The sequence below is a fragment of the Leptidea sinapis genome, chromosome 6, assembly GCF_905404315.1.
Source record: "Leptidea sinapis chromosome 6, ilLepSina1.1, whole genome shotgun sequence".
Lineage (NCBI taxonomy): Eukaryota > Metazoa > Arthropoda > Insecta > Lepidoptera > Pieridae > Leptidea > Leptidea sinapis.
This window is the reverse complement of record NC_066270.1, coordinates 14657560-14801738: the sequence shown is the minus strand read 5'-3', so window position 1 is coordinate 14801738 and position 144179 is coordinate 14657560. Positions and strand designations below refer to the sequence as shown.

General features: G+C 34.0%; 1 protein-coding gene across 1 annotated transcript; it reads left to right on the top strand.

The window, feature by feature from the left end:
- Positions 1-31842: 31842 nt before the first annotated feature.
- On the top strand, positions 31843-142655 carry LOC126965035 (acid sphingomyelinase-like phosphodiesterase 3a). Its single transcript, XM_050808462.1, has 10 exons — positions 31843-31963; positions 107865-108005; positions 109578-109643; positions 112670-112823; positions 118709-118914; positions 120396-120562; positions 124022-124220; positions 136217-136326; positions 137863-138038; positions 140710-142655. The coding sequence occupies exons 2-10, from the start codon at positions 107936-107938 to the stop codon at positions 140927-140929; spliced, it is 1368 nt and encodes a 455-aa protein (XP_050664419.1). The 5' UTR covers positions 31843-31963; positions 107865-107935; the 3' UTR covers positions 140930-142655.
- Positions 142656-144179: the final 1524 nt, after the last annotated feature.

Here is a 144179-nt window from a genome sequence, read left to right as displayed (position 1 = left end):
GTTCCCACGTAAAACATCCGGCCGTGTTGACCACACAGCATCATGCTGATATTTTATATTTCTTAGGATAGATGTTAAAATATGAAGTGACGACAGTGTAAAAGTACAAGTCAATACAAGACCACATCCATTCAAAGAACAACCCGATATAATCAAACATTTGTGTACATTCCTCTCGTTCCACAAACTTTGTAATTGTTAAAATTAAATTTTAACGGGAAAATTAAATATTTAATAATAATAAACTCCAAAACTTACAATAATCGTAACTAGAACTAGATTGCATAAAAATACGCAATTATTTTATACTTTTAGTGGATATTATATAAATTGTTTTGGAATAGTGTTTTTGAAGTCGGTTGTTTATTGTTATTTTTTTTTTTTGATTTTTAGTGAATTCGAAGTACACTAACTAACAACTTATCTAAATATGTGCAGATATACAAAATTTTTCAATGCAGCAATGAACGTAAGCGCTTAATTGAAGAGTTCCGTTACTTTGCCATGGATTCCGTAATCAGAACCTAACCAAACTCTCACCAAACTATCTTCAAAGTATATCCTTTCCGAGTCTATAAATAAAAAGAATCATCGATATGGTTGGCGCGATATTGAGTTATTCGTAAATTTATCATACACTTTGCTATACGTATGTATAGCAAATTTAAGGCTTTTATGATTTTTCTCATGGATGCCATTGTCAGATCTGACCAAATTACAATGGGACCACTCGGTAAGCACCAGCTTTCAAATAAAAAAAGTTTTATCAAATCGGTTCAGTCGAAAGTTTTGAGGTAACAAACATAAAAAAAACGACAAATTGAGAACCTCCTCCTTTTTTGAAGTCGGTTTAAAGCATGCATGAAACCCAAAGTAGTATTCATATAGCCTTCGCTCAATATTTAAACCGACACTTCCCATGTAAAGTAATTAAATTAACATTTTGTGTAAAATTACATTGTTTTTTACAACTTATTACCTTTAGTATTATCGCGTGTTAAAAGGTCGTAACCATCAGTGACAACACGTTGTCTTTTTCATACCGAATCCATTTGCTTAAAACCTTCGTCCATTACCGTGATTTATTCAATTATTCAGCGACAAATGAATTATCGTGCTTTTTGTATTGGAAACCTGCTGAGTAAAGGTAAAAATGAAAATTTTCGAATCCAGTCACTCACTTTATGCTTGTGATGTGAAAGCCTTTTTCAACTCAAAATAATTAATGTTGATGCTCTTTCATTTGTGGATCTGCTTTTAGGTGAACATTGGATCAAATTCTTAGTGAAATACAAATACTATATTATTTTTCTATCACATTCTATAAACTTATTTTGTTATTTTTATCATATTATTTTGTTTCAAAATTAAACGTAAATAATCTATTTAACTATTAAAATTAAAAAATATCATATACAGTTTGGCAGGAAAAGTGTCCATGGACTGGCAACATTACCTCTCTGTAGAGACAACTTTGTCCTCTGAGACACGTACCAGACCTTAGGCTACCTGTGAAATCGACAAGGCACTTGGATAACTCTGTTATAAATTTATGTGCTGATGAAACTCAAGAATCCACCCCAAAGGGAATAAATATAAACCAATAACCGAGAGATTCATATTTCCTCCGCTTTAGATCTTCGGCTGTTTCCAACTCCGCCTTAGATTTGTTAATTGCTCACATCCTAAATAGATAAAACCGATTTGAATATGAAATAATTTTAATTGAAGTTTAATGCATGATTAAAAGTTGCAGATACAATAATTATTATAAAAAAAAATAGAACGGTAAGCGTAGTTAGCGAACATTTAAACTGATTAAAATGCTTTTGACCAAACTTTACCCTTCTCATTAATTCCGTCCTTCCTTCCTTAAAGGCCGGCAACGCTCCTGAGATTCCTTTGGTATTGCAAGAGAATATGGGCGCCGGTGATCACTTAACAGCAGATAACCCGTTCGCTCGTTTGTAAATCTTTTTCCATAAAATAATAATAATTATAATAATTAATCGGTTATATAATATACATATATGTATTAATATGTGGTAAGTGGTATTACGACCTTTAAGTCGGACTTTGAATAGAATAGATTGCGTTCTAAATAATATATTGTATTCAACCTACGGGCTTTAGTTGATTGACGCATGAAGCTGTATAAAAGTTTAATTCGAAAGCTCACGCAAACGAAGTGATTGGCGGGCATACCATTACTAAATTTTTAAAAACCTATCCCCATCCATTTTATTGTTCTGTGAAATATTTACAAGTTTTGGGTGTTATTTATTTTAACTTTATCGAAGCGATGTTGAGCAAGAGGCTCTCTGTAGTGCTCATCCATCGTTCAAATATTTATTTACATATAAAATTATTGTAATTTGTGTGGATTTTTTAGTGGATTTTTTCGTTCACGTCACAGTTGGAATTTATTAACCATTAATGTTATACATATCTTAATATTTATAACCCCTAAGACCTAAACTAATAAAAGGATTTTATTGGATTGTGGATTTCTTCATGAGTGAGTGCAGATTAATCCAACTTAAGAGATAGGATAGTTGTTATTTCGATATGGGACCGATAATTATTTTTATTTCCAATATTTGTTTGAGATAGACAGCTCTGCTGTGAAACATTTTCATTATAACAACAGGGAGCATATTTTATTAAATAATTCTTGATGTTATGAAATATTATTGACAAATTCATAAAAAATAGTAATTTATTTATTATTTATGTACAGAACAACAGTTGTCGGGTAAACTAGAATATTTATATTTATACAGAAGTTCACTAAAAATATTGTCCCATAAAACTATATGAGCATAATTTGATGGTGGGATCCGAAACATTACAGATTTGTTTTGAAAAACTACTCTGTGTGAAACAAAATACAGACAGAATTAAAAAGATCAAAGAATAGAATCAACTCACAACATACAATAACACTTCAATTATCATTGCCGCGTCGCGACGCATAAAGTTTTGGTTGTTATTTTACGCGATATTGATTTCTGATGCTTGACGTCATAAAGTACATTGATTAAAAGACAATAACTTCCGATGCAGTATAATATTATATCGCTGAAATAAAGTTTTTGAAGGGACATCTTCTTTAGCCGCGTTGGGAACTCTTTGGTAGAGGAAAACCTTATGGGTTCGCGTCACCGACATACTAGACTGGCGCACGCGATAAATAAATGGCTGCCAAAAAAAAGGAGTTTCTGAGCTCCTTTTTTAAACACCACACGTTTTATATTTTTTTTAAACTTTTAAATTGTTTCATTTTTGTTATGTGTGTGTGTGTGTTTATAAATAAATATTTTTCTTTCTTTCTTTCGATTAATTAAAAAAATAATTTATATATTATATGCTCAGTTGGACGCTTTTTGGATGGGTGAAATCTCGTGAGTTCGCGTTACCGAAATGCTTATAGCAGTATATGTGGAACATTAGCGCTGTGTGTATTTTATAAGCGAATTTGAATGGATTTAGTGAAAAGTTCAATGTGTATATTGTTGAAATAGTGTTATTGTTTGATGAATATATTCTTGAAATTAATAATCTAATTGTTTTTAAAGATCATGAAATTTCATATTTTAAACTAAATGTTCTAAGTTTTCACTTCTATAGGAAGTCTCCACAACTACCAATTTACTTTTCTTTTTTAAAGTGAAACTTTTATTACATAGTCTCAAAATTTTTCATCTGTGTGTTGCATGTCGCGTGACGGTCGGGCGGCGCGTATCGTTCGCAGCAGCTGACCGTGTAGTGTATAGACTATTACTCATTCAGTTGGAGATTTAGTCTACTTTTATTGTTTCCCATTATCATTCCAATTTTACATGCATAAAATTAAGATTGATAAAGCGATTTTTATACCCTTGATGGAATATTATTCCAAAAATATTTAGTCAAATGTCTATAATGTGAAAAAAAGTTTCACTAATACCGTGGTTTCATTAACCACACAATTCTTTTCTTTTTTTGAAAATAGACCGTTTATTATACAAGATGAATCCAAAATCTGTCACCATGCCTATTATTTATCAAACTTTTGCAACAAACTTAATGTGTATAATCAGAATTTACCATTTGTTCAACGGTCGTACATCAAACTACAGGTGAAACAAATTGCAGATGTCGACAATAAGCGTAGACGTGTCTTTATTTATACAGAGAGTTGTTCGTGACACGAATTCACTGTATTATTATTTACGAGGGAACAACTATTTATGGCAAAATATTTCTCTATTTCTAACCAGGAACGTGTAAGCGTCGCTTTTCAATCAATTCTTATATACGCTGTCATTGAATTGAGTGGTGATCGGTATTACGAAAGTGTAAATGAAATTTGAATATTCATTGTATTTTAAATAACGTCGAAATACTCTTGCATGAACGATACGCCATACCATTCAATGTTGAATACATTTATAATTTTGTTCACCATTGAATTTGGTAACCTATTAAATATTTAAAAACATACCAAAATAGTAGACATTTATATAAACACTTTTTAAAGGATTAAAACGCGCGTAATTGTAATTGTTTTACATTAGATTTTGCGTTAGAGTTACATTTTATTATTATTCTAGTTAAAACGAATAAAAGGCATTTATTTTCTCAAAATTAATGCCTTTAGAATTCTTTTTGATGTCATTTCTAATGTACTAGATACTACTACCCGACGTTTCGAGATCTTTCCAGATCACGTTTTCATTGGAACTGTCCGCGTCCCTCAGTTACAACACAGTTTAAATTACACGCGTATTATTCATTTAAAAAAGTGTTTTATTTAAAAATACTAAATGCCTAAATATACAGATATTTTAGTTATGGTGATCCTACAGAATATATACATTATTATAATTATAAGTTTAGTGCTATAAAAATATTAAAAAGCATTAGTGGTGCAATGGCTAGGGCTGTTCTCGATCAACACAACATACCAATGTGTTGTAGGTGTTTGTATTCATAATATTTATTCAACATTCTTACGGCAAAGAAAAATATCATGACATGAACATACAAAGGATTTCAAAAATTATGCCTACCCTTATCACATGAGCCAAATTGCACGCCACACAGACAGAAGGTGGACAATAGAGACCACCAAATAGAAAGGACCACCAGGTAAAAGATGCACTGGTAGACCAAAGCAGCGATGGACAGATGACATCGTGCAGGAGGCGGGGAGAAACTGGATCGATCAGGGTAAGGATAGGGAAAAATGGAAATAGTTGGGAGAGGCCTGTACCCAAAATGGGGTCCATAACCAAAATTATATATGAATAAATAATTAAATTGGTCATATTAAATAAAACTAACACTAGATTTTAAGAACTTTAAATGACTAACATTTGATTGTATATGGTATACAATATGGGTTTTGGAATAAATGGCTCATTATTATATTATTATAATCACATGATCAGGATAGGCCCTGCTATGATTTATTGGATTGTCTGTTATTTATTAAATATTATGGAGAACAGAAGACGCCTGCGCTTCGCAGCTCTACTTTTTAAAACCTTCGTCTTCAGACATTGTGGTATTTGGGACGAGAAGATTTTACGGATCGCATAAAGACTAATAAAACGTAGGACAATTAACACAGAGGATATTAACTTAAACATTTTAAATCATAATGGATTTCAGCAAAATTACGCCTAATTCAATAAGTTTTCAAAATTTATATTATTAATTACGATATAAGCGAGTATGATATCGCAAAACTCAAAGAAGCTTTATCAGAACATCTATAAACGTACAGAGCTAGTCTTCGATAAATTCAAATCCGATTACCTCAATTAACAATTCCGAAGTCTGAAATCCCGAACTGATCAAAACTTTAATCAAATTACTAAAGGACGAACTACGAGGAAACCTCCCGGTACAACGATATTAAAGTGTACTAAACTCAATAGTAATAAGAATTCCAGATGCCGCGATGGCTTCATTTCACGGATAATAGAGGGTCTCCTCTAGATATTTGATGTTTATGCTCGGTTATTAGGAGATACGGTCAACAAATTAAGAAGGTACCTTGGGATACGACCTCTGTGATATATTTGTATGGATAAGACTATTAATATTTTTTAAATATTTAATTTCCTTTTTTATAAATTCTTATGCGATTGTTCTTGCAATCAAGTATGTGATACAATATTTTTTTTACGTCAATATGATTATCGACATATTGTTATGACAGTACAAACACGGTATGATCTCTTCCCTGTTCTTTACAATAAAATACAAAATAATAAAGATTATGATTACTGCTACATCCTAATCAGTTTCAAGGTAAAAATTAAAACCCACAAGCTATCCTTTACAATTATTGTATTCAGACATGGAATAAAAAAATTTTTACAAAAAAAACAACCATCTTCAATAACACTATTCCAAAATAATACCTATAATATGCATTAAGAAGTATAAAAATAATTGCGTATTGTTATAAAGGGTGTCCAGCGGGAATTTTTCAACTTTAAATAAACGTTACTCATTTGTTAGCGGGGTTAGGGCTGCGGAGGGGGTGACGTTAGAAGCGACGTTTCTGCGGATTTGTCAGTCGCCATGAGTCATTGGTCGGGCGCGCACCGCGCGTATGCGGTGGAACAATATTTGTTGAACGGCAATTCGCCTATTCGAGCGCGTCGTGCTTTTTGTTTGCATTACAACATTCGGCGATTAAGCGATGGTCCGAGTACGCAGCTTATCAGAACGTGGGTGCAAAGATTTCGAGAAGAAGGGACAATGATCAATAGGCCGCCACCAGGACCGTCTACGTCGGCAGCAACACCAGAACGAGTGGCACAGGTGCGTCAAGAAATTCTTAGAAATCCAAGGAAATCAGTAAGAAAGATTGCCGCCTCTACAGGCATTAAGAAGTCAACTGTGCATACGATTTTGAAAAAAAAACTAAAGCTTCATCCCTATAAAATGCAAATTGTCCAAAAATTGAATGAGAACGATTATGTTTCAAGAGAAAGGTACGCCAGAACGGCTTTGCAACGATTTCGAACCCCCAGAACACTTGGAAACATATTGTTCAGCGATGAGGCACATTTTCACATCGGGGGTTACGTAAACAAGCAAAATATGCGTTACTGGAATCCCAACAACCCAAGAGAACGTCATCAGAAAAGTTTGCACTGCCCGAAAACCACAGTATGGTGCGCCATCTCAGCTCAAGGAATAATCGGACCGTATTTTTTTAATCAGGGGGAAACTGTGGATACCTCTGTATACTGCCGCATGATTGATGAGTTTTTAGTGCCGCAATTGCAAGTTTTTCCAGGACGCAACAATAGGACACATTTCCAGCAAGATGGGGCAACCCCGCACACTTCCAGGGTGTCCATGTCGAAGTTAAGGGACATTTTCCCTGGAAAATTAATAAGCAAGTACGGAGACATAGCCTGGCCACCACGATCGCCTGACTTGACGCCCTGTGATTTTTTCTTGTGGGGATACCTCAAGTCCAAAGTTTACTGTAATAATCCCCGCACCATATCTGCCCTACAAGAAAATATCCGGCGTGAAATTGATGCAATCCCCCAAGCACTGTGTTCGCGCGTATTCGCCAATATGAGGGTTCGCTTACAAGAGTGTGTTACGCGAAATGGACGTCACTTGGAGGACATTATTTTTAAAAAATAAAATCCGCAGAAACGTGCTTTGTTTTAAAAATATAATAAATATTTTGAGTTTAATAATATGTTTTTTATTTAAGTTTAAAAAACAAAATTTTCCGCTGGACACCCTTTATAATCTAATTAATTAATCTAATTCTAGTTACGATTATTGTTATTTTTGGAATCGGTGTCCTCCCCCGCTCTCGCCTCTGGCCTCCTCACGACTCAAGCACATCTCACCTATAACTATATATGTATTTACAAACCTATCTTGGCTGACACCGACTCCAAAAATTACAGTAATCGCAACAAGATAGGTCGCATTAGGTTAAACCTGTAATGATGGATGTAGTGTGGTTATATAAATAAATAAAATATAAATAAATAAAAAAGAATTAGTTTAATTACATTGTATAAAAATACGCAGTTATTTTTATACTTTTAAGTGCATATTATATGTATTTTTTTGGAATAGTGTTATTAAAGTCGGTTGTTTTTTGTTAAAAGGTTTTTTATTTTTTGATTTTTAGTGAATTCGAAGAATAGTAACCTTATTTGAGTTTTACTTTGTCATGGATCCCATGATCAGAACCTAACTTAACTCTCACCAACCTACCTTTGACGTATATCCTTTCCATTAAAATATAATATATTATATAATATAATAGAATCATCGAAATTGGTTAGGGCGTTATTGAGTAATTCGTAAATTTGTCGTCCACATACGTATAGCAAATTTAAGACTTTTACGGTTTTCTCATGGATGCCACTGTCAGATATAGACCAAATTACAATTGAACCACATGGTAAGCACCAGCTTTAAAATAAAAAAAAGAACTATCAAAACTGGTGCACCCAGTCAAAAGTTTTGAGGTAACAAACATGAAAAAAAAACATACCGACGAATTGAGAACCTCCTCCTTTTTTGAAGTCGGTTAAAAACTAATCATAGCATCTGCTGAATACATTTTCTTTGTTAATTCATTCTTGGATACAATGAGCCAAATGTTAGCTTTATAACATAATTATTTTAAGTTATTATGATAATTGTTTAAGTACAATATATAATATTATCACTGACCCCGAAATTCATCCAAATTGAAATAGTCTGGAGGCCAAGCTGATGATGTCACTGTCACATCCTAGATGGATGCTATCAAAATAATCAATACTTGTTAGGGGTTGTAAATGAATGATTTTTATTATTTTTACTGTGTAAATGACTACCACTCCCTACACTTTCTAACAATATAAAAAGAAAAAACAAGACTTTTGAATAAAATCATGATTGCAGATTTACCAATACACTCATGTCTAAGACTTAGAATTGACGGCGAAATGACGAAGACAAATTATGATATATTATATAAATGTAAAATATAAATAACACACTACGGTCTGCCATTTAAGGGTTCCATATCCAAAAGCCCTTGTAGTTTATAGTCCGTCTGCATTTCCGTTTAACCGCGGCTATGCTTTAAGACTTTTTTGGTCTCGTCTACAAGCATTTAATTGACTTTTCTTTGACTTACCGTTGTGGCATACATTAAAATGTTGAAATCACACGACCCCATTACATTTTTGGTCTTATTTTATTATTGGAAATGTGCTATCTCCCTTTAAACGTATAATGAAATGTAGGCGAATGCTGTAGATAAAGCCTTGAACAGACGGATTCAAACACTCCTTATAAAGGTTTACAAAAGATTGCGCGTGAACCGAACAGAACATTAGCAGTATGCCAAATTAATTGCGTGGGTTTTTTTTTTGAAAATATACCCAACATTCGGTAAGTTGCTATTTTTATAATACAACTTTATGATAGTATAATTCGTGGCAATAATATTCAAAGTCTATGAACGAAAACTCTGCCTAATAGATACGTAGGCAGAGTTTTGCTTCAAACAATCTTTGAGCGTGATTGCGAGTCTTGTTATTATAATAATATTATTATAATATTGACACACTTTTTACACAATTTATCTTGCCCCAAATTAGGAATATATAGCCTGTGTTATGGGTTGTAAGACAACGATATATATAAAACAAAATACTTACCTTAACATACATAAATACATACAAACATACATAAATAAATTTAAACATCCATGACTCGGAAACAAACATTCATATTCATCATATAAATGCTTGCACCTACCGGGATTCGAACCCGGGACCTCTAGCTTAGTAGGTAGGATCGCTAACCACTCGGCTATACAGGTCGTAATCATATTAATTTTACGTCAATTCTAATGTAAGAAGCCTTATCCATATTGTATTATCTCTAATGTCTAAACACAACAGTCGAGTTCAACACTCTATTCAGTTATTGTTCGGGTATTACAGAGCTGACGTTTCGTATTAATTAATACGACAATATCATAGTAGATATAATGATTAGCACCTTATTTGCCACCTTCATTATCTCCCTTCTCATCTAAAGGAAATATAACTCTACTTATTGTTATGCTGTTACATATTGAACCAAGATATAGATATTGCTATTAACTACAGTTATGTTACAATCATTTAGTTGGGGGAAATCAGCGGTAGTTTTTTAAATATAATTAAAATGCATATCTTACGACAGATCTTTTATAATATTTTGAAGAAGAAATTCTTAGTATTTTTTTTAATGAAAATACGGGACGAGATGAGCAGGACGTTCAGCTGATGGTAATTGATACGCCCTGCCCATTACAATGCAGTGCCTTGTGATTCTTGAAAAGCCCAAAAATTCTGAGCAGCCCTACAATTGCGCTCGTCACTTGGAGACATAAGATGTTAAGTCTCATTTGCCCAGTAATTTCACTAGCTACGGCACCCTTCAGACCGAAATACAGTAATGCTTACACATTTCTGCTTCACGGCAGAAATAGGCGCCATTGTGGTACCTATAATCTAGCTGGCATCCTGTGCAAGGGAGTCTCCCACTGGTAAACTGGTAGTAAGTTTGTAGGTATTAATTACTTCCTGAGATTATTTTTATTGTTTACACCTTAGATCAACAAGACAGGATTGACTGCGACAACTGTGAAAACGTCGCAAACAATTAAGGTTGACTGTAAACCTCTATTTTGAGTAATGCACGGACATTATGACAATTATGACATAAAAATTGCGAGTGTAAGACGTAGCTTATCACTCACGTTAAATTAATAAACCTGGCCTGTTTTCATCGGTTGTCTAGCAGCAAGAGGCTCTATCTGGACGTATAAATTATCGAAGGTAATATATTTATAAAGTATAATATATTTTTATTTTATTAGTTGTGCTCCATGGCAGGCATCGTCATACTACTGATATGTCATTGCTTTTGGCCGTGCGGTAATTTGGGTCGTTGGCTTCCCTAAAATATGCCTAGGGTTGGGGGTGGCTGTACTTGGAGTTCCAGATCGATTATGCTACTGTAAACTTTGATTTTATTGGTGATGAAATATTTCGTTTTAAGTTCTTTTCTTAAATATAATATTATTTGTTGTACTAATGTTCACATAAAATCTTTATTTATTTAGGTACTGTTGACTACATGAGTTTTGTAACTCTTTTGAGTTTACATTTCATTATTGTATTTGCTCAAGTTCGTCGAACCGTACACTTTTTTAAAGGGCTGGCAATGCTCCTGTGATTCCTCTGGTTTCGCAAGAAAATGTGATCACTTAATATCAGGTGACCCGTATGCTCTTTCATCTTCTTTTCCGTAAAAAAAAAGTTTTAATATTTATCAAATATTATTATTTAAAACATAAAATATTTAAAATATTGATATGGTCTGGTAATTATGTAATAATTTAAGACAGAAGTACCCTTAAGCAGGGTCTAAATTATTTGACCAACTTGGTATAATATGGATCTCACAACTTTTTACGGTAGATGAACTGAGTTGCGAGACTTGGTTTTTTTTTCGCAACTTATGTTTTCGATGGTATCCTGGTAGTACGAGCTTTGCTGTAGTATTTTTTTTTATAAAATAAGGGGCGAGACGAGCAGGACATTCAGCTGTTGGTAATTAATACGCCCTGCCCATTAAAACGTAGTGCCGCACAGGATTATTGAAAAACCCAAAAATTCTGAGCCGCACTACAAATGCGCTCGTCACCTTGAGACATAAGTTGTCAAGTCTCATTTGCCCAGTAATTTTACTACCTATAGCGCCCTTCAAACCGAAACACAGTACCTAATGCTTACACATTACTGCTTCATGGCAGAAATAGGCGCCGTTGTGGTACCCATAATCTAGCCGGCATCCGGTGCAAGGGAGCCTCCCACTGGTATGTTTAATATATCCATTTTAATACTTTAATAATTTGGCTAAGCTATTTTGTTTGATATAAAATTTGTGTAAACACAAATACGATATTATTCCTTATCAGTTTTTATTACTACATATAATTAAATCATTCTAAAATACGTTAAGGTTTTATTTTTAACTCTTTAACTTTAATTACACATTTCAGATGGCTTTAGGCCACATTATTTCCGAATGCTCATCATTGTTTTTAGTCGACTTCAAAAAGGAGGAGGTTTTCAATTCGATAGGTATTTTTTTTATGTATGTACACCGATTACACTGAGATTCACGATTTACGTAATTCTTAATAATTTTACATAGTTTGGCCCAGTACTTTTCATTTTATGAACATTTATATGAAAATTTTCGTCTACCTGGATGAAATAATTGTTTTCTGTGTACGGCTCTTTTTGGAGTTTTCATTCAGGTTGATTATATATTATTAATAACTGACACTAAAACGTAAAAAATAAAACATAAACTACGTTTAAAAAAACCGACTCCAAAAACTGAAAAGTATCAAATAACTAAAAATTTAATTTAATACACCTCAGCAAACCTTTACCCTTAATATTAATAAATTACTATTATTTGTATGTGCTACATATTTATAGCTTTGAAGTTGGTGCCAAGCCAAATATAATAAAGGTAGGTACCTACACTCACCACGCGTGACCTTGAGCGGGATAGCTTCGTCTAGAACAAAACATGCCAAGCGGACAGAAACACGTGGCCAGACAACCTAAATAATAACAGTAAGTAAGTTATTTATAACATTATGTTTTATTTTGTTTAGGGCTTGGCACCGACTTAAACCCTATCAATAGGTAGCACATATAAATAATAGTATTTTATTAATATTAAACGTAAAGGTTTGCATAAGAGGTGTATTCAATTAAATTTTTAGTTATTTGATACATTACAGTTTTTGAAATCAGTTTCTTTAAACGTAGTTTATTTTTTTCTTTTGTAACAACAGCGTCTGTCGGTTCATCTAGTTAGATTTTAAGAGCCACATCGAAGCGTGGCCGGATTCAGCTTGTTGTTTTTATTTGAATCACACAATGTAGTTATTTGTTCCATTTTTCCTGTTCCTCCATTCGAATGTTCCACAACACAACACAACAATGAACCGATACGTCAATTACGAGTCTATTCATTTGCGAGATGTCACAACAACACGTAACAAATGTATTTTATTTTATATTCTATGAAATTGACTGTATGGATGAGTCAAAAAAGATTGATGTGTTCGCATTTTTTTAATGTATAAATAAAACAAAACCTTATTTGTTTAGAAGTAGGGTTGAAATGTGCTTGTTTTTATCAGCATTGTTATATGAAACACTTCATTGCAGTGCGTGTGACATAAACATGAATTTGGTGGAGTTGCTTATTGTTCGAGTTGTATGAACGCCACCCATTCATAGTTCAATGTGTGCCTAATATGTATTATTTTTTCTTAATGAGCCCGATTGCTTATTGCTTACGAACGGTTTCATGCGATGGTTTTTTTATGACAAATATGCGGACGACCGAGCCTTGCTCGGATTTTTAAGAATGTACAAAACTTGAACAAAAAAAAGTTATAGGACATCGGGATTCGAACCAGGGTCTTCCGCTTTCCAGATCACCCAATGTCCCATATAAGGTATTATAGTCTGGTATATAGTGTCGAAATTTACCTTTGTATTCTAATGTTATTGTAACTTTTTCTCATTAAATCACGGATAAAACAACATTTTTTTTAATTGAAAGATAACAAGATCGGTTTTTCGCCACAGAAATCCCTGTATACAAAATTTTATGAAAATCGTTGGAGCCGATTCCGAGATTCAGATTACGAGTATATATATTCAAGAATTGCTCGTTTAAAGATATAAGATAAGGTACGAGACGAGCAAGACGTTTTGCTGACGGTAATTGATAAGCCCTGTCCATTATAATGCAGTGCCGCTCAGGATGCTTGAAAACCCCAAAAAATTATCAGTGGCACTACATCTGCGCTCGTCACCTTGAGACATTAGATGTTACGTTTCATTTGCCCAATAATTTCACTAGCTACGGCGCCCTTCAGACAGAAGCACAATAATGCTTACACAGTACTGCTTCAGGGCAGAAATGGGCGCCGTTACGATACCCATAATCGAACCGGCATCATGTGCAAAGGAGCTTTCCACTGGTAAATAATGCATTGCTGTTAAAGCCCATTTACAAAAATGTGAATTAACTAGTTGCTGATTCAAATCTAAACAATGTTATTTTAAAGTGATTTTCCTCACTTATTCGATCAAATAAACATACACCAAAATTGATGGACCGCCTCTACGGATACGTCTCAATGATGTTGATAATCTATAAATGTGGATCTACAGTTGTGGCGGGATTATATGCGTCATTCGGTTGGACTAAGGAGTTGAAGAGCTGGGGTGGGTCTTCGTTTTAAACCCCACATCGTACATTAATTTTAGTATAAAAAAATATTTGTGAAATGGAAGTCTTAAATTAAAACTTCTCGTAATAAATGCCGATTTGAAGAATTAAAACAAAATTAAAAATTTATATATTTCGAAGTTAGCTTATTGAGACCAACATATTCGCAAAGGTATTATCTATGGGATAATATTATATATTGTGTTGAATGTATAATATATTCAAATTGGAATCATTGAAAGTATTCTAATTCTTTTTGTTAATTTACACCCACCTCGTTTTAAAACATGAGTTTAAGGCGCTTTTTATACATTTTAATTTGATGTTTTATATAAATATGTATGATGTTTTTAATTATGTATGGTAATGGATTTGTTGCCAGAAAATTTGATAAGTAGCTCCACGCACTCTAAACCAAACTACCAAAGTCACTGATATAGCCCAAATGATTGCGAAACTGAAGTGGTAGTGGGCAGGGCACACAGATTGACGGACAGATGGCCGGTGGGGCAGTAACTCCACGAGGACCCCACGAGATGATGCGAAGATCTGGTCAAGATCGCCGAAATACGTTGGATGAATGCAGCGCAGGACTGACCGTCGTGGAGATCTTTGGGGAAGGCCTTTTTAAAGCAGTGGACATTTTCCGGTTGATGATGTTGATGAACACTCTAAAAAAAATAGTTAAATAAACAACGTGAACGGGGCAAACTAATTGCACACATTACATGGGTAGGTACAGTGAGAATATAAGCCGCGTCTGTCGATAAAGTTATATGACGTCACGCGCTGGAGCACAGCATGGAATGAAATGATTCTTCCAAGCACAAATATAAAGATTCAAAACTTTTTCATTTGTTGAGATATTTTCATGATTCTTGCATAGATAATAAAAGGCATTTATTTTCTTAAAATTGATTCCTTAAGATTTTTTTTGATGTCATTATATACTAGACACTACTTCCGCTTCGTAAACAAATAGCGCTCTGAGAAAGAAGAAGCGGCAAAAGAAACACTCCCAGAATTCTTTTTTTTTGCGCTCTTTTTAATAAAATATACAATATTGTACTGTCACTGCTATTGTTATAAAATAATCAAAGTCTAGTCCTAGGCTGTCCGATCACTTATATATTCAGCTGTGGAGTAATAGGATTTACGACAAAGCCATTTTTCAATAAAACATTTAAATTTATTTATAGATAATGCCTGAACAGTGGGTGGGACTTTATTATAAAAGTGTATACGTTTACCCTTAGAGCTATTATGTATCTTATGAAGCCTACTAGAATTAGTTACAAGCAATCCCTTATTTCAATTGTTATATTTATATAAATAGAGGATAATGATGCATGGTTCTTTTCTGATTCTGCGCAGGTCACCAAAAAATGTTTAATATTATATTAAGTGGGCTAAGTTGTTAAATTATTATAAGATGGGCTGAGAGTTTCTTATCAGTTCTTCTCCCCACTTTACGAACTGACATAGCTTCATGACGTTTACAGTGTTGTTACAATATGTTATGTTATTGTCACTCCCTATGGTAAATGAATATATTTCTATTTCTATCTAATAGCCTACAAACATTATAAATAATGATTATTAATGTTTCGTTATTGTTAAGACGCGATAATTCCTACTTAAGACTCTGGGCGTGACTAGTTTTGTGTGGCTTCGCGTGCAAGCTCTGATTAAATTCTACTCAGCCTGCTTTCTGTCCGGGATTACTTCAGTACATTATTGCGGCACCATTTAGTACTGTTTAACTTTCTAGAAACTCTAGATTACTTAACTTCTTTATTTTAGTTGAAATCGCGATTAAATATGAGTTACAAGCATAGACTTACATTATACTAGCGCATAGACAAATAAAGTTTGCAAGAGAAAAGCGAAGGTATTTTTTACTGTACCCTGATATTGCTTGACAAATTTTCAGCAATTTGATATTGATTTGTAATCTTTCTGTCTAATATTAATTCATTAGTTTTCTCATTTTTGCGTTTTTTTATGAATATAAGGGACGAGACGGGCAGGCCATTCAGCTGATAGTAATTGACACGCCCTGCCCATAACAATGCAGAGCCGCTCAGAGTTCTTGAAACAACCAAAAATTCTGAGCGGCAATAAAACTGCGCTCGTCACCTTGAGACATAAGATGTTAAGTCTCATTGGCACAGTAATTTCATTAGCTACGGCGCCCTTCAAAACGAAACACAGTAATGCTTACACATTACTGTTTAATAACAATTTACGGAAAAATAGGTGCCGTTGTGGTCCCCATAATCTAGACGGCACCCTGTGCAAAGGAGCCTCCCACTGTATTAAATCCGATTTGTATCAAATTTCTTATGACATTTTTAGTGGAGTGGATTGATGAAGAGAATTATTTCTGAGATAGCCTTATACAATTTTTGAAACTCCTATATCTGCTTGGTCAATCCGAATGATTGTATACCAAGCTATTGATAGGAACAATGAATCTTGTCTGTTTGTGATACCAAAAGATCTGACCGTTCACGTAGTATTCACATTAATAAAGCGATCAAAGCAATGGAATGAATTCAAAGAACTTCGGTCAAAATGAAAAGATTTTATCCCGGGAAATGTTTAAAGCACCTAAAACCTTGACCTTGGAGTATATAAGACACACTTGAAAATTATTTAAGCGATAATTTATAAATGGTTTTATTTTTTATTTCATTGACTTTAATTTTTACTGATAAGCAACATTCTAATAGCTACTATGAACGCATTTACGCTCAATTTCAATTTGTCCTCAGAGTATTAGAGTGGGCGTTCTGTTACTTCAAGAAGATGAAGAAGAAGCAAGAAGAAAAATGTTTATTTGGAACGTACGCTTATTTTAAGAAAGAGACAAACGATAAACAAAACATACTGGAATATTATTGAATATATTATTATAATATATAATTAAGAATATGAATATATTATTGAATATTATTGAATTGAATAACATAACGGTGTACCTCTAAAAAGAGTAGAGCAATTTAAATGTCTTGGGCACTTTGTAACCGAAGACTTAAAAGATGATGTAGATATGGAGAGAGGACGCAGGGTGCTGTAGGTTCGAGCGAGTATGATAGCACGCAGATTCGTGCGTTGCTCGACTGAAGTGAAAATATTCTCATAACTCTTCTTAAAGCGTACTGTATCGCTCCACTCGAGTAGCCTGTGGGCGTGCTACACTAATAAATCGTACGAGCACGTGGACCCTGCGAGTCCAGTATAACAACGCGTTCAGAGCACTGTTGGAGCTGCCACGTTTTTGTAGCGCGTCAGCTATGTTTGCACACGCAGAGGTCGATAGCTTTAGCGTCGTTCTTTGTAAAAAAGCGGCTTCTATACTACGCCGAATACGAGGCAGCAGTAACAGTAATCTGAAAGCGATAGCCGACAGCGGGGCTGTCCGTATGATGGCCATTTAATAAAAATAAATGGGTCCCTTGGTAGATATAATTACTAACACAATTAAATTATAAGTTTACTTACAATGGATCGTAGTTATCTGAAAATAAACGTTTTATTTATTTACTTATTTTATTATTATTATTTCTATACGTCACAAAGTGGTCTAAGTCCAAGCTAACACGGTACTGTAATAAATGGCTTGTGCACTAGAAAAAAAAGATATTGAATCAAGATTTATATTTTCATCGTTCTACAAATCATTTCAATTACAATATAATGTAGTATGCTATACTATAATGTATAATATGTAAAGTGATGCAACAAAACATACTCAAACGTCAAATAGTCAATGTCTTATATGAGTAAGTCAACAAAGTAAATGTAAATTAATACAAAATAAAAGCTATTTATTGAGTACAGTAGCTGCATCATCCACACACACCGTAAATAAGTAAAGGTAAAACGCCTTTATTTATTTATTTAGCGAGCATTTTAGAAGCGAATATAAAAAATAATAATAACTTTTAAGAATATTTACCTTGGAGTACCTTACAAGACATGTTTATGTTTTATATCAATGTCCGTCATCATTCTAGAATGATCCTTACTAAAATACAAAGGTATTCATTGCTTTATTAAATTAATCTATTAAGTTAATAATTTTGGGCGATGTTTCTACCAATTGAGACAAGTATTTGATACGCGTTTAGTATTATTGGACCACAAGGAGTACATTACTGACTGCTCGACGTGAAGTAAATTATTTGCGGAATTATATACCTCATGTTTTCCGATACGTATAGTTCTGGCACGAAACAGTTTTTGAAGAGATGTCGCGTTGGGAATATTTAATATATTATATAGTAAGACATTTTTTGGATGTGTGAAATCTCCTGAGTTTGCTGCTTGCTGAAATGATTACAGCAGAATATCTGTAGCTATACAGCTGACGTAATGTGCAACATAGTGCTGTGTATATATATTGTGAATTGTTGAAATAATGTTTTTGAATGACTTTGAAATGAATAATTAGTCTTTGCTTTTGAAATTTAAAATTTTAATACTATAAGTTCTAGATTTTTACTTCTATTGGCAGACTCTCCAACTGCCTATTTTTTACATATCTAAATACTAGTATAATATATAAATTTACTAGCTGACTTGACAGATGTTGTTCTGCACATAATAAATAAAATACTGTTTTTTATGAATTTGTCAATAATATTTCATAACATCAAGAATTATTTCGTAAAATATGCTCCCTATTGTTATAATGAAATTGTTTCACAGCAAAACTTCAAACTGTGCTGCAATAAATTCTATTATAAAAAATATGTCCCTACATAACAGTTTATAATGAAAAAAAATTATGGGACCCAAGTCGAAATAAAAACTATCCTATATCTCAAGTTGGACTAAACTGCACCCCATTAAAATTCATTAGTTTAGGAGTTCACTAGAAAAACATAAGGACAATGATTTTATAAATATTAATATATAACTTGCCGCAATATTTAATATCGAAAAACTAAAGTTTCTATGGTCACTACAATAAAAAATAACGATATACAGACATGCCCTCGCTAACAACATTATAAAATGTTAACAACTGAACTTGCATCGAAGCACCACTTCAAATTTTTAACTCGCCCTCTATTGAGGCAAGTCAGAATAGAATAGGATAAATACATTAATGGTACAACTCAAATGGAATATTATTTGTTTTTCAGGTATTGACAAGTCTATTCATGTTTTCATGGTTTTCAGTAGGTTGTTTTTATAGGCAAAAACAACTACGCTTGTCACCTTGAGACATAAGATATTAAGTCTCATTTGCCCAAAAATTTCACTAGCTACGGCGCGCTCCAGACTAAAACACAGTAATGCTTACACGTTACTGCTTCACGACAGAAACAGGCGCCGTTGGATGTACCCATAATCTAGCCGGCATCCTGTGCAAAGGAGCCACCCACTGGTGCAAAGGAGACTAGGAGAGTCACAGGTTTTACCTAGTTTGGTCGTTGTGGACGACAAATTTACAAATAACTCAATATCGCGCCAACGGATTTCGATTATTATTTTTTTTTGGAAAAGATATATTTCAAAGGTAGTTTGGTGAGAGTTTGGTAAGGTTCTTATTATGGAATCCATGACAAAGTAACGGAACTCTTCAATTCTTAGGAGCAAATTATAGATACTCGACCGAATCTTTTTTATGCTATTAGGATATTTAAGTCACCTACCGTAACGTAGTTACAGTGAAGTAATTGTCGTAGTCGAATAGGATGATCAATGGAACTCCTTAACAACTTACAGTAAGGGTGCGATCTGTGGCAGAATTTCTGAATGTCGGTAATCAAATTACAAAGCGCTTATATATTATGAGAAGGAACAATATTTTAATCATTTGTATCTTAAATTTACCGATTGAAAGATAGAATATATTAACTTCTTAATGAGTACTGTTGTATAAATTAATAGTTCTTCTAAAATAAGTATTCTTTGCATAGTTTGTATGATACAAGTTCTTATTTATTATAAACGATTAGTCGACAATGTTATTTATAATTTTATTTCAGAATATGATGTCTAAATATCTACGTCGACTGTTGAGTGATGGGATATTATGACGTTTAGCAGAATCGTGAGGGTCATTGAATATATTTCCCGTGCGGTAATCAAGTTGTTTCACTGATGTATTTTGAACTTTCTCAAGTCTAGTAAAGTGAACCTGATATTGCGGGCTAGAACAACTGAATCAGATTCAAGTATACTTCTCACAAACCAAAAATATTATAGTATTATAGGAGTAGAAGACTGGTTGAAAGGTTTTGAAAAGCTTCATTAATAATATTATTTATACAGTACTCTTGGTACACTTCCCCGTAACGATAGTTTAAATTTAACGTAACCATAGCATTTTTAATATAGTTATTAGCATTGTTTTGTTTGAATAAATTGTTCATTTCATTATTCACAGCTAATAATTCTGACAAAAAGCAAAGCGAATGTCCGGCAACATAGAGTTATACTCTCACTCTTGTGAGTCCAGAATCAGGTCGAAGCATTTGACCGCGTGCAATGCAGAGCTCTTGAATTGTCGGGGACCTAGTGCTCTGTGAACAGCTAGACGGTGCGTAGAGGCGTCGCTTTATTGTGTCTTTTACCGCATTTATCAGGGGTAGTGTTCCGAAGAGCTGTTTCATCTGATTCCTGCTGCCAAATACCACCTTCGCGGAGTATGGCTCAAATTGTCGCATATGCAGTTCTCTATAAGTAGCTATATTAATGGACGTCACTTCATTGTTTGTCTCCTACCGCATCTATCACGGGGAGTATTCCGAAGAACTGATTAACCTTATTTGTTATACATAAGGTCAGAATTCGCTTTTGTTCTCCAAAAGAAATTAAAAGTGATCTACTCAAAAGCATTGGTTATAATTTTATGAATTTATTTTTCTAAAATATAACAAAACATTTGTGAAATATTGTGTGAAGCATATTTTAGTTTCACCGCAACAGGGATTAATAATTTATTGTGGCACTGAAGTTTTTCATGTAGATTTAAGGCATTATTTACTGACTTTTATGAATGTATTGATATTGAATTCCCGCAATCCATACGCTTCATTAAAATGTGATGAATTGTTAATTAAAACTATATCGTTTTAAAATATATAGTACCTACTTGAAGGATGGATATTTATAACACGAAAAATATAAACAATTTTCTTATTATTTTTTCGAAGCATGTATAAAATATATTAACATACAAATCGCTGACCTAATAGAAGGTACTGTTTAACCTATTTAAGGTACAGTACCAAGAAAAAGCCATTCGCATGTACCCATTCGTTTTTAGGGCAAATACAAAATCAGAGGCAATGACCTAGAAAATTCAATTACAGTTGTCACGATTCACGCATTCTAATGTGCTTTGGTGAGGCGTCTAACAAAATCTAATCAAAGTTTATGGGTAGCCCTTCGTGGTTTTTGCTGCCTTACCTGCGGTACGAATGGGAGTACGGTAATAAACTTAGCGGAAAATTTATTGTTTAGATTTGGGTTGATCTACATATTTGGATGTGCTTCTTTAATATATACGACTATGAGTTTTCCCATTTAAATTAACTTTTTGTATCTTTATTTTATTTTATATAATTATTTGTAAGAACTTATTTCCCAATATTATTTGATTTTGATTTGTAAAGCCGAAAACATGTTGCTTTGCGCTTGTATGGCGTCAGTGGCAGGCTCCTATGCTCAGGATTCCGACTAGATTATGGGTACTACAATGGTGTCTATTTCTGCCGCAAAGCAGTAATATGTAAACAATATTGTGTTTCAGTCTGAAGAGCGTTGTAGCTAGTGAATATACTGGGCAAATGAGAATGTAGAAATGTCTCAAGGTGGTGAGCGCAATTGTAGTGCCACGCTCAGAATTTTTGAGTTTTTCAAGTATCCTGAGCGGCACTGCATTGTAATTGGCAGGGCGTATCAATTTCCATCAGCTGAACGTCCTGCACGTCTCGTCCCTTATTTTCATTAAAAAAATAATCCATAAATTATTAAAATGTCTTGAGTTTTCTTGCGTGTTAATTCCACCAAATTTCGTCTTCAATCGACACGTGATTCGCCTATACACGAGGCATCCTCAGGAGATGTAGACTGCCCAAACTCTGGCACGAGACTCGTATCGAGGCGAAATACGTGTCGAATTGTTTGAAGACGAATATTGCCGGAATTAACACTCAAGAAAACTCAAAACATTTGGATGACCATATTATTATTGTCTACACCTATATTTCACCACTATTTTGTATCGACTTGACTAAATTTTTTTTATTTAATTTGAATATCAATCAGTGTTTATTTGTTTTACTTTTGAAATATCGCTTGCGCTTACGTTTGGGTTAGGCCTACACTTTATGCTGTATCACCGAGCATAATATAAAAGTGAATTACATTCTATTGTCCAACTTAAAATGTTCAAGGAGTTTCATTTCGTGTATGAGCAGAGATGTTGTATGTAATGAGAAAATTTTGGGGTTAAATTTTCTAAGCCAAGAATTCAGATGTTAAAATTATTTCACATTTAAGATACGGAAATACATGTTTATTCTGAGATGTTGTATGTACTACGTTTTATTTGGCAACATCGTACATTCCTTTGATAATTTATTTGGTCTCGTTATAAACCTGTAGGGATTTTTAATGATAAAATTGACATTATCATTTTTTATTTATGGAAAAAGGAGGACAAACGAGCGTACGGCTCACCTGGTGTTTAGTGATCACCGCCACCCATATTTTCTTGCAACACCAGAGGAATCACAGCTTTGCTTGTACGTGCTTTTTTTGAAGGTACCCATGTCGTATCGTCCTGGAAACACCGCACAAGTTAGCTCATTCCACAGCTTTGTAGTACGTGGAAGAAAGCTCTTTGTAAACCGCACTGTGGAAGATCACACATCCAGATGGTGGGGATGACATCTAAGTTGGTATTTTATTTTACTTTATTCGACAAACCAACAATATTTATGCACAAATGTAAAAATATCAACAAGAAGATTTAAAACGAAAAGACACATAGCAAAAATATCAATAACTGGCATGTACAAAAGATTTAGAGACATACAGTTTATTTAAAGTAGTGTAACAAAAATAATAGTAATTTCTACAAATTAGCTCCCTTACGCAGGGAGTCAATGACGAAAGCAGGTTGATGTGGAATTAAATAAATTAAGTTGCTGATCATTTTGAGAAACTGTATTAAATTGGTATTAATATATTATATCTATATCTTTACATATTTTATTCTTCTGTACGTGTATTGACAGTGAACTCCTCCTAAACGGCTGGACCGATTTTGATGATTTTTTTTGTGTGTTCCAGTGAATTTGTGATTGGTTTAGATTCAAGTAGTCGTAGTAGTATTAGTCAACTCTACCTAACGGCTAGATAGATGATTCAAATTTAAGACGTGTGTACAGGTCAACGTCTGTCGGCATTAGATGTAGATAGATTATAGATGTAATGATATGTTATAGATATCTTAGATATATATATAAAGTTGTATATTAAATAGAAAATGATTCGTACTGTTAATGGGATGCGGTGCTGTTGAAGTGTTTTAGAAATTAACGCTCGTTGATTTAATATAATAATAATAGTTTTTTTCTTGCATCCGTTTTACTCGGGTCTGAGGCATTTATTCTTATGGTAGATTTGAACGTAATTATGTTTTTTTTTTTGGAATAGGAGGACAAACGAGCGTACGGGTCACCTGGTGTTAAGTGATCACCGCCGCCCACTTTCTCTTGCAACACCAGGGGAATCACAAGAGCGTTGCCGGCCTTTAAGGAAGGTGTACGGGATTTTAAAATCTTGTTTTGAAAATTGAATTCCAAAAATATTGTTACTCTACATTCACTATTAAACCACTTTATTTTCATAAATACTGCTGGGGTAAGATAAACTGAACGTCTCCACGTAAGACTTAATATTTAAATTAATATAGTTTAGTTATATGTATACAGGTAAGAATTTTACTCTGTTTTTAGGAACATTATGAATTAATAACTAAGTAATGTTATGTGTGTATTAGTAATAGTATAGTATAATAAACAAATTAGATATAATTTAATATAGATCCACATTAGTATAATATAGTATAAGAGAGTTAAATCGACCACAAACTGTTGCAACAGTTTGGCGAGATATACAAATTATGTAGCAACTGTGCATTCTTTTATAATAAAATAAATTGAAAAAAAAGTAGTATCCATATTTCAGACATCATATCATAACCTTGGTAGTCATTTCATCCATTTTTTATGGAAAAGGAGGACAAACGTACGGGTCTCCTGGTGTTCACAAGTACACGTACACACCATCGCCTACATTCTCATGAAATACCAGGGGAACAACAAGAGCGTTGTCAGACTTTTAAAAAAGGTCTACACACTTTTTGGTGTCACTTTGAAGGTGTCATATCGTCGTAGAAACATAGCACAAGAAACCAATGTACGTAAAGTGTACGTGGAAGAAAGTTTATTGAAAACTTAGTTGGTAAGGTACTGCACCAGTGGGAGGCTCCTATGTACAAGATGCCGGATAGATTATAGGTACTACAACGGCTATTTCTGCCGGGAATCAGTAATGTGTAAAAATTTCTGAAGGGCGCCGTAGCTAGTCAAATGACTGGGCAAAGGAGACTAACATCTTATGTGTCAAGGTGACGAGCGCAATTTTAGTGCCGCTCAGAATTTTTGTGTTTTTAAAGAATCCTAAACGGCACTGCATTGTAATGGGCGGGGCGTATTAAATACCATCAGCTGAACGTCCTGTCTCTCGTCCCTTATTTTATAAAAAAAACTGGTACTTAGATATTATGGTATCTCCATTTAGGTCAATAAATTCAATAAACAGAACTGATTCCCTTTTTGTGTGTATTTCTTGTAAACTCCAAACTCATTCCTCAGTGGTTAATAAATCTAAATAACACAAATAAGGCACACACTGAAATAAAATAGTTTTGAGCAGATTCAAAGTTTGTTGACATTTGCCGCAGACACCTAATTAGTGTCTCTGGGGCAGTGAAAGCTCTACTGAAACTTGAGTCTCTATGTTATACGTAGTTATTTGTTGACCCATTTTACTATGCTTTTTTAATTTGTAACCTGTGTCACCAGATGATAAATGATCACCTTATTGATGATATGTTATACATAGTCATTTTTTAATAGTATTGATACACTCTTACTTAAATTATCTTGCCCTAAACTAGGCATAGCCTGCACTATGAGTGTAAGACAACGATATATTTAATACAATATACTTAGTTAAACATTAATACTTATAAACCACGGACTAGTAAAAAAATAAGGACTCCATGTCACCTTCCATAACAGTGTAGCACCAAAACAAGCCGATGAACGTGTAAATACATAGCCCCACGCACACACTTACACTACTACAGGCCGACAGGCGTCCATTATGAGAATTATCATTGTCTGTGACAGATCAGTTTGCGTCTCAATAAAATATTTTAAAAATGCCGTCGTGCGTTGTGAAAAAGTATTTGTGATTATTGTTATGATACCATATATGATTATTTAAGGTAGAAAAAATTGTGTAACTAGTATCCCCCGTAACCGCACACACACTAGCATAATAGTGCTTCACTTGCTCATATCACGGCGCGGAGCCCTTTTTTTTTTACTCGTCCGTGTTATAAACATACATGACTCCGAAACAAACATTCATATTCTTCAAATAAATGTTTGCACCTACTGGGATTCGAACTCGGAACCTCTAGCATAGTAGGCAGGGTATCTAACCATTGGGCTATGTGGGTCGTCTTTATTTATGGCATTTGATGACCCATGAGACATTTTGGTATGCCTTTTTTTTTTCAATTTGTAATCTGATGATAAGTGATCACAAACTTTACTGCAACGGTGATCCTTATCTTACCTTGAGCCTGAAAATTTGAAGATGTAAGTAACTAAGTACTTGAAATTTAGAGTATTTCGGTAGTTTCGTTCTACTTTATATGTGATGAAAAAAGCAGAAAGATGGAATTTTCGTGTTGAACGGTCTATTTGAGCTTCGAATAACTACTTTATACATGTGAGAAATATATTTATTCACAATTGGGGGTGAAAATACCTCATCTTTTTAATTAGTAACAAAATTGATTAGATTAGGATTAATAAAATACTATACAATTTAAGGTGACCTTTTAAGAACCAGACACGAACCATGCATTACTATCATCTGTATAATCTGCTTTACCATAGTAAGCCTTCTATCTCAAAGAAACTTTAATAATATATGTCTTAAATTTGTGCTCAGTAAGTCTTAGATGACGCAGAAGTTCTTAGCCCTAGCTAACCTATAGGCACGGACTGTTTTTCTTTCTTCTTGAATTGAATGAATTCAAATAACAGTTTTTCTTGAATTCACTAATATGTTGTTCTACTAGAAAGTAGTGTTAAAATAGCAGGTAGAATTTGCTAACGAGATAACACCGCGACACGAGAATTTTATATATTAGAAATACTAGTATATGTACCTGACATACGTTGTATTTAGATATAATTTAATAAAAAAAATGCAAACATTTTTTTTGGTGGTGTGAGAAATAGATTACGATCGATCCTCAGACCTAAGAAATATACAATATATAAAATTTCAAAAGAGTATGGCTCTAACTAATATTGTGACACGAGAATTTTATATATAGAAGGTATATATACCTACAGATGATATGTTTTTTCTGTGAAATAATAAGACTCTTGTATATGAAAGAAAGACGTTTATGATGCTTCAATTTTTATGCAGTACTTTCAAAAGAAATTCGTAACATACCAGTGAAGCATGCTATAGTGGACCTGGCGTGAAGCCAAGGTATATAAAACACGTAGGGAATCTTTTACACGCCATTCAATGCGGTGTACACAACTTGAACATAACCCAACAACTGCCCAACGATGTTTATTTTATGGTATTTTATGTTTGTACTTTTTTATTCATGAGAAAAATGATTTAATAATAAACAATCAAAATTTAGCTAGCTAGATACCGAGTCCGTTGATTCAGAAAAGATACAGCGTGTATTATTACACCTTTCATAAGTGTTCTGTTGAACGGAGGGGTGATAAAATCGGTGGAATCGGCTTAATTTCTTGGCATTACTCTGGATTCTAAATCACAATGGGGCCCCTATATTGAAGGACTAGCTGACCCGACAGACGTTGTTCTGTTCATAATAAAAAAAAAACTCTTGCGGATGGAATTTTGGAAAATCCGTTCTTAGCTGACCTCTACTCGGTGAAAAGAATATTCCTACCAAATTTCAAGTCTTTAGCTCTAATGGTTCCAGAGATATCGTGATGATATACGAAATCTCTTATATATATATTAATACATAAGAGAACCCCTTATTTATAATGGTCCGCTAACTTTAAACAGCCGCTTAGGAGTGTTTTTTCTCATTCTGACTTAGGTCAATAGAAGAAGACAGAGTGAGAATTAGCAATGCTTTAAGTTAGCAGACTATTATGAATAATGGGGATATAGATTGGCGAACAGACTTAATTCACACTTAATTCAGACAATTAACTGACATAGATACGGCGCAACTAGTTTACTTAAGTTATGTCCATAGTATTATGGCCTTTGATATATTGCTATGGAGCAACGGTGCTGATATTAATACAATATTTGTGCTGCAGAAGAGGGCTATTCGCGCTTTTTGTATCCTAGGTACTAAAGAATCATTGAGAGCAAAATTTTAAGAAATTGACCCCTTGACTGTTGCTTCTCAATATATTCTTGATAATGTTATGTTTGTACATAGGCACGTAAGTGAATTTTACTAGAAACTGTCATAACCATAATGTTAACACTAGGAACAGACATAAACTTATAATGTCTACTACTCGGCTAAGTCGAGTTAGTAAGGTTTTTATAGGGCGATGTATATGCTTTTACAACAAGATCCCAGAAAATGTTCAAAACAAAAGTATTACGATATTCAAAACAATTGTTAAAAATCGTTTGTGTGGTAAAGGTTACTATAACATAAATGACTTTCTTAATGATACCTTAGATTGGGAATGGAGCGAACGCCTTCAGTCTATTAAATAATAAGATTAATTGTACGATATTCCTTTGTAACTATATTTTTTATAACAAAATGAAGCCAGCTGAGTTTGTTGCGCCCGTTCTTCTTAGGTCTGAGATATATATACTTTTTGGAATGGATGATATTTTTTGACTATTAAAAAGTGATATCACATCCTTTATTGAATAAAATTATTTGGTTTTAATTTCGATAGTGTTGCTAGTAAGGATCTAATCTAAAATTCTTAATCGAATACTAGGAAGTAATGACATACGTGTTGATTTTTAGCAGCTATGCAGTACTTTTCGCTACTCCTCATGGTTTCGGATGCCTACGAGAAAAATTCTTCCTGTATAAAAATAATAAAAAATATTCAACTATATATGTGAGAACCATAACTGTAATTTTTTCAGTACAAATAATATATAGTTGTACCTATATAGTATAGTAAAAATTTAAATAACAAATACACATAAAAACTCCTATTATAGTATTCTTAGAAACACAAGAAAATTTTCAAGACGTGACGTCACCTCTCCCCACTTGCAGCCGACAGACCGCTATATAAGCGGTAGCAGAACAGTTGGTGACCATTACATTCCTCTCCCTCCTTTCCATTTCCGAGATTCCCCCACACCCCTCTTATACTTATATTTATATATTATACACGTACATACATATCTATGTATTTATATACCTTAGTTTTAAGTTAGTTTTAAGTTCTAGTCATTAGTCTTAAGTTAGGTTAAGTGATAGCAAATAGCCAGGTTTTCCCAGTTTCCTGGATTTCCCCCCACAAACCTTATGTATTAGTTTTTTAAGCATAATAAAGTTTTATCCCTTAACACGTAGATAGGGTTGTAGAAATAAGTTTTCTGATACCTATATAATATAAAAGGCTTAATTGTAAACTGCTTTAATAAGTAGATCAGTTATTATGTACATATCTTATTAACAAATATAGAAATTTGAAATTTTTTTTTGGTGTCCATTACTTCGTTCGTCGTCGGACTGTAAAGATCTAATCGAAACTCTGTCCGTTTTTTTTTTTTTTGGAATAGCAGGATTAACGAGCGTACGAGTCACCTGGTGTGAAGTGATCACCGCTGCCCACATTCTCTTGCAACACCAGAGGAATCACAAGAGCGTTGCCAGCCTTTAAGGAAGGTGTACGCACTTTTTTTGAAGGTACCCATGTCGTATCGTCCCGGAAACACCGCATAAGGAAGCTCATTCCACAGCTTTGTAGTACGTGGAAGAAAGCTCCTTGAAAACCGCACTGTGGAGATCCATCCAACACACATCCAGATGGTGGGGATGATATCCTAACTTGTGGCGTGACGTGCGAAGGTGGAATTCGTATTGATTGTTTGTAGTGAGTATTTATTTAAATTGTGTTGACAGTGACAGGTGGACAGGGTGAAAACGTCTATAAATGGCGACGTCTCCACATTTTTGCTACAACCGTTGACTAGTTAGGCCATAACTCTGCCCAATTTATATTCGAATATTAGTCTTTGTGTTGTTCGAAATTTATTCTTAGAAACTTAAAAACCCTTTTTGATCTTAATTCCTAATTGTATATTATTCGTCTAGATAGACTCTGACAGCTATGAGCATGTCAAAAAAAAATAACGAAGAACGAACAGAGGATAACACATCCTCTATTTTTAGCAACGCACGCACAAAAAAAAAGTGACATAAATATTGCTTATTGGTGTAAGACGTAGATTATCATGTGCACTAAAGTAATTAAAGTAGCCTGTTTTCATGCGTTGTATAACAGCAAGAGGATCTATCTTGACGTATAAATTATCTAAGAAAAGCTCATTCAAAATTAATAAACATTCTATTCAAATTGATCTGACTAAAGGAATGTTAAGAAAATCTAACAAATATTTGAACAAGTTGTAAGCTTTGAACTTCGAGTATGTTATCACATGGAGAATATTTAAGTTGTCTTAAGAAAATACTTAATGCTATAACATAACTTTACACATAACATCATGTTCCACTCTTTGTATTTTCACAAAGGCACATTGTTAAAAGTTTTTAATATAACGATTTTCTATGCTAACACTTTTCCGACCTTTTTACACGAGATTGTTAGTCGTTACTTGATTTAAGCCTTTCTGATTTTCATCATTAAAAATGTGCATCTATTCCGTCGTTATTCAACTTAATATTATTTTAATCCAAAGTTAATATCGTATGGTTTTAGTTATAGTATATATGAATATAGTCTATTTGTAAAGGATTCTTCGTTCTTCCCGTTAGGAGGTGATAGAGGTGATTATTTGCGATAATTTAAACATTGTTTATATGCATTATTTAAAAGTTTAAATAGTAAATAGGAATAGTAAATGTAAGTGTCTGTAAAGTAAATTAAAAACAGTATTAATTTTAATCTCATTTACAAGCAACAAATATAGGTCTAAATTTAAAAATGAAAGGAAAACGATATTATTGCAATATTGAATGAGGTGACTTCTGACTAAATTTCATTAAAATACGACATAGAAAATGAAATGATTTAATAACAAGTTGAATGATCAATATGGGTTATACCTTTAATAGCGCATACACCTTCCTAAAAGGTAACGTATGTGGGCGGCGGTAATCACTTAGATTAACTTTACTCTTACGGTCATTGTTCAGCTCTTCAATAAAAAAAGAAACAACATTCACATTTTTTTTAGTTTTGTAGCGCGGATTACAATTTTAACCAAATAAAACTTAACTCCCGGGGGAGGGGGTCTTAAGCTGAAATTTTGTTTAATTCACCCTTCTATCACGTGAGTCAAATTCATGTCTAGAATCTATACATTTATTTTTTGATTTTATTCATTGCTCCAACCAATACAATTCCTTAATAACTAAAACAGATATATCTTTTTACGTGACATCCCAATTAAAGGTGCAAACTAGATCAAGTAACAAAACGGACATAAACAGGGCATTACATACGTTATATTATTTTTGTCATTTGTAATTTATAATACGTAAAATAAGGTAACCTGTCAAACTTGTCCATTAATAAGAAATAATATGTACAACTTTTTAATTTAACGGCTACAATTACGGTGGAGGTTATAATATAGGCTTTTATTAACTTAAAATTGAACTATTAACTAAGTAAACCACATACAATAACACGTGAAAGTCACCTATAAATTTAATGCAAATATAAACCTATACTATCTATCGTAAATGACTGCATAATTCATAAAGTTACTCAATAATTATTGCCTACTAACTAACGTGCTTAAAAACAACAGGATTCCCAAATGGGTTGATAAAAGCATTACGCATGTTCTACATGGCCCATTCAGGGATGAGTCAGTATTTGCCCTTTTGCCTTTCCAGTACCTGGGCGGGAAATGAAGCAAGCATAAGAGTGAAACAGTCATTCGTCGACTGCGCGTTGACCCGAGCGCTCGCGTTTTCTGCCGCGTAGTGAAGTGTCCGTGTTAGAGTTTATTTCGTGATTTATGTAGAGACTTTTGGACATCGAACCACGCCGATGAAAAACATTAATATGTAAGTTAAATCTTTATTATTACTCAGTATTTTGTAGAACATTTATCGTTTCTTCCAATTTAAAAAGTTTAACGGTTTTAACACTGCGTCGTTGCCAATCAACTAATTTGACATTAATTTCACTAAATTAATACACTTAACTCATCGCATTTATTGATTCTAATAAAAAAAATTAAGGACCACATTTTAACTTAAGTATTTTTGAGTTTTTAAACAGTTATAAGTAAGTATTTCTAATTTTGATAATCACAAACAGCGTTTAATAATTTCATAAACTAAATATTATTTATTTAAATATTACTCGTATGTTAGAATTCAAGTATAGATATAGGTTTTTTATTCAAAATAGGATATGATATCACTTATTGAAAGTCAAAAACAACCACCCATTCGAAAAAGTGAACTCGGCGCGCTTCTTTTTTTATGAAATATGATTACTATATAAAATCGTACAATAAAATGTATTATTTTATATCCTGAGGGCGGTCGCTGCATTCCATTCCACACGAAAGTAATTTATGTTGTAGTAACCTTTACCACGCAAACGTTTCTTAACAGTTCTTTTGAATTTAGCAATACATTTGTTTTGAACATTTTCTGGGATCTTGTTGTAAAATCGCCCCACAAAAGACTTACTAACTCGACTTAGCGACGTAGACTCATTATATTAGTTGTTTTTACGATTAATCTATTTAATACTTCCTCGTAAGTATTAACAAAAATAATTTTGTTATATGGTCTTTATGCTATTGAATTATAGAATGAAACCAGTTAAAAATATACTTTTTTCAAAAAAAAATATTCTGTACAGTATAAAAAGATATTTGGTTAAATCCTACATTCGAAAGCAAAAAAGTGCCCAAAAATAATCTTAAATTTTCAAAACAATTAAGTATTCTAATATTATACTATAATTAATAATTTATAATAAAGTATTATAATATAATAAATCATTTTCTTACCTGCAATGCAACTAAATTGCTATAAAATATAATATTATTATTGGCTACGCTAGCGATCGTTGACATCAAGAACGTAGATCGTAGATTGCTACGCTGTAGCATAAGTCTACAGAAATAATAGCTCACTTAGAAGATTGGATTAACGTTGGGTCTGAGAAATAAAACGGAGGGTCAAATTTGAATATTGAACAGATAAATTAATTTGTAAATTTTAAACTTTAGGACCTTAACCGTATTCAGTGAAAAGATTATTTCAATATATTTATAATTAGAACAAAGTTCTATCGCTTATAAAATTATCTGTATTGATATTTCTATAAAAAATAGTACAAATGATATTTTGTCAGTTATTTTGTAAAACTTACTGTGCGCTTGTGAAAATGGCCCTTGGTTCAAGCTATTTTTAGTCTCTTAATTTTTTTGCTCGACCACGACATTGACATAAATTTCTAATCTTGAAAATAAGAACATGAATGTATAAATTTTTGATTATAATAGTACATTATTGAAAACGCGGGGAAATAGGTAATTGCAGGTCGAGTATGAGTTTGAAGGCTGAGCCGTAGGCGAGGACTATACCTAAATATGAGACAGGCAATTGCCATTTTCCGCCGAGGCATAAATAGTGCATTTCTCAAAAGAATACAGGGAAATAAAACACACTTTTTATATTATACATTAAATTTAATTAATATTAAAAGTAGTTAAATTCCCATAATTTTTCAAGTTAATGCCGTTTTTAACATGAACTGTACATTTCAGCATGGAATAAATGGGCCATAATGTAGATGACTTTTTAGTTTTAGCAATCTCATTTAAATACGCTAAAAATACTGTTTCGGAGAAAATGTTCACTTTTTTTTCGTTTTTCCAACTTATAAAATTTTCATATACGTTCATGTATTTTTCTTTTGACTTCACTGGAAGCAGGTTTTCCATTGCCAATTTGGCTTCTGATCTTAAATCTGGTCGAGTACAATCAATCTCCATTTCACTCTCTGAACCGTGGGAACTTATTTTAATTATTATTTAATTTATATTTAGTAAGTAAGTATGTAAATAACAAATCAAGACGTATTTTCAGCTTTGCTGCCAATTTTTATTATATGACTATGGTATGCCAAGAATGACAAAAGAGATCCGATCAAAGAGTATTTAATAACCCCAGCACGCCGTTTCGTACAGCATTGTAGGAGCGTTGTAATGTTCCAAATTCAAAAAACGCTCTTGCAATGGATTTAATTTTCTTTGTCCGAAAATTCGATACTTCACGTGTTCTTTTTTCGAAAATAATTAAAGAATATTTAAAAAAAAATAATAAACAGTATATTATTTTGATTATTAGTACGCTTTAATATGTTTATTTAGTCTAGCGATGAATTTCTTGTCGCAACTGGTTTCAAATTCGATTCTCAACAAAATCAGATGCTTCATTCATTGAATGCACGTTTCAGGCTTTTAAAATATTTTAAAACATGATTCGTCACAATTATTCATTTAATTATCTTATATTTTATTGTTCCGTATTCATATAAGATAACATTCATTATGAATAAAGTTTGTAAATAGAAGATAATTAATATAAAAGTCGACGTCAAAAGTTTTCGCCATTTTTGGCATAATCTTGTTTTAAACAAACTTCGTTATTGAATTCCTGAAGCCAGCAATTGTTTTAATTTGTTTTCTGGTTATTGAATTATCAATACTTTACTTTACGAAAAATCTTTTATTGACCTAAAGAATACCAATTAAGTAAAGTTATTGTTTTTCTTTTTAATTTACATTATTATTTTGAGATTCGTAATAAAATGTTCCTTTCATCTTAACTAAAATCCTAAACCCTACTAGTCATTTAATATGAATGTGACTTTGATTTTATTTTTTATGAGAATTAGTAACTTGATGGTAAGCGATACGCCCTGCAAATGCAGTACCACTTAGGATTCTTGAAATATCCGAAATTTTAATCTGCGATCATTAGTTTGAGATATAAGTTGTCAAGCCTTATTAGCTCTGTAATATCGCTCGCTAAGGAACCTTTCTAACTAAAATACAAAATAATGTTAGGCGTCATTATCACATAGCACCTTCTAGAATATAAAAAAGAAATTAATGATATAGGACTTGTTTACGAAAGGTATTATATTCTGATTTATTTTTTATAATTATGTCGTAGGTATATTGTCAAAGCCTTAAATTACAAATTCATTAGTGATACTATAACCGGCAATAAATTATATAATAATAATAATATTGAAACACTTTTTACACAAATTGTCTTGCTCCAAGTTAGGCATATGTTATGGGTTGCAAGATAACGATATATTTAATACAATATACTTACTTAAACATATATACATACATATAAACATACATAAATACATATAAAATCCATGGCTCGGAAACAAACATCCATATTCATCATATAAATGCTTACATCTATCGGGATTTGAACCCGGGACCTCCAGCTACAATCTATCTATGCGTTAGTATAATTAACTAAATGTTATCTAAGCGAATCGACCATTGTTCACTAGTAGGTCTCCAAAACAAATTGAGACTGTACACCACCACTTACGAGACGAGCGCTGCGTGCAGCGACAGCGGCTGGCGGGTGCCAGAACTGAATCAGCCGTTGTCCACTACTATTTTAACAATAAGATGGAAAATTACATACACGCTCCAATGATTACTATTATTGTTCTGCAAATTGCATATTATGAAAAAAATTTACACACTATACTAACTTCAATAATAATAAACCAAGATTTATTACAATATCACTATAGTACAGTACACATATTATGTCTACTGTGACTATATGTATAGTGTACCCGTGACATTACAATATCACTAAAACCAGGTCGTTAAATTATAAAATATGAAGTCGATTGTCAATCTACCGTTTAATTATAATATCAATAGTGGAATTGTAATATAACTGCTTAAAATATATTAATACCCGTCCACACACAACCCGTAATTTCATTATATTATTCTTTGTGAAATTTAAAGGCTAAAAGCCTTTCATCCCGTCGTTCATTATTTAAAAAAATGGCACCTTTTACACTCGGCTCGTGGTCGTATTGTTTTTGGAGTTCAACTCTATTAAATTCGTTGCAGTTTTATTTTTATAAGAGCTGACTCTACCGGGCTGATGTTCATTTATGTTTGACTAGATATTTTCTTGACTTTGTTCGTTTGTAAAATTTTAATGTGCGTTTAGTGAAAAATACCGTTGAAAGATAATAACGCACTGCAAAATTATATTAATAATGTTGGGCTGTGGTTATTCGGAATATGTTACTCGTGTGAGGTGTTACTTTTAAGTATTTCACGTTTGAGTATTTTTGTTCCGTCACTTTAATTATTGTAGATGAAATGATTTGTAAAACGATGAAGATGTAAGTGTTGATATAAAAGTTACACAGAGTTTCTCGCCACCTCTTCTCATTAAAGCTCAACCTCCTGCGAACCTTCTTTTTCTTGAAAAAAAAAGAAGAAAAGAAAACTTGAGATTCATAAGTGTCATTGCTTTGACCTAAATGAATAAAGTGTTTTTTATTTGATTTGATTTGAAACGGGGTATTAAGCCCACCTTAATGTGAAGTGAATACTTTTTCTTATGCATATCAGTGATGTATTTGATGGCTGGGTGCCATGCGAGACTCTCGGTAAATTCAGTTCCAGAAGAAATTAATATATTCTATTGAGTCATTTTTTAACAATAATAAAGTTTTTTTTTTTCAACTTTATCCCCAGGTAATTCAAGGTTGCGCGTCTACCACCCAAGAAACCCCTTTTGTTGTATCTAAGCTCTTCGACAGTTTAATAGGGTCTAGGAATCTCGAGCCATTGCCAATTCTGCTGTCATCTGGAAGGCAAATCTATGAACACTACTCACTGTTTTGGGATTTAACCTAATAATTATTAAAGATCGTATTTTGCTTCAAATTACTGTAATAATAGAATTTAATAATAAAATATTTTAATCGTCCACTCCGTACCGTACCACATGAATGCCTGTATTCGTGGTCAACTGATGCCAAATGGTGTTGTCAGTTGACTATCTATATTTTAAATTTGAATAGATTATTACAATTAAAAATTAAATTTATAATTACATAAATCATGGTTATTAAATAAAATATTAAAATTTAAATGAATAAAAATTATAAAAATGTTGGTTATATATTACATATCCAAATTGGTTTCGAAAAATTACATAAATAAAGTAGGGTTATAATTGAATTGAACATTCTAGCTCTTGAGAAAATGCAGGTGCTGTAACATATTGAGTATTGCTCTAATCTATGGTCTGGTGCACCCCAATGTCAGCTCAAACAATTTGACTTCATAGGAACTGCTTTATGCCTAATACGTGGTTCTTGACACCTAATATTACCTTCATGTTCAACCAAACAGAATAAGCTTCCTTGCGCGGTGTTTCCAAGGCTTACGTACTTGTAATAAAAGCGCGTTCACCTTCCTGACGGTCCCGTTAATCCTAATCCTATAAACTGAACGGAGGTGATCACTTAATACAGTGAACACTCGTTTGTCCTACACTTTTATAAAAAGTACAGAAAGATATATCAAAAGCCGAAGATTCAATTCTTTATTTATTAACCTTGAACAATTATTTATGAATCCATCCTATCGTTACTCAATCAAGTTATTTATTTATTTTTAATTGTAACAGTGTTTATGACCATACTAAATATAGTAAACTATCTTAATACATCTTAAGCAATAATATTAAATTTTAAATATAATGTATAGTACCAAAACAAATCTAATAACTATATTTACTATGACTACATAAAATTAAAACTATCATAACGTGGAAGTGTACCAAGAATACTGGCAGCATTTCCGAGTTGGATAGCTAGGCTGATCAAATATTGAATAACTCAATTATTTTTAATTCCAATATCAATTACCTAAAATATTCCATCACTGTTATTCACTCATACATATTTGCTCAGAGTTATAAAACACAATTTTACCAAATAGGAACTTTAATCTTCTAAAATATAATATAAATATAATATTCTAATGGCTTAATTAGACTGTTCACTGGAAAATGTTATAAACAGAGATTTTAATAACTTAAATTAATGGCAGCAATTTCTATTGAAATCTCTTAAGTAAATTGGGTTTAATTTATTAACTACTTAACGTTGGCTTTTCCTTGTACTTAGTTCACGATCAGGTCACGCGAGGTTGCATTTAAGTTATTGTACACGTGAATGTGCATGTTGGTTGATATAGCACACAGGACTTTTGCACTTAATAAAATATCAAGTGGAAGGATAAAAACTTTTCACGCGATAAGACCAACAAGACTCTAGATACTGAAAATGATTAGATAAATTAAATTAATGATAGAAAGAGTGTTGAGTTCTCTACATTCTTACATACCTTTGAACTTTTTCATAGCATTCTAGACTTTCGCTTTATTATTGGGTTATTACCATTGGCAGGCTCCTTTGAACAGAATCCCGGATAGATTATGGGTACCTCAACGGTGCCCATGTCTGCCTTGAAGCAGTAATGGGTTAGCATGTATGTTTTTTGGTTTGAAGGGCGCCATAGCTAGTGAAATTACTAGGCAAACGTGACTTGTCTTATATGATCTTATATGTCTCAAAGTGACGAGCGTAATTAAAGTGCCGCTCATAATTGTTGGGTTTTCCAATAATCCTGAGCGGCACTACGTTGTAATGGGCAGGGCGTATCAATAACCATCAGCTAAACGTACTGGTCTAGTCGCTAACTGTCATAAAAACATCAAATTTCAAAGCCCAAGAGGTGTACTGCATACGCGGTAATCTCAAAAAAGCCCTTCAATCTATTATTGGTTATCCTTGACCTTATCCAGGAGGGACGCGCTCTCTTTGACTCAAAGGCTTAATGCTCACTATAGGAGGCACCTTCCACTGTCCCATCCAATGAGCAAAGTCCGTGAACCTTCATTCTCTGTGGAGCCGAAGTATACCCAATAAGTTTTCTGGAGTGCCCAATGGCACCCAAACCCAAGCGCTGGGACATAGTATGGAATGTCGAGTCTACCCAAATCGTCTCGTCCCTTATCGTCATAAAAAAATATAAAGGAACTTTACTGATATTCTTCGAAAACTATAAAAGCGCTCGCGGGAGGAAAATGACATGAAATATATGATGTGAGCATTATTCGTGCTTCGAGATTTAAGACAAATGGAAACGTTGGACCATCATTTATCACTTATATTAATACTTGGTGTTTAGTTTATTTATATTATATATATATATGTATATATATTATGAATGGAAAATATACAGGCGTAATAAAAAACATATTTAGAACAATAGCTATATTTATGTGAAGGCCAATGTAAATCTATACTAATATAATAATATTATAAAGCTGCAGTGTTTGTTTGTTTGTTTGAACGCGCTAATCTCTGGTACTACTGGTCCGATTTGAATGATTCTTTCAGTGTTGGGTAGTCCATTTATCGAGGAAGGCTATAGGCTATGTTTTTTTTTCAAAATTAGGGATCCGTAATAAAATTGCTATTTTGTAACACAAGCTGTAAAATCGAAAACCTATTTTTGCGTGCGCTGCAAAAACTATTGACAATAGAACAAAGTGATGTACAGGCTATAATATAGGCAATATTTTATTTCTTATAAAACTATCGTGTGAATTATACTTTATATGGCAAAACAACGTTTGCCGGGTCAGCTAGTATTAATATACAATTATTGTAATTATAGTATTTTTAGGGGAGGCCTTTGTACAGCAGTGGACGTCTTCCGGCTGATGATGCTAATGATGATGACGATCTATAAAACCTTTGATCATATAGATAGACTGTGGCAGCTGTGAGAATGACGAAAAAATTGAGTTTGACTGTTAAGCTCTAGTTTGAGCAATGCACGCACACTAACATAATTACAACATACAAATCGCAAGTCTAAGACGTAGCTTGTCATGCACACCAAATTAATAAGTGGCCTGTTTTCATCGATTGTCTAGCAGCAAGAAGCTCCATCTAAACGTATAAATTATTCAAGTATAACACGAATAAAATATTACCATACAAATAGGCAAAAAGAAAAGTATTATGTTTATTTAAAAGCAAATGATGCTCGGGTTTGTAATAAAGGAGGCCTATGTTATAAACCAGTCAGTTTAACTTGGCAGTTGATAACAATTAATTCATAGTTTCTTGATATTCTAGAACAAGAAAAAGAAATTTTAAAGAAAATAATGGCTATTTTTATTTTATAATTTTATTAAAATGGAGATCTTGGATATGTGTGAGTATAACATATAGATTATTATGAATTATGTCTAAATATAATTCGAAATATTATCCTCACCATCTGGATGTGTAGCGTTTCTCCACAGTGGTTTTCAAGGAATTTTTTTCCACGTACAACTAAGTTGTGGAATGAGATTCTTTTTTCTGTGTTTCCAGGACTGTAATCCGTGTACACCTTTCTTAAAGGTCTGATTCCTCTGGTGTTGCAAGAGAATGCGGCGGTGATCACTTATCAGCAGGTGACCCGTACACTCGACTGTCCTCCTCTTACATAAAAAAATACAAAGTCACTTAAATATTATAGAACCTCGGATGATATTTAATTGTATTTTTAAATTAAAAATATAAAAATATTATTAGAATAGCTTAACTCAATAATATCGGTATAGTTACTTGCAAGTATGACTGACTATTCATTTTAATTTTAGGGGTAACTGTTACAAGCTGATGTAATTGAGATCATACATTATGCTCTACCTCACGTTTTTTTATTTGCTACAATTAAGATCACTTTGTCACTGTTGACTTTTGAATTTTGTCATGAATTGATGACGTCATAGCATCCTCCTCCCTGCGTCGTAATCCTTAGTACCCTTTTGTATCACTTTATGGTCCATCGTATGATCATTCTCCATCGATTCCTGTCTCTGGCGGTGTGGAGGGCATTGTGAGCAGTAGAGTCGAGAGCGGAGCGGATCTGGTCCGACCATCGTGTTGCACTGCGTCCACGAGGCCTCTTCCCTCATAGCATATAATATTGTTTAATGACACCAACCTGTAACTTGAGGGTTGTAACGTAAGGGTGAATAAATGTTTATTTTCCAATCATGGATGCTTATATAATACTAGCTGATACCCGCGATTTTGTACGCTTACAGACATAACTGAGGACGTAATTCTTATAAACACCATTGATTCTTAAAACTTTAATTACATTATGTTAAATGAAGATATTGCAATAGTTATTTTTATACAAGGCCAGGTGTCTTCGGAATAAAACTAAGAAGACTTAATTGGAATCAATCTAGTAGTTTTTCTATAATGTGCGTGCACAAATACAAACCTCTATGATATTATTTATAAAGATGTATTCAAAGTATGTATATGCGAGACAATGATATATTAAACACAATGTTTAATATATCGTTGTCTTGCATCAAAGTACAAAAAAAAAGAAGACAGTTCGGATCCGGCAAACTACAGGCCTATAGCTATTATCTCCCTGCTCTGCAAAATCATGAAGAGCATAATTAACCGTCAGCTCTTGATATACCTAGAGGGGCGCCAGTTGATCAACGACCGACACTACGGCTTTCGCCATGGTCGATCGGTAGGTGATCTTCTGGTATTACCTAACACATAGATAGACGGTGGCTATCGAGAGCAAGGGAGTAGGCCTAGCTATAGCGAAGGCCATGGATCATGTATGGCACAAGGCGCTTCTCGCAAAACAAAAAAAACAATATCTAGTAGATAGTAGCTAATTTATGAAGTGTGTCGTTATGATAATAATAATCTTTATAAGCAGATGAAGTTGGTTAGTATAAGTGGGCCATCTGCTCGTAATTTCTTCCCAAAAAATAATCTAGTATAGCTATAAACTTTACCCTTGGTTTTATAACCATTTCAATCTACACTCAAGACTATATTATATTTGGTACAATATAAAAGACTAGAATAAAAAATAAACTCACACTTCCGCAAAAACATTTCCCCATTTCCCGATACCCGTTCAAACGATTTCATGAAATCACAGAGGAATCAAGTTGTTCACTAATCCGCTCTCGTACTAACTTCGAACCGAGAAAAAGCGTTAGTTCAATCAAATCGCACTCTCGAGTTTGTTACTAGATCACGCTCCGGCGGTTAAGAGGATTCCGATGCAATTCCACATGCACACCGCGCGCGACCCAACACATAGGAAACTTTTTATATTGTAGAGTTTGTGACAGCTGCACTATTTTGTAATATGCACAAACGTTTTCAGAATATAGAGAATAGAATTTTGATGAGAAACAAATTATGGCTTTACTTATTATTGTATCTTCAACTGCCGTCAACGAAAATAATACGGCTACTATGAGACAATTCGAGGACTATTGGGGATTGGTATGAGCCAAATTTAGAAAATTTTACACGAAGGATTTAAAATTCGAAAACTTTGTTGTCGTTGGATCCCTCGTGAACTGATAGCGGAGCAGAAGCGGGCTTGCGTGGAATGGTGCTCACAGATGCTAATGAAGTACGACCACGGACATTCTAATCCTGTTTATGACGTTGTCACAGGAGACGAAATATCGATTTATTGTTTTGAACCCGAAAACCCATCTGCACAATTCTGCTTGACGATCAAAAGAGTATTAATGCCGAGTGGTATTCTACTATTTTTATACACAGGGTGTTAAAAAAGTTAGCGAAAGACGCCCAAAAAACCGCGTTCTCCTATATCATGACAACGCTTCTTCACACGCGGCCAACAAAACTAAGTCATTTTTAGGTTTAGGAAAAAGTATAACTCGTCACCCATCCTGCACATAGCCCCGACCTAAGCACCCTGTAATTTCTGTATTTTCCCCAAAATCAAAGATTTTATGAGAGGTTTCACTTTTACCAATTCCGAAGAGGCAGTGATAGCGTGCAATCAGCAAGTAGAAAACATGCCTTCAGATCTGTGGTCCGCCTGGTTTTAAAAAATGGTTCGATCAAATGAAAAAATAATTAAAATGTAAAGGAGAGTATTTTGAAAAGCAATAAACAAAATATTTTGGTTATAACATGATGTTTTTTAAGTTACGCAAATCTTTTAGTGTGACCTACACAAATATGTATGAAAAAAGAAATAGCCCAGTGAATTAAGAGCAAGAGACTCTATCTAGAACTATAAATTATCAAAGATACTACTCGATATAAGATAGATACTCTCTGATACTCTCGGATAGATACTCTCTGAGCACAAATTTAAGAAACTTACAGAGCGCGTATTCGATTCGCGACGAAAACTTAATGTTTTTGAAATTTATTCTAAAGCTATATTGGAATGATGTGAGCATATTAGTATCGATCAATCATCGGAATATATTGATTATAGAAAGTTTATGTCTTGATCTATGCACTACGGAGTAAAAATATAATTTAATAAAAATAAAATTTATTTAAATTTAATTTATTTCAAAAAAAAATGCCTTCGTAGTGTTTCACGAAAATAGACGTCATAGTTATCTTTCAGAATGAATATAATCATTGTAATTCCATTGTATTATATCCTATGGTATATTGCTATGGAGAAACACTGCCGATATTAATACAATATTTGTGTAGCAGAAGAGGGCTATTCACGCTATTTATAACCTAGGTCCTAAAGAATCAATGAGAGTAAAATTCATTGAAATTAACATCTTGACTGTTATTTCTCAATATATTCTTGATAATGAAATGTATTTTCATAGGCTCATAAGTGAATTTACTAGAAACTGTCATAACCATAAAGTTAACACTAGGAACAGACATAAACTTATAATGCCTACTACTCGGCTAAGTCGATTTAGTAAGTCTTTTGTAGGGCGATGTATATGCTTTTACAACAAGATCCCAGAAAATGTTCAAAACAAAAGTATTACGTTATTCAAAAGAATTGTTAAAAAACGTTTATGTGGTAAAGGTTACTATAACATAAATGACTTTCTTAATGACACCACAGATTGGGAATGGAGTGACCGCCCGCAGGCTATTAAATAATAAGTTTAATTGTATAATATTACTTACTAAACATGTTTATTCGATGAAAAAAAAACCCGCTGAGTTTGTTGCGCCCGTTCTTCTTAGTTCAGAGGCATTCATTTTGGAATGGGTGGCAGTTTTTGACTTTCAATGAGTGATGTCATCCTAATTTATGTGTTTGTCCAGCGGAACGGTCGTTGTCTTAAGGTGCACTACAGAACTTAATAACAAAAATATGGCCATTATATATACAATAATTTTTTCACCAGTATTCGAATAGAAACATAACTAATATATTTACCATAAATAAGTATAGGTATTGCGAAATATACATTTTTTTTTCAGTAAATTTTATAAACCCACTAGCTGATCCAGCAAACGTTGTATTGCCGATATTAAAATCGCGATACAAAAGTAATTTGAAGTTGTATGTATTTTTTAATGCTGACTCATAACCAAACAAATTAAAAAAAAATTTGGCGTTGTCCACCCTTAACATTTAGGGGGATGAAAAATAGATGTTGTCCGATTCTCGGACCTACCGTTTACCTAGCCGTTTCGAAGGAGATCAACTACAAACACCGCGACATGATAATTTTATATATAAGATTTATTATACACAATTATTTTAAAAACATTGTAAAGCCTAGCGCACCACCGATTAGCGCCGATAAGTTTGTGCCGGGTCCTCAAAATAAAATACTCTTAAAGGTTCTTTGACACAAAAAAAGATTACTTAAAATATCTGTTTAAAAAGATGATAATAATGAATGGTTCTTAACTAACCATGTACGGGATACCTAAAATTGTATTTGAGCATTAAACCTTTGGATCAAAGATGGCTCTTTTTCTCCTGGGTAATGTCAAGGATGACCAATAATATATTTAAGGGTTTTTTTGACATTACCGCGTTTGCAGTGCACATCTTGGGCTATGACGTTCAGCTGATGCTAATTGAGACGTCTTGTCTATTATAATGCAGTGCCGCTCAGGATTCTTCAAAAACCCCAATAATTCCGAGTGGCTCTACAACTGACAGATGTTAAGTCTCATTTGTCCCAGTAATTTCACTAGCTACGGCACCCTTCAGACCGAAACACAATAATGCCTACACGATACTGCTTCACGGCAGAAAAAGGCGCCGTTGTGGATGTAACACATGTATAATATACCCAGCATCCTGTGCAAAGGAGCCATTGCTGCAAATGCCCTTAGTCGCCTCTTACGACACCCTTGGGCTTGGGACTTCCCTATTCATTTCATGCCCTGGGAAAGCACAGGGCTTGTCTGATAGTGTCTGCTTCATATAATTCCTCAGGAACGTTTCTGATAAAGACTGAGATATATCTCTTCCTGTGGTATATTGACATTCTTTAACATAAAAATTTTGTAATAAATAAGTGGGTATAAAATTTTCTGTAGCTTTATGTATCTCCACTTTGTGGGTGAGGCTCTTGCCTGTGGTTTGATTAATGTCGAGGAGCGGTGTTAAATGGCACCTGCTTTGGTTACGGAGCGAATTAGTCAGCCTGAATGGAACTACAGGCTATTCACAATACCTCCGTACAGAATAGCTGCTCTGTATTTCGTCCTATACTTTGTCTCTTGTTACCTCAAACAAGGCTTAGTCATTTGAACGCAGGCTATTTTGCTTTGGGTGTCAATGCAACGAATTCAGTTTGTTTTATTTTGAAACCTAGTACTACATTGAGCCTTAAGCTTAACCGTTTTTGACTGACAACATATTTATGTTTGCAGAAGAGGTGTTTTAATGTATTTTGTACTAAATTAAATCTTTACTAAGTTATTTTATACTTGTTAGTTTTTGAAGTAGGTTTTTTTAATCATTTCACTTTTAGAGGTTGTAACTGTTGAAAAAATTCTCTAATTCACGATTTTGTGAGGCACTGAAATATCGTGAAAAACGTGTGTTACTTATGTATTAAAAGTAGCCTAATACCCACGGGACGCGTGTTAATAATAATCTATAATCAACCTAATTGAAAACTCCTAAAAACCATGTGCAAACTAAAATTACATCGTCCACGTTAAAAAAAATGTTCATAAAATGAAGACTACTGGAACAAATGTTAAAATTTTATGGTACCAAATGGCAATTTTTTACGAATAACGTAAATCAGATCGATCATAAATCTCAGCGTATTCGGTGTATTCACATAAAAAAATATCTACCAATCAAATTGAGAACCTCCTCCTTAATGAAGTCGGTAAAAATAGTCACAAGGGGCCAAGTTTTGAGTATAAGGTGGGTGATTGATCGCTGTGAAGCCGTTTTTTGGCAGCGATGACCGCGTCACAAAGGTCCGGAGCAAAGAGAATTTAACCATCCGGAGCATTGTCATGCAAAATCAAAAAACCTTTGCGATATTTACCCCTCACATAATTTATCTTTTAAATTATTAATCTTATAAAACTTACATCACCAAAACGTTAATGAATTATTTCATGAACACATTTCTTCCTTGGTAGGCTTCATATAGGTTACTCCTCGTATTATATGTAAAAAAGGGACTTAATATATTAGTTGGGCGGTCAGCTTAAATCTAATTGGGGTCAAAATTTTCATAGTTAACGATGTTTTTTATATAGATACTTTATAATATGTCAGTTTACGTGCGAAAAGCTGCTAGGGGCGTGTTTTCTTTAACTGAAAACTAATATTTAGGCTGTAAGATTTTCCCTAATGTTAAACCTAATAGTCTTCTATATTGTTCTTCAATCTCAAAAAAGGAACATTTCAAATCCTACAAGTGGATCTAGATAGAAAATTTGCCTATAACTATAGCAGGTATTGGAAACGCAACAGCCATACAAACTTCACATAAACTAACAAGGAAACTCTATAAAATCGCACAACAATTCTCCTATTGTGTAACCGATTCGAAAATTCAATACACGAAGCATAAGTGCTTATCCGTCGAAACAATTTCGTATCTCTCGCGCAATGACAAGGTCTTAAAGTACAATGAGATCTTTGGTTCAAAATTAAGAAAATAAAATGATATGTTACTTTCTGGACCAATTGACAAACGATAGCGACTTTATCACGGAATACTTTAATATAAGTACAAAGGATTTTATTTAAACTCTTTTTTGTTGAGCTCAGTGGTTAAGTAGCTTATGTGATCGCCTGTTTAGTGACGGATAGAGCGTTTATAAGATGCTGTAATTGTCTAGAATTAGGTGATTATTGAATTATTTGCTTATATACCAAAGTATCTGAAGACGAAGATTTTCAACCAGTATGTGTTGCCAGTTATGGCTGATATACTATGGGCCTGATGAATATAGAAAGCTCATGGTCACTCAGAGGGCAATGGAGAGGGATATGCTCGGAGTTTCCCTGCGAGATCGAATCAGGAATCAGGAGATCTGTCGAAGAACCAAAGTCACTGACATAGCCCGAATGATTGCGAAACTGAAGTGGCAGTGGGCAGGGCACATAGTTCGACGGACAGATGGCCGTTGGGGCAGAAAGTAAGGAAGATGCAGTGTTGGTAGGCCCCCCACAAGATGGACTTACGATCTGGTCAAGGTAGCCGGAATGCGTTGGGTGAGGGCAGCGCAAGACCGATCGTCATGGAAATCTTTGGGGGAGGCCTTTGCCCAGCAGTGGACGTCTTCCTGTTGATGATAATGATGATGCTTAAATGGAAGTAGAAATTATGAATTACTACATTTTTTTATGCTACTTCGGTCTGACCTCCAGGTTCATATGGTTAAGGACAATGACCGCATCTAGAAGTCAAGACAGTTGAAATATTTGAATTATTATAACTTACGACACAACATTTTGACTCAGCCTCCAATAAGCTTTGATCGTCTCCTTTTACATTGTATCAACATTTGATCCGATCAAAAAGGAAAAAGTACCGATGTAGGAATATTTACCTTTGTTATATAGCTTCAAAGATGTACAATTGTGTGTATCATTACCGGGAATCGGCTTTCACAGCAATCGTATGTGCTGACATATAAAACTTTTTCTTGAACTCCAACATTCACGTGCTTCATTGATCAATGTTTTTGTACAAATAAATGTTCTAGAATTTTCTTTTCACAATAAAAGTATACATATAATATACACATTAATATAATGTTGGTGTGTCAAGATAACGGTTTTTTTAATGCATATTTTAGTTCGTCTATCAGTGTGTTTTATCCCGCTTTTGTCTTACTTTCCTAGACAGAGTTTATAATGAAAGGAGTGACTTTTAAAGAAATTTTTTAAAGAAAACAAATCAAATTATTCATAATAATACATCATAAACTCGTTGTACTTGCATTGGTCTTACAGTCTCATCTGTATCTCAAGAACCAATGGTGTAATTAATGTGTTAGAATGTATACAATGATCCTACCTACTGAGCTAGAGGTCCCGGGTTCGAATCCCGGTAGGTGCTGTTGTTTGTTTCCGAGTCATGGCTGTTTATATGTATTTATGTATGTTTAAGTAAGTGTGTGCGTGTATATCTGACTATATTCTGTACTCATGACTCATCATTAGTAACAGCTTTGTAATAGTGAATTTAAAAATAAGTGCTTAAATTAAAATATAAATTGCCAGTTTCGCATGTGAGCGATTTTCGTGTATTTTATTTCACTTCAAAGTAAATATTCACATTACAATAATAACACGAAGCCAATGAAGTATTTATTTCGTGAAAGGGCAGTGTGGAGCTTATGAATAGTGGTTTGCAGACATGTTCTAAGTAAACATAACTACCAACTGCCAAGTGATCCAGCCGTTCACAGAGCACTGGGTCTCCAATAATTCTAACAGCTCTGTATTGCACGCGAAACTGATACTGGGCTGCGCCAGCGCAGATGTGACAGCAATATTCCATATGTGGCTGGACCTGCGCTTTGTACAGCGCTAGAATGTGGGCCGGCTTGAAGTATTGCCGTGCTCTTATTTATGACGCCCAGTTGATTGACGCCCTCCAGATGACCATGTAATTTGGCAATCGCTCGAGATTTCGAGACCCAGAATACGGATGGCGAGCCTTTAAGGGAAGAGCAAAGATAAAAATCATATCAAAGCCTAGCTGAGAGTTATACTGATATATAAAACTATTCCTCATGGAACCAGCTATCATATAAAAATAATTACGCAAATCCAACTTGTATATCCCGGAGATTGACGAGTTCAAACAAACAAACAGTCTATTCAGCTTTAATTTATAAGATGACGACTCATATATCATAGGTATAATGAGACAAACGTTAAAATACTATCAGATATACTACACTACAATCTCTCGAATAAAAAATATGATAAATGTAGGTTTTATAAATTTAAAATAATACAATATTTAGAAAGCACTGAATATTTGATGCTATCGTTGGCTTGATTTGATATACGTCTATAATAATCGTTAAGACTTGTGGAATATTATGCATAATATCCCGTATAGCAAACGATATTCTATGCGATAAACTAGTATTTCATCAGATTTGATGTATGAGCTAGGAGCATGTTGCTTATAAAGGCCGTGATACACTGAGTAATACTGGAACGGGAACTTACAATAGTCGCAAATTAGAGCAGAAAAAATAAATTTAAATGTTATGACGAATTAGGGCAACAACCTTACAATACTTTTTTTTTAATTTAAGCACCGAAGACTGAATCACTTAATGAACTTGATAAAACATACTTAATAAATAGTGGAGAATGTTCTGTTTCAATTTAAATGAAAACTGTTTCCAACAGAAAATAATTTAAAATAAAAATTAAGAGTCAATGTCTATTAATAAGAAGAGAAAAAAATATTACTTAGGTGTTTAAATGTTCTTTTGTTTCTTTAAATATCTGGAACTACCAACCTGATTTTTGTGGACCTTACTTCCATAATATTATGATATCAGTAATTTATTTATTTATTTATAAATTAAAGTAAACGATACCTAGAATTAGGCATAATTATCTCCCTAATAATTAATAATGAATTCAAGTCACAAGAAAAGTGCTCCCATTTTGCATTATTAAAATTTCAATGATACACAAAAATATACATATTATTTTTATTTATTTAGTAAATTTTTAAATAATTTCTCATTTTAATTTAATTTCATTTTTTTTAAAACGTATTTAACCAAAACAGCTACTAAATAATAATAATGCAGATTGATAGATATTAAAATTTATAAATTTCAGATCAAAACTATTTTTGTGCAGTTTCTTTTGTTAATCTGAATTTCTATCTAAATTAAATCACAAACATAAACCTTGAACCGGATATAATAATTTGCAGGGTTCTTGCTTGTTTATAAATTGATCTCAGATTTTTTCACGTGATAGCTTTAATTACAATATAAACTTCATTATATCAATGTCTACCCATAGGAGAAAAGACCATGAAATCTTAGCAGATAAAATACACTTTACTGAACTTATTTAACCAGGTGTATCCCCGCCTTTAACTCAACGATGCATTTCTGTAGAACATATATTCGAATATCAAGTATTCAAATGTTTGCATGCAAAAGGAGACTTATTCCTTTGAAATGCGTCTTAGAATCTAAATAGATTTATTTAATAAAACATTGTAGATACAGATTTTACCAAGCCTTGAAGTTTAACTATTAACGGTAATAATTTAGTGATACAAGAGGGCCTACCGTCAACTTTTAATAAGCGACGCGATTCCGATGCAGTTTAGTTTAGGTACCTAAACTTAATCACTAAAATTCGTACCATGAAGTGCCTTTTACTGAATGGCGCTTGGATCGCTTATGAAGAATGAACGAAATAAATTTGTCTGTAGTCCGCGGTGTGAGAAAGAGATGCTCTACAGTCGTTGCATAAATTTGTCTCTCTTACTCGAACCATATGCGTTGCGTTTCGAAACCAAAAAATGATATGATTTTAGCGGTTTTTTTGCGTAGAAAAACTAAAAATACATTTTAAAATTGCACAACCTGAGAGTTGAACAAAGTAAACGGAATTTTGTAACGAGGTGGTACTCGAACGGTTAGCTCAGTGGTTTAGAGCACCGGCACGGAACGCCGGAGGTCGTGGGTTCGAGTCCCGCATCGTTCATAAAATTTTGTTTTTCAAACTATATTTGTGTATTAATCCTAGAAGTGAGGGTTATCACTTTAAAAAACATAACAAATTATTATTGAAATTTTTATTTTTATCTACGTTTAGACGTAGTAAGAAGATTACGCCATGGATTGAGGATAATATGCGTAAGTTGGTAATAAAAATTAAACGATTATAAAACAGCTTTTAAAGAGGTGAGGAAATATTATATTATGGAAAATGTTTTTTCTTTGTCATTTTTAGCGTTTCGTAGACAATTGGCAAAAAACGAAACCCTTATATATTCGTCATGTCTGTCTGTCTGTCCGTCCTTATATCACAGCCACTTTTTTCTGAAACTATAAGAACTATACTGTTGAAACTTGGTAAGTGGATGTATTCTGTGAACTGCATTAAGATTTTCACAAAAATAGAAATAAATTTTGGGGGTTCCCCATACTTAGAACTGAAACCCATTTTTTTTTCATCAACCCCATAAGTGTGGGATATCTATTGATAAGTCTTCAAAAATGATAGTTAGGTTTCTAATATCATTTTTTTCTAAACTGAATAGCTGCGCGAGAGACACTTCCGTAGTGGTAAAATGTGTGTAAACTAAGAAAATGATAAAACTAAAAAAATATATGATTTACATTTAAATGCAAATACAAACTTCGAGAGAACATGATCTATTAAGTCAATTTTTTTTTAATTTATTTAATAAAAAACACTATTATTAAAACATCGATCAAAGTTCATCGAACTACAAGAACTTTGATTATAATATTACTTGCTGCTACGAAACCCTTCATGGGCGAGTCCAACTAGCACTTGGCTGCTTTTTATTATTTAAGAAATTACCAAAAGAAATTGCTAATTATCAAGTAAAGCAAACCATGAGAAAAGGCAACGTAAAAGTAGGGTCAGTGAATCAAAACAAAAATATTTGTGAAATAATTTGTATAATATTTTTTATTTTCGAGCACAATTATAGTTACATAGCTAAGATATCTACTACTCAAGCAGCGGGTGATAAGTGTATCCCTTTTAAAATATTGCACGTTATATACACGTTTTTTTTAATTGATGTAGGCGTTACTTTGCGGAAATCCATAATTATACAAATGATTTGAGTTTTCTTTACTGTTAATTCCGCCAATATTTGTCTTTAAAGAATTCGACACATGTTTCGCCTCTACACGAGGCATCCTCAGGACGTGTTGTCTCGCCAAAATCTGGCACGAGACTATCGAATTGCTTAAAGACAAATATTGGCGGAATTAACACTAAAGAAAACTCAAATCATTTGTATATACACGTTTGATTATCTGGGTTGCCAGATTTTTGAAACCTTTATATATATCATTGCGTGTTTGAACTGAACTGAACTCCTTCTAAATGGCTAGACTGATTGTAATGAAATGTTTTGTGTGTCTTCAGGTGGCTTCAAGAATGGTTAAGATTCAAATCCTGAACGGCTGGACCGATTTTGATGCCATTTTTCTCTGTGTGTGATTTCGAGAGTGCCTTAGATTGTAAAAAGTTTTGAGGTGGATATAAAAGCGATATATTTACGGTAATAAATATTTTACATGGTTGTCTGTAAAATTTACTCGCGCGTTGATTAACAAACATTCTAACCTACAAATTTGCTTGTATTCTATAAATTACGAGAGAGCTGCATAGTCACAAATATCTGTAATGGATGGATTTGTCAGTTTAGTTAATTTTTTTAATTATTGAATATCAAATAATTATCTTGGTACATCGAATAAAACTTGAAAATAGCCCACGGCTGCAGACACAATTTACTGACAGCTAATATAAAATTCCTAGACTTCATTATGCAAAGAAAACTGAAAGTAATTCGATCGGTTTTCACAAACTTTTCTCTGCAGCTTAAGTTTTGATTCAGGTGCAAATCAATTTTTCCTTTGTTATTGGCTAAATTATTTTTTTATGTAAATTGGATTGTCATTTATAATTATTTTATATAATGAAAGATTTTAATTTATATTATACTAGCGTCTTCGTCCGCGTAGATAAAGTGAATACAAGGGCAAGTTTGGAATTGAAGATTATCTCATGTCCTGTTCCAGTTCCGGTTCCCGTTTTCTCTCCCGTTCCCAACATATTATATGAATCTTATTTCAACGAAGATTGCTATGGCAAACTAAAACTGGTATAGTTACAGCACATCGACGTGAATTTAATTTTTTCACAAATTCCGTGGGAATCATGAATTTTTCCGGGATAAAATGTAGCCTATGTCCTTTTCCACGCTTTAGTCTATCGCTGTACCAAATTCCATCAAAATTGGTTTAGTATCTTCGGCGTAAAAGTGTAACAAACAATCTTACATTCACATTTATAATATTTGTAGTGATAATTCTTATGTGAATGGGGATGATGACAGTTTTAAAATATCAAACAATTCAGTAGTTAAGTTCCGATCATAACCAGATTTTCCTCTATTTTTGTATTATCATATTCTCTCTAGCAAATAATCGTGTGTTTTGGAGTATAGTAGAGGAGTATGTTGAAAATCAGAAAAATTCAAAAGATTAGAAGTGACAGCATTAGGAAAAGGACAAAACTGATAGATGCTCTTGAGTACGCTGTAACACAAAAGTGGCGCTGGGCAGGTCATGTGTCGAGATTCATGGACAAAAGATGGACAGTAGAAACGGCAATTTGGGAAGGACCATCTGGCAAAAGAAAAAGAGGCCACCCAAGAAACAGATGGGTAGATGAAATAATAAAAATAGCAGGAAAAGAATGGAGAGGAAAAGCACAGAAGAGGGATACATGGAGTAAGCTGGAGGAGGCCTATACTCAGTACATAACTTTTATATTTTATATTATATTATTATTCTCTGTAGATCGGTAACCGAACCATAACTTTCTCAGAGCCGCGCGTCAACGACACTTGAACGATAAGCTAACTCGAAGTTACCAATATTGTTCTACAAAATCTAAAATATATCTGCTACTATTATCAATTATCTATTATTATTTAGTCCTCCGGCTGAGTACCTATGACTAGCATGATGCTAATATAACCTGATCCACATTGAAATTAATGACTTATTTCGTGTGCGATCGCCCGGGCTACCAGGCCGGCTAGATAATTGGTTTTGCTTGCTTATAGTCTTACAGCCTTCCCAATACACTATCTACAGATACAGATAAATTACTACTTTCTTCTGCCAGTAATTAGCTGTCAATAATCTGAAGCTGTCCCAATATACCCGATAAGTCATTCTTATCGCCTCGTATTGGGACGCGTGAATTGAAATTTCCATACAAACTTCTATCGCTGTTAACCTATACGTCGTCCCATTGACAGACAGACGGATAAGGTGAGGTACCTTCGATAAGTTTATTCGGACAGAAAAGTCAACGATGCTTACGATTTTTATCTCAAGTAAGAGATAGACTGAATATTGGGAACAGACGTAAGTCACTAGAGAAAATAACTTCAATATTTTTATATTTTAATTTAGAAAATTTATTGAAGTAGGCGTTACTCTGCGGAAATCCATAATTATCCAAACGATTTGAGTTTTTTTGAGTCTCGTGCTAGATTTCGGCGAGACAACACGTCCTGAAGATGCCTCGTGTAGAGGCATGCGTGTAACACGTGTCGAATTGTATAAAGACAAATATTGGCGGATATAACACTAGAGAAAACTCAAATCATTTGGATGTTTTAATTCTGTTTTGTGTAACTTGCAATGAGCGAATCACTCCTAACACAGATTATCTAAATCTAGCAGGAGAGTTTCATATGTGATTGTGAATGACTGTGTACAAATAAAAACAAATTGATTTGATTTTGATTGATGCTCTATTATGTAATGTTTTAAAAATATTAAATCAATCAACCGTCAAAACTTGGCAGAATATATATATAATGTTACAACATTGAGAAATTGATCTTGTTATGAAAATACACATCATATGATTTCCCTAAATCGGAATTTAGCTTCATCTGAACCTGAACTGAACCGTCCGTTTGTGTTACGAGACTACTTAATTGAACTTTTTGACATATTAAATAATTATAATGTGTAAACATGATGAATCCCCACAAGAAGGACCGACGATCTGATCAAGATCACTGGAATAGGTTAGATAAAGGTAGCACAGGTCCAATCGTCATGGCAATCTTTGGGGGAGGCTTTTGACCAGCAGTGAACGTCTTCCAGCAGAAATGATGATCATGAATATACCATAGAACATAAAACTATAAAAATATCAAAAGTGAATTTATGGCGATGTATCTATGTCAGTTTATCGTCTAATTTACTAACCGCATAAGCTGCAGAACTAAATCTATTAGCCAATCCTTCAATATTACACCAACAAACAAAGCAGTATCAACCGGTTCTACCACCTCTCCGTTTAACAAAACATTCGCAATAAAAAAATTTGTGCAGCTCCTTGAACTGAAATGAACAAAGATGTTACGATATGTAAGACGATTTTGACAAAAAAGATGTTAATCGTCTGTGCAGTATCTCTTCGAAAATTTTTGAAATAATCGGAATGAGTGTGATTGGTCGATAATTGTTAACGTCCTTTCTGTCTCATGCTTTGAATAGAGGTGTTACTATTGACTTTTTTAAAGTTGATGGGAACTTACCTTCTTCAAAAGATAGATTTATTAAGTAGGCTAGGACTGGAGCTAGTTCCTTTGCACATTCCTTTATTACCTTTGTTGCTATTTCATTCATCATCATGTGGAATTTGAATTATTAAGTGACTTAATAATTTATAATTATGTATTTTCAAAAGTATCGCGTAAATGTTAAATTCTAGTTAGTCATTTCAAATTACTATTTTTCATTTTTCATAAACATTTCAACCAAAAATATCTCCTTCTCCAATACTGTGCTACGAGTTCGGATACGGGAAATAAGTTGCAGTGAAAACATTTATGTATGTAAGTAGGTAGTATCCAATTACTGATCTCACCACACTCCTCTTTTTTCATCGTAAAACAAACTCGCATAGAAACTGTGTTGTAAATATTGCAAAAATTCGACAGACTGCGATTTTATTTGAATATTTTCCTAGGAAGTCAATATTTTTGTGGAGTGTTTTGACTACCAACAGCTTAGTTGAGCACAATATTGATAAATTTAACTATCGGGATCCAGTGCTCTGTGAATGGCTAGATAACTTGGGGTTCCGTATGGATATTACCTCATTGTGTGTCTCTACCGCATTTATCAGGTGTAGTGTTCCGAAGAGCTATTTGTCCTGATTCCTGCTACCAAATTGTTGCAACAAAATAGCCTATCACATGAATTTTGCGATATACTTCCCCGGGGCATAAAAAACATGGAAGTCGTAAGGGGCGACTTAGGGCTTTTGGGGTTGCATCGCGTATTCTTTGCTTAACTAGGGATATTCAAATTAAGATGCAACAACCATACTAACCGATTAATTTATGACGACATTATGTCGCCACAACTAAAACGCGGACTCCGCTGTAGGCACTTTGGCACCACAGAGCATTCTTTGGACAGTATGCCGGTAAGATTATATCACCACGGTGCCTTTTTCTGCCGTCAAGCAGTAATGTGTAAGGATTATTGTGTTTTGGTCTGAAGGGCGTCGTAGGTTTTGAAATCACTGGGATTTGCCCAGTAATTTGAGACTTAACATCGCATATCTCAAGGTGACGAACACAACTGTAGTGCCACTCAGAATTTTTGGGTTTTTTAAGAATCTTGTCCGTGCGAGCGCTCTTCCATTGAGAAAACCGTTCTAGTATGTATGTCTAATACGTATAGTCACTACACTAGTACTTGTATGTCATCTAGTAGATGAAGCCACAACATAAGAGTTGAACAAAACATACAAGATTTATCAGCGATACGTCACTCAAACGGTTGGCTCAGTGGAAGAGCGCTCGCACAGAACACGAGAGATCACGTTCCACACACAGGTTCGAGTCCAATATCTTTCATAAAAAAAATTATCAAATTTAATTTGCTTAATTAATCCCAGAAGTGAGGGTTATGGCTTTAAAAATAACAAATTGTTTAGACTCGAAAATATTCCAAAAACAAACTATTTTTAACTTCATTTAACATCGAAACACAGTTATCAATATAAGTAAAACAAACTTTATTTGTTATGAGAGCTAGTTGAATATTTTGCACCAATGAATATTCCGGACCAAAATACATGATGTGGTGTGTACAACGACATAAATAAAATACGGACTTCCAACAGACACGCTTCCGGACGAGATATATTCTGGTCACATAAAGGATAATAAAGCCATAAAATTTTATGTGAAACAATATAAAATTACTATATTTGTAAACGTGAAGTTTATGTGAAACTAAGAGAAAAAGAAAATCTTTTTGCCTGTATGTTGCTCGTCAAAAAAATATATAAATTGCTGTATTTTATACATAGTATAATACATGATCAATATTTTTTTTAATTATTTAGGTTTCTGTACTACAAAAAGGAAAAAAACAGCCAAGTGCGAGTCAGACTCGCCCATTAAGGGTTCCGTTGGAACAAGTAACATTATATGTTTTTTCTTATATTTGAGTTGATTGAATGAAAGGTAAATTATGGTTTACGACTTATGAAATATTAAAAAAAAAATACTTACTCGATCTCGTTCAAACCAAACGGTGGAAGTTTGCATGGAAATGTACATCATATATTTTTTTTAGTTTTATCATTCATTTATTTTAGAAGTTACAGGGGGGACACTTTTCACAACTTTGGAAGTGTCTCTCGCGCAAACTATTCAGTTTAGAAAAAAATGATATTAGAAACTTCAATGTGTAAGGGTTTGATGAAAAAAAAAACATTTAGTTTCAGTTCTAAGCAATGAGAACGCCCAAAGTTTATTTTTTTTCCTATTTTTCATAAAAATCGTATGTGGTTCACAGAATACATCTACTGACCAAATTTAACAGTATAGTTCTTATAGTTTTGGAAAAAAGCGGCTGTGTGACATACGGCCCTACAGACAGACATGACGAATCCATAAGGGTTCCGTTTTTTGCTATTTGGCTACAGAACCCTAAAAACGGAACCCTTATAGAATCACTTTTTTTTTCCGTCCATCCGTCTGTGTCTGTCAAGTGTCAAGTCACCTTTTATCTCGGGAACACGTTGTGGTATCGGGTTGAAATCATATGCGATATATTCAAGTGTAGTCTCGAAGCTGTGAAAAAATCAAACTTCTATGTTAATTTCAAAAAAGATACGGCCGTTTATGCCACATAAGACATATATTTCGACAGAACTGTGAACTTTGGCAAATAATACCGTGTACTAGAAGTATAGGAAAAAATCTGAAAACATTACATTTGTGATTAAGTCATTAAAAAAAATGTTTTTCTCTAAATTCGGCTTACGGACGATAATTTCACATGATTACGTCGTTATAATTATTTTTATTACTATTAACGTCATTATTATCAAAACATCTTTTTGTACGATCGTTTCTATGAAAAAATTTACAAAATTTTATGAACGATGCGGGACTCGAACCCACGACCTCCGGCGTTCCGTGCCGGTGCTCTAACCAACTGAGCCAACCGTTCGAGTAACATATCGTTATAAAATCTTGTTTGTTTTGTTAAACTCAGTCATATTTTTTTTGTCAAACTTTTGTTTGTTACTTTTTTATTAATAATCAGTGATCTAACGTCACAAGCCGAACGGTCAGACCGATCGTGTCTTTCTATCTCGTTTTTCTTTATGAAAATAAGGGACGAGACGAGCAGGACGTACAGCTGATGGTAATGGATACGCCCTGCCCATTACAATGCAGTGCTGCTCAGGATTCTTAAAAAAACACAAAAATTCTGAGTGGCACTACAACTGCGCTCGTCACCTTCAGACATAAGATGTTAGGTCTCATTTGCCCAGTATTTCACTAGCTACGGCGCCCTTCAGACCGTAACACAGTAATGCTAACACATTACTGCTTGACGTCAGAAATAGGCGCCGTTGTGGTACCCATAATCTAGCCGGCATCCTGTGCAAAGGAGCCTCCCACTGGTAAACTGGTCTCTTGTTCCTCTCCCTCTGTTGCACGCTCGGCTCAGGTAGAACGTGACACTTCTTTGTGCGTGCAGCCGGCGTTCATCAATTTATAAGACGTTATAAAGGCAAAAAATGAAACCCTCCTGTCCTGTTTTTTTTATAAGATAGATAGTATCAATTATTTTGTGTGAAGTCTAACTTTGTTAGATATTTCATTTGATTATATTATCAAAATAAAATATTTATTTATTTATTATATATTTCTTAACTATATTATTTGATTATTTATATTGGGCTGAAGGCCGACCATTCTTCCTTTTATCTTTCTCTCATCTGTGTTATTCAATTATTTTCTCATCCGCGTCAAAATTTAAATTTAAAATAAAATATTCTTCAACTTTGCGGCCAACCTTAAAAAAAGGTGTTCTTATATACGGATAAGAAGTCCTTGTTACAATACCATCGTATTCACTTATATTATATTCACGTTTCAGAAATTTTTAATAGTTTATCTCATTCATCTGTAGTTGGTAGTTTTATTTGAAATTTTATTTCAACAGATTTGTTATCAAATGCTATGTTTTAATTCGTCGACATAACACAACTTGGTAGACTTTGAGGATTTTGAACGTTATTTATAAGTAGTTAAACTGTTCTTGGTTTTATCCCAAGTTTATATTTGTGTTTCAACAGTAAGAGCATTACAAAGTTGCCAAGTACACTCAAACGGTACGGGCTCGCTAACAAATTTTACTTTTAATCTCAATCTGAAACTTCGTGCACACTAATTAACTATTTTTCTCAAATTCCCTAATTAATACATAAATAGTGTTGAACTTGTTTTCAAAGAGCAGTCGAGAAGATAAACGAGCTTTACTATAAAACAGCTTTATGGCTGCCTTTATTTATAGACTTCATTTTTAAACATTTTTTGCTGGGACTTTATAGCGCGTGTTTTATACTTTTTAGGGTTCCGTAGGCAAAATTAAAAAAAACGGAATCCTTATGGATTCGTCATGTCTGCCTATCTGTCTGTCCGTCCGTATGTCAAAGTCACTTTTTTCCGAAACTATAAGAACTTTACTGTTGAAACTTGGTAAATAAATGTATTTTGTGAACCGAATTTAGATTTTTAGACAAAAACAGAAAAAAACATTTTTGGGGGTACATACTTAGAGCTGAAACTCAATAATTTTTTTTTATCAATCCTATACGTATGGGATATCTATGGAAAGGTGAAAATATGTTGGGGTTTCTGATATCACTTTTTTCCAAACTGAATAGTTAACGCCAGAGACACTTCCAAAGTGATAAAATGTGTCCCCCCTCCTTTAACTTCTAAAATAAGAGAATGATAAAACTAAGAATAAAGAAATATATGTACATCATACCATGCAAACTTCCACCGAACTTTGGTTTGAACAATATCTTGTAAGTAGTTTTTTTAATACGTCATAAATAACTTAATGTAAAAAAATACACTATTATTAAAACATCGAACAAAGTAACAACGAACTACAAGAATTTTTATATTTTGTTACTTGCTGCTACGGAACCCTAAATGGGCAAGTCCGACTCGCACTTGGCCGCTTTTTATAATTTTCTATGTCTAAACAGTCGACGACTAAAAAGTGGTTAGTAATTATTTCCATCCATTCTAGTTATATTATTATTGTTGATAGAAAGACCAAAGCTCTGTTCAAACTGAGGCGAATAACGCGCGGAAAGCGGGACGCGTTTTAGCGTAATTCGCTCGCTCGCTTAGCCTCTCAAACTGACGCGATTTCCCGCGTGTCATTTTTGGTTCTTCAGTGGAGAAACATCATACATTGTGAGATCAAACAATCCCGCCGGGTGGCTCTTGTTTCGCTTCAACTTAAGTGACTACTCGCGTCAATTTGAACACGTCCATACAAGTTAGCTGACACAATCGGCGCGAGCGACTTCCGACACGCGTCCCGCGCGTTATTCGCCTCAGTTTGAACAGAGCATAATGGCTTTTAATTTATTCATTTATTTAAGGATCACCGACAAATGAAACACTTATAAATTCATAAGATTATGCAACAAGTCCAAAATAGTGTTCCTGAGACAGGTGAGCACATCGAGCAGATAAAAGTACAAATTATTTAATACATTCTAAAAGGAAATTGAAGTCCTGTAAGCAAAAATTTCGAAACTATAAAAAAATATAAATTAATTTCACAATTTATTACAAGCTACAATATCACTCCTACATAATTACTAAAACACAATTTATTTTATCAATGCATTATATTGTTTTGGAATAGGTTTCTTTTTGTTATATTTCTTTGAAGGTATTCTTGTCGTTTCAATCTAAAAAACACCCATGAAAACTCATTCTATGATTTGGTAGTCCAGTAAGAAAGTTTCTTGAAATTACATCAAAAAGAATTCGTAAGGAATCAATTTTGAGAATATAAATGCCTTTTATGCCTTTATGCCTTTTATGTCTTTTCTTGAAAACCGCACTGTAGAGGAAAGCCGCCCACGTCCATGTGGTGAGTATAATTTTATACAATTTCCACATAAAAGCGTTACGGACGTAACGGAAAGCTAAGCCAATATTGTTTGTAAGCAAGATTTTTGTTTAAATGAATTGTATTGAAAACTAGAATACTTATGTACACAGAAATCTATTTTCTAATATTTTAATATTTCAATTAATACTAAATTATATTTGAATTATTTAGTACTTTTATTTCTTTAAGCTCAAATGTCTCAACAAATAAAGCAACGGCTAAGTACCATAATCTTTTCATGAGACGTCCAATTATATACAGAACTGCTACAACAATGCATTGTTCAACAAAAAAAATTGCCCGCATTTCTTGCGAAGGAAAGGAAAGGGTTAAAAAGGTCAATGATGCCCATAAACATCACTTACATCTCGGAGCCTCATGAGATCACATTAAACATAGTCTCGTTAGGAAGGTAACGTCGCACGACTAACATTAATTTCGGTCCCTTATCAGCATTTCATGTCATGAATTTTCTCATTGTAAATGTTTTAATAAGGGTTAACTAAACTCTATATCGTAACAAACTTTATTAGGAGCGATGGGGCTAACTTATATAACGATACGATAAACGAATACGCCTATGTTATTACCGAACCCTTACGTTAAATTATGTACTTGTATTGTCAAATAGTAAGCTTATGTTATTATTTCAATAGCTATTTTGGGTAGCATAATGACGGTATATTCCTGTTTGGGTTGCCGTTACAAACGTATGGGTATTTCAAATCGTTAATTTACTAATCAACTCAATGGTCTATCGCGTATACGTACCTTGCTGGCCACAGATTTATGAGATGAGTTAGAAATTGGTTGGTAATTAAATGTATATATATGTTGCACCTAATTTTAAATAGATTTTGGGTGGTACGCAACACTAAACTATGATACCCACGCGTAAACTCGATATTGTCCAAGCGAGATAGAAAATATCATTAGGACGACGATACACTAGAAAATAATGACAGAACAAATGCGTGAGTATATATAATAAGATGTGTTTTCAGCAGCATTTATGCAACAAAATAGCTATTTAGGTGCGTTTATGTCTGTTTCACGCTAATGCGTGAACTATCTCGAACGACGATGATCGCAAGTAGTACATAATATTAATTCGCCATGATTTTATTTATTGAAGTGAAAATCGTTGTGATTTGAAAGTAGATTAAACGAAAGAGCGACAGTAAAAGGAGCAGACACATAAGTTCATAAATATTCAACATGGGAGATAATGAGATAGGAAACATTAGGTATACAGTGTTTAGGTACCAGGCGATCATAGTTGAAGCATAGATTGTCTTATGTATGACGCGAGTATACCTTAATATATTCTGACGTCATGCGCACGACGTAGACACCAGGAGAACATAAATATCGTAGCGGTGGTAGTAATGTCTTTAATAGCGGTTGAAATCATGTGTCTTCCTAGCAACACGTACCAGGACTTCATATTATGCAATTTAGAGGCTCATGCACAATGCAAGTTTCACTTCTGACATGACGTTTACGTTGTACGCACGCAATTTTTTTCTTCTGTTAACATCTCCATTTTATTTAGTAAACATTTGTAGCAAACGTGACTTTAATTTGAAGCAACTAATTAATAACTTGAATATATAATAACATAGTATTTTCATTATACTTTCATACAGTTACATTTTTATTTTAGTTAACCCGACGTTTCAAGACCTTTCCAGATCTCGTTTTTGCATCTGCAGTCCCCTTGAAAACGAGATCTAGATAGGTCTTGAAACGTCGGGTGATTACTTAAACTAATCTTAGTTGAACTGTTTAATATTGAAATTGTTAAACTTGAGAAAAGCTTATGTTATTTTATGTATATTAATATGATAATGATGGTTATTTGTTAATAAAATCTATTATTAATTATAAAATATAATTTATTCTTAGTTATAATTCATGAATATGTGCATTAGAATTTTGTGTGTATACATTATTAGTATCATTATTTAATTATATAAAAGTAACATTTGGTTAGAGTGAGAGAGGAGGAGCCTGCCAACCGCTACTGTATGCGTGAGAGAAAGGGAAGCCGACAGGAGCCGTAACGCGTCACGTTACGAAGAAATTTTCACTTCAATAAATACCAAATCAACGGTTAAATACCTATTCAATAACTGTATACATTTTATGTTTAAGTTCCATTAATACTAAGATTTAAAGTTATAGCACCCTTGAGGTCAGACTCAGGTCATTAAGCGACAAGTCCAACGGAAATATGCGGACACACCTGCCTTGTGTTCGCCACATAATTTTACGTTAGCTTACAAATATAAGTATTCTGAATTTATATTATAAGCTTCGAAGGGTTAATTTAAGCATAAATAGCATTTTAAAGTGAAACTTTTATTACATCGTCTCAAACTTTTTCGTCTGTGTGTTGCATGTCGCGTGACGGTTGGGCAGCGCCTATAGTTCGCATATTGGATGCAATTGCGTTCGGGTGGAAGAGTAGGTTCGAACCCCACACACTTGATAAAGTTTTTTTTATTTTATGAAAATGTAAAGCATAATATATAAATTTGTTTTTTTTTTCAATGCTGATTTTAATACCTAGTTATTTTGTGAAAAATGTTTCACTTGCATCGTGGTTTCATAAAACCACACAATTGCTTTTTTTTTGTTATAATGTAATTGCTGAGTGTAGGAGAGGAATGATTCTCCTTTAAGAAGAGAAAGAGATACGAGTATATGATTAAAAACTAATATTTCGTAATTATTTCTAACGCTGTGACAGTTGGCTCGTGGAGACAATGAGATATAAGTACAAGACATACGAGACATACGATACATAATAGCTTTAAGGGTGTAATGTAAACATTTAAATATATATTTAAATGTTTATAAAAAATGACTCTGTCGTAAATCGTATTACTCCACAGCTTAATATCTAAGTGATCGGACAGCCTTGGACTAGATTATGATTATTTTATAGTGATAGAAATGACTGTACAGTATTGTTTATTTTTATTGAAAAGAGAGCAAAAAAAGGATGCTGGGAGTGTTTCTTGCGCCACTTATTCTCTCTCAGAGCGCTATTTGTTTCCGAAACGGTTGTAGTATCTAGTATTTTAGAAATGACATCAAAAAGTATTCTAAAGGAATCAAGTTTGAGAAAATATTTGCCTTTTATGCCTTTTAATGTAATGAAGTTTATACAAAGAACTATCAACTATAATATTTTGGTTAGTTCGTTAGTTGATAAATCGATCACTCAGCTTTCTTGGTATACTGAAAAGTACAATTTACAATTTAAATTCATGTTAAGTTTGTCTTACTTTAGGTATTACAAGCTGTTACCCGCGACTTCGTCTACATTACACAACTAGTGTAACCATATTAGTTGATAACTAATGCTGCCATATTGAATATATACCAAAAAAATCAAGTATTAGGACTCATTGTTGAGGCGTTCATACGAAACTTATCGTTTGACCATTTTTGCTCTGGCTACGAGTATATAATAGTTATTTATTCAACAAGTGAGCAAAGTTATTTTTGCTGCGTGAGTGCCGACTTTAAATCACGAATTGGCGAAGAAGTCTAGAATTGAATTGAACTCGCTACGCTCGTGATTCTAATATAGACTACTGAGGTAGTGAGTGATTTAAAGGCACGAGACAAAAAAAATTTGCTTTCGTGTGAAACATACAACTTTTCACCTCGACTAGCGAGAAAAGTGTTATAATATTTAACAGTGTTTATATTTAACGTATAAATTTTTGTGACAGTGAGATAATACTCGTACGCTAGGCTAAAATGAATTTCCGAACGCACTGGATCGCATTGTTTATTTTTTTGATTCCCGGATGTATGGTAGCAATAGTGCCCCTTTTCGTGCTGGAGAGGTGAAAAAAGATTTTTCCATTTTTCATATTAATATAATATAGCATTTGACACTACTAAATAACGTGGCTTACTATTGGTAGCATTGGCATCCCCTACAATCTTACAAATTGTAGCTCGTTTTAATATTAGTATAGTATGTACAAGTATACATATAAGATAAACCGATTTTAGTACAGTACCATATGTTCTCTCTTAATCTCTATATTAATAAATTAAAATAAACTTGTTCGGAAATGTGTTTATTATAAGCGATGAACAAACTTAATATAGAAATGCTAAATTGCACCCGCACCATGTTCAATTCTGGGACTCTTTCGAACCACGCGTTTTGAAAGAAAATTTCTTGCCTCGCACAGGCACCTTGTGGAATCAAAAATCGGCTGCAGTTTTCCTGAATCAAAACGACTTAGGGACCTTCATGATAAGGCCATACTACCAAGTTTAAGACTGGCAACTTATAAGTTTTATGGAAAAGGAGGACAAACGAGCGTACGGGTCACCTGGTATTAAGTGATCACCGTCGCCAACATTCCACACCGGAGGAATCGCAGGAGCGTTGCCGGCCTATAATGAAGGTGTACGCGCTTTTTTTGAAGGAATAGGTTACTTCAAAAAAGTGATTTCCATTTCAGCCCTTTGTACCTGCGATATATTGGGAGTTATAATTATCGATACATAGTTTTTTTACTTGTTAGCACAAATAACTGAAGTGTTCCGGAGAGCTGTTTCACCTGATTCCTGCGGCCGAATATCACCTTCGCATGACACGCTACAAATTGATATCATCCCCACCATCTGTATATATGGCGTTCCTCCACAAAGCGGTTTTCAAGGATCTTTCTTCCACGTACAACAAAGCTGTAGAATAAGGTTCCTTGTGTGGTGTTACCAGGACAATACTACATACCTACCTTCAAAAAAGCCCGTACACCTTCCTTTAAGGCGGGCAACACTCCGGTTGTGTGTTGTGTGTTTCAAAGAAACACTGCACTAGGAAGAAGAAGAAACTCATCTCTTGATCCCTGGTCCTACAGATGTCCATGGGTGGTTGCCTCACTACTTTCCATCACATTAGCTTCTGGCCCCCTCTTATATTTTTTTTTTAGATATAATAAGCAATTAGTTATAATGAGATCATATTTTGACCTATCATTCCTATGGAAAAGTCCATTATGTCCAGATTTATGACATTGATTTCTTATAAAGATCAATGTCATAAATCTACATACCAATAATACATTAATAATGATTCAATTATGTAAAATAGTACAAAATTTTAATGAAATAAGTCCAACTAGAACATGAAAATTTTCAAGTTACCGCTCGTAAAACTCAAAGTAAATCTCAATTCTTCAAACTATATGTAACTTTTACAAGACTTGTTCATACATATTAATTATATTTAAATACAGAATAGTAATACAAATTTCTAGTTCTTCTGATTATAATATAATCTATAAACAGCACTAGATAAATATCAAGCAAAGAAGCATTTTTTAATTCCTAAATAACAACATTTATTATCTTTACCCCTCACATTATTTCAGTCAACGCACTCGTGATGTATTTTAGGCAATTAATATTAAATATAAAACACTTTTAAACTATAAAATGATTTATTGAAGATCGCTTTCTATTCATGTCCTCTACTATTACAAACTCCTGATTTTAATCACAAATCAACTGTTATTTTAAAAAGTCTAAATCCCAAAGTAACACAAACAGTTTACGATAGCACACTCGAGTTTCCTGTTAACAAAAACGTATATAGTTAGAAGTGTGCAGGCAGTAAGCCACACGAGGGTAAAGGTAATAGAGCTGATAAATTGGCTGCCTTGTTAATTAGAAACGGTCTTGATTATCAAGCATTTAGTTTTTACAAGTTAATTAAAAATTCTCGATTTAAGTTTTAAGTTAACTACTAGCGGATCTGACAGACGTTATCCTGTACACACGTCTTAAATTTGAAAAAACGGTCCAGCCGTTTTATGGAGTTCACACACATACACTAGGGCAGGAGAATTATAATTATATGGACTGTATTGAGAATCTAAACCATTCTCGAATTCAATGAAACACACAAAAAAAATCATCAAAATCGGTACAGTGGATTAGGAGGTAGTTCAAGTGTGGATCTAAAACATTCTCGAATCAACCTGAAGACACACAGAAAAAAAGCCGTTTAGGAGGAGTTCACTCTCAACACACGTACAGAAGAATTATATATTTAAAGATATATAAAGATTTCAGAATTCTTTGGGCAAGAGTTATAGAGCACGGCAATACTTCAAGCTGGCCCACATTCTAGCGCTGTACAAAGCGCAGGTCCGGCCACATATGGAGTATTGCTGTCATCTCTGGGCTGGCGCACCCCAGTATCAGCTCGACCCATTTGACCGCGTGCACACAGCAGAACAGCTCGGATTGTCTGTGAAAAAAAACCCAGTGCTCTTTGAACAGCTTAATCACTTGGCGTTGTAGATACTTTAATTTACTAGGTGCCTTTTATCGCATCCATTATGTCTTCTGCCGCCAAATGCCACCTTCGCATGACATGCCAAAACTTAGGATATCATCCTGGTAGTGTGGCGTTCTTTCTTCCACGTACAACCAAGCTGTGAGTACCTTGTGTGGGTACCTTGAAATAAAGCACGTACACCTTCCTTACTTGGTTCAGCAGCGCTCCTTTCTTTCGATTGTTCTGGTGTTGCAAGAGAACGTAGACAGCGATAATCACCTGATGAACAGTGGTCATCACTGTCCACATTCTGCGCCGCCTTTCAGGAAATTGAGTGTTTCTTTGATGGTCCCCATGTCGGATCGTTCTGAAAACACCTCGCAAGGATGGTAATCCATAGCAGCAGTTTTCCCGAACCAAAACCACTCATGTACCTTCAAGCATAGAGCATACCCAACATGAAGGCCGGTATTGCATCCCTCGACCCCTGGTCTTATGGATGTCCATAGACGGTTACTTCACCATAACGTGAGCCTCTTCCCTGTTGCCCCCTCTTATATAAAAAAGTTTCGTTGTATGTGGAAGAAAGTTTCTAGAAAACCGCTCTGAAGAATAACGCAACACATCTAGATGATAGCTATTTGTTGACCGTGTTCTTGTTCTCTCAATGTTATTTCATTCTGTTTATGGAAGATGAAGTATAGAATGATGATCTTTGGTGAGCCATAGTTTATACTGTCAACTGTTATCAGTTTACCAGTGGGAGGCTCCTTTGCATAGGATGCCGGCTTGAATATGTATACCACAGCGGCGCCTATTAATGCCGTGAAGCAGTAATGTTTAAGCATTACTGTGTTTTGGTCTGAAGGGCGCCGTAGCTAGTGAAATTGCAGGGCAAATGAGACTTAAAATCTAATGTCTCAAGGTGACTTATTGTAGTTCCGCGCAGAATTTTTGGGTTTTTCAATAATCCTGGGTGGCTTTGCGTTGTTATGGGCAGAGCGTATTAATTACCATCAGCTGAACGTCCTGATCGTCTCGTCCATTACTGTCATAAAAAAACGAGTAAGTATTCAACTAAGCTATGCAAAAGGAAAAGTTATGCATAATATATCCACCTACCGGGGTTAAATGCAGGCTGCTTTTTTTTATGGAATGGGAGAACAAACGAGTGTACAGGTCACCTGGTATTAAGTGATCACCGCCGCCGACATTCTCTTGCAACACCAGAGGAATCACAAGAGCGTTGCCGGCCTTTAAGGAAGGTGTACGCGCTTATTTTGAAGGTACCCATGTCGTAACGTCCCGGAAACACCGCACAAGGAAGCTCATTCCACAGCGTTGTAGTACGAGGGAGAAAGCTCCTTGAAAACCGCACTGTGGAGGACCGCCACACATCCAGATGGTGGGGATGATATCCTAACTTGCAACGTGTCGTGCGAAGGTGGAATTTGGCGGCAGTAATCAGGTTAAACAGCTCTTCGGAACACTCCCCGTGATAAATGCGGTAGAAGACACACCATGAAGCAACGTCTCTACGCAACGCCAAGTGATCTAGCCGTTCACAGAGCACATGACGTTGGAAGTTGAGCGACCATAAGGTGAGCGACCTGTCCATTTTTCCCCCCTAGGTAATTGAGCGAAGCGGAGCGGAGCTCCCACTGGGTGACTCCAATTGATTTCTGTGTTAAATTGTTTCTCGTCCATTTCTATACAGATTTAAAAAAATTTTAAACTCATAGAAAGCTTCCGAAATTTTCTAGGTTATTGGCGAGACAGGATTTTGAATTTCGATTTGATTCAATTATTACAATAAGAAACAAACATTATTATTCTAAATTAGCACGCGCTATTTATATTTTTATTTAAAAATTGAGTCAATTGATCAAATCGCAATAAGTTTCAATTGTAACACTGCCATCCTTTGATCATATTCGAAATTTCATTCGTTTAGTTTACCTCGCTTGACTCAAATAAACGAGGCGGCGAAGCGGTACGATGAGCGACTTCCTTGTAGAGAAAATAGCTGACGATGGTTCATGGTTAAAATAACTGCAATTAACTTCAGACAAGTACAACATTTTCAAAATTAACATCTTAAAATAATTGTACAAAAAGTCAAGCCGGTTTCCACTGGACCACTAACCCTGTCATTAAGACAGCGGACAGAAGCTTCAGTAATTACAGTACCTCGTGCAGCTCAATTTTACGTGAATACTGAAATACGAGCATCCTTGAGAAAGGTTAATTTATAGCGAATTCTTTGATTACACTGGCTAACGAATTTTATCTTGATATTTTGAAATAGGTCGCAGATTCCAGCGGTAATTAATTTTAGGATGAACAAATTTTTCACGACTCTTTTTAATTCCAACTTCGCTTTTATGTTAGACAATTTTTATAAGCCTGTAAAGTACTTCAAATTATATCATTGAATAAACTCGTTTAACTGAAATATTGTCAATTGAGTAACTAGCTTAATGAGTTTCTTTGGTTTGAAGATATTTTATTAAAGCAAATAAAGTTTCAACTTGGAATACGTTTGTTTTTAATACAGAAATAATTCTTTTGATAAATTCCTACTTTATGCTAATTGGTAAGAAATATAAATCGAGCGATCTGCGCAATGGTAGTTCAGCTACAAATTTAACATCTCGTTCAATTCATGAAATAATTTGCTCTTATTTTAAAGGTATAAAGCTAGCCTTTATATTCGTAAATAGGGAATTAATTATACAATTTTAAATTGTACCAAAATTTTTATTGAAACCGCGTCTCTCGAGTTCCGTTCCAGTGTTTTAGTGTGAATTAAATGTTACTTTATGGTTTCTTTGTATAGTTTGGTCAGTTTTCGGCAGCTGTTAGTCCTCCTATCTAAGATAATTTATTTATTTATTTATTAGGAAGCCAACGTGCATACAACTATCTTAATCTATAGATACATTTAAAAATTCTTTTATAATGTTGTATACTCCACTTACAGGCTAACTCGACATGCTTAATAGTATTATATACATCCTTTGTTAAACTAAATCTTTTGAAAACAATTTTTGAAAATTTTTTACTAATTAAAGCCACAAGCAAAAGGCTGATAAAACATAATAACTATGATCTTACTTAATAACCAAGAAAAACTAAAGAATAAAACAATAACTACGAACAATGAGTAACCATCTTGCAGTACTTTCATAATTTTTTGACTTCTTTTTTAAAACATGGGGCAGAGTGCTGAAAAATATCTATACCAGCTCTTTTAACCAAGTTGTTGTAGGTGACAACTATTCTATACACAGGGGCGGATCTGCCTAGGTACGATCTAGTTAATCTAGGCCTGAACTTTAGTTTTTTGATAACATGTGACCTAGCATTACGCTTTGGTACCGCCAATTGAACCCTACTAAACAGATTTGGGCAATTGACCCCTCCATCTATAACATTTTTTAGGAAAGAGAGATCAATTAAGTCCCTGCGATCAGACAGTGACGACGCTTTATAAAATTTTTAAAGATCAGCGTAGGTGTTAACCTTTTATGTATTTTATCCTTGTACGCTAGGTGCCGTAAGAACTTCTTCTGGACTCTCTCTACCCTATTCTTATGTATTTGATAATATGGGTTCCATGCAATAGAACAGTATTCAAGTCTGCTTCGAACAAGCAAATTAAAAAGTGCTAGTTTAGTAGAAGACTTTCTAAATGCCTTTGTATTCCTGATGATGAATCCCAACAATTTTAGTGAATTTTTAACTATATTGTCAATATGAGGTATAAAGCTTAATTTATAATCTACGATCATGCCAAGATCTTTTATTTGATTTACTTTTTCTAAAATGTTGTTTTTGATACTATAATCGAACTCAACATTTTTAATTTTTCTGCAGAAGGTTATGCTTTTGCATTTCAAGTGATTTAATTTTAAATTATTGAGATGGCACCAATCAGAAAGTCTATCCAAGTCCCTTTGAATATGAATTGAATCACATATGTCATTAATCTTACTGTACATCTTTATGTCATCAGCATATATTTGGAACTGACAGTACTTGAAACATTCAATAATATCGTTTATGAATATTCCAAATAACAAGGGCATAAGATTGGAGCCCTGTGGTACTCCTGACATATTGGTCTGTACTTTGCTATGTCTATTCGATCCCCACTTTTGAATACGGGAACTACCCTGGCTCTTTTCCAAATACTTGGGAATTCACCGTCACACAAAGATTTGTTAAATATTAGCAATAACGGTTCTGCTAGGAAACAGAACAACGTTTAGCAAATATGGGTATGTCGTCTGGTCCGGGCCCTTTATTAACATCAAGGCCTTTTAATTGTTTTATAACATCAATTTTAGTTATGTTGATACTGCCTAATTGTGAGTTATGTATGGAATGTGTATTAATAGATGGTTCTGTTTTTAATATTTTGTCTGAGGTCATGTACATATTTGAAAAGTGATTTGCGAATTGATTGCAAATATCCAGCCATCAGTGAATGAGTAACCATTAAAAGACATAAGAGCAGGATAGTCACATTTATTATTACGCTTTTGTTTTAAGTATGCGTACCGTAACTAAAAAATCTGAAATTCTGCGTGTAGACAAAAATATTTCTGGTCACATGATCTGAACTAAATACATGAATGTCATTCAATTTAATCCATTGAAAGTATAATATAAGCTCACGCTTCTCATTATTGTAATTTCTTTAAATAATAATCTTAATTAATTTCTAAAGTATTATTGTATTTTGTATCGTGTAATTAATGTATTATATAGTATCAGTGTTTGTGTAAGTTCTTTATATATTATGTAATACTTCTTAAAATGGCGTATTATAAATAGTGAAAAAGTATTGGTGTTTTTCTGAGTAAGGTACTGTACCCAAATTAATTCAGTAACATTATATTCGTATCCCATACGCTAAAGAGCCACTGCCTGTTAGAAACCTATGTAAACAGGCCAGGTTTACTACTTTAGTGTGCATGATAAGCTACGTCTAAAACTCGCGATTCTTATGTCACGTGAGTCTGATACGCTATCTCATTGGTTAATTTAGCGGAAACGTGGATCGCTGTGCTGATAATATGAACAATTCATTGAATGTGTACATGTCTACGGATATTGTACGTAAATGATGTGATGCAGTAAATATAGTGTTGTAAATATTTATGAGTTTCAAATTATAGTTAATGTGTATTTTTTAATTTCTTAGATAATTTATACGTTTAGATAGAGTCTCTTGTTAGACAACCGATAAAAACAGGCCAGGTTTAATAGTTTAGTGTGCGTGACAAGCTGCGTCTTACACTCGCGATTTGTATGACACTTTGTGTAATTGTGCATTGCTCAAAATAGAGGTAAACTGTCAACTTTTATTTCGAAGTTTTCACAGCTGTCTCAGTCTATCTAGGATCTAGAGATAAATTACTACCTTCTACTGTCAGTAATTAGCTGTCAATAATCTGAAGGTGTCCCCATATACCCGATAAGTCATTCTTATCGCCTTATATTGGGACGCGTGAATTGCAATTTCCATACAAACTTTATGTCGCTGATAAGCTATACGTCCTCCCATTGACAGACAGCGTGCACGGATTATCGACGGTAACTCACCTTGAGTTACCGTCGATAAGTTTACTGGGACAGAAAAGTCAACGATAGTTACGATTTTTATCTCAAGTAAGAGACAAACTGAATATTGGGAACGGCCGTAAATGATCTAAGCCTTCTGTATCCTTGGCACTAGTTGTGAAGGTGTTCCGTTGTGCCACATCTCTAGTAGTGACATTTCGAGACCACAATCTGGATATCACGTATTTGGTTAGTGTGTGTTGAATTAACAACGTGTTGAATTCCGCCATTTTTAACAAGCCCTTAACATTTCACTTCGACACAAATGATGACGTGAAATAACACTAAAAGTGAGTCAGTTGATTTCAAGAAAACAACACTTAAGATCAATTTCCTTAATCAAACTGAATAAAAATTTAAATTTTCGTTCACGTAATTAAGTACAAAAAATTTTGGCGACGCTTAAAATATTAAAAGAGGTTCAATCCGTTTATAAAATTTTTATGAAAATTTAAAAGGCTTTAAACAATAAGGCCGTAATTAATATCGGAGTTAGGTATACAATTTTGTTGATGAGTGTCCATTTCATAACTGGGCACGATTGAAACGCTCCGGATAAAGGACATGTGCGAAAAATTATCACCAATAATATTATAAATGTGAATGTAAGTTTGTTTTTTACGCTTTTGCGCTGGAGCTACTGAACCGATTTTGATGAAACTTGGTATGGTGATAGACTAGAGCTTGGGAAAGGACATAGGCTTCATATTATCCCGGAAAAAATCCATGATTCTCGCGGGATTTGTGAAAAACTGAAATTCACGTCGATGTGCTATAACTATACTAATAGCAGGATTAGTTTGCCATAGTAATCTTCCTCGAAATTAGATTCATATAATATGTTGGGAACGGGAGCGAAAACGGGACCCGGAACTGGAATAGGACATGAGATAATCTTCGATTCCAAACTTGCTTATTATTTTTAAAAACCCTTTATCTACGCGGACGAAGTCGGGGGCATCAGCTAGTATATTTTATAAAAAAGAAGTGTAATAATTTGTTTTTTAAAATTGCGCGCTGTGGAATGATCTACTGTAATATAATGAAATACGCCATAGTTGTTTTACGGCCGCTGTTCTAATTAATACTGTCTTATTCATAATGACTTAGCGGAGATTTAAAACATCGCTAATATACGCTTGTGAAAAAAATGGTATTCATAATCGCATATTAGAGTTAAAACGTGTTCTCGAAAGTGAAGTTGATTTTTACACGCTCTTATTATCTTCACTTGTATATATGTTTGTTTGTAACCAACTCATTTAAGCGCGAATTTGACCCACGTTAAACTCCCAGATTTCGTTCAAACTACGTAGATTTATTGAGGACCGATGACAATACATTATTATTTATATAATTCTCATCTATAGTCTATAAGGCAGTAATTGATGTTAATTTTAAATTTCAACCATTGTCATTATAGATTTATCTAATATTAGGAAATTTTCGAATACCAAAAAGAATTTTCTGATCAACAATGCAAATAATCCAAACGAAAAGTAGGAAGTACTTTCTATTTCTTTTAATTTTTTTTAACTACTATTAATTATTTATGTTACATCACATTTACAGGTTAAAATGAGTGCATTTAAATCAAGTCAAATAATCAGTGAGTTAAATAAAATATATTTCATTAACAATTATTCTGTTAAAAAAGTCAATAATAACATTAAATAAAATCGTTTCAGGCCGCGTGTTTTTATTATCTAAAGTACCACAAAGCGGACCATCTTAATTAATATGAGCATTCAATTCACTGTTATTTAATTATTATTTATTAAAAAAAACTAAGACACGACTGGATATCGATTATACTCGTGACAATATTGTTGACATATTTCACAATTATTATTCTGACACAGATTCAGGATTGGTCTCCGCTGCGCTCCAACTAGATACCGCTGGCGTAGTCGCAAAGTGCGGCAACTAGTACTACGCCCAAGTGTATTAGTAACGTAGTCAAGCCAGTCTCGAACAATGTGTGACGTTGAAGTGCCACATGTTCTGTTAAACTTTGCTAATAATTGAAACTAAAATGCGTACTAAAACTTTTGTAAAAATAAAACTACAAGAAATAAGAAAGACACTGGGATCACATATCATCTGTAAGTATTTAGTATTTTATTAATTTCAATGTAAAATAATTAATTCAAAGATGCCATTAAGTGTCAAGATGCCACGCACACAAGCAACTAATAGTTACCGTAATGAAAAGCTATTGTTCTCAGGTGGTGCGGTATCTAGTTGGAGCACAGCGGAGACCAATCCTTAATCTTAGTTCTGAAAGTTATATAATGATGATGCACTTTGCAATTTTAGATATGTTTTTGTCATGACACTTGGATCTCCTTAACTCTATTCAAATTTTCAATTTGAAATGCCACCCAGTTTGACGGTAGTGACAACTGCTATGGCCTTCAGGGTAAAAAAGAGCTTTGGCACAAGGGAACAAATGCATCTACATCCTCATGTACACTTGTACAAATAATAAATTTAACTGTTGAAAAAACAATTAACAAAAAAACAACCGACTACAAAAAACGTCTTTTTAGTGCATTTTATTTGTTTTGGAATAGTTTTTTTGAAGTCAGTAGTTTTTTTTGTACATTTTTTATTACTTATAGCAAATATAAGACTTTTATGGTTTTCTCATAAATACCATTGTTGGATCTAGACCAAATTACAATGAGACCAAACGGTAAGCACCAGCTTTCTAATAAAAAAAATTATCAAAAAATGGGTGAATGCGTGGGTGGGATCGCGACACGACATACTATATATGTAAATCTTCCTTGAGCTTCAACGAATCTATTACAAAAGATTTCATTGAGATCGGTCGAATAGTTTAGGAGTTATTAGGGAACATACAAACATACATTCTCTTTTATATATATAGATATACAGACACATTATCGCATAATATAATAGAGTATTTGGTCCCTACACAAGGCATTGCCTGTCCTGTAAGGCAAACAATTTACATTCTATGGTTACTATGCATTCGTTTGAGTAACAATTTTTTTTTTATTTAAAATTTATTATAATACAGCTTTGTGTCCAAAGCTATTTTCTATTTGCTTCCCGATGTGTCGAGAGCCAATGGGCTATCATTGGACTACACAGGTCCTGGTCCACCACCTGGAGGATGCTGTTACCAAAGCTACGCAATCTTTCCCAGAAGGAAGATATACGAGCTCTGATGACAGCAAAGGAATCGGTCATTCCCGCCTCGGCAAACATGCTCGACGCGCTGCAGTACCGCGGTAATTTCATAAGAATGCGATATGCATCATTATATTGCAATCTTATGGTGCTGAAGGCCGCCCTCTTGTACCAGTACCATAACTGGCAGGTATAGAAACACTGGGAGTATGCCCTGAAGAGGGTGCCCTTCACTTCATCACTGCATTTAGCAAATCTGCGCGCGAGCATGTTGCACCGAACCTATGTATGTGTATATGTGTGTGAGTGTGAGTGTCTGTATAATCAAGTATTCATAAAATATTATGTGAATGCTAAAATAGTCATAATGAGTTGAAGCAAATGTAAAAATAACAGAAACATCGTACAAAAATTAGATCTTTTGAATAATAAAACGCTTGAAGAATAATTTAATAGGTAACAGCGCAACTCAGTAGGAATATTAAAAAAATTCTTAAATCCACTTCACAGATCACAAATTTGAATGCTTTAAGCGTCCATAAAAAATCACATTCCGAAAGTAATCTTAAAATTGCGTTGTAAAAAGGACGTAGTCGTATAACCGTTATGACTTCATTTTATACAATTCGGAAAATATATGGGCTTATAATGAGATTTAGGAAATGTCATCTCGGCTTTCTCTTTCTGATTAAATTATAATACGAGCCTGGCCACCCTTAGGGTGCGAACACGTACTCAGGAAGTGACGCGTGACGTTAAACTCCTAAGAGATTTTGATGAAGGGACAGTAAGAGACAGAATACGCAATTAACAAAAATTCACAAAATATTTATAAATCATAAAAGTTATAGATCGTTTTATGCAGCTTTTAATAAAATTCATTTTTAATGATATATTATTCATCTAAATGAATAAACAATCCATATAGGAATACGTCACTTATAGTCAGTTCTTTTATCTTTATGTCTTTCTATATTTAAATTATGTATAAGTACTTGATTCGATTATATCATATAATATAAGCTTCATAATAATTGCATGCTGTATCTGCCTTAAAAGATAATGGATTTAGCATTGACTTCAGATTAAATTTGTATTGTTGCTTCAATTAAGGTTTAGATCACTGAAGGATTGAATATATAAATAAATATGCGTTTAGCTTTCTATATACCTTTTTCTTATACCTCTCACGTACACGTGGAGATATGTCTTTATATTAACATTATAACAATATCTTCTCACTCCACATAAAAATCTATTATCATTTAATTTGGCCAATAAAAGGATCATAACTATAACTTTTACGAGTTTGTACGGAGGCATATTATATATTGGCATACAATAACATCAACAGCAAATTGTAAGTTATATTATTTAAATATTTTTGAAGTGTAAACCTCATTATCTTTTCTTTTTTCTCTCTGAATGACACTGAGCTGTAACGCTCAGCTACGTTGCAGTCATTCGGGTACAGTCTGGTGTCAATCAAAACATAAATTAATAAATCTAGTACAAAAAAGATTTTATTGCGGATTAGTAAGCTCGTATTGATCCTTCAATTGTGTGGTCTATAAATTCGAGCACTCAAAAATAAAATATTCTCCGTATTTATAATTCTTCGTCGCATTCTTCATTTCTTAAGGTCGTGTCCGTAATTCAAGGTTTTCGTAACGTTGGTCAATAAAACCTTCCACTCCTTTCGGTCCTCGGCATTCCTTATTGCGGTCATTATAAGTGGAAGGCCAGTGAGTGTCTTGATCTGATCGGACCAGCGGCTAGGTGGTCGTCCGCGTGGTATTTTGTCCTCCATCTTGCATAGTCATACTATCACTTTGTCTAAATTACTGGGAAGGCAATGTGGCCAAAATACCCTGACATCTTTTGATAGCAAATTGTGGAAATCTAGTGCCAATGTGAAGTTCCTCCAAGATAGACTTTTTAATTTTCTCAGCCTTCCACGGTTAGCGAAGCATCTTTCTCCGACACTACATGTCAAATCCGTCAATTGTTTTGTCTCTGCCACTGTCCACACTTGAGAGGCATAGAGGAAGATTGAGAAGACTAAGGTATTCACGAGTCTCTTTTTGGTTATATTAGAGATCTTCCTGCTTCGCCAAATTCATATCAGCTAACTCATCGCACCTTTGGCTTTTTGAATTCTTCTTCTGATATCGAGTTCAATCCCTCTCTTGTCCGAAAGTAAGGATCTAATGTCACAAAATAGCTTACATATTCCAAATCCCGCAATCCGTTCGCAAGTCCTAGCGAGTTCACTGGCTATGTGGGTAACCATAACTTTTGATTTTGACTTACTAATACTTAAGTTTGAGTCCACTCTCCAGTTCTAATCTGCGGAACAGTTGAGCTAGTTCCTTTTCAGATGGTGCAAGGAGTGTTGTGTCCACGTATAAGGTTGGTTATCTCAGGTAATTCCTCTCTCCTATCCATCTAGGGCTCTTTTCATGATAATACATTGGACTTCAAAAGTAAGTATCACACTTTTAAAATTGGGATAACGTTATAAGTTCACAAGATATACTTTCGAAATAAAAAGGACTCCAAAGAGAATTTAATTTTGTACATAAAAACTTTATAGTCGGTAACCTTCTTTAAAGAATTGGCTGAAAAAAAACTTCAAAAACAAAACCATTCCTTTTTCAAAGTGGACGTTTCTGAATTACAATTTTACCATTCACATTCTTCTTTCTGTTTTAAATTTTTTTCAAGATCGATGGGTCTTGTTTTAAAAATTTATGCTAATAAGCTCATAACATTTATTTATCATGCCTCTTTCAGTTGAAGAATGTGCTAAGATCATGGCTTTTCTGGAACTAGGCATCAGTATGCGTCGCACTGCAAGAATGGTGGGTGTGACGGTACGAACGGTCTAGAAGGTAAAGCGAAGGTACGAAGAGACTGGACATCATCTGAGGAGACCTTGTAATGACAGACTCTAGTGTACCAGTGCCCGAGAAAATCGTTATATTAAATAATATAACGATTTTCTCGGGCACTCCAACTGTGTTAAGAAAGAAATCGCCACCAAAATGCAGTTGAAGTCCAGCAACAGCTACTTCAGACCCGGAGGGACTACATTAGTGACAGTACAGTGAGAAGAAGACTTGCTGAAGCAAATTTGAAATCCCGAAGACCAGCAAGTGGCCCAAAACTCGAGAGACAGCATCGAGTAGCGAGACTGCGATACGCCCGTGAACACATGCAGTGGGATGAAGAAGAATGGTCAAGAATTTTATTTGCAGAAAATGGAGACTCCATTTTCCCTTTACACTTCTGATGGAAGGCGAAGTGTTTACAGGCGACCTGGTGAGCGATACCTTCAAGCCTGCATCTCAGAAAGAGTCCAATACGGTGGAGGCAGTGTACATGTATGGGCTGGCATATCTTCAGAAGGTCGCACAGAGCTAGTAGCCATAGAAAATGGCACCCTCACTGGGCAAAGATATGCTCAAGAGATTCTCAATGATTATGCAGGGCCGTATTTAGCAAATATGGGTGATGGATCGATGCTGATGGATGATAATGCCCGACCACACACGGCTCATATCGTACAAGAGTATATTCAGAAGGTCGGTATCAGCGTGATGGCTTGGCCATCAAGAAGTCCTGATCTCAACCCGATTGAACACGCCTGGGATGAGCTTGACAGGCTAGTCAGAAATCGCAGACCACCACCTACTACCCTCAGGGCACTAAAGCAGGCCCTGCTAGAAGAATGGGAGAATATTACCCAACATCGACTCCGAAACCTAGTGTTCAGTATGCCAAACAAAGAGGAGGCAATACCAGTTATTAAAAATTAAATAACATGTAATACATTTTAGTTGATTTTTTTTACACTAAACTAAAAATGTCTATTTTCATTGTTTTAAATATAAATTTCAAAAATTTCAAGTTAAAAATGTTACTAATGTATAATTTTAGTTTCTAAGAATTAAAGCCTATAAAATTTGCAACAAAACGTTTTTAATCTTAAATCTCTATCTTCTATAGTTAAGAAAAAAATTTGTGATACTTACTTTTGCAGGCCAGTGTATATTCTCCATAGATATTAAAAAGAATAGGAGAGAAAATACATCCCTGACATACTCCCTTTTTCGGCTTGAAAGTTTCAGAGTTGACGTCGTTAACACTGACCATGGACTCGCTTTCTTGATATGGGATTGATACTAGAACTAGCGATGTTGGGATACGCCCATTTCTTGCAGTATTTTCCATAGACAATCTCACTGCGCGCAATCAAATGCTTTTGAGTAGTCGATGAAGCACATAAACATAGATATTTGAAGAAAGAAATTATCTCGACAGCTAACTTAAACAGCAATTTTATTTATTTAAATCGGATTTACACAATTAATCGTTGAATAATCGATGATCCGTGTGAGTGTTGTGAGTTCGCGATCGCGCCCTGTCTTTCACTGTACTGTTAGGTTGGTACCAAATCGATTAATCGTAAGTCGGTTTCAATAAATAAACTTAATACTGTCTCGCGAACGTTTTAATAATTTGATTTCTCAGTAGTAAATCACACAGTTAATTATGAAAGTGCGGATACAACTCATCCATAGCATTATCTTCAGATATATTATATGTATTGTCACTATTCAACTTCAAATATTTTTATTCAAAATAGGATGTGACATCACTTATTGAAAGTCAAAAAACTACCACCCATTCCCAAATTAATGCCTCAAAATGATTGTGCTCAATCTCGCTTCTTGTAGCTTGTGTTTACAACCTCTCCGCCTCTCCACGCGACCTTTTTTACTTACATAATGTAGTGTTATATTATGCATGACAAAAACTCCAAACATACTTGATCACTTAGCTTCATTATAATATCAAAATTAATGAGTGCTTTTAAAGCAATATTCTAACTTAAAGAAAAAGATAAGGGTCTAATCTTGGACGACGATACAACAGCGACGCGTCATTAACCACTGGGGTATATCGATCTTCATGCATCATTTTATATAACACTTTAAAGTGGGACCAGTTTTATCTGTGGAAGGCACATTTGCACGGGATACCGGCTAGATTACGGGTACCACAACGGCACCTATTTCTGCCGTGAAGAAGTGATGTGAAAGCATTACTTTGTTTCGGTCTAAAAGGCGGCGTAGCTAGTGAAATTACTGGGCAAATGAGACTTAACATTTTGAATTCTTAAGGGGTGAGTGCAATTGTAGCATCAGCTGAACGTCCTGCTTATCTCGTCCCTTATTGTACTAAAAAAATATGAACCCTATATTATTTAGGAACAAACTTCATACCGCTATTTACAGATAAGGCCTACCTGCAAGTACATTTGACCTATCCATAATATTATGAAAAAAATATATTCAAAAGTATAACTTCAAATTATTTACGGCAATTATTTATCGCTTCAAGTCTTATTGGTCATTGTAGATTTTATTCGAAGAACTTTTAAACTTTCCCAAAAACCGAGCTCCATTTTCCTCGCAAACTTAACTAATACTAACCGGAAAGTAAGCTTGTTGGTGCGTTGCTTCCAACTTAACCACTTAGGCAGATGGGCGGATTTAAATTATAAATCAGTTGAGAGGGACACCTGCTCCGCTGGACTTATGAGGGTTTTTATGTACGCTCACATCATTTCTGTGTAAATAAATAATGAAACGAAATGAATTTATTTATTTAGCTTTAGAATAGGGTACGTCCAGATCTATATTACAATTCTTTTATAACAAGGCTCCAGAAAATGTTGAAAAGGTTAAAAAAAATTGTTAAAAAAAATTCTGTGGTAAAGGTAACTAAAACATAAATGACTTTCTTAATGATAACACATGGACTGGGAATGGAACGACCGTCCTCAGGCAATTTAATTGTAAGTCTTATTGTACGATATGACAATGTAACTATATTTTAAATGTAAAAATTACGAAACATCTGTTTTAGAAAGATGCCCACTTTGGCTTCACTTGTGGCTTTGTTGTAAATCTACCCATAGGTGTTAGTTATTTATAATGACAATATATAATATTATATTGACACACTTTAACAAAAATTCTCTTGCCTAAAAATTGGCATAGCCTGTACTATGGGTACAAGACAACGATATATTTAATACAATATACTTACTTAAACATACATAAATACATATAAACATCCATGACTTGGAAACAAACATCCATATTCACCATATAAATGATTACACCTACCGAGATTCGAACCCGGGACCTCGAAGCTGAGTAGTCGGGGTCAGTAACCTCTCGGCTATATGGGTCGTCAATTACTAATTTATTTACATACATTGGCAATAACACCAAATTAAGATTTATTTCAGCGATAATTATGGGGAGAAGTAATATTTTGGTGACGATATTGTTGTATTTGTATGCAAAGTACTTTATGCAAATTAGGGTTTCCAGGTCAACTTTAGTCTTCTGGGGGCTTTGGAAGTGACGGGGCATTCCGGGCATTAAGACATTTAGCCGAACAGTGCTAATGAAAATTGACTTAATTTTAATTAAATTTAAAATGATAGAACAATGCATGCAAATGGTTGACCGTATTATCAATATAGTGTTTGATTGAATCAATCGGAATTGCTGATCGAAGCAAGTAAAACTAGAAAGTAGTTGAATATAAAGAATACAGTTTACCAGTGGGAGGCTCCGTTGCACAGGATGCTGGCTAGATTATGGGTGCCTCAAGGGCGCCTATTTCTGCCGTGAAGCAGTTACGTGTAAGCATTACCATGTTTCGGTCTGAAGGGTGGCGGAGCTAGTGAAATTACTGGGCAAATAAGACTTACCATCTTATGTCTCAAGGTGACGAGCGCAGTTTTTTGGGGTTTTTCAAGAATACTGAGTGGCACTTCATTATAATGGGCAGGGCTTATCAATTACCATGAGCTGAACGTCCTGCTCGTCTCGTCCCTTATTTTCATAAAAAAAAAAAAACAATAATACATTAATTATCATCTTAATATAAATAATATCTAACTACAATTATTTTGTAGCTAGCTAGTGATTGGTTTTAGAGATCGAATAAAACTATTTTCTGTTACTATTATCTCAAACACATCCTTCTGGAATGCGAATCCATTGCCAGAATCAGTCTGTCCATGTCTTAAAATACATTTGCTCAAAGCAGAAGACGTGTCCTGCCTACGTGCTCTGAGGATCCTACGCCTCTTAAAAGTAATTGGTCTCGAGGATATAATTTAAATTTCGGTACAGTAATACGTTTCCTAGTTAGTAGGGAGTTGAAGGCAGACGCGCTAGCGCAAGCAGGGGGCAGAATAGATCCTTGATTAGATAAAATAGATTTGATTTAAGTGCATTTTTATCCCCATATCATAATTATAATAATATTATCTAAGTTTTACCTATTTTCGTAATTTGCAGGACTTGGCATCTATAGTATAAGTGACACATTCATAACTGCGCACTTTACAATATTTTGATATTGTTTATTTGACAGATATATTTTTTACATCTTTTGACACAGTTTATTTCGATTATATTTTATACCGTAGATTAAGGATTATTTTCTGTCCCAATAAACTTATAGATGATAACTCACCTTATCCGTACACGCTGTCAGTCAATTGGACGACGTATAGCTTACCAGCGATAGAAGTTTGTATGGAAATTGCAATTCACGCGTCCCAATATAAGGCATAAGAATGACTTATCGGGTAGGTATGTTGGGACAGCTTCAGATTATTGACAGCTAATTACTGACAGTAGAAGGTAGTAATTTATCTCTATCTGTAGATAGTATATTAGTATTAGTATTAGTAACGGCCATAACTAGATATCACAGGCGTAGTCGCTAAGTGCGGAAACTAATACTACGCCCAAATGCGTACTCAAGCTAGTCTCGAACAATGTGTGACGTTGACGTGTCACATGTTCTGTTAAACTTTGCATATAATTGAACCTAAAACGCCAGGCTGCGTAGTACAACTTTGTAAAAATAATACTACAAGAAAAAAGAAAGACAGTGGGATGACATCAGTAAGCATTTTGTGTTTTATTAATTTCAATGTACAATAACACGAAGCGTATGTTACAAAATTTGGAAGATGCCATTGAGTGTCAAGATGCCACGCACACAAGCATCTAATAGTTCCGTAATAAAAAAGCTAATTAAGCTTGTATAGTGCTAATAGAGTGCGGTATCTAGTTGGAGCGCAGTGGAGACTAACCCTTAATCTAAGTTTTATATTATACTTCGTCCAACCATTTAAACCAATCCATTAGCGACATTCTTTTGCATTACCGATTCGATTTCTGAACTATCGACAGTCATAATAATTACATTATTTATGAAAGTATTTTGTTTAAACTTTGATTATATATAAACCTTAGATTTAAACACATTATACTGGAGTGCAAAAGTCATACGTCATAACTTTAAAGATGTATATTTAATTGTATAAATATATATGTATATTTATGCAATATAAATTTTGCCAATAATTAAATTTAATAACTTTTATTATAATATTCTAATCACAATAATACTTATATACAGATACTAGCTGTGAATATCCACTTCGATGGGTCATTTTTATTTGTATAGTTATTTGTTAATAATCTATCACAACTTACTACACATTGTTTTTAACTTGCTACAGATTTAAGGAACATATTTCCGCATTTAGGAATAATCATCCCGAAAATTCACACTCCGCGAAACATTTATTTGACACCGGTCACTCACTCGGAAACAATAATAATTTTAATATTTTACATACATGTGAAAAAGGATTTCGTTTGAATGTGTTAGAGCAATTAGAAATAATAAAACACAAAAATAACATGTTTACATTGTTAAATGAACAAACAAATTTTGGTCCCTTCGCCATTGTTACGTATCTCTTCCGGGGGTAATACGTCACAACAGCCCACCAATCACAGCGCGTCATTTCATGGAACGAGGGTATAAAAAAGCGGTTTCCGGCACATTTCATTCAGTCTCGTGTCAGATTTTGGCGAGTTAACATGTCCTGAGGATGCCTCGTGTAATGGCGAAATACGTGTCGAATTGTTTAAAGACAAATATTGGCGGAATTAAAACTAAAAGAAAACTCAAATCATTTTGATATCCTTGTAGGTATCAACTTGCAATCACCACTATTTGAGCCTTGTACCTATAGCGACATACACCATGCGTCTGTGACGTGCAGTTTTGGACATATATATAAATAGAGGTATGTCTTCCTATATTTTTTCACTTTGCAGCTTAAACTGCACGTTACAGACGCAAAGTGCTTGTATCTCGCTATATAAATAGATGTATGCCGATATATATATATATATATATCGGCGCAAAAACACGTGGAGTAGCACGTGCGCCGGGTCCTATAAATACAGCCGCACGGTCAACACTCGAGTCCGACATATTACGCCCCGTTCCGGGGCGTAAATACGTAACAGTATTTCCTCCTCCCAAAAAAAAAAAAAAAAAAAGACACTCGAGTCAGTCGTCCTCGGGCTGTCGTACGGTACGGACCTCTCTGGGACGTCGTTACTATGCCCGTTGAATAAACGAAAGTAATAAAATACTTACTCGTGTAGTTTTCTTTGGAAGAACCAATGAGTGATCTTCAGCAAGATAGCAATTGTGATGTCAACAGTAGTGACGTCACACCTTTTAAAAACAATGCAGAGGTTCTTTCCTCGTCATATACAATCTCTTTAAATTTTACAAAATACTTATAAACGTAAGAAGTATCATTGTCTGCTATTGTTAAGCCATGAAACAATACTGATATTTCGAACTCGAGCGTGTACTCAAATAATATTTACTTAAATATCTTCCTTATTCGAGCTACAAAATTCGTTGAGATTCGACAGACGATTCATTGAATTTTAAATATTATTTTGATACTTGTTCATTTAAGCAACAATTGGTATAAAAAAACAGATGACAAACACAGCGCATAGCGTCATTTTTAATTTGAATTTGCCTTACAAAATAAATACCCCGCGCCCGCTTATTGTATGAATTGTCATATTATGACGTAAGTAAATGTCATTGACTGAATTATTTGTATGGCGAATATATTATAGGTATTTCTAAGTCAAAAAAAATAAGTAGATGCACTCCGGGTGTGCCGGCAGAAGTGAAAACTTGAACATTAACGTTGTGAATTTTTGAATATTTTGGAATTGTTAGGGAATAATTTCGCACGAATTTCTTATTTATCAGAATAAAAGTAGCAGCATTTATGTGGTTAAATACAATATTCATTTATTGTATTATCATCATCATTATCAGAACTATTGTAATTATTGTACATTAAAAAATTTATCTCTCAGAAAAATCAAGTTTCATACATATTTTCCACGACTGTCTTACGAATTTTCAATCAGGTCCTGACGCGATCTTTACATTTTATACCCATCTCTAGAAAACTGCTCAACGCCTTAACGTTTTCACTTCAACAAAGAAATCCAAGTATAACAATCGCCTTAAGAAGATTCTTCGCTAATGAAAAAACTGAAAAACCAAATTACTAAACTGTAAAAACATTTTCCGGCTGAGTTTCGATCCCTCGACCTCGCGGTGTTTCGGGTTCGCAGTCACAATGCCTCAACCAATGGTCCGTAACCGTACGAGCATTAAGTTGGAATAGCTGAACTATAATTAGTTATAAATGAAATGAAATGAAATATATCTTTATTGCACACAACAAAATAATATAATAAAAATTGACACTACAAAAAGCAATATCGCTTAAGAGCGATTTCTTCCAGGCAACCTGTAATGGAGTAGTTTTATTTGAAAAGATTACCGAAGGTGATGTTATCGATATGCATATAATTTAAACATAAACATACAGTAAATAATTCCAAGAAATAAACTAGTGATTAATTTGTCACAGTAATAAATAATACTTATGGAGCATTGTTTTAAAAGATTGGAGAGTTTGAGCCTTTCTGATTTCTGTGGGAAGAGAATTCCATTGTTTAACAGCTTGCACAGTAAATGAATTGTTGAAAAAGGAAGTTTTATGAACAGGTGTACAAAGCAAGAGATTATGGACAGATCGAAGATATAGTTGGTGAGAACTTAATGCTGAATTTTTTTCCTTGAGATATATAGGAGTTTTAGGATCAAATAGGACACGATAGAGAAGTATTAGTATATGGGAATTTATACGCAAGTGGATAGGGAGCCATTTGAGCTTTTTGCGAAATTCCGACACGTGGTCATACTTACGTAGTCCAAATATAAAACGAATACACATGTTCTGCAATCGTTCAAGCTTATCCAACTGGAGTTCGGTTAAATCAACATATGAAATATCAGCGTTGTCAAGAATGGACGGGAGAAGGGAAAGGGGGGGCAAGTAAAGTTTTCGTGGGTATAGGAAGAAAGTTTTGGAGTTTTTTTAATGAGTGAGAGGCAGCATAGAGCTTCCTACTAACTTCTTTTAACTGATGGTGCCAAGACAAATTCCGATCAATGAATACACCCAAGCTTTTAACAGAGCAGCTAAAAGGAATGGGAGTTCCTTATACGCAATTGGGAGGTAGATTACCCCACTCAATTTTATGGATTAGGTGTGAGCTACCAACGATAATACATTGAGTTTTCGACGGATTAACTTTTAGACCATGGGCGGTACTCCATTCCAAGATTGTAGTTAAGTCTTTATTAGTATTCTGAATAGCTAAAGGCAGATCCTCGAGAGAAGATTGCGAGTATATTTGGAGATTGTCTGCATACATATGATACCAGGAAATTAAATTTTTAGTTATAGAGTTAATAAATATTGCAAAAAGAAGAGGAGACAGTACACCGCCTTGAGGAACGCCAGCGGAAAGGATAGACCAGGTCGAAGTGTTATCATCAATCTTAGTCCTTTGTCGACGCCCACATAAGTAGCTTCGAAACCACCCTATCACTTTTGGAGATACGTTAATGGAATTCAACATGCTCAGCAATATATCAAAGTTAAAATAAATATAAATATTTCATCGATAATTTCAACGTATGTCTTACAAATTGTCGATCAGGCCGCTTGTCCTAACGCGAGTTTAACATTTTATACCCATCCAAATAAAAAGTGTTCAACGCCGCTAATGAAGTTTTAACTTCAAAAATATAAGTTCCGGATAAGTAACCACCATAAATTATGAAATAAAACCTTCTCCGAAACATGCTCCATCTTATGCTATTAGTATTACGATAAGAAAAATAACGGCTCTCAATTTGTAAGTATAAAATTCGTTTCTTATAGTTACATATTGTCGCGTAGCAACGCTTCGGCGCATATGACGAGAGTTGTCAAAGTTCAAGACATTGATAATTTCAACAGCTCCGTCAGCAATACTCGTAGCTTTAGCGTAAAAGTGTTTACTTTAGACGCTGTAAGCCCGGGTTCGATACACCTACCAGGGTATGGAATTTTTTGGATTTTGTAAAGCTAATGGAATTTCTAGTAAGTTCAGGATCAAATCGAACAGAAAAAAGGGATGAAAATAGTTAAAAGAATTTTCTAGTACAATTAAAATTTAAAGATGGAATGGGAGAATCATTTTGAAGCCGTACTGAGCGTGGCCTACGGCAGTTCTAATTCTGACTCGAAAGTGTAAAGAAGAAGAAGAAGAAAAGAAGAAGTAGTGCAAAGTGGAAGTGTTCCAAGAAAAAGAAGATAAAAGAGACTTAGTGTTCACAAGAGATACAGCGGCAGACCAGCGAAGTGCAAGTTCAGAAAATGAGAACGGAAATAAAGACTCGTTTCTATAAGCGGAGTATTATTTCCAATCCCTGACCCACTCTTGTGTCAATATTTGACAAGTACTGATTAAGTCGCAAAATATTGGCAATACAAAATATTATCATCAAATAAGTCAACTGAAGATTGTTATCTGGGTGGGATTTTGCAACTGAAATACAAAATCTTCGTGAGCAAATAATAATTTATTACATCATTAACGAGAAATACAAGATTTACTTTCATGCTCGAGGAATAATTAAATTCAGTACATAATTTATATTGTAGGCGGAAAAATCAGTAAATTGAAGGGAAGTATTTTCAAGCTCATTAGAGGAGACCTCTTTAAAATAATAAATAATTTTATTTACGTATTACTTTTAATATTTATTAAGATTTTTCAGGCCTTATTGTGCGATCAATATGTATTCAGTGAAGTAGTAGTTGATTTAGTATGCAAAGTATTTTAAGCTATGCAAATTAAGCTTTTTAGGTCAACTTAGTCATCTGAGAGCTTTAGAAGCTATATTGTGAGTATATTAGCCAAACAGTGATAATGAATACTGACTCTAATTAATTAATTAATTACCCACTAAACACCACCTGAGGTTGGCTCTGGGCAAGTGCCCTGTACCGACCTTCTCTCGGGGAGAGAGAGGCACAAGTGGCACTCCCTATGGAGTATCAGCTGGGATTATTCACTTGTTTGTGCAAGACATACATATTGTAATAACTGACATATAACAGTGCGATGTATAAATAATATCCTTCATCACGCCAACCATAATATTAAAACTAGTAAAAACTCTTTCAACCCACTCTGGTGTCATTATGTTAATATAATATTATAGTAAAGTCCGCGATTGTGCTCTGTTTCGCTTCAGGTGTTCACAACCTTTCAACGCGACCTTTAAAGCCTCCATATTGCAGAGTTTTATAATGCATGACAAAAACTCCAACGGCCTTACAAATAAAATTGGCATAAAATTATAACTAAGCATAAACCAAGAATATGTAAATTGTTTACAAATAGACATTTTGCTTACGAAAAGTTTGTTCGGACGTATAACGTTTCCCGCGTTTATTTGCAAGGCAGCTTATCATTCGGAAAACTTCAGAATTATCATTGTATTGACAGTGTTGTCAACGAAATTGTAAACATTTTGCATTTTCTTTGTTTATCATCAGTTATAACTTTATACCGAGTTTATTTGTAATTCCGCAAATGTACATCGTTTTTTCCTTTTTCTTTATTTCTGTCTAAAAACTATCACTGCACAAATTTAACAAATTTTGCTGTATAATGTTAACGTAGTATTATTTCATATTATATACTTTTGATTGCTGATGCTTGATTGTTTAAACATACCCGTCTCTCAGAGGATGTTGGCAAAGACATGCTTCCATTAGCTACAGTTTTGCCATACAAACTTTTATTTTATTACTTTTTTTATGGAAATAAGGGACGAAATGAGCAGGACGTTCAACTGATAGTAATTGATACGCCCTACCCATTACAATGCAGTGCCACTCAGGATTCTTGAAAAACCCAAATCCCTGAGCGGCACTACAATTGCGCTTAATATCTAGAGACATAAGATGTAAAGTCTCATTTGTCCAGTAAATTTACTAGTTACAGCCTTTCAGACCAAAATACAGTAATGCTTACACATTACTGCTTTGCGGAAGAAATAGGCACCGTTGCGGTACCCATAATCTAGCGGGCATCCTGTAAAAATATGACTGAATTTTCTTGAACTCTGACAGTGTTATTTGTGTCATTATATTTAATTTATTTACAGTGGTTCTTGTGACAAAGATGGGTATTTATAGAAATTTTTGTAGGTACATTAGCTGATATGTATTTTTGTGTGTAAACTAAAATAGGTCACAACGATAACTAATTTGCTAGAAACTGCGACAGTCATAATGTTAACATGAAAAACATAAACTTGTTATGCCCACCACTTGGTTAGCTGGAGTTAGTAAGTCTTTTATTGGGCGACGTATATACTTTTACAATATGATCCCAGAAAATGTACGAAACAACATGTTACCAAATTCAAAAGAATTGTTAGAAAATGTTTGTGTAGAAGGTTACTAAAACATAAATGATTTTATTAATGTTTTTACCAAATTCATAAGACTGCTACGACGATATTTAGTAACTAAATTTAAAAAAAAAAAACGTACATTAATAAACGCTAATATTTTTAATGGGTAGTTTTTGACGTTCAGAAAGTGATTATTAATCCTATTTTGAATAAATAATTATGAATTGATACACCATTTTAGTTTTCGAATTCAAATTAAATTTATATAAATAACTAGCTGACCCGACAGACGTTGTTCTGTATATAATAAATAAAATAATGTTTTTTTATTAATTTGTCAATTTCATAACATCAAAAATTACTTCGTAAAATATGCACCCTGCTGTCGTAATGAAATTGTTTCACACCAGAACTATCAAATCGTGCATCAATAGATTCTCTCATAGAAATTATGTATGGACACATCAAAGAAAAAACAAATTTGTTGTTTTTATTTAATTTAGCAGCATTTTCCTATTTATCCTTTTAAACCTTCTCTGGACTTCCACAATTAATTCAAGACCTAAATTTGCCATATCCGCCCCGCCGTTCTCGAGTTTTAGCGAGACTAACGAACAGCAATTCATTTTTATTTATATAGATTTATCATAATATTATTGTAGTGCATAAATCTAATATGTATCATAGTAAAAATAAAAACAGTTTTTACTTCGTTTCAACTTCTCAAACCTTTAATTACAGTTATAATTATTGCAGTGACTTTTTAGTCATTGCAATTTTGTTTGAGAAACTTTACAACTTCTACGAAAAATGGTCATAATTTAACTTAATATTTAACTTAATAATGCCTAACTGAAAAGGAAATAGGTTGATCCGTCACTCCCAAGTGTACCACTTAACCGGATGGGCGGACTTAAATTATAAATCAGTTGAGAGGGACACCTGCTACACTGGACTCAGGAGGGTTTTTATATCCACTCACATCATTTTAATAAATAAGCTTAGCACATAAAGCTATGAAGCAAAGTTATTTTACATTACTTATCCTTCATAAGTTACATATTAAAATGTTAACCTAACTAGCAGAAACCGTCAAATATAAAATTTGTAATAGCCTAAGTTTTTAAAGATTTTTTTGATTTTTCCACACACGTTGTCGACCATCAAAATGAACCTGAAACAAACCCGAAGAAACTGGGGTCATAAATAGAGCACAACAATACTTCAAGCTGGCCTACATTCTAGCGCTCTACAAAGCGCAGGTCCTGCCACATATGGAGTATTGCTGTCATCTCTGGTCTGGCGCACCTCAGTATCAGCTCGATCCATTTGACGGCGTGCAACGCAGAGCAACTTGAATTGTCGGGGACGCAGTACTATGTGAAAAAACCCATGGCAATTGCTTAAAAGCCACTCAGCTTGTTTGCAGCAAAAAAAAACCTGCAAGTGGGTTTGGCTAATAATACGTGGCACCAATATATAAAAATATAAAAATTATTTACACATTAAATACTGTGAAGTCTTGAGAACTATCAAGTTCAGCTTAACAGCGTAAAATATCCATCCTACATAGGGGTATTTGACAAGTAATTCACTACAGCTATCTAACAGATAAAATCGAGTTACGAGGTTCTAAAGCTCGATGTGTTCCTCAAGTTTGAAACTTGAGTCTATCCAGACTATCCAGACATAATAAGGGATATGATGAATACAGATGTTTATATTGGAGTCATGGATGTTAATATGAAACGTTTATGTGTATGTATATCGTTTTAATTATATCGATGTATTTGCTAGCGTAGTACGGTCAATGCTTAGTTTGTGGTCAGATTATTTGTGGGAAACTGTGTCAATATTATTATAACTGTAAATGTTTCCTTTGTCACAATGATATAATATTCAATGATGCATTAAAATTGACCGCAATTTATGTTTCTTTATCTAACTTAATATAATAAAGAGGAAACATTTGTGTTTTTGTATGTATGTTTGTAAAGTTTTCACACAAAAAGTATTAGACCAATTAAAGAAGTGATCCCTAGTAAAACTAATATAACACAAGATCTGAAAAATTTGTCATAAGTCTGTTATCGCGTACGCTGCGGAAGCTATCGATGATAGAACAAAAAATGTTTTACAGTACTATAGAACGTATATATATGTACTAGCTGACCCGACAGACGTTGTTCTGTTCATAATGAAAAAAAAACGTTTGCGGATGGAATTTTAGAAAATCCGTTCTTAGCTGATCTCTACTCTGTGAAAAGAATATTCCTACCAAATTTCAAGTCTTTAGCTCTAGTGGTTCCAGAGATATCGTGATGAGTGGAAATACGTGGAAATCTCTTATATATATAGGTTGAACTTCGGAAATGGATTGTCTTGATTCATACCACAAACTTTCAAGGATTGGCCTTAAGATTTGAATGGTCAGGGCGAATGCGAGACGGATCGGAAATTAAAGATTTGCGGGCTAACTCGTCATGCAAATTGTTCATTAAGTAGTTGCTGCAGATCTGAAGAATTGCTATTATCATTGCTGCATTGATCTCTTAACATCGATCACGTTATTTGTGGATGTTGCCCATGAAGTATAATTGTAAAAATTTAAGCTGTGCATCTTCGAGAGTATGCAGTGATCCAATACTATGGTGAATCTGTCCTTATATCTACAATATCAAAAGCAAAACCCGTATTACTGATTTATAAACACTTTTTTATAGAATTACCATACACATTACATAGTAATAAGTATAGTACGTATGTTATTATTTTACTGTATTGTGTGTAAGTATGTAAATAAATAAATACCTTGAATGTCGGATTAAATCCTCGTTCTTAGATGTCTGCCCTAAATGAGGTCATTTGGAAACAAACATTGTATTTTTAAGTATTTTCTAGAACATGGCATTTTTGCTTTTCTCCGCAGAATACTCGCAAACAACGTCCATCGGCCCAATGCGAAACCTAGTATGGAAGCAGTACTACAGTACAGTATAAGTACTGCAATCGTATCGAAACGCTGCTCGATTCAAATCAGTACTTCATAAACTTCTTCTTGTGCGTCAAAAATTATCTATAAGTTGTGATCTCTCAGGTTTTACTGGACGATTTCGTATTGCCAGCCGATCTGTTTTACGGGCTGCTACGCTTTGCTCTTGTGATTTATAGCACGAAGACGATCCATACTAACGCGGTTCTTTTCACCTGCACTTTCTTGTTCTTCTTCAGTCTTTTCATTCGCAATATTTCGAATCCTAGTTGCATTACGTCTTTGTCGGCAATAATTTGATCGTCTTGGTCGTGACATTGTTAATGATAATATCGGCACAATAAGCTAATAGAAACTCGAAACAAATGAACCAACCGGTCAACTTGAATAACATGACGTGCACTGTCAGTTGTATTTTATAACTCATGTAGCGTGAAACTAACAAAAAACTTTATTGAATTCTTTCTATTCTCGAGATGTCATCAAAATGTCAATCCATACAAAATGTATCAGAAAATATTTTTTTTATAATAATATTTTTTTGTATTTTTTTTTTGATATTTTATGACTTATTATATCCTATGTCCGTCTCCTGGCTCTAAGCTACCTCCTCACCAATTTTCAGCCATATCGGTAAAGCCGTTCTTGAGTTATAAATAGTATAACTAACACGACTTTCTTTTATATATATAGATATATATGTCAAACTACTATACTTATGTCAATATAACTACTCTTTTAAATTTTAAAATTTGATAAAATTGCCGATGATAATCAAACCATAATATTATCCATACATCTGTATTAATCCTTATCCGATTGAATTATATTTTATAAAAGACCGTTTCAATACCTGTAGAACACTTTTAAAATTTTTAAAATCAGACATTCCATGTAAAAGTTATAACGAATTTAATAATGAAATAAAACCTTTGAGTTAACAAAAATAAATCTATAGTCCGACTTAGTAGACACGAGATCGGTATTTAAGCGAGTGAAACCGAGGGGCAATGCTAGTATTAATTAAAGGCAGACCTAACATTATGAGAACAGTTTATCATGACAAACGATTATTTAGCTCCATTGCTAACACTCTAGTAAATCCTTCATATTCGCATCGATTATCTGAACAAAAGCATGAATTTGTGATTTACGATACGACGTTACCTGGAAGAATTTCATAATATTAAAATTTAAAAATGAGTGATTCAATGAAAAGTCAAAAAGTGACTTAATTTTTTTTAATGAAAATAAGGGACTAGACGAGCAGGTCGTTCGGCTAATAGTAATTGATACGCCCTGCCTATTACTACGAATTTGAATATTATGGGCAGGGGGAGGTCAAACGTGCAAAAAATATTTTTATATCTCCCTATATTACTAAGTAGCTAATGCCAAGTGTTGCTAACTGTACACGACCTATCAATTAAAATGGGTAACGGTTACAATAGATTCACTTACCTTTTCGATCTTGATCTATCGTTAGAGTTGTTCTCCTGTCTCGCGGGCCTAGTTTGTCTATACGTTAGTATATGAAATCACATCACTTTATCCATGTACGTAAAGGAAATGACAATTTCTTTTCTTTTTAAATTTACCACTACTTCGGTAAAGGTTGAGATCTAATTAGAAGATGTCACAAGAAACTCATTGCCACTCCTTTAAATGGAAACAAGAAACGAGTGCTTGTAATCAGTAAAATATGACGTCAGCTGTGTATCTCTAAGTAATTTGAAAATTTCTCATATTTTTTTACTCAGATTATAATATGGTACTAGTTGGTAAAATCTGATATTATACACACACACTAGCTTCTATCCTTACAAACCTCGCGGGCTTCTTCTACATTCATTATTCTTTTCATACAATATGTTCGCCGGTTCCGGGTACTTCGGACCTTTCCTTTTTTCAAAACGTCCCCAATTTTGTCGAAGAATGTTTGTTCTACGATTTCTCGCGACCGACTTGCCCACACACACTTGCCTTATACATTTGATTTGTCATTATTTCTTCACTCACTTCAACACGTGGAGCGAATCCACGTGTTGCTTACCTTATTGTGCCTAATTGAAAACACATAACTAATTTAACGTCAATCTCACATTATGTTATGAATTTCATTAAGCTGAAATGCTAATACTACGAGTTTAAGTCTAAGTCAAGAATCAAAGTCGTTCGCTTCAAACTAACTTAGTACAGAACCACAACAACTTCTGCAAGTATCAGTGGTTGGGGATGAATTGTAAATCCAATTATCTTCCAGTCAATACCAAGTGCATCTCATAATAATTTCTATTGCCTTTGAAATGGTTGAATATTGAATGGCTTATAAGATATTTCATAAGATGATATTGAAGTTGTCTTGTTGAATCAATTGAAGTATTCTATTTGAATATAACTGTATTTAGATAAAAATATCAATTTTAAACAAACCATGTTTGCTTATAATTAGAAAGAAAGATGTGTTGATTAGTTAGTTTAATATCTTTATTACTTGTTAGTCAATTAAATACTTTATTTCTTACATTATAGTTTTTTTTTATATGAAAATAAGGGATGAGCCAAGCAGAATGTTTAGCTGATGGTAATTGATACGCCCTGCCCCTTACGATGCAGTGCCGTTCAGGATTCTTGAAAAACCCAAAAATTCTGAGCGGCACTACAATAATTGCGCTCGTCACCTTGAGACATAAGATGTTTAGTCTCATTTGGCTAGTAATTTCACTAGCTACAGCGCCCTTAGGCCAAAACACAGTAATGTCAACACATTAATTCTTCACGGCAGAATTTGTTGCCGTTGTGGTACCCATAATCTAGCCAATATCCTGTGTAAAGGAGCCTCTTACTGGTAAAACTATTAATAATAATAATTAAATATTGATTCCATTATTGTTATGATAATAGAAATTGCACAACTAAAATAGGCTTGTAAAGTCTAACAAATCCAATGAGATCAAATCACGACACAATTTTCTAGGAAAACATAAAATGCAATATATTCTCATATATTATAATCTTCTTAAAGCATACAAATGCAGAGCCCTGATGTTTGTTTCCATTAAATTCTTAAACTAATTAATGGATTTTAATGGGGATTACTTTATGCAGTGCAGTTTAATCCAACTTGAGAGATAGGATAGTTTTTATTTCGTGTATATACCCATAATTATTTTATTTTCAATTTTTGTTTTCTATGGACATATTTTCTATGAGAGAATTTATCGACGCACGGTTTGACAGTTCTGCTGTGAAACAATTTCATTAAAACAACAGGGAGCATATTTTACGAAATAATTCTTGATGCTATGAATGAAATATTATTGGCAAATTCATAAACAACAGTATGCTATTTATTATGTACAGAACAATGTCTGTCGGATCAGCTAGTATATTATATTCTTGATAATATTATGTATGTACATAGGCACATAAGTTTATTTGCTAGAAACTGTGATAACCATAATGTTTACAGTAGACAGTAAAGTTTTATTGTACCATATTACATTGTAACCATATTTTTTGTGATTTATTGTGACTATAATGTTAATACCAGGAAAAGACAAACATATAATGCCTACTACTCGACTAAGTCAAGTTAGTAAGTCGTTTGTGAGGCGATATATGCTTTTACAACAAGATCCCAAAAAATATTCGAAACAAATGCATTACGAGAATCAAATATTGTTTGACAATGTTTTTGTCGTGAAGTTCACTGTAACATAAATTACTTTCTTAATGATACCATAGATTGGGAATGGAGTGACCACCCTAAGGCTATTAAATAATAAGTTCTATTGTACGATATTACATATACATATTTTTATGAATTAAAAAGGAGCCCGTTGAATTTCTTGCGCCCGTCTTTCTCAGGTCTGTGGCTCTTCCAAATGGGTGGTGTTTTTTGTCTTTCATTAAGGGATATAGTATTGTTCAGGGAAAGTAAATAAGATAGGATGTGAGTTAATACTTGATTGATTAATCACTTATAAATAACTTATATTAGGTGAAATATAATTATAATTATTTAGCATAATGAGTTGTAGCATAAATTAATAATGTACCTTTTAGTTTACTTGCAATGAAGGCTTCATTCATTTTTGTGTATTATAGTTATATCCGTACTGTCATGTCGTATGGTATCATCATGTTGGGCAATTCGGCTGATATAAATTTGTAAACAATATATTTGTGCTACAGAAAAGGGCAATCCGCTCAATTTTTCAGTTTGATTCCAAAGCCTCTCTCAGATAGAAATTTTAATAAATGTGCTCACAGAAGCCTCACATTTTTTTTATGGAATAGGAGGACAAACGAGCGTACGGGTCACCGGTTGTTAAGTGATCACCGCCGCCCACAATCTTTTGCAACACCAGAGGAATCACAGGAGCGTTGCCGGCCTTTAAGGAAGGTGTACGCGCTTTTTTTGAAGGTATCCATGTCGAATCGTCCCGGAAACACCGCACAAGGAAGTTCATTCCACAATATAGTTATTCAAATATTGTATTATATATTATATTATATATTGTATATTATGTAAAATTTACATTTTATTATATAAGAAGTAAGCAAAAATTTGTTAATCCTTGTTTTAGATTAACAAAAATGAATAACTCGTTAATGGGGAACTGCACTTTTAATAAAATTCCTGATGACGTAACTTGCTTAACGCTAAATAAATTTAAATCTTATGTTAAAAGTAAACTAATTGAAAAAGCTTATTTTAAGGTAGTTGATTATCTTAATGACAAGAATGCTTGGTCCTTAAAATATAATATATTGCTCTTAAGTGCCCTTGATTCAATTTTAAGATAAATGTTTGACATTAATGAGTGTTGAGTTTGTACCTTTATTGTATAAATTTTAATTTAATTTGAAATGAATAACATTGCTATATTTTATTTCATTTTACATTTATATTATTTATATTTTCTAATAATGACGTATAAATTATTATTTTGTAATTATTTGATGTTAAAAAGTGTATTTTGTAATACCTACTTTCAATAAACTGTTTTGATTGATTGGTTGATTGATTCATTCATTCATATCTAACTTATAATGAAGGCTGAGAATGAGTATCGAGCTGTATAGGATCTGCAACGCGAACTGTTTATATGAGATTGTGATAACTTGAGTACAGTATAGGATCTGTCGCGAGTTGCTACTTAGAGATCGAGATGTACTGAGTAGCTAACAGTATGGGATTTGGTAGTTTACTGGTTAAAAACTAAAATAATTAACTCATATTATATAAATAAATACCACCCGCATCACTTTGACTTCTGGTATTCCACAACCTTGCGTTTTTGAAGAAATTTCTTGCCATGCACAGCTACTTTGTAGAATCAATTACCGGCTGCTGTTTTGGCCTGAACTGATACGACTTAGGGACCTACAAGAAAAGAGCATACTCCCTCCTTAAAGGCCCTTGACACCTGTTGTTGTGGATGTCCATGGGCGGTTGCCTCACCACTCCCATCCCGTGAGTCTTTTGCCCGTTTATAAAAAAATATATAAATAATGCAGCGTGACCTCATTCGATGTCACTACCACCAACACGTGTAAGTTGTACAGCTATTTACCCGTACAGATATCGTATTTTGAATCAAACTAATTGAATTTCAATGACCTTTCAAACGAAGTTAATATATTAACACATACGAACACTTATCTTTAAATTACCTTTATCGATCCAGTTAAACATTTACGTTACGGTGTGTTCGCGTGATAGGTTACAAGCCTTCGATTATTTACTAATTGAACTTGTGATTTATTTCAATGACTCTTCCAATTTACCAGTTTGTTAGATTGATGTCGTCCATGATGTGATATAGTGTAAAATAATTTGGCCAGGGAAATAAATTACATGTTAAAGTTTTTCTTAACGACAATGAATTGAACGCTCATATTAGTTGAGAAAGGCCGTCTGTTATTATGAATATAAAAAAATTGCGTGCGTACAAAGTACACGTCATGTCAGAAGTGAAACCTGCATTGTGCATGAACCTCTTAACTGCATATGAATTCCTGCTGCATGTTGCTAGTATGACACATGATTTCAATCGCTATTACAGACATTACTATCACAGCTACCATATTTTTTGATCTCATGGTGTCTTCATAGTAACACGTTGTGCGCATGATGTGAGAATATATTAAGGTATACTCGCGTCATACATAAGACAATTTCTTTATCAACTATGATCGCCTGGTACCAAAACACTGTATAATGCTTCCAATCTCATATAAGATTTAATCTTATAAATTTAAGTGTCTGTCCTCCCTTACTTCTGGGATAAAATACACAAATTATATTTGTAAACAAAATTTATGATCGATGCGGGCCTTGAACCCGAAATCTCTCGCGTTCCGTGCGAGCGCTCTTCCAACTGAGCCAACCATTCGAGAGACGTATCGTGGATAAATCTCGTATGTCTAAAAATTTATGAACGATGCGGGATTCAAACTCGCCACCTCTCGGGTACCGTCTGAGCGCTCTTCCAACTGATCCAACCCTTAGGGTGACGTATAGTTCGTACATCTTGTTCAACGATCAGGCTGTGGCTCCATCTACAGGATCTACTTAACAGTTGATAACCTGCTCAACCCAATATATTCATATTAGGAAATTGACTTGAGATGTCGCTCTTTCAAATCTAACCAAAATTTTATTTTTAAAGTATTAAAAATTAAAAGAAATTGAGTCAAATACCCAATTCTAAAAACAGGCAAAATACAAGCTTTACCATGGTAATAATCGTTACTAAGCACAAGCTGAAAGCGGAGATTTATAGAACTCGTTGCAAAGAAAATCCACTATAAAGTCGTAATAAAATGAGAAACAAGATGTGATAAACCAAACGTGATCTTAACAGTGATGTCTGCTGGCATTGTTCAGCGCAAACTTAAATTTCTTCAACGTTTGGTGCAAGTCTAAGAATTGTCAGTTTTACTATTTTCCCTATCATAATTTTTTCATGACAACTATTTTGTCAGTCACATATATATTAATAAAAAAAGAGGATAGACTTACTACGTAATAAGAAGCGTAACGTAATAAGAATATAATTTAATGATATTTAATTATTTTTCCTTTACTTTATTATTATTAATTATTGTTACTTGTGCTATATCATTCAAATGAAATCAAAATCACTTTATTCATGTAGGTCACGGAAATGATACTTAAAAACGTCAAAAAAACTATTTATCTAATTGAATTTACTGCCACATCGTGACGGGTTGAGCTAATGAGAAGAAGTAGCAAGAAACTCATTGCGACTCTCATTTTCATCGTTTTACAAATCATTTCAATTACAATATATGTAATGTGATGCAAAAAACATACTCAAACGTCAAATAGTCAATGCCTTACACGAGTAAGTCGAACAAGTAAATTTAAATTAATACAAATCAGAAGTTGTTGACAGTAGCTAGATCTTCCACACACACCGTAAATAAATCTCATCTAATCAGTATCTTGTGAGCACTTGATAAGCGAATATAAAATATATTTAAAATAATTTCATTATTCATATAATTATAAAGAGCAATTGATGATTATCTTGACATGTATGTATGTACATAAGTACATAAATTAATTTGCTAGAAACTGTCATAACCATAATGTTAACACACCAGGAACAAACAAACTTATTATGCCTACTACTAGTCTTTTCTGGGGCAATGTAAATGCTTTTAAACAAGATCCCAGAAAATGTTCCAAACAAAAGTATTACGATATTCAAAAGAATTATTAAGAAACCTTTGTGTGGTAAAGGTAACTAATAACATAAATGGCTCTCTTAATGATACCACAGATTGGGAATGGAGTGACCGCCCTCAGGCTATTAAATGACTAGTTTAATTGTAAAATATTACTTTGTCAACATATTTTTTCGATGAAAAAAAAAGCCCGCTGAGTTTGTTGCGCCCGTTCTTCTCAGGTCTGAGGCATTCATTTTGGAATGGTAGTTTTTGACTTTCAATAAGTGATGTTACATCCTATTTTGAATAAAAATATTTGAATTTGAATTAGAATTGTTCTCAAGAAAAGCATATTTACAAATTTATGAGTTCGATTTTTATTCTCTGTGAATGTCACTCTGTAGCTTAGAAAAGCGTAAAGATTTCACTTCACTGTGTGTCTCCTACTTTATTTAACACTAGTAGAATCTGTTGAAGCTGTTAACTTCACTCCTAGTACTTATTACCAGCATCGCAGAATACTACTTTACTAGTGGGAGGCTCCTTTGCACAGGAAGCCGGCTAGATTTTGGGTACCACAATGGCGCCTACTTCTGCCGTGGAGCAGTAATGTGTAAACATTACTATTTTTCGAGATGAACGGCACCGTAGCTAGTGAAATTACTGGGCAAATAAGACTTGGCAATAGAACATTTTATGTCTCAAGGTGACGAGCGCAATTGTAGTGCCGCTCAGAATTTTTGGCTTTTTAAGAATTCTGAGCGGAACTGCATTGTAATGGGTATCAATTACCATCAGCTGAACGTCCTGCTCGTCTCGTCCCTTATCTTAATATTAAAAAACCGCACCTCATGCCAAACCTGTTGTGTGGCATAATTTTCCACAGTGAGTTTTTCAAGCAACTTTGTTCCATGTACAACCATGAAGTTTACTGATCGTAATGTTTCCAGTGGGAAATGCATACGTGCCTACAGAAGTTAATACTTACCTGAAGAGATAACATTAAAAGCTTAGATTAAGTATTGGTTTCCGCTGCGCCCCAACTAGATACCGAAGGCAATGTCGCAAAGTGCGGCAACTAATACTACGCCCAAGTAGGCGTACTCGAGCCAGTCTCGAACAATGTGTGACGTTGACGTACCATATGTTCTGTCACACTTTGCTAATAATTATTGAACTCTGAAATTTAAATCTTGTAAAAATTACATGAAATAAGAAAGACACCGGGATCACAGATCATCAGTAAGCATTTTGTATTTTATTAATTTCAATGTAAATTAACCCAAAGCGTATATAAGTTACAAAATTTAAGGATGCCATTGAATGTCAAGATGCCATGCGACAAGCATCCTTACAAAAAGCTAATACACACTAAAATATAAAGTTTTTTGAAGTTATACTTCTTTTGGCGCGATGGAGATAAATGATGAGAGTGAATTTTTACGATGCGGGCGCACACCGACACCTGAATTCTACATCGTGAAGTTAGTTCTAGGTGGCATGAAAATCGATAACTATGTTGAAATTGTATATTCTAGTATTTTTATATTTAGAACACGTGTTTCGTAACAGTACAATTAAACAGTGTGAATAAATAAATATTATTTTGTTGTTTTTATTAAATCAATTTGATATACGACGGTGATAGTATATTTACTAATAATTTATTAGTATATCTATATATATTGAATATTAGTAATAAAACTAATTTCAATAAACTGTTTTGAGTGCAATTATAGATTTGAGGTTAATTGTCGTAAGAATAATTTATTTACATCGTTAATTAAAAATTATTACATTATTATCTAAAAAATATATTTTTTTTCGTTTAGTTTTATAACAACAACAAATTTTATGCATAAATAAAAAAAATCTATATTTATTTATATTAACCTTAAATGCTGAGAGTTTATACTATCTTTGATCTTAACTATTTGTTAAAATTTAATTTATTTTCCATACGCCAAAGAAGTATAACTTCTAACGCGTGTACATAAGTACACACTCTTTTTTTTTAATTCTTTTTTCTTATAAGCCATACATCATATTCATTAACTCGGTTTAAAATATAAACTTGCCGTAATAAATAAGCTATTGATCTTAGGTAGTATGGTATCTATTTTTAGAGCAGCGGAGACCAATCTGTTATCTAATATTTAAAGTATAATTAGTACAACTAAATACGTCACTCTTACGTCATTACACATCATTTCGTTTGTGCTCTGAAGCGTAAACCTAAGCCTCGTAGCGGTCATACGTCGAGTCAAGCACCCTTTTGCTATCAAGCTGACCGATTGCCACTACAGTTCTATCTACAAATCCGTTTCTATCGACAGGTTCACACTCAATAACGAGTTTGTTTTGTCGCCTGCTTTTGAGGGTGCTGAGTCCAAGCTTTGTAAGTCTTTGTTCATATGTAAGATTTTTCAGTTCCTGTTAGTAGTTGGTGTAGTTAGGCAACTTGTATATAGGCAACATATATTATATTATAATTCGTATTTGAAGGTAGGTAAATACTAACTTAGTGCTTAGTTAAATAGTAGCCGTGTAATTTGGTTAGAAATTGTTGCTCAAATCTTTAGTGAGTTTTGAATCAGTTATGCTCATTGAAATGAAGTTGTACATGCTTATTAAGTTCCAGTCATAATGATTTGCAATTTTAAGTATGACCTGATTGACATCCAGAATAAACTATACATAAAGCTATTTTTGTAATTGATTTTATAAATTCTTTATTCACTTTAAGCATACTGTTAAATGGTTAACTAACTAACAGGCTACATTTTTACAGGCGCCTAAAAAAATTTACTTGCAGAAAACTGTAACATTATACTACGATATACTTGATTGTAGGAGGTCGTTTATAGGAGGGTAGTTATAAATCATTTTACTACCTAACTGCTAGTCATCTTGAAAAGTTATCAATTAATGACATGGCTTGCTTAGAAAAAAAATTGTATTTTATTCAATATATTATATTTCTTAAGAGCTAATCGCTAAAATAAAAAACGGAGATAGAAGAATTAAAACTAATAAGTTTCGGTTACGGAAAGCTTTGATTTTTTCGTAGTATCGAGTGAAGGCTTGTAATATAGGACTATTTTGGTCAATAAGATTTAATTATTGGTATAAGACTATTTGTTTCTTTAAAATCAATTAATAAATAAATATGTTGACATTTTCTATTTAATTTTAAATTTAATTAAAATGATTTTCAGTCCTTGCAGACGATATATAATATATTTTAATAAATACGTATATAATATATTTTAATAAATACTACATACATAATATATTTTAATAAATACGTGGAATTCCACCTTCGCACGACTCGCCACAAGTTAGGATATCATCCCCACCATCGGGATGTGTGGCGGTCCTCCACAGTGCGGTTTTCAAGGATCATTTTTCCGCGTACTACAAAGCTGTGGAATGAACTTCCTTTTGCAGTGTTCCCAGGACGATACGACATGGGTACCTTGGAAAAAAGCACATACACGTCCCTTAAGGGCCAGCAACGCTCCTGTGATTCCTCTGGTGTTGCAAGAGAATGTGGGCGGCGGTGATCACTTAACACCAGGTGAACCGTACGCTCGTTTGTCCTCCTTTTCCATAAAAAAACGTGGGCAAGACGGGATTACAAGGCCAACATAGACATTTAGACAAATTACTGATATAGATACGGCGAGACTAGTTTACTTTGGTTATTTTAAAATGAAATTTTATTTGCAAGAAACATTGTACTTAAGATGTAAACATAATATTATTAATAATCCAATATGTTTCGTCAATTGAAATGCAAAATATGTTATAGAGTTGTCTAAGTACCAACACACTACTGTTATACTGAAACATGTCGCATTTCACAGTGCCATCATTGATATTAGTTTAAATAAAATTAAAAGATATTATAAAATAAGATGTAAATAATTTAATAACTCACTTAGTACCTATGTATAAAACCAACCAAATTTAATATCACAAAAGTATATAATTATTACCAAATTGACTAGTTCATAATAACAATTCATTTTGTATTGAAAAGTTCATTTAAACATTTTATAGTATTATTTTCATAGTAGTATATTGCTATAGGGTAACGCTGCCCATATTAATACCATCTTTATAGTGCATAAGAGGGCTTTTCGCGGTATTTATAACCTAGGTCCTAAACAATCATTGAGAGCAAAATTTTAAGTAATAAACATGACTATTGCCACTCAATATATTCTTGATAATTTTATGTGTGTACATATAAAGTGAATTTATAACCATAATTTTATATAACAAAAACTCATAAAATATGGATTTCCGCAAAATAACGCCTATTACAATAAAGTCGAACGTAAAAATATTTTGAATACAAATCTCTATAGTACTGTGATGTCTTTCTAAACTTTGTAACAGAGTTTGGCATTTTATGGCAAAACCAATCCATTGTTAGTCCACCGCATAAGTTTCAAGTGTCTGGCGTTCGGTATGCTTAAAACGTGCAGGATTAACTGATATTACTTTGCAATGTATATCGTAGCCATCATTTATATAACTAACATATCGTCCAATATGTCAGAAATTTACGCCCTTCAATGTAAATACTCATTTACATTGAAGGATGAATTAAATAATGCAATATAATTTAATAATGCAACAACAATTGCTTGTGATACTTCCATTTAAAGCCAAAGTTTATTGAGATAATCAATAATTAAAACGGAAACACCAGTAATGATTTCACCGCATTGGTCCCGTCGTGTAAGAGAGTTCCTTATTACCGCGCCCCCACGCCCCTAGCCCTGTAAGCTACGTGCATGAGCTCAAGCATGCAGTGCTAGAATGGACGCGATCGCAAGCTTATCATACTCGCGTTGATAAAGGAACGATTGGTTTGACTAGTCTAATAGCTAAAGTATTAAAAATAATTAATGCCTATTCATTTATTTATTTTATTGGGAACAAAACCAGAAACAAAGGATAAAAATTAACAATTGTTATTGTATCTACCTAATAGTAAATAAATACACATTCAAATTATAACGAAATAAAATAATGACAATTGTTTCCTTAGAACGTCTTACTGAGAACATAAATGTTGAAGATAGAAGCGAAGCCTAGTGAATAATCTGTGTCGGTATTGAATAGCCTCAAGCTTTATCAGGGTGGGAGACATGAGAAGGTGTTCGCACCCCGTCTAGCACTCACTCAGTGTGAAACTGCACACACACTTTATTTATTTAGCCTATTTCTCACTAAGGTTTAAATTTTTGATGTTGCAACTTGTGCACTAATATTAGCTCCGGATTAGCTCCTAGAAATACAAGAATATAATGTAACAAATAAAGTACTTACTGTATTTTTTCAATTTATCGGTTGTCAGATATGTTGTTATTATAAAATTGTATGTCCAGTTATGCAAATAATATCATCATCATCACCATCATCAGCCAGAAGACGTCCACTGCTGTCATTCGAGGACTTTACTGCCGCAACGGGCATCTGTCCGTCGGCACATAGTTGTGCCCTGCCCACTTCAGTTACGCAACCATCTGAGCTGAGCTTGCCAGTGACTTTGCAAATATTGTAGATCTATTAAATATTCAAAAATCATGATTTCCGTCAAACATGAAATATTTTTATCAAATACTGGAAAAAATAACATTTATCTGTAATTTTGTTTTGTTTTTGTTCTCAGGTGAGATGCAAAATGTCTCCATTCCTGGGAAGCCCCTATGGATTGTGCCAGCAACCATGTAATATCTTAACATGACTCCCATCACATTTGCCATCTTTATTACAAGCCTATTCTGGCTTAACTTGAGTGATGCTAAAATAGGTAAGTTTTAAAATAAATATATATTTATATTTGAATTAATTCTCTTTATGATAGGATTCAGATTTATCTTGAACATAAATATTCAGCTATAAAAAAAAATAAACTGCTTTTCTTACTTCATTAATTTCAAAGTAATTAATAATAATTCATTAATCTACAAGTACTGTTATTCTTGACATAAGGTTCTTGTCAAGAAGTTCAAAAATGTATTAATTTTGACATATACCATATTTTAATTTGTTCATAACAAAAATTGCAATAATTGCAATGTATACTAATAGACCCTTCAGATACATTTTTCGAATGAGCTCATATTTTAAGTTCCTTTATCAAGAATCAAACACGTCGGCCATATGCATGCATGCATAAGGAGTGAAAAGGTGTGATATTTTTTGACAAAAATAAAATAATTATTATTATAAACTGTTGGGCCCTCAAGGTTCAACACACTCTTCTTTATTAAATAAATAACAAACTTTAGTAACAAAATTACATGTATTATAGTTATGAAAAAGAAACGTCACACAAATTAAACACTTTTTAAAGGATTCAAATGCGGGTAATTGTTACTTTGTTTTTATATTAGATATTTGGGTAACTCCAAGTCAGCTGTATGGGAACACATAATTAGCCGCCCAAACCACTATATCCGCATCGACCAACCAAAACATTTGGTAAAAGAGAATAGATTTCCCTTAAGACTGGTACATGAACCTATACCTAAATTTAAAAAACATCCAAATTTCAATTGAGAAGACAGGCTAAAATTACCTAACACCTGGGTTTCAATAATCTCTAAATTAACACCCAAACCTACACTACCATAAAAGAAGAGGACACTGTCAGTAAATTTTGGCAAATACTATCTATCTACAGCAAATACCACCTCCAAGGCTATGAATGGCGCTAAACTTCATAATGAAAACTACTCATGACAAATACTATCTTGACTCATTCCATCTGCAGTCCTTCTGAAAACGAGATCTGAAAAGGTCTTAAGACGTCAGGTTAACTAAATTAATAATAAAAACTTTTACGCAAAAATCTAATACAAAAACACAGCTACACTAACACGCAATTTTAATCCTTTAAAAGTGTTTTAATTAAATGTGTAACACTCGTGTTAATCAAAGAAAATACTAAATACTGGCATTGATGTTAATACGCAAGTTCAAACTTTGTAAAGGATCAATTTTGATGATATGATATTAAAAGAATAGGCTTGGAACCTACTAGTACTAAACATAATATATTCTGATATAAGTTTATTATAAATGTCGCAAATTTTATTTCTTAATTAATTCAAACTTAAGGGCTCTCGTTCAAATTTTTACAACAAAAAGTGTTTAGTTGAAGTGTACTCATTTTTTTGGTGGGTGTTATGTATGTTTCAGATAACAAGAGTTGCATTGATCTTTGAAGGGCTTGCATGCTAAAGATAGAATAAAGAGTTTATTTTACTAACATTTGCATATGCATAACAAAAAGCAGATCGTAAATATCACTCTAAAATACAAATGCCCACAAAGCACAATATAACCAACAATGTTGAAATCATATTTTTCTTTGCAGGTTACTTTTGGCACATCACAGATCTCCATTATGACCCCTTTCACAACTCCCCGGAGTTCCATAGAGGTATGCTCGTTACGAAACAAAATTTTATTTTAATTTGGAACTGTATCCGTACTTGTGCACAGAATAATCGTCCTTTGTTTTAAAACTTTGCTCGAATTTCACATCGACTGAATAGAAAAAGATACGTCGTATTGTTATGTGCTAACGTCATAGTGCTCGTATGAATATTAAACTTGTATATACCAATAGTAAAAATGATTTATTTATTATATATACAGGATGTAACTAGATAATCTTCGAATACGGAACGGTTCCATAGAGCTCACCATAACTGGATTATAGCTATTAGCATTTTTGCAAGAAAGTGCTGTAGTTGCAGAAAAAAAAATCAAAGTTTATTATAAACTTTCTTAGCCAGCAATGTAATGCAATGTACAGTACTTACGTAATAAGGGCCAATGTCGCTTGAACAACGTTTCTAATGCTGTTTTTTTGTAATTTATGTTTATTAATAAACATAATTAGATAGTTATGATTAAAAATCAATGGCATTCCATTTTTTATTCTAAACTTCGTACCATTTTTTTTTAATTTATTAAATTTCAGTATATTCATGGTTCAATTTGTCCAATCATGCGAATCCCTCAATTTTAGGATTGGGTTGTATTACATCCTGTATAGAGCCAAAAATAATGGCTAAGATCTTCAAATACAGAACTAACCGTTGATGCAAGCTATTATAGACTGGGACTAGATTATGATTATTTTATAGCGATAGAAATGACTGTACAATATTGTATATTTTTATTGAAAAGACTGCAAAAAAAGAATGCTGGGAGAGTTTCTTGCGCCGCTTCTTCTCTCTCAGTGCGCCTTTTATTTCCGAAGCGGTAGTAGTATCTAGTAGCGATTAGAAATGACATCAAAAAGTATTCTAAAGGAATCAATTTTGAGAAAATAATTGACTTTTATGCCTTTTATATAGATACCTATATGAATAGCCTGTTAAGTGTTTATTAGAGAGGATAATGTAAATCCTCGCAGCTTCAATTCACGTCTTAAACTGCATCTATAGCGAAGACTAGAGATTCTGATTATGTCAATGTGTGGTTTACCCACGTAGTGTAGTTCTCAAGAACTATTCAATATATACAAATCAATATTACATGTGCATCTATAAGGTCGGGATTGTTCTAGTAATTATTTTAGTATTGCAAAGCATTGACGAAATTTACCATAAGATACCAGTGGGAGGCTCCTTTGCACTAGATGCCGGCTAGATTATGAATACCACAACGGTGACTTTTTCCGCCGTGAAGCAGTAATGTGTAAGCATTATTATGTTTCAGTCTGAAGGGCACCGTAGCTAATGATATTACTGGGCAAATGAGACTTAACATCTTATGTCTCAAAGTTACGAGAGCAATTTTCAAGAATCCTGAGCGGCACTGCATTGCAATGGGCAGGGCGTATCAATTACCATCCGCTAAACGTCCTGCTCATCTTGTCCCTTACTATCATTAAAATATTTGCCTATAAAAACTGTGATTCTCTTTTAAACTGCAACTATTGTCACAATTATTTAGGTGGAAATTAAATTAAATGGAAAAAATATTAAAAAATGCTATTAAATTCACGAGCATGACGTGAGGACCATTATCTCACCACCAATTTAACCAAATTTTTAAACATCTATTATTATTTAACGTTCCTTAGAGACTTTACCGTCGAGTTCGTTGAGTTATAGTTAAGTTATACAAAAATAGGCTGAAGCAACATAGACTTCATCAACACTTGAATGTCAGACATCCAACTCCTTGACAGCACTGATATAAAGTTAAAAAGAATAAGTTAGTGTAAAATAGCAAAGAAATAGTAATATTATAAAAGACTGACATGAACTAAATGGTTTCTCCTTAATAAAATTATATTAATGGACACATTCTTAGCTTAGAATGTCCGGCAGTTGGTAAAAGTAAAATTACTTATAAGCCTAACCTAAGGCTAGATTGTAAGCAAGAGGCAACATTACAATTATCATATTAAGATGTTCCCTAGAGTAGAATCAAAATATAGTATATCTTTTGATGGAACTCACTAGACTTCATGAAAATGTAAATCTATAAAAATCTCTGAAGTTAATTTTTTTAAATATATTTATTTATAACGTTACAAATTTACATAAATATAACAGCAAACCAAATATCTCGAAGACTTGTCCGGATTGCTAACATGAGTTTAGTTCAAATTTCAAAAACTCTTTATTCATATAGGTCACGAAAATGACACTTATGAATGTCAAAAAAAAAAATATAAAAATATTTTTTCTTATTGAATTTACCGCTACTTCGTAAAGGGTTGAGCTAATGAGAAGATATAGCAAGACACTCATTGCCACACTTTTAAGTCAAGATGTAGTTCGTAATGATAAATAAATAAAAACGAAGAATAGAAAGCTAGCGAAAAACTTAATTAAGTACATACACAAAGTCTAAAAACAAAGCATAATTAAATCAGGATATCGTATTGTTTCTAAGTTTTGCTATGTCGCAAATAATATTTATATATATAATTCTCTTCAACAAGCTCTAAAATCGTAACGAAGCGCCGAGATTGGCTTACTTGGTGAAACTGCTCGCGTAGCACATTTAACGAATCACGTAGTTGCTACGACATGCTACAGCTTGTGTAGCATTGTGGTTTTAAAAATATATATTGAACAACATCGTTTTATTTAAAAAAGACGTAAACGTCCTAAAATGGCCAGTCCACGATTTTATAGGTAATTTTTGTCACAAAAGCATCCAGCACAAACCAGGAAACCAAATAATATAAAAATCATACAAGGGGTGCAAATTTATTATTTTATCAGCAAAATTTATTATTGTATCGTAGATAATTATCGTGTGTGTGTATCTATTGATAAAAATATTGCGTTCTATATAAGATATTATATTAAATTCAATCTACGATACTGCAGGTTACATAAAACAACAAAGCTTTTGAAAAAGAAATATAAGTTCATTTCTTTGTTCAGTAAATTGAATCCAGAGAGTTCAAACTTAATTATTCATTCATTTGTTCAGGTTGCAAGCACAATCGCGCTAATAGCGAGCACAATCACAGAAATGGGCGACACCGCGACCACACATGCGACAGCTCCTGGCCTCTCATACAAAGTGCCGTGGACTTTATGGCACAGCGACATCCGGATACGCTTGAATTCGTACTATGGACGGGGTGAGTATTATATATTATTTGATCACCTTCGCATATTCCACCAGCGGTGTAACAAAGTCCGAGAGAGCTGTACCGTACGACAGCTCAAGCAGGAATGCCTAGACTGTCGACAGTATGGCCACACTTATAGGGCACGGCGCACGTGCACGTATTTTAATTAATGTTTATATCAATAATTTCACATCACAATGCAATCAAATGATGATTTATGATCTAATTTTAACTAAAATTATTAAACTAAATAATTATAGTTTTTATTCATATTAATTTAATAAAGTCGAAAACTTTGAGCTAATGTCTGAATCTCTCTGTCAGATTTGTTTGTTTACGCTAAGTTTGCACAAACTGGATGTGTGGCGTTCCTCCACAGTGCGGTATTCAAGGAACTTTCTTCCACGTACAACCAAACTGTGGAGTGAGCTATCTTGTGCGGTGTTTCCAGGACGATATGACATGGGTACTTTAAAAAAAGCACGTACACTTTTTTAAAGGGCCAACAATGCTCTTTTGATTCATTCGGTATTGCAAGAGAATGTGGGCTGCGGTAATTAGTGGTTCGCAGAATGGAACGAAGGATACTTAACATAAAACTAAACTACAAAATTACGCTAGCAATAATAAGAAAAGGTATTAATGTAATAGAAATGAAATCATGTCAAATCGAAAAACTGAAATAAAAACAGGCTGGACAAATAATAAGAAGTAAGACAGAGAAATGGCCTATAGAAGTGATAGAATAGGGTCCAAGATATAAAACGAGAAATAACGGAAAACAGCATCGAAGATGGGAAGATGATACCTATGCGTCAGTTAAAGCAGCATCTGACTGCAAAAAACAGGCGTATCGAGCTTGGGTTGCGGCGCTGGGCGCAAAGGACCGAACTGCAAATCAAATCAAATCAAAACGTTTATTGAACTCATAACATTGATTTACAATGGCTTAAGTTCAGTCATACACTAAATTTCATAATAATAAATAAATAATATCAAACAGATAAAATTAAAATCAAACAAATCAAATAAGTAATATAAATAACATCAAACAATTAAAATCACACTTTAAGTAGATCAATTCAATTCCAGGCTGCTTTATCATTTAAATAATCTTGGATATTGTAATAGCCTTTGCTGCTTAATTTACTTTTTGTGTAGGATTTGAATTTATTTATAGACATATTTGCTATATGTTCGGGGAGTTTATTATAGAAGCGAACACACTGACACCTAAAGGAATTACTGACTTTATGGAGTCTTGTGGCAGGCATGACAAGTCTACCCCTATTTCTAGTATTAATACTATGTAAGTCACTTAGTTTTGTGAACTTATTTTTATTCTTTTGTACAAACATCAAATTCTCGTAAATGTATTGTGAGGCCACTGTCATAATACCTATTTCTTTAAACTTATTCTTTAACGAAATTCTAGATCCCATGTTATAAATGGCTCTAACGGCTCTCTTCTGCAGCACAAATATCGTATCGATCTCAGCAGCATTACCCCATAAAAGGATACCATAGCTCATAATGCTGTGGAAGTAACTAAAATATACTATTCTGGCCGTATCTATGTCAGTCAGTTCTCTTATCTTCTTAACCGCATATGCTGCAGAGCTTAATCTGTTTGCTAAGGCAGATATATGGTCACCCCACTGAAGCTTCTCATCTAGAGTTATACCCAAGAACACTGTCTTATTTACAAGATCCAACATTTCTCCATTTAATTTAATATGTGTGTTAATCTTTTTTACATTTGGTAATATGAATTTTAAGCATTTCGTTTTCTTACCATTCAAAAGAAGATTGTTTACTTTGAACCATTGTTCTACCTTAGAAATAGCATTATTTACATGTTCAATAGTAGTTGCATGTCGATTAACTTTAAATAATAGTGATGTATCATCCACAAACAATACTATATCATGTGTGTTCTTTATAAGATAGGGTAGGTCATTGATATAAACTAAAAACAGAAATGGTCCGAGAATTGAACCCTGCGGGACACCCATTCCTAACACGGAGCCTGAAGACCTTAAACTATTAACTTCAACATACTGTATCCTGTTATTCAAATATGAGATTAATAAATTTAATGCACTTCCTCTTATGCCATAGTGTTGCAATTTCCTGATTAGAATTTCATGTTGGACGCAATCAAACGCTTTGGAAAGGTCGCAAAAGATTCCTAAAGAATCTTGTGAATCCTCCCAAGCACTAAAAATATGTTCCATTAATGCAACACCTGCGTCAACAGCTGAACGTCCCCGAGTGAATCCAAATTGTTTATCATGTATAATTTTATTTATGTTAAAATGAGCGCGTAGTTGACACAGTATTAGTTTTTCAAATATTTTACTCAGGGTAGGCAAAATTGAGATAGGCCTATAATTAGAGGGATCTGATGAGTAACCCGACTTGAATAAAGGTATTATTTTGCTATGCTTCATGAGGTCTGGAAATGTGCCACAGTCTATACATTTGTTAAATATTAGGGCTAGATCAGGCGCTATTATATCAATCAGAGAGCCTATTACTTTAACAGATATACCCCAGAGGTCAGCTGTCTTTTTAACATTAATCTCTTTAAATGACTTTATGATATCCGAGATATTAACATACTTAAATTGGAAATTATTTGAACATTTAGTAACATTTGCAGAAAGTAATGATATTGCCCTGGTTGGACATAAGTTTAAATGTTTAGTGGTAGATATGGGAACATTGGTAAAGAAATTTTCAAAAGCTCTAGCAACATCTAAGTTTGATTTTACAATTACATTATTAATATTTAGATTAAACTCAGAGTTTTGATCTTTTGTTTTACCAGTTTCATTATTAATAATTTTCCAAGTAGTTTTGATTTTATCGTTAGAATGTCTTATTTTATTTCTTGAGTATAAAGATTTTGCTGCTTGAAAAACATGTTTAAATGTTTTTGAATATTTTTTTACATATTCCAGAAAGAGTGGATTATGGTTGAAAGTTTTTTCATCATAGAGGCTGTAGAGCCTCATTCTACTACACTGCACAGTTCTTAAGAGGAAATTCAACCGTGCCTCCAGATTTTTTAAGCGGCAAATCGCCCGTGCAAAGTCAAAACACGTCGTCATAATCGGCGAGCAGCTTTCCAGTTACCCGACCGGAACACGCAAGTTCTGGTCGTTGTCGAAAGCTGCTCTTGGTAACTTCAGCCAGCCGTCCATGCCGCCGTTGCACATGAGGAATGACACCCTGGCCCATACGGCAAAGGAGAAAGCCGATCTCCTGTGCACTCTTTTCGCCTCCAACTCGACTCTTGACGACAACGGAAAAACACCGCCGACCATCCCGCGGTGTCAGAGCTCTATGCCTGAAGTACAGTTCAGACAGAAAACTGTTAGGCGAGCTCTGTTTTCGTTGGACGTCAGGAAGTCGAGCGGGCCGGATGGCATTTCTCCAATCGTGCTTAGAACGTGTGCCCCTGAGTTGACGCCGGTGCTAACGCGTTTATTCCGGCACTCTTATTCTAAAGGCGTAGTCCCTGACTCATGGAAGTCAGCCCTTGTCCATCCGATCCAAAAAAAAGGGACACAGTTCGGATCCGGCAAACTACAGGCCTATTGCTATTACCTCCCTGCTCTCCAAAATCATGGAGAGCATAATTAGCCGTCAGCTCTTAGTATATCTAAAGGGTCACCAGTTGATCAACGATCGACAATACGGGTTTCGCCATGGTCGGTCGGCAGGTGATCTTCTGGTATACCTAACACATAGATGGGCAGCGGCTATTGAAAGCAAGGGGGAAGGCCTGGCAGTTAGCCTGGATATAGCGAAGGCCTTTGATCGTGTATGGCACAAGGCGCTCTTCTCCAAACTTCCATCATTTGGGCTTCCCGAGAGCTTGTGCAAGTGGACCTCCAGCTTCCTCACTAGGCGCAGCATGCAGGTCGTTGTCGACGGATATTGCTCGAACCCGAAGCCCGTGAATGCTGGAGTGCCCCAAGGCTGTGTGCTGTCTCCCACGCTGTTTCTTCTGCATATCAATGATATGTTGGACACCTCCAACATTCATTGCTATGCAGACGACAGCACTGGTGATGCCGTATACACTGGCCATGCAGGTCTCTCTCGGGAAATCGTCGACCAGTGCCGGGAGAAACTTGTGTCTTCTATCGAGTCCTCTCTTGAGAAGGTGGCGGAATGGGGAAAATTTAACCTTGTCCAATTTAACCCCCAGAAGACTCAAGTTTGCGCATTTACCACTAAAAAAACCCCATTTGTCGTATCACCGCTCTTGAACAACACTTCCCTCAAAGCGTCGCCTAGTATCGGAATACTGGGTCTCGAAATCTCGAGCGATTGCCAATTTCGTGGTCACCTGGAAGGCAAAGCCAAATTGGCTTCAAAGAAACTGGGCGTCATTAATAGAGCACGGCAATACTTCAAGCCGGCCCACATACTAGCGCTCTATAGCGTCCGGCCACACATGGAGTATTGCTGTCATCTCTGGTCTGGCGCACCCCAGTATCAGCTCGATCCATTTGACCGCGTGCAACGCAGAGCAGCTCGAATTGTCGGAGACACAGTGCTCTGTGAACGGCTGGATCACTTGGCGTTGCGTAGAGACGTCGCTTCATTGTGTGTCTTCTACCATATTTATCACGGGGAGTGTTCCGAAGAGCTGTTTAACCTGATTCCTGCCGCCAAATTCCACCTTCCCTCGACACGCCACAAGTTAGGATATCATCCTCACCATCTGGATGTGTGGCGGTCCTCCACAGTGCGGTTTTCAAGGAGCTTTCTTCCACGTACTACAAAGCTGTGGAATGAGCTTCCTTGTGCGGTGTTTCCGGGACGATACGACATGGGTACCTTCAAAAAAAGCGCGTACACCTTCCTTAAAGGCCGGCAACGCTCCTGTGATTCCTCTGGTGTTGCAAGAGATTGTGGGCGGCGGTGATCACTTAACAACAGGTGACCCGTACGCTCGTTTGTCCTCCTATTCCATAAAAAAAAAAACTTGGGCAGGCCTATGCTGGAAAGCAAGACAATCTAGAAACCGGTGTCTAATACAGTAAATTATTACTTGGTTACATTGTATATAAAAAAATCTTAACAGTTAGTCGATTTAAGATACGAAATATAGATAGATTGTAAATAAAGGCTATTATTATTGCGCTGCGTTGCGTTCGTCAAATGGCTACAATTCTCTTTCAAATATTGATTTTTAAGGAAAGCGCTACCGAACAGCTTTATCGACGTAATCTGAAGTAATAGTTTGTACTACGAAAATACTCGTATGTTGTTCTACACGATCAGTGATCCTAATTACATCAGAAAAAGCCGCTTTATTATTTTATAAAATTTTATTAAATTATTTGCATTAATTGTTGTGTACCATATATAAGTAACTGCAAGTTTTTAACTGTCCCACGGGAACTTTTTTAATTTTCCGTGATGAAAAGTATTTATGGTGATGTCCGGCAATATAAGGTATCACATTTTATTGTATTATGTGCATTACTTTCTGTGTACTATGCTATATAAATAACTATAGATTTTGAACCATCCCACGCAAACTCTTTAATTTGCTGGGATGAAAAGTATCTAAGATGTTGACCGAGGATGTAAGGTTTCATCATGCAATTTCAATTAAATCAGTCTAATAATTTCAGAGATTACAAACAGACAAACAGACAGAGAAACAAAAAATTAAAAAAACATCGGGACTTGTTCTATTTCTCTCCTTACACCCCCCTGACACGGTTTTCATATTTATTTTTCTTTGTTCAGAAATTTGATTTCTACAGATTTATTATAAGTATAGATATTATTATACTTCTTCAGTAATAGGTATTTTATTATTTTATATATGATATTAGATGTCTTTCGTGTAATTATTTCCTTAGAGACATACTTTCATCGTCGATGGAACACTTAAGCGATGAAGTGAGGCTGGAGGCAGTTAGAAACGTCACCGACATTCTCGGACGGACGTTTAGCAGTCAGTTCGTGTTCCCCGCACTAGGGCACAACGATCCCCCACCGTCGCGGAAGCTGGTTGATATGTGGATGCAATGGCTACCTTCCGATGCTTTGCAGACTTTTGAAACTGGTAAGGACTTATAATAAGTCATAGTCAATATGTAACACAACCTTTGTACATAGTTTTCACTACTTTCTAGAAGGCCGATATATATTTAGTCCAAAGTATTACCATTACTCCCGTGATAACAAAAATAATTATATAAAATTTTGTGTTTAAATTAAAAAGTGTTTGCATTTATCACTCTTTGCAAAACCAATCCCTACTTTATACAACACATTATAGCTTAGAAGCTAAGTTTAATTTGTATTCTCAAGAGAACCTTTCAGTTTGAGCGCTCGATGACATCTGGCTTAAAAACTGTACCTCCGCGTCTAACGTTAACACTTACACAAAAATGGACGGAGATTTCTGAATGCTAAGTCTTTCTTTTAATTCGTAACTCATGCAAGTCATATGAGATATATGTACTACTATGTGACTGCAAAAAAGAGTAAGTAAAGTAAGAGTAGTAAGTAACAGCGATCGGATGGAACCCGACAGGCGCGGGTTTGAATCCCGCATCATACATAAATTTTGGTACAAATTAAAGTTGATTATATATTAAATACTGTTTGATAGCCATGACAAATTTGTTATGAGCTTTCCATACATAATCAAATCATTTGAATGCATGCAACGCAGAGCAGCTCGAATCGTCGGAAAGTGTCAGTGCTCTGTGAACGTCTGGATCACTTGGCATTGCGTAGAGACGTTGCTTCATTGTGTGTCTTCTACCGCATTTATCACGGGAAGTGTTCCGAATAGCTCCTCCACCTTTGCACGACACGCCAGAAGTTAGGTTGTCATCCCCACCATCTGGATGTGTGGCGGTCCTCCACAGTGCGATTTTCATGGAGCTTTCTTCCACGTACTGTAAAACTGGGGAATAAAATTCCTTGTGCAGTGTTTCCGGGACGATACGACATGCGTACCTTAAAAAAAGCGCGTACACCTTCCTTAAAGGCCGGCAACGCTCCTTTGATTCCTCTGGTGTTGCAAGAGAATGTGGGAGGCAGTGATCACTTAATACCAAGTGACCCGTGCGCTCTTTTGTCTTCCTTTTCCATAAAGAAATCTGAAAGTATGTAAATTAAATATACTGAAAGTATTGAAAATTTCGTCTAAGGATTCCTAAATTATATTATTATTATCCAATCTTAGCTACAATAGATACAAGTCAAGCTAACAAAGTGGCTTTATCGTTGTAAATAATTGATAACGATTCCATAACCAATATCTAACTGATAGTAAATGATCATCCAAAACTAGACGAGTGGTTAAGACTCACTGATAATTGTAATAAATAACACACCAACTAGTAAACAAAACTTCTCAATAATTTCAATCTGAATTTTTACACTAGTTATTGCGAAAAACTTACGTCATTTATTTATCGTGACGTTTCGCGTGCCTTGCACCATACACAATCCTTTTGAAAAGTATTTTTCAGATGCTTGAAAGAATATATTAAAACTTAATTACCTAATTTATTCTTGCACTTTTCACAGGTGGATATTACACTATAGAACATTCGTACAGCAAACTTCGTATCGTAGTACTGAACAGTGTGCTGTGGTCAGGAGGAGCGACAAAGACTGATGTACCTCACAGGGGGAGGGCGCAGTGGGAATGGTTGGAACATGTGCTAAGTAAAGCCCGGAGAAAAAATGAAATGGTAATTAGTAAAATTTTTAATTCTAGCTGTTCTTTACATAAAATATTTCCTCAGTCTTATTCATAATATTTAAGGCCCTTCTTACTTCAAAATATATACACAAGCTATATATAAGCAGGTTTTCTAGATATATTATAACATTTTTGTATGTAGTATGTTTGTTGCATCACTTAACATAATATATTGTAATTGAAATGATTTGTTTAACTATGGAAATAAAAATCTTGATTTAAAAGAGCAATCACTTTCTTGCTAATTCTTCTTCTCATTAGGGTTGACCTTTACGACTTACGAAAATTTTTTTGTGGCATTCATAAGTGTCATTCTCATGACCTACGTGAATAAATTGGTTTTGATTCTAATTGATTTGATGTTAACTTTATAAAATATACAACAGCCGAACCACGATACTAAAAAAAAATCTCGATCGAAAATTTGACCAATATAGACAACTGTGCAACGTTTTAGATAAAACAACGTAGTTTTCAATTGATGCTTAAACTTATTTTGTAGCAACACTTTTCCAAAATAGGTTTTCGCTATATTTTCGACATTAAATGAACACATGAATTCTTACCTACTTTTTTATGAAAATAGGGGACGAGAATAGCAGGACGATAGCAGGAAATTTTGGGTTTACAACTGCGCTCGTCACCTTGAGACATAAGATGTCAAGTCTCATTTGCCCAGTAATTTAACTAGCTACGGCACCCTTCAACAGAAACACAGTAATGCTTACACATTATTGCTTGACGGCAGAAATAGGCGCCGTTGTGGTACCCATAATCTAGCCGCCATCCGGTGCAAAGCGGCCTCCCACTTAATATATAAATGTATTTTAACGGCTAAAATAATCGTGATAAATTATGCATATATTAATTTTACTTACTTTATGTAAAGGTAGATATAAAGTATCTTATTCCTTGTGTTAATTTTTAAAACTAGAAATAAAATGCTTTTTATTTTTTATTTTAGTTATGATGATTAAATTAATATAAACATAATTCTGAAAGAGCATGACTTTTGATTTATAAAACGTTCAATGTTTGTATTTCGTTACTCCAAAAGCACACTTTACATTTTCGACGCAATGGCGCGGACATAAAAAGGTGTTAGCATTTTTATGCGGTAGATAAAATATAGCTACGTAGTATACTTCACTTGGGCTGAAACATATTACGTTACCATTTTTACTAGCCGTTGCTGCCGCTTCGCTGGCCAAATTTTAACAGTAAGGAACGATGGAATTAAAAAAATAAGTAGCCATAAACCATCTAGGATAAACGCATCGAATGGTGGGAGTTTTACGTTCATACGATCAGTGGTTTTGCCGTGAAAGAGCCTCAAACAAAGACCATTTTCATTATATATAAATACTAGCCGTTTCCGCCCGCTTCGCTGGGCGAATTTTAAAAGGAAATAAATTAAATTTTATTCATCTTATTACAAATACAATAAAAATTAAGTAGCCGTAAACTATCTAGGATAAATTTAGTATCGAATGGTGGGAGTTTTATGTCCATACGATTAGTGGTTAAGGCTTAAAAGAGCCTCAAACAAAGACCATTTTCATTTTATATTTTGATAGATGTTTAATACATTTTCGTTACCAATTTTTAGCTCATTTACTTAGCAGCTGATGAATGGCCTATATTCTGGCCATGTAAATGATTTTCATAGTCTGTACTGTGTTTCACTGCCTTTATTGAAACTGCCTTGTCAATGCCTTTTAAAATTATGAGCATTGGTCATCTATTAATTTATTATTGTTACCCATTAAATACATTAAAGGGCATAAAATAAAAACGCTAAAAACACTCAAAAGTGAAAATCTGCAATGTTCTTAGTATTATACAAGTGAAAGTTATTAACTAAAGAAGTCACGACCCGTTCGTCCCTCGTGTCGGTGCATGCATATGCAGTGGTATCAATTGATATTTTAGGGTATGGTATGGTATCATTTTCAATGTATAAATTTATGTTTTTAATTGGTAGTACCACGTTCCTTTTTTTTTTTATTAAAATAAAATTTTAAACTGATTTTTTTATGGATAAAAGTTTATGTTTCCTTACTACGGCTCAAGTCCCTAAAGTGTTTGTGAAAGTACAGAATAAGTCAAAATAATAAATTAATGGCCCTTTTCAATAACGTAACTCTAGTTACGGATACATTACTGTCACCATTTAATGACAAGTTCTTATTTATCCATAGTCATGTCCAATATAGTTATAGTCCAATACATTGTGTCGATAGGTTAGAAAGAAAATTAAAATGTAAGAAAGCGTAAAAGGATAGATTTGTCTTACCTCTAGTAAGTTAAACTAAGGATAGATAGGTTATTGAAAGCGGCCGTAAATAGACAACATAGGTCAGTTATCATTACACTGAAAAACCGCCTTTGTATTGACGTATAAAATGACTAAAAAACAATTAGTTACAGTCTTACTATTTTTTTAAAACGAAAATATATTGAGTTTGCTAACATTTTTCACGACCCATATAGCCGAATGGTTAGTGACCCTGATTACTAAGCTAGAGGTCCCGGGTTGAACCTTGCCCATTACAATGTTCAATACATACGCTAAGAATTCTAGCGTAAACCCAAATTTGTGAGTGGCATCCCGCGGTATCAAAGCGCATGTTGTTAGATACAATAACTAATTGTGACAGTAATCACGACCATTATGTTTACGAAGCATCCTCACACAAACAATGAATTCAATCTCTCTAGAGCTTGAACCAACCTCTAGCTTGATGTTTCCAATAAACGACAATTTATATTTATACAGTTAATTCTTTATTACTTTTTATGAAATAGTTTATATTATTTAAACACGACTCATATTGGATGCAGCACCATACAAACTAATTTGTTATGTATATTACAGCCATTGTAAAATACTCTATTTTATTAAAAAGAGTGGCCGTTGAGTTTCTTACATGTTCTTCTCAAAAGCTCAATTATTTTCGAACCTAATATGGTAAATTCAGTCATTTGTAAGAAATATTTGTAGTGACGATTCAAAAGTGCTTAGTTTAACCTTAATTGAATAAAGTTTATTTGGCTTTGACTTTGACATGTTGGAAGTACAGTTGAGGCAGAAAACTGTTCTGTTTACCTCGAACGTTAAGAAGCGGGATGGATAGCATTTCTCCTATATATAATTCAGAATGCAAGAACGCAAAACGTCTGCCTCTAAGTTGACACCTGTGCTAACATGTTTATTCTGGCACTCGAAGTCAAATCTTATTGATTTGGGGGCACCATATTTGACAGTTACTTGGCTGTTATTGTTTTATTTCTGACTTTTTTATATATTTCTATACCATGAGTAGGTTTATGTACTGACAAGGTCGTTCAAGCGTTTGGACGCTTTCGGTCTTTCATATCGTCTCTTATTTTTTCCCTATTTCAACAGTTTATAAGACTACAGTAACAATTCATTCTGTATGTGCAGGTATACCTCGTAGCCCACTCTGGACCAGGCGTTGAGGAGAGGCACAATGCTGGAAGCTCATCAGCATCAGGTGGTGGCGAGCTCACTCCGACAGCCAATGCAAGACTAGTTCATGTCGTCAGAGCATTCAGTGACGTCATTGCCGGACAGTTTTACGGACATCGCCATGCTGATACATTCAGGATTATATACAGTGAAGGTACAGTTACATTTTCGTACAATTACGATTAGATGCACTTTTCGTCTGCTTGGGTTACTTGTATTATAATCAAAATCAAATATTTTCGAAAACATTTTTACATTCACTTTTAAATTTAATGTATATCTATGTGCCTATATTATGTAAACTTGGATCCTAACCACAGAATTAAGAGAAAAACGTGGCGTTACAAGGAGATTAGTAGAGAGAAGTATGGCTGGTTTTAAACTACAGGATAAGATTAGAAACACTAACTTAAAGAAAATTACAAAACTTACCGACGTACTCAAATGAATCGACCACACAAAAGTGGAGATAAGCAGGACACATAATGCGAGATAAAGTGGGTAAATGGAGCAAAAGAGTTACAGAATAGTATCCAAGAGATGGAAAAAGAAGTTGCCTAAAACAGACAAAAGTCGAAATCATTGGAAGAGAGATTTCCCAACCGGCACGCTGAACTAAAAGAAATTTTGTAGTTATAGCTATCGAGCTTTACATTCTTAGCTGTTCAAATGTTTATTGTTTTTTAGTGCGGAATTAAAACGGTTTTATTCTTATTATGATAATGTATAGATGTATTACTGTAATTACGCCAAATTAACAATGTGACATTACTTTTGCGCCACACTTAAGAGACAATGCTTACAAAACTATAAGTAAAGGACATGCTGCCGTTGATACCATATCGCGTGCGATGAATATCTTATCATTAACCGCACCCTATACTTTGTGCTTCTATTGATCGATATTTTTTAACGATAAGTGACACAGTTCATGCATTTCAAGCACATTAATTACTAAAATCCATTGTTGGGAATCGAATTAACAAAGTACCATTACAAAACTACTATTAGAATGAAGCAAAGTGAGAGGAGAGTGAAAGAGTGGAGCAAACTGAACTGGCTTGGCCTTTGTTTGGCAAAAAATTTATGATTTAAGCATTACAGTACAGAAAGTGACCGAAATCTCCAAGACTTTTCTAGATAAAAATCATTCTAAAGTTGCAGCAACAAATGCTAATATTCAATTTTATACCGATATTTTCCGATCGTTAACTTCTTTGTAGAAATTACGTCTGATCGTTTCTTGTTGGTCCCTAAAAATATGTGAAATGAGCATTAAACTAGTAGAAATAAGTTATTAGTAACAAGTAAGGGTGGATTCGGTTCTGGTACTCGCCGGCTGCTGCCGCGGCACGCTACGCTCGGGTCGAGCGTTGTATATTAACAGTTTAAATTTATTTTTGTAACCTACAAGTGAACACGGGCCGATTTGATTCTTTAACGACTAAGTTTTGTTCGTGGTGCTTAAAAATATTAAAATTTATTTAATATTAAAAAAGCGGCAAAAGCTTATTTGAGTGAATATGTATTATAACGTACTAGATTTTGTCCGTGCATTTTCTTTGAAAATGTCATAGCAAAAAGCTAATTATTAATTTTTTTGCTGAGATAGATAAGGTATTGTCGAGTAATAAGCATAAACAAAAGCCCTCTATAAGAGTCTGTCTCGTGACTCAAATTCGCTACCGGGGACGAGTTAACATATTTATATAATCTAAAGTATAATAACTAATAATCAAAAGTAGGTTCAAAAAGATCCGATAGAATGGATATCGTCAGTAGTGTGTGTCGTGAATTAGGGAATCAAAGACCAAAACGAACTAGGCGCCAAGTGGACAGATTGATGTATTATAAGTGTCAATGTGTCAAGTTTTCTCGCCGCCTCCGCAGTCCCACCGTGACCACGATTAATCACAATGTTAAAGTTCCGCAATGATAAAAGTCTAAAAACATATAATGAAAAGTATCCAATATAACAAAGTACTTTTTACCAATAGGATAGGTATTTATAGTTTAAAGATATACAACCTATAAAACATTTAACTTTACATCTCCTACTAAATAATAATTTACATACAATACTACAATAGACAGTTTTCAACCTGGTGGTACTGACTATTAAAATCGTATTATAACATGCAAATTTCATCTCGACATCTTGAAGGTTATATAAATGTGTTACAGTGAAGCGCGCAATTTACCAGATACTATCAAATGTGTTGCGAAATTTATACTTCGTGTCGAACGACTACACGTAAAATGTCAATAAAAGTTAATTGCGTTATAAAACCTTAGAACAATAATGAAGTTATAAAGTAGAAAACAAAGTAAGCTAAGCATTATACTGTGATTAAAGATAAAACGCTAAAGGTATTTAAGTGTGATTTCTTATGAAAATATTTTAACACGCTTTCAAGCAATAATTCTAAATAAGCACTTAAATTAAGAAACTCAAAGTAATATAAGCTTTGATAAGCGGCATTATTCATGCTACTTCAATGTATCATAAATGGTTAATATAGATATATTCTGAATTTTATGAGATTTGGAAGTCATGAGTATACGAGTATTGTATATTGAGATTGGATTGCACCAGAATAATCACAGGAACATGGCCGCCTTTTAGCAAAGTGTACGTATTTTTTTGAAGACGCCCAAGTCATATATTTACTATTACTAATGTACAAAAATATAACAATGAAGATTTTTCTTCAAATAATTTAAATTTAGTTATTCGACAAGTGAGGACAACTCTTGCTATATCGTACAAAACAGGCAACATTCACCAAATGTAACTGTTACTGCTAGAGATAATCATTATATAAAGCTCATAAATATTGTTCACCAGAACATACAAGGTATCTCAAGTAAGGGATTAGAAATTGGACTGTTTTTGAGCTGCTGTAATATAGATTTAATATGTATTTCAGAATATTGGCGTAAAGGTTATCAGCTCCAGTTTAGTTTTAGAGAACATAGAGTAGTCAGTTCGTTTTGTAGAAGTAGGGCCCATGGAGGTTCCCTATGTATTATTAATAATAGATTAAAATGTAAAAATAGAAAAGATATTGTTAATCTCTCTATAGAACAACTAATTGAGATAACTTGTATAGAACTAGAGCAATTTATTATTGTAAGTGTATACCGCCCCCCCACTACATCATCTGGTCTGGGTATGTACCGAAAGTAATTCTGCTTTAATTAAATATCACATTACACGTATCATTTACATTACATCAGTTGACCTTAATAATTAATATACGATATAATTTATTAATACTTATATTTCAATAGGTTTAGGATACATTTAAACTTGCTTAATTTAAAACTAGGTAATAATTTAGATACCTTACGTCACTAATTAGCAAATAAGCACATATTCTTTTAGAACATATTATATCTATCTATATTTCATACATATAAAGAAATATACAATCATATACTTTCACTAGTATGTACATAATTATCTGGTGGTATACATACCGACCTACATATTTACTCATTACTACTCATACCTTTAAATTAATTATATACTATATTATATTACTTATTTATTTTTCCTCTCAAAATTATTAAACTACTACTCATTTTGTGCATTATAATAGTCAGACATACACATTCTTGAACTATGGAATAACAGACCGATACACGGGGAGTACTAATATCCTAAACACAGGGAAACTTAGTTAGGAGTTAGAGCTCAGCCATGTACTAGTAGATTGTTGTCATAATGTAGACTACATACCTACCACTCCAGCAAAATATCAATTTTCTGGGAAGGCACCAGCTTTTATGTCTGCTTCACATAAAACCTACTGTCTGTATGTGCCTAGGCTCTTTAAGAAGTCCTAGCAATAAAAACTTCGTACCTACTTGTCTAGATGCACTTACCAAACAAGTATATAGGCTTCTTCTTAATGTTTGTATCTAAAGTTTGTGATGTATAATGTTGTGTAGTAGGTATTATGAGTATGTAGTAGCATGTACATGGCTTTTTTGAATAATACGTTTTTCTTTTGAGACAAAATAAAAATATTTGTATTTGTATTTGTATTTGTATCATATGAACAATTACAACATAGAATGGAGGAGGTACTATCAAAATTTAGCAAAACCAGCAAGTCAATTATAATGTGTGGAGATTTTAATAAAAACTTGCTTGAACCTTCGGCCAATTGTACTAGCCTTAAAAAATTATTTCAAAGTCTTAATTTGTTCAATGTATTTTGGGAACCTACTAGAATCAATTCTACAACAGCCCCCTATTTAGATAATATTTTTACAAATGTTACTATTACTAGTAAACTCACAATAATACATTAATAATCTTCAGTATGACCTTGGTGGGCAACTTATAAAAGTAAATACAAGATTGGAAAATGTCAGACCAAAAAAGGTGACGATTATACCAGTTACGGGTAGCCTTCTTGAGAGGTTTAGAAATAATTTGGTAAGTACGATACCATTTTTATACTGTGGTGAAACTGCTAATTTTCACTATAACTTAGTCTTCAATTCCTTCTGTGAGAAATTTGATAGGATTTCTACTCCAGTAGCGGTAACAGTAAACAACAAACATTGTTTTAATGATTTGGCAACAATGGGTATCCACAAAAGTCGTAAACGCTTATATTACCTCTATTATGAGAAACATTACAATAATAGTGAAGTATTTAAAATATATGTAAAAAAATACTCCAAGCTCTTTAAAGTAGTTTGTCATGAAGCGAAAACTCGTTTCATTGCAGATAAAATTAAAAACAGTAATAATAAAGTAAAAGCGACTTGGAGTGTAATTAACAATGAAACTGGTAGATCGAATTGCCGTAACACGTCTATCTGTTTAAATATTAATAATCGTGTTATAAATTCTGAAATAGAAATTGCAAATGAATTTGATAAATACTTCTCTGAAATCCCGACTATCACGACCAAAGACCTTAACTCTTTACCAAAAGCAGCTCATGATATGCTTAAATTACACGTACCCGTATCTTCCACTGATTTGAAATTTAAGTATGTTACAGGTAGCGATATAATAAAAGTCTTCAAATGAATTAACCTAAAAAATACAAAACACCTTTGGGGCCATTCGACTAATATTGTAAAATACATACTTCATTATACGTAGCACCTGAATTAGCAATAATATTTAATAAATGCATAGATGAGGGTGTGTTCCCTGACCTCATGAAATACAGCAAAGTTATACCTTTGTTTAAATTGGGCAGTTCTTTTGACTCTGCTAATTTCAGACCTATTTCAGTGCTGCCTGTTTTTAGTTAAATTTTTGAAATACTTTTGCTTCAACAGCTACAAATGCATTTTTTTAAAATAATGAACAAAAATCAATTTGGTTTCACTAGGGGCTAGACACTACAACAATCAATGCGGGTACTAGACTCGTTGAGTACATCTTTGACGCCTGGGAAGAGTCACAGGATGCATTGGGCATTTTTTGTGATTTGTCCAAAGCATTTGACTGCGTCCACCATGAAACTTTACTCCTAAAACTAAAGCATTATGGAGACAATAATAGAGCCCTAAATCTGTTAAAATCATATTTAAGCGAAAGAGTTCAGATAGTCGATGTAACTGGCAAACGGTCTTCGGGTAAACCTGTGGGAATAGGTGTTCCACAGGGTTCTATTCTCGGTCCTTTCTTGTTTCTTATAAATATTAACGATCTACCATTTGTGGTAGATGATAGCCATGAGATTGTATTGTTTGCTGATGATACTTCACTTATTTTTAAAGTGAAGTGAGGTGCAGATTTTGATGACGAGATAAATGTAATGTACTCTCAAAGTTAGTGCGTTGGTTTGAGACGAATAATCTGCACTTAAACAGTAAAACACAGCTGAGGTACAAACCAAGGTACTTATACATTTATAAGTACCTTGGTTTTCCAGGGATTGGAACTTGTGGACACTCTTCTTGGTCTATCACGTTAAATAAAAATCTTCAGTGGGGTCAACATATTGCCCATCTAGCAGATAGACTCAGCTCTGCGGCATATGCCGTTAGCAAGATTAGAGAGTACACGAATGTTGCGACCGCTAGATTAGTGTACTTCAGTTATTTTCACAGCATCATGACGTACGGTATTTTACTATGGGGTCATGCTGCTATCATTGATATAGTGTTTGCTCTGCAATAGAGAGCTGTTCGTGCTATATATCAGCTTGGTTATAGACAGTCTCTCAAAGAAAAATTTAAAGAAATAAATATTATGACTGGTCATTGTCAGTACATTTATGAAAATTTAATATACGTTCACAAAAATCGTCACCTTTTTGCTCTTAATAGAAATGAGGGATTGCTTGTAACTAATTCTAGTAGGCTTCATTAGATACATAATAGGGGTAAATGTATACATACACTTTTATAATAAAGTCCCAGCCACTGTTCAGGCATAATGCCTGAAATATAAATAAATTTAAATGTTTTATTAAAAATGGCTCCGTCGTAAATCCTATTACGCCACAGCTGAATTATATGTTCGGACAGCCTGGGACCTGATTGTGATTATTTTAATAGCGATAGAAATGACTGTACAATATTGTATATTTTTATTGAAAAGAGCGCAAAAAAAGAATGCTGGGAGAGTTTCTTGCGCCACTTCTTCTCTCTCAGAGCGCCATTTGTTGCCAAAGCGGTAGTAGTATTTAGTATATTAGAAATGACATCAAAAATAATTCTAAAGGAATCAATTTTGAGAAAATAAATTACTTTTTTGCGTTTTTTATGCCTTTTATCATCCTGGATACTCCGCAAAACGAGTCTAGTTATTTAGAGTAATAGCCATGTTTACGACGTGTCGTGCGAATTCTCTCAATGGTCCCTACATTGCCAGAGATATCACAAGAACTTACAACCAAGCTGTGGAATTGGCTTCCTTTACGATATATCAGGGTGTACGCAAGTGCAAGACATGGGTACCTATAAAAAAAGCGCATACAATTTTCTGAAGGGCCGACAACGCTCCTGTTATTCCTCTGGTGTTGCAATGGTGGTGCGTCAATTATTTTTTATTATATTATTAAAACTTTTAGGAAGGGGGGGTGTTTGCCATAATCCGGTTGGCGATCGCAGAAGTTTGTAATGCTCTCTCAAATAATGCTGCTGGAAAACCTCCATTTTTTATATCCCTTGCGACACGCATGGAAAGAGATTTGACATTTGATGACGATCAAAGCTCTTAACTGCTGTAAAATTAACTTAGCTATCATTCAAATATGCTATAATATATATCATAAAGATGCATGATTGTAACATTATAAAATTTTATTGCATAACACATGATCAGTGGGCTCTATTGCACAGGATGCCAGCTAGGTTATGGGTACCATAACGACGCTTATTTCTGCCGTGAAGCAGTAATGTGTTAATATTACCGTACTTCGGTCTGAAGAGCGCCGTAGCTAGTGAAATTACTGGGCAAATGAGACTTAACATCCTATGTCTCAAGGTGACGAGCACAATTGCAGTGTCGCTCAGAAATGTTGGGTTTTTCATAAATCCGTATCAATCACCATCAGCTGAACATCCTGCTCGTCACGTCAAAACTAACGTAAAAGAAGAATTAGTTTAAATGTTTGGTTGTACGAAGAAAGTTGGATGAATCTACCCAGCTGTGGATGTTCATCCAGATTGTAAGGCCAGTATTAAAGTTTGTTTCGTGTAATTCGATGCTGAACTTAGATGGGATCGGAAGTTAGAAGAAATTAGGTCAAATATTTCTCAACAAAGTCTTGACTATCGTGTAGACTATCGAGTGTACCTCTGATAGTACCAATTATTTCCACGTTTATAATTTTGGTCAAATTCCAATTCAATAGGATACAAAATCACTTATTGAAAGTTAAAACTACCACCCATTCCAAAGGTATGCCTCAGACCTGAGAAGAACAGGTGCAACAAACTCAGCGGTCTTCGTTTTTTTATGTAAACACATGGTTCCAATGTAAAAACGTACTATAAAATTTATTATTTAATAACCTGTGGGCTCAATTCCTAATAAATGGTATTATTAAGAAAATCATTCATGTTATAGTAACCACACTAAAGTTTTTTAACAATTCTTTTGAATTTCGTAATACGTTTGGAACATTATCAGGGATCTTGTTGTGAAAGCATGTTTATACACCAATAGACTTAGTAACTCGACCTAGCCGTGTACTAGGCATTATAAGTTTATGTTTGTTCCTGGTGTTAACATTATGGTTATGACAGTTTCTAGCAAATTAACTTATGTACCTATATACTTACATAACATTATCAAGAATAATAATATAATTGAGAAGCAACCGTCAAGATGTTTATTCCTTAAAATTTTTCTCTCAATGATTCTTTAGGACCTCGGTTATAAATAGCAAAATTATTTTTTTTATACGTTTCTCGTGGAACTTTACTCATTTAGTAAAATTAAAATAGTCAGATTTTATATAATATGCGCCATCATAAGTTCCGTCATAAAGTCCATCTGTTTCGGAATTAACAGACACATACATTCTTAAATAACAAACAGATTAGGTTTATCTATATAAGGTATAGATTTTCGGAAGGGTTCTGATATATTCTCATTCTGTAAGGTATGAAAATTGCATAATTATTGTTCGCTTGAATCTTTAGCTTACCAATGTTATCTTTGTTCAAAGTTATAAGGAGTGAAAACATTCGACTAAGTAGTGTAATGTAACAAAGAGGACAGCTCAGAACTCTACTTTTTACAAACATATGGTAGATTCAATAGTTTAAATTAACATTTTTAAGGACGATTCAAAAGCGCTTAGCAACTTTTCATAATTTTTTTATGATTTTTTATGAAAATAATGGACGAGACGAGCAGGACGTTCAGCTGATGGTAATTGAAACGCCCTACCCATTAGAATGCAATGCCGGTCTGAATTCTTGAAAAACCCCAAAAATTCTGAGGGGGAGCAGGTACAATTGCACTCGTCACCATGAGACATAAGATGTTAAGTCTCATTTGCCCAGTAATTCCACTAGCTACGGCGCCCTTCAGACCGAAACACAGTAATGTTTATATATTACTGCTTCACGGCAGAAATAGGCGCCGTTATGGTACCCATTAACTAGCCGGCTTCCTGTGCAAAGGAGCCATACGCAGCGAACGCGCAGACGCATCCTTACTGTTGTGACGTCAAACATAATTCTAATTTTAATAATATTTAACGTTCTCAGTGTTTTAAATATTCGCTTTGAATAAAGTTTATTTGGTTTTGACTTCGACAGTGGCAATGATTTCTAAGAGGGTGTAGTTTATTTTCACAAGGTGATTGCGGCAAAATGCAAGACGTGGAATTCTTGAATTTGCTTCATATCCCGAATGACACATAAAATTAAAGAAATTATTTCTGTTTAAGCAAATCAAAATAATATCTTTATATATATATTTCTTGTGTGCGTGTGTATGTCACTGAACTCCTCCTAGACGGCTGGACCGATTCCAATGAAACTTTCTGTGTGTATTCAAAAGGATTCGAGAATGGTTTAGATTTACAATTGAACTACCTCCTAAACGGCTGGACCGATTTTGATGATTTTTTTGTGTGTTGCAGTGAATTTGAGATTGGTGTGTGTCTTCAGGTGGATTTAATAATGGTTTTGATTCACAATTAAACTACCTCCTAAACGGCTGGACCAATTTTGATGATTTTTTTGTGTCTTCCAGTGAATTTGAGATTGGTTTAGATTCTCAATTCCGTCGATATAATATAATTATCCTGCTCATGTGTATTTAAGTGGACTCCTCCCAACGGATGGACCGATTTTTCAAATTTAAGACGTGTGTCCGAAATTTCCGAGAGGACAACGTCTGTTGGGTCCACTAGTAAACTTATACAAACCTTTTGCCTTGATCCTGTTGTAAAAGCATATCGCCCGAAAAGAGACTTACTAACTCGACGTAACCTAGTATTAGGTTTTTGTTTTAACATTGGCTAACGCATTATGTCACAGCTTTTAAAATATTCGTTAATGTGGATACATACATTAAATTATTGAGAATACATTGAGCGGCTACAATCAACACATTAATTTCTTTAAATTTTCCTCTTATTGACTCTCTAGGGTGGGTCAAGGTCATTTTCACTAAAACAAAACAGGTCATAAATACTGTGAATAGTCCTCTTCTGCAGTACAAATTCATTATTAAAATAGTAAATATTTTAGAAAAATCATAACGACTTCAAACATGCATATGCAAATTTTTAAATTTGGTAAGTTTAAATATGCAAATATTTAAACTTATAAAATAAGGTTACAAAAAAAACATTCTGGAGAAGAATAAACAGATTTCCATAAATACATTTAAGGATAATTCACATCGATCTATAAACTAAGGATAATCGCATTGAGATTTTCCTTTTTTTAGTCGACTATAAAATTGTTACAGGCCGGTATCGCTTTTCTTCAGTATAATTAATTGCCAAACTATAAAACAAACGAAGAACTTTCACCTGTATTCGACTATGTACAAAATAAATTACGAAGTTTTGGTCTCAGGTGTATTATAAATGAGACTTTGTATAACAGGGACACTTACTTGCTTCATCTCATGGTGTATGATTACTGGATATGTAACAAGAACGACAGCTATTTTCGACTTATTTTGAAGATTGATGGAACAAAACTCATTATATATACTGTTTCAACGGAAAAGGAGGACAAACGTACGTTACGTATCCGGGGGCACCGGTTGGTAAATGCGCAGCCCGGATTCATTTGCAACACCAAAGGAATCACAGCGGCGGAGCCGGTATTTTAGAAAAGTGTACGAACTTTTTCCCCAAAGAATTTCAGGTTCTATCAAGAATGACTGACGATCAGGACGATCAATTACGACAACTTTGTCCGCGACCGTCCCACAGGATGACAGAAGGTGGCGGGGACGGTGTAATAAAAACGGGTGGTGTTACGTGGAAGTGTAAAGCGTGAGTGCTATAACTTGCTTAATCTCATAGATAAAACAAAGCAAATACAAGTTTTCTATATTAATTTTGAGATCTAAGCACATTCATGTAACAGAATCTGTATTTCATTGTTTCATTTATCATTTCAGCCGGAAGACGTCAACTACTGGACAAAGGCCTTTCCCAAAGATTGCCATGACGATCGGTATTGCGCTGCCCTCACCTAACCTATTCCGGCGATCTTGACCAGATCGTTGGTCCATCTTGTGGGCCTACCAACAATACGTCTTCCGACACGAGGCCATACTAGGACTTTATTGCCCCAACGCTCATCTGTCCATCGAGCTATGTGAGCCAACTGTGACATCAGTGTCACAACTTCTGGGCTATGTTGGTGACTTTGGTTCTCCTACGGATTTGATCTCGCAGGTCAACTCCAAGCATATGAGCGACAATAAGCTTCCCCATAACACCCATAGTTAGCGACCACGTCTGCTTTTCGTATGTCATCACTGTCAACACACTGGTTAAAAAACCTTCGTCTTCACAATACCACAGTGTCTATTGTAGTATTTTGGACGAGAAGATTTTACGGAGCTTCCCGAACGCTGCCCATCCGAATTGGATCCGACGGGTGACCTCCCGAAATTGGACCTGCCTAGCTGGATTATTTGTCCAAGGCAGTACGTACTCGTACTCGTACGTACTCGTCAACAATTCAAAGAGTACAGTTCTTAACTGTTACGGGAGTAGGTGCGACATGGGCATTAGACATGATCTTCGTCTTGTCCTTGTTCATTTTAAGACCTACTCCTTGTGAAGTAGTAGTGGCCATGGGGCATCTGTATTTATGTTTATTTAGTTCATAAGTAGTTGAGTCATTTTAGTAGCATCGGCAGTATTTGACAAATACTTGTGAAGTTTACCTTCTAAATCATAGCCTTCAATAGAAATTTGCGACTAAAATGGCGTCATTAATTTAAATTAATATAATGTATAAGTAAAGTCCTTGAATGGCGACCACATACTGGAAGACGCAGTGTTGGTAGGTCCCCCACAAGATAGACCGATGATCTGATCAAAATTGCCGGAATACGTTGGATGAAGGCAGCGCAGCACCGATCGTCGTGGAGATCTTTGGGGGAGGCCTTTATCCTGCAGTGGACGTCTTCTGACTGATGATGATGATGATGATAAAATATATTTATTTTAGGTCGTCCTGTGTCATGGGCGTTGTTGGCACCGTCAGTAACTCCAAGAGGTGCTGGCAGCATTTCCAATCCTGGGTTGAGGCTGTATAAGTTTGACACAAATAATGGAAAAGTAAGTGAGAATATATTTTGAATATAAAAAATATTTGCCAATGTCAAGGTTCTACGTAATTTTGAACTTTTTATTGTAAGTCATGAAGAAACAACATAACCGATTTTGTTTGTTTTTAGTGAACATTCAGATAAACAAATTAAAATTGTAGAAAAAATATGTATGTTTTACACACTTGTGAAAAAGGATTTCGCTTAAATGTGTTAGAGCAATTAGAAATAATAAAACACAAAAATAACATGTTTACATTGTTGAGTGAACAAACAAATTTAGTCCCATCACCTTTGTTACGTATCTCTTGCGAGGGTAATACGTCACAACAGCCGACCAATCACAGCGCGTTATTTCAAGGGATGAGGGTATAAAATAGCAGCTTCCGGCTCATGTGATTCAGTCTCGTGCCAGATTTTGGCGAGACAAAACGTCCTGAGGATGCCTCGTGTAGAGGAGAAACACGTGTCGATCTGTTTAAAGACAAATTTGTGAAAAAATAACTCTTAAAGCAAACGGTAGTACGTCTCTCCAAATCATATACGACGATTTACAACTTCTACATTGTGCTAATAAATTTATTTAATCTTATTTGGTACAATCAAGGATGAAATGTATAGGTTATCAATATCACTGTCTTGTTTTTGAGTCGTGCTAATTTTCAATAGGCAATTCTTGTAATTATTTGTGATACGAGAATTTTGTCTTAAAAATAATACTTCCGGACACAAAACTGATCGGATTTTCTTATTTTCGGTAAATCATTCATTTATTTCTTAATTTTAATAATAACTATTAACTCAAGAAGTTATCGTATAATAAATTCATTGATTTGTATTAAAGACCGCTAAATGGCGCAAATGATGCCTCGTCAATCAAACCTTATTGTTAGGTGATAAGGTATAAATTGCATTAACAGATGCTTACATTTGATACGTTGATACGTGCACTTTAAAGGCTGGGTTCACCAACTAACTTTAGCAATAACAAACATGTTAAAGTACCGTTTGAGTAAATAATAGTATATAATAGTTTAAAGAAAACTAAAAAACACGCTAAAAAGTACAAAAATCTCTTTGCTATACGAAAATTTCCTAATATAAGATAAATATGTAGGTTAGAGGTAATGGTTAAAATTTAAAATTACCCTCTTTTCCTGCCTTATCGACGAAAATCAAAATTACCTAATTAATTTATTTTTCACAATTTTTAGATGATGTCGTAACTTTAACTGTTAACCGTAACCGTCTAATCTTCTACGGTTAAATCTATTCTTAATATTAAATAGCTAAATAGCGACCTATCAAAAGTTTCAAATAAATATTTGATATTGACTTGATATTTCACATTATGCGAAGGAATACGATGGCTAAACACATTTCACAGTCTATGTTAAGGTCAGCGTTACTGTTAACGTTAAATTTGACTTAAACCTTAACTTTAACAGCTAAAATGATGCAACCCAGGCTTATTATAACTTTTGTATTGAATTTAATGTCATTATGTTCTATCGATGGTTTCAATTGAGTACCTTTTTCTTTTCAGGTACTAGATTATACTCAGTATTATTTAGATGTAACAGGTAAAAGAGGAGGAGAATTACATTGGGGTGTGGAATATAACCTAACTCAATATTACGGGCTAAGAGAAGTGACAGCCGCCTCCTTAGACGGTCTTGCCAAAAAGATTAGAAATAGCAACGATAGGACTATGCTTTATAAGTAAGTAAATAAAAAATAATATTCAATGTTACCAACGTTATTCAACTAAATGTTTTTAATGTTAATTAGTAGATACTAGAAAGGGTGTGATGAATAATAATAATAATAATAATAGCCTTTAATAACAATCTTTACACAGTTTTCGATTTACAATTAGTTTGCAGTAGACATCGGCACAGATTGTTTTGCTTTCGCATAGGCCTCCCCAGACTCTTCCAGTGTTCTCGTTCATGACATGATCTGCTCCACGTCACACCAGCCGCATCTTTTAAATCGTCGCTCCATATTCGACTCGGTCTCCCTCTCTGTCTTTTTCCTTCTCTAGGATACCATTCTGTTACTATTTTGGCCCATTTTTCTTGTTTGCCTCGTATTATGTGTCCTGCCCATTGCCATTTGAGTTTACTAATAGTTTGTGATAAGTCTGCAATGTTTGTCCTTTTTCTTATTTCTTTTAAGTGTATTCTATCGCGTTTCTTAATCCTTAGTATAATATCAATTAGTAGATACTAGAAAGGGTGTGATGAATATTGCAAGCAAAACATTGTGAAACAGAGAAAATTTTCCAAAGGCCTAACGAATTACAGGAATCGAAACGACAATAGTACTAACTACTCAGTGACATTAGAGAAAGGTTTGCAATAGCACTGCGATTTTCTAAGAGGAGCATGTATTTAATTTAAGTATGCAGGACGTTCAGCTGAGATAACTGATACGCCCTGCCTTACATGCATTACAATGCAGTGCCGCCCAGGTTTCTTGACAAATCCAACATTTCTGAGCGACACTACAATTGCGCTCGTCATCTTGAGACATAAAATTTTAAGTCTCATTTTCCTAGTAATTTTACTAACTACTATCTTGAGACTGAAACACAATAATGCTTACACATAACTGCTTCTAGCAGGCAACCTGTACAAATGAGCCTCCCACTGGGAAAGGCGGTATTTATTGATTTTTGAATGAAAAAATTGAGTTTTGGACTATGATTAAATATTTAAATGAAACTAAAAAGAAATATAGATTCAATTCTAGCCTCGCTCGAAATTTTGGCTACGCTATTATGGCGACAAAACACCATAAGTTCAAATAATGCTAAAGATAATTCTACAGGCACGTACGAAGCATCGACTAGGATTTATCAGGGCATAAAAATGTCACAATATAAGTCAAGCTACGTGTTTTCACTGAAGTGGGGCATCAAATCTAATTTAAATTATTGTTTTGTGAATCGTGATCAAAAATTTTGTAAAATATTTTTCTTATAGAAATAATATCTGAATGTTCTTTCGTTCGGAGCCATCTTGAATATGTTTCACAAATTTGGAACCCAATGTATGCTGAACTCATTAATCGAATTGAAAGGGTTCAGTAGTTTACACGATATCTAGGCTTTAAGTTTAAAATACCTAATGTAAGCTATGAAGAACGCTGCAAGCGCTTCCACCTTTTACCACTTAAAGCTCGTAGAGATATTTCTGATATATTATCACCTTAATAAAAATACTAAGAAGTATGATTGACTGTTCCATATTACTGACCAAAGTCTGTCCCTATTAGAATGTTAAGACAACAGCCTATCTTTGCAGTACCATTCTGTCGCACGAATTATTGAAGAAACACTTTTATTTGAAGAGCTATGCAGTCATAAAATCATTTTTGTGACTCGGATAAATCGATCGTTTAGCTCTAGTATCAATTCAATAAGAGCTCATTTGGTAAAACAATTAAACAGTGATTAGCAAATTAACATTAGGCTTGAAATTACTCTTTTTTTACCTTGCTTTCAACTGGCGATGGGAGTGCGAGAAGTTTTATTTCATAATTTTATGAAGTTTTGTTTAATAATTTTTAATTATGATTGTGTTGTTTGTTTGTAATTAATATGTTAGATTTAATAATATTATACTTGCTCATATGTACATGTGGAAGCCTATTATTAGCTTGAATGAATTATGTTTGTTAATTATTTCAATGTATGTACAACTAGGTCTTGGCTTTCTTAAAAATATTATAAAAAATGTTTTCTATATAACAAAGTGGTCAGCATTTTATAGCTTTTAGACCGTTTTAACACCGAGTTACATACTTAATGTGACTGAATTTAAAATAATGAGGAATTTTATTAATTAGCAGTCGTAGCTTATTATAGTGTTATTTGTGGCATGTTCCATATTTCGGTTTTTATACGACGTAATTTGTCAATTCATATAGAACGTCATTGCCAATGACCATTAATATTTATTTTTTAGAATAAAGTAAATTATATTCACTGACCTCTACTATATACCACTGGACTGGCGGCTGTCAAAGTGCTGTCGTGCCTGTTTGATATTCGCCATTTTGGCGCTGTTGGCCATGTAGCGAGGGTCTGCGGTACTAAGACTAGTGATGACAACCTCAGCAAACATCGATAGATGATGGGAAACAAAATAAAATTCTGTACTTATTACGTTGATTCTTGAAGTATAAATAACACAGAAAACGAACGAAATTAATTCAAAATGCAAAAACAGTTTGCAGTATTATACGTCAAAATTAGTTAGTTCTCTGAACGCTCGAGAGTGGCGCTTCAAATAGGCACAAAAAATTTGCTGTCAAACATATGGAACTTCCTGTCCAGTGGTATTTAAGCAAGTCAGTGAATATATTATAACGTTTCTGTTGTCAGGTACCTGACTGCACTTCGGGTGCGTCATGTCACAGACTTCTCAGACTGTGACATCGCCTGCGTCCATGTTCACTACTGTGCGATAACTCATGCGGACTTCCATGAGTTTCGCTCCTGTGTTCGCAACCCGGCTTCGGCACTCGCATCCCGTGCTCCCAATCTATCCAACGCAATTATATCCTACGCCATCATTATTTTATGTTTTTCTAAAAGGTACTAATATTTTATGTTAAAGGATATTATGTGTTAGATAATTTAAATATTAAATCCTGCATATAGTGACTTTATCCAAGATATTTTATTTAAATTGTATGTTAGAATAATGACAATTTATGAAATATTATATACCTCCTTTCTAATGCCAGTTGTAATTCAAAACTTCATGCCTTTCAGTCATGCCTTTAATGACACGTTTTATGATTTATTATTTTTTTAATATATGAATTACCTACAGTCTTGTTCGCCTGTAATTGAATTACTAATACTGTGGTCTGTTATTTTAGTAATGTTTATAGTCTGTCTCTATCTGAGCAATTTCGTCTGATGTTGGCATCTCTGTATTTAAATAAGTTATAGCCACTATATAATTATTAAAAATTTAATTTGATATTTTTTTTTTTGTATTTCCTAATAACTTAAGCCATCAAAGGCATCAAAGGCAAAATACATAGGAAGATATCAGAGATACATTAACATGGATTACTTTATCACAATCTTAATTCTATGGACTTATTTTTATTTTAAATTGTAAATATGAAATTCTTATTATTCTTATGAGATATATGTCTTGAAACCTTAAAAAAATCAGTCGATTTTTTTGTTTATTTTTTTCTAATTTCCAACATAACATATTATGAAAAAAAAACTCGCATCATTTATTTTGCTTAATGTTTTTTACTTTTTAAGTTACATTTTTATAATTAAGTAAGACTTTATTCCTAGCGATCATAATATCGTTTTTCATAATGGTACAAAGTCATATACTGTGCCGTACGTGTCGTAGCTCAACCAGAAAACTGCAATTTCAAACTCGAAGTAGTTTCAATACGTGACATCAGTACCACAATGAAATACTCAATGCAGAGTTTAAATCTTTAGAATCTCTGTGATTTTAGTAAAAAAAAATCCTTTCTTGTTATGATTTAACCACGATAGTATCGTTATTACTTTTATGTGTATAATATAAGTATAAGATGTGTGTATATTTTAGATATAAGTCAAATAGGTAATACAACTATGTATTTAAATTCTAACAGCCCTACAAATAAACTTGGTTATAAAGTTATACCAGAGAATAAACCAAGAATATGCAGAATGTTGACTATAGCTAACAACACTGTCAATACAATGATAATTCTGAAATTTTCAGAATGTCTAGCAGCCTTGCAAATAAACGCGGGAAACGTTGTGTGTCCGATTAAACTAATAAGCAAAAGCGCTATTTGTAAACCTTTTTCATATTCTTGGTTTATTCTAAGTTATAATTTTATACCAAGTTTATTTGTAAGGCTGTAAAACTTTCGTGAGACATTATTAACTTTTTTTATATCGACCTTAACTCACGATTAATCGGTGTTGGTAGCGTTGGTGCACCCCGCACCCGCCATCCTTTCGCAGCGCATTACGAGCATAAATTCGCAGTGCTAGATGGGACGCGAGCGCAAACTCACAACACTAACACTGATAAAGGACCTCTGATTGGTCTGAAACAAGTCAGTACCAATACTGATAAGCCGCGAGTTAAGCCGATGTAAATAAATAAAACTATGAGTATTATTTTCTATTTCATATAACGATTTAAATGTACTGTAAGTAATAATAATTTAAATACACACAGCACAGTAAAGTAATGTGTTTATTGAGTTTTGGTATAAATTTATAGATATGTATACATTTAATTTAAATATTTTTAGTTAAATCTAAGAACCTTTTAATTAATAATTGTGATATACAGCAAACATGTAAATAATTACAATTAATATTATAAGTGTAACATTAAATGAGGGTGAAATTAAATCTTTCGCAAAATTTCCGTGTCTTGCTACTAACACCATGATTATTACCCAACCTAACATAATCACGCTTTCGCGAGGATAAATTGAATTTTAATTGAAAACAAGATTAAAGCCTTTGCTAAAACTACTCGAAACCTTAAAGAAAATGGTGAAAACTTTTGAATTGCAAACACGTGGAATGAGAAGGATAATGGAAGTAGGTTCAATATATACAAGGTGCAGGACCGCCGTTGTTTAATCTTATTTTTCGGAGATTTGGCTGTCCTGAACACTTTCACTACACTCACAGATAGATATTATTGACAACGCACGCGCTCGACCCACATCAAAGTTTCGAGACGTAGAAGCAATTCCACCAGGCAGTCCACTTGTAGGTAATAAAGGAAAGAAACAGAAAAAAGGTGGGAAATTTAAACTTGGATCGTATGCAAGTCTGTACCTTTCATGTCTCTATTTCCATTGAAGTTACCGAAAGATAAACAATCTTAACAATTTGTTATTTCTTAAAGTGATAATCCTCACTTACGGGGTTAATTACACAAACTAAATTTGAAAATAAATTAATGAATTCAAATTTAGTTGGTGTAATGAATCAGAGAAGTATATTATCACTTTTAAAAATAACAAATTGTTAAGATTTGAAAGAGCGACATCTCAAGTAATTGAGCAGGTTTCTCGCATTGTTTTAATTTGAATAATAAAAAATCTTGCTTTTGGTGATCTTATTGAAAATTTGCTGAACAGGTCTTAGAATATTAATGATTGCCACTCGTATTGGTTATCATCTGTTATTAAGCTAAGTTGAGTTTATTGCGCCCATTCTTCTCAGGTCTGAAGCATTCTCTATGAAATGGGTGGTAGTTTTTGACCTTCAATAAGTGATGTTACATCCTATTTTGAATTAAAATATAAGACTATAATATGAATGATAAGGCATTGCATATTTTTTGAAAATAAGAGACGAGACGAGCAGGACGTTCAGCTGATGGTAATTGATGCGCCCTGCCCATTACAATGCAGTGCCGCTCAGGATTCTTGAAAAACCCCAAAAATTCTGAACGGAACTACAACTGCGCTCGTCACCTTGAGACATAAGATGTTAAGTCTCATTTGCTCAGTTATTTCACTAGCTACGGCACCCTTCAGACCGAAACACAGTAATGCTTTGACTTTACTGCTTCACGGCAGAAATTGACGACGTTTTGATACCCATAATCTAGCCAGCATCCTGTGCAGAGGAGCCTCCCACTGGTAAATTGGTATGTAACGGACTCTTCAAACGTAATTTCAACCTGTTTCAAGACATAATACTTAATAGTAAACTTGCCCACGTATTAAGTACCGACAGCAACACAACAATACAATTTTTCATTACTTTCGACTTGTATCATAATACCTTTAATATAACATAAAATAATTATAACATTTATAACAACATCTAACATATTATAGGTA

Bases quoted from the DNA above. Each gene is read 5' to 3' on its own strand.
- LOC126965035 (XM_050808462.1), top strand. From the start codon at position 107,936: ATGACTCCCATCACATTTGCCATCTTTATTACAAGCCTATTCTGGCTT. The intron at 136,327-137,862 runs GTAAGTGAGAAT...TTTTCTTTTCAG, and splicing joins TTGACACAAATAATGGAAAA to GTACTAGATTATACTCAGTA. The intron at 138,039-140,709 runs GTAAGTAAATAA...TTCTGTTGTCAG, and splicing joins GATAGGACTATGCTTTATAA to GTACCTGACTGCACTTCGGG.